This window comes from Pezoporus flaviventris, unplaced genomic scaffold, assembly GCF_033815535.1.
Source record: "Pezoporus flaviventris isolate CSIRO_AGI_PZ_B2104156 unplaced genomic scaffold, CSIRO_AGI_Pfla_v1 ptg000034l, whole genome shotgun sequence".
NCBI lineage: Eukaryota > Metazoa > Chordata > Aves > Psittaciformes > Psittacidae > Pezoporus > Pezoporus flaviventris.
This window is the reverse complement of record NW_026892582.1, coordinates 2,647,301-2,765,321: the sequence shown is the minus strand read 5'-3', so window position 1 is coordinate 2,765,321 and position 118,021 is coordinate 2,647,301. Positions and strand designations below refer to the sequence as shown.

Genomic DNA, 118,021 nt, shown 5'->3' with positions numbered 1-118,021 from the left:
GTACCCCTGGGGGCACCAGAACCACGGTCCAGATTCCAGCAGGATGCATCCTTTAGGACATAGCAGGCCATAGTGGGAAGCAGTGCATCCCTCTGGGGAAGTGGATCTCCAGAAGGCAACAGATGCCGGGGAGAGGGTCCTCCCAGGGGGGTGGGTGATTGGGGACCAGGTCCCGGGGATGGGGGGGTCATGATCCCCGGGAGGCAGCCGACACCCGGCAACTGCGGAGAGCGGAGTGGCGGCAGCGGCGGTTACGGGCGCGGGTAGGCGGAGCGGGCTGGCGGGCGGGGCGCGGCGGCCACCCGCCTCCCGCCGGGACCGGGGGCTGGGGCGGGCGGCGGGGCTGGCTGGTGTTGGGTACTCAGAGATGGAGACTGCTCCCGGGGGCGCCCCGCCGTTCTCCGCTGTGGCGCTGCGGCTGACGCTGGGGGCTCCGGGTCTGCCCGACGGCCCGTTCGGCTGCCCCATCTGCCTCGATCTTCTGAAGGACCCGGTGACTGTGCCGTGCGGGCACAACTTCTGCCAGCGCTGTCTGGGGGCGCTCCGCCAGCGGGCGGGCCCCCCCGACGGCAGCGGCGGGGCGGGCGGGGCTGTCCGCTGCCCGCTCTGCCAGGAGCCCGTCCCCGCAGCCTTGCGGCTCCGCAAGAACCGCGCCCTCTGTGAGGTACTGCCGCTGCTGGCGGCCGCTGCAGGCGGCTCGTCCCCGCCGTCGCCAGCCGCCGGGTCCTCGATGGCACCGGGAGCCGAGGAGGAGGATGCGGCGGCGGAGGAAGGAGCGGCGGTGCTGTGCGACGTGTGCCCGGCGGGGTCGCGGGCTGCGGCGGCGCGGTCCTGCCTGGTCTGCCTGGCCTCCTTCTGCGAGGCCCACCTCGAGCCCCATCGGCGCGCCGGCGCCTTCCGCGCACATCGCCTGGTGGCCCCGCTGCGGCGGCTGGAGGAGGGGCTCTGTCCTCGCCACCTCCAGCCCCTCGACGGCTTCTGCCGCGCCGAGCAGGCCTGCGTGTGTGCTCGCTGCCGCGCCCACGATCACCGCGGCCACGAAGTGGTGCCCCTCGAGCGGGAGCGCGAGCACAAGGAGGTGCGTGCGGGGCGGGTGCGGGACGTCCCCCTGCTGGTGGGACCCTGCTGTGGGGTGTGCGTGCGGGGCAGCTCTGGGATGGGCTCATGCAGCACCCACGGGAAAGCTGACCCCCACTAGTGGAGTGTGCGGGAGCAGTGCCAGAGGATGCCATACAAACGGTGTGTGCTGTCGCCCTCTCCCTCTCCGCCCCCAGAGGACCTCTCCTCAGCACGGGGGACAGAGTGCTGTGGGATGCGGACAGGGCAGGAGATGGGGACAAGCATTGGGGCAGAGCAGCTGCCAGTCAGCCCAGGGGGAGGTTGTCCCACTGCGGGGCTAAGTTTGCAGTCATGGGTGTGGGGCTGGGGGTGAGGGTGCCTGGGACACCCCACTGCAGCCACCCCCATAGTCACAGGGTGCTTGCCTTCTCTGTCTTGTTCCCACAGCCCTGTCAAGGCAGTTTTTGTTGGTGTGCTGGCCACCTGCCCAGCTGCTGCTCCCCCAGCCCTTTGTGTCCTGGCGTTTTGGCAGCAGGGTTTTTCCGTCATTCCCATTCCCAGATGTGGCTGAGTCACCTAGAAAATTCACACCCACAAACTGGGGCTCCAAATCCAACTCAGTATTGCCTTCATGGGCGGTGCTGCCTTGAGCATACAGGGCCTTTGTGCGTCCCAGCCTATGAAGCTCGCAGCATGGTGGCACCTCTGCATTGCTGTGGGGCATATGGAGAGGGTTCGCTTTTTCCAGGGGGCTGTGGACATGCTGGCAGGGAGCACAGTGGCAGCCCCAAGCCACCTCCCACTCCCTCACCAGCTCATGGGACTGCAGGAAAACCCTTTTACTGACATTATTAGTCATCAGGTGCCTTAAAATAGAAAGCCTCTGTGATTCCCAGATCTGAGGAGCTGTCGGGCCTCGGCAAGCGCCGCTTAGCATCACCTGCATGGGCTGGGAAGGATGGACAGGGGAAGCACCTCTCTGGCCTCACTGGGCACAAGTGCTGCAGGGAGCTGGGGTGAGGGGTTTTGCATGGCGGCAAGCTGCTTGTTGCCCTGCAGGGTCTTGAGGGGCCTGTCCTCATGCTAGTGCTAACAATAGCATGTCAGGAAGCACTGCATTCAGACCGTGTTTCCTTTGCAGCCACACAGCACCCTGTGCTCCCTAACTGGTTTGCTTTGCTCCCAATGAAAAACCTCCAGGGGAGGTTGGAGAAATGTTGAAGAAGACTCCAGTGCTGCATTTGTGCGTGCTCTGGGCCTGCCTTTCAGCTTCCACGCCAGTCCCTGGTGGATTTTTCCCAGCCTTGGAATACACACTAGGAACATGTTGCTTCAATTGCTGCCTGATGGTTTTGCTTTCATATTCCCATTTTCTTTGGTTTCAGCTGGGACCAGGGTGGGGAGCGTGGAGCTGGGCATCAACCTTAGCAGCCCAGATGAGACAGAGTATTTGCAGGTGGGATGTTACAGGGTAGGAAACCAGGAAAACAACTTGCACTCTTCACCTGAAGCCTAGTAGCAATGTCAGTCAGAGAGGGGGCTGAGGGTTGAGTCTAGGGAGAGCTTGGGTCCCATGTACCTCCCTGCCACCGGGTTGGGGGACAGAGCTCAATGTTTGTGCTTTGTGCCTGCAGGCCCAACAAGCCAAATTCCTCAGTGATGCTGAGAACGAGCTGGAGGAGCTGGCAGTCACCATTGCACAGGCCAAGAAGATGGTGGAGCTCATTAAGGTGACTGTAATGGGTTTGCTCAGCTCTGCTGGGCTGGAGAGCAGCCATGACCTTTTGGGGGGCATGGCATGTAGAGGTGGTGTTCACAAGGGAGCAAACGGATGGTAACCCTGACAAGGATCCCTGAGGATTCTTGCTCCTCATCTCTGCTACCCCTCACAACATCTCTGGTTGCTTTCATTTGTAACCTGATGCAAGGACTGTGCCAGGGCATCCATTGGCTCTTGCAGCTTCTTTCCCCAGACCCATGGGGGTTTTGTTCCCCTCTGCCCCTTGTGCAAACACATCATGGCCTGGGGACACAAGACATGGTGGAGCAGTCTGTGCCTAGCCAGGTCCCTTGACACCTGCATTGTAAAGTGCTCTGAGCTCTTGGGTGAAGGGTGTTACACGGTGTCAGAAGGACCCCACAGAGCTGAGAACTGGGTGCTGGGCAGGGAACAAGGGGGCTCTGCACCCTTGCCTGTGGCAGGTGACTCCGAACCCTCTCTCCCTGTGCTCAGGGTGCTGCCATGAAGGAGAGGGAAAAGGTTGAGAAGCTCTTTGCAGAAGCCTCTGAGGTCCTGGCAACCTTCCAGAAGGAGGTGGCCAGTTTCATCGAGGAAGGGGAGCGCTCCATGCTGGGGGAGGCTGAGGCTGATCTTCGCTGGAAGGAGGAGAGACGAGCCAAGCTGGTCCAGTGCAAGCAAAACCTGGAGAATGTCCCCAGAACTGACACCATCTACTTCCTCCAGGTGCCTGGGTAGATATAGCAGAGAGAAGGAGCTGATAACCTGGTCTTTTGGGGGATTTGTCCCATCTCATGTGGACCCAGATGCCAGGAGCCCTGGGATGTGAGGGCTACAGAGTCTCTCTCCTGTTGACACAGTCCTATTTCCCCCCTGCTTCTGGGGGGGGGGCGAGCAGACAAGACCCTCTTCCATTGCCCCCATCTCCGTCCTGGCTGTGACTCAGGAGCAGCTGATGTGCTGCTGAGGCTGGGGCACAAGGTGGGGCAGAGAGCAAGAGGTTGGGGTGTCCCACTGCTGCCATCCCGCATCCTCCCCTCCTTGGCAGCCCAGCAAGAGGAGTCTGGTTTGCGGGGGAATGCTGCTCTGTGCAAGCTGGGCATGGGTCTGGGTTTGAGAGGGAGTGAAGAGAAGGCGCCAGGAATGTGTGGCCGGGAAAGCACTCTCTTCCCTTTCATAAGGCTGTCCTTGTGCCAGGTCCTGAGAGCTGCCAGTTCCCAAATCCTCTGGGGCAGGGTGGGGTTGTGGAACAAGAGACAACTTTGGTTTGTTTGAAAGCTCCTGAAACTTGTCTTTTTTTGCTCAGGAATTTCAGGCCTTAAAAGTTGCGATGGAAGAAAACCTCTCACCAGCTCTGAGCTTCCCAAACGAGCTGAACTTCACCAAATGCACCCAAGCTGTGAGTGTGGTGAAGGATGTGCTGTCCGCTGCCTGCAAAAAACAGTGGGACCACTTGCAGGGGAAAGGGATTGATGAGCAGAGTTACCAAGAGATAGAGGAAGGTTTGTGTTCATCCAGCCCTCTGCCTGGAGGTCACCCCAGCACGTTTTGTCCTCCCAGCATAGGTGGGAGGTGCTTGCAGACACCATGGCCCCTGTGAGCAATGGCCCCTCTCCCTCCAGCCCTGGAAGCTGCAGGGCACAGTTGCGCTGTGTTGTGCACTTCCTGTCTGGGCTTATTCCTTGTCTTTGAGGTTTTACGATTTTTTTCCACAGAGACTGGAGAGGCAGCAAACAGCCTGGGAGTTAGGGAGGGCCCTGTGGGGGGCAGCAAGTGGCCAAAGAGGCCTCCCATGAAAGGGGACTCTCTTCACAGGACAGACGATCCTCTTCATGGGGGAGGCTGTGGTCTCCCAAACCTACCAGGGTTAAAAAGATGATAAGGTAGCTTTCTCCTGCACTTTCTCATTTAGGTTGAGCTCTCTCCTCTCTCTCGTTTCTCAGATGGCCATAATAACTGTAGCCAATTTGTTGCTTCCCCTGCTCATCTCCTTGAGGTGGCAAAGATGGCATCTGTCCTTCCCTGTACATGAGCCAGCAGGGATGTGCAGGGGGAGCTATGGATGCTGGCCTGGGCTCGAGGCCCACAGCAGCTGGGTACCATCAGGGTGTCAGGCAGGCGGTGATGCTCCGGTAACACCCTTGCTTGTGGCATCGGTTTCTTTGCTAATGACAAACCCTTCTGTCCCTGTCTCTGCAGTGTTGGCTGTCTCCAGATTACCAGAGAAGTTAAACAGTCCCGCCTGCCAGGAGAGCCGTGATTACTTCCTGAAATGTAAGCAAGGGACTTTTGCTTTGACAGTTGTTACTAAGGTCCATCTTCCCTTTCCTTTCTCCCAGCCAGCAAGCTCCTTCCCACATGCCCGTCTGTGCTCATCCCAAGTCAACAGCTGGCAGGAGCACTGCCGCCACTGGGGGAAATACTGCTCAGCTAACAAGGAAGCTTCCTTGCTTTCCTGACAACAGTCATAATCTGTTTAGGTGTTTTTTTTCCCCCCTTGTCCATAGTTCTGATGGACCAGCTGACAAGGGCTATAGGTGCACTGCGTAATTTCTGCTGCCTTCCAATCCTTGACAAATTGGATCCTCCATTAAATTAAATCAGAGTTTGTGCATCTGCCTTGTGGACTCTGATGAGGGTAAGCTTCAGCGGCAGCAAGCAGAGGGATAATTCTGTGGCCACACAAAGACAGTGGAGCAGAAAGGACTGAGGCTGGAGAGCACAGGGCTGGGCTTGGGCTTCAACACCCTGTGCACCCCCCACAGCCTTTACACGGAAAATGGGGTCATCTACTGAGACAGGGAGCTGGGCAGCAAAGCCTGGGCTCAGGCAGAGTCTGCTGTGCCGCTTCTATAGGCTTTGGATGTGCCATGGTTCAGGCTTGCAATACAGTTGGCAGCAATATGTGTCCAGGGCTGTTCCTGCTGGATGTCCCCTCTGTCTGGGATCCAGTGGCAGTTCTCATATGGCTCTACATGTTGGGGGCTGTCTGTGCTCCAACAGGAGCCATAGGGCAGCGAGAGCCACCTGCAAGGAGCAGCTGGTTTGTGGTTGTTATGTGATTGGCTTTCCCCTGTCTTCTTGGGGTCCCTCCTTGTTGTGTTTGTGGTTGCCAGAAATCTGCTTTTGTATGGGATATTACTGCAACCACTCTGTCAGGTAGATTCTCCAGTGTCTGGTATCATGGTTGAACTAATTGAGTAGCTTCCCTGCTCTCTCCTCTGCCTGGTTACCTGTATTCATCCTGCTTATAGGGGTATCAACTGTTCCAGAGCCTTATCCTCAAAGGCTGAAATTGGCCATGGTATTTAAAAACAAGTGATGGTAGAAGTCAGAAAGGATCGTGCTAATCCCTGAAGGCTGAAGCAGGGGATCAGAGTGGGATGGGAGGGGGGAGATTTCCTCCTGTTTCCCTCCTCATCCTCATGTCTTTTTTTTTTTTTTTTTTTGACCCACACAGTTGCCTTCATCATTGACCTCGACAGTGACACAGCTGACAAGTTTATCCATCTGTTTGGCACCAAAGGGGCTAAGCGGGTGCTGTGCCCCATCCCTTACCCAGAAAGCCCCACCCGGTTCATCAATTGTGAGCAGGTGCTGGGTTTGAATCTCATGAATCGGGGCAACTACTACTGGGAGGTGGAGCTCATCGATGGCTGGGTCAGCATTGGTGTCATTGCTGAGGACTTCGACCCCCGCGAGTCCTACACCCGTGGCCGCCTGGGGCGAAATGAGAAGTCTTGCTGCCTACAGTGGAATGGACAGAACTATGTGGTCTGGTTTGGGGGCTTTGAGTCTGTCATTCAGCAGCCATTTTTCCAGACAATTGGGGTCTTCCTGGAGTATTCAGAGAAGGCCCTGACCTTCTATGGAGTCAAGGACTCCAAGATGACCTGCCTGCAGCAGCTCAAGGTCTCCCCTTTTGCCAAGGGTATATTTGACCCATTCCAGAACAAGATCAACCACCAATTTGCCTCTCTTTTCTTGTGCAAGCTGAAGCCAGCCTTCTTCCTGGAGAGCGTCGATGCCCACCTGCAGATCGGGCCACTGAAGAAAGACTGTGTTTCAGTGCTAAAGCGTAGGTAACTGCTCATGGGAGGACTCAGAAAAGTCTCTCTTGCATTGTATTGCCACCATCACAGCTTCTCTTTGGTAGTGTTGTATATCTCTGTCACAGCCATCCTTGTTCTGTGCTGCCTGCATACCAGGGTGCATGAAGCTATCTGATGGGCAGAGCCATGGGCTGGGAGCCAGGAGGGAACTGGATCCAAGTGCCAGCTCTGCTCCTGGGCTGCTGAGCAAACTTGGAATAGTCTCTGCTACTCCCTGCCCCTCAGTTTCCCTTTCAGGGACTGCGATACAGCCTTTCTTGGTAAAGTGCATTGCTTAGGGGAAGTGCCACATCGATTTGAAGCTGTTTGTTGTCCAGCTGCCAGGCTGTCCAGTCCCTCTCCTTGATTTCTACTAACACTGCTCTGATGACTTGTATAGATGCTCCGTACTGTGCCTTACTTTGGTCACTATGTTGCTGCTGGTTTTTTGAAGGACTGGCTCATCAACACCTTCCACATGTTCCTTATAAAGTGCCTTTGAAATAGCAAGCCCTGCATGGACTGGGTGAGCCCCCAAAGCAGATGCAGTCACTCCCCTGGTGCCTGCATCACTGTTGTGCCTTGGTGTGGGTGAGCAGGGTGCTCCAGGGTGGGTGGGATGCAGAAGAGGATGGCTGGGAGTATGCTGCAGTAATGCAGTACCTCTCCTTGCAGGGCTGTCCACCTGTTAGTGCTGCAGACATGAAACGAGGATCTTTGCCTTCCCTCACACCACAGCCAGGAGATACTTTGGTCTGTGGCTAGCCTCATTTGGGAAAAGCTGTGGGCCTGCGTGTATTGGAGCCCCATGGCTGTGGGGCTGTTCCCCACAGCAGCCAAAAATCCCAGCTGGGAATTGGGAGAAACATTTTGCCAAGAAGCAGCAACGCTGTTCCTTGCCTTGAGATGGTGAAATGAGCAGCTTGGAACAATTTTGAGGATGCGCTTTTAGTAAACACGTTCCTCGGGAACTGCTTACCAAAGCTTTACAGCCTTATTTTCCCCCAACATTTTTGATGGCACTACTATTTTAAGGGATTTTAATACTGTTTAACCCCCAACTCTTAAAGTACCCTGGGCATTTTTTTACAGCTGCATTTACTTGAGCTGTAAATGCACCCCTTAGCTTAGGGAGTTTTTTAAGTTGCAAAAGAGGTGCTGTATGGCCTGTTCTAGGAACAGCTGTGAGCACATGGATTAAAAGCACAGTATCAATCAGTTATTAAATGATACTTAAGACTCTGGTAATAAGTAACAATTAACAAAAACTACTCTCAAGCAAGTTTCCTCTCTGGGAAGGGTGGAAACTGGAGGCTGAGAGCCAAAAACCCCAGTTCACATGTCCTGAGGTAGCTTTTCCAGAAGGAAAATACAGAAATACTGCCTGTGAGGGCAGCACACTGCAGCCCCTGTCTCAGCACAGTGTGCCCTTCCACAAGCTTATCTTTTCTAGGATTAGTTTGCTACTTGCCTCCTTGCTTTACAGAATCATACTGCTGTTTAATAGGCACCTAGAGAGAAAATATATTGGGTCAGGCTCTTTGCTGGTATGAGTGGGTTGGTGATGACACATCAACGGTCAAAAGGGATAAAAAATGGCCCATTTAGCTTAATATATGAAATATATATATTCTGTAAAAGATAAGCTGGAAATCGTAGTATTCAAGACGAGCCAAGGGAAAAAAGTGAACATGAATAAAAAGGCAACCACAAAGCTGAGAGGTTTAAAATTAAAGCCATGTTTAGATAAACACTAAGGCTTAAAGAGCTGGTTAATTGTAACTTGTTTGCCAGTGCTGCCAGTTCCTGTTGGCACGGGAAGAGGTGCTGGTTCCCTGCATATGGCCGCTGCTGTGGGCTCTTATTCTGGGGACTGAAGGGTCTAAGTGCAGCTGCCCCTGACTTGGGGCAGGGCAGGTGAGTTGGTCTGGGAGGTGCACCGCTGGGATATGTCCGCAAATCCCTTCTCTTTGTCCTCTGCATGTGGTGTCTCCTAAAATGCTGCAGATGGTGAGAAAAGGAGAGGAAGGGCTTCCAGAGTGTAATCTTGGCCTTTCTTGGTCAGTGGGAATGCTGCCCAGGCTTCTGTCCTGATGGGAATTCACTCTGTGTCCTGAGCTCCTACCTCAAAACCGCTTTGTTTGGCTCATGCCAGGCACTCTCCTGCAAATCTCAGCCTTTGCATGAGATGTCAGCAGTGACACTGTGCAGGTGGCACTGCTGTTATTGGTAATACTGGAGAGGACTTGATATCAGAAATGCCTTACCAGATAAGAAGGGTGAAGACATGCAACTCCCAAGAGGAAGAGGAAGGTAATCTTGATCTCTGCTGCATGTCTGCAGGAAGAGATTTCGCATGGTGGCTCACATCTAGGCCCTAAATCTCCTTTATTCAGGCAAAACTCCCACCGTTTGCAGCGAGGAGTTTTGCCAGAGTAAATACAGCAGGTCTGGGCCTTTGCCCTGTTTCATTTTGCTGTAGGCAGATTGATAGCTCTGTGGGGAAATCCATGCATAAGTCACACATACCTCCCTTTTCTGTGTTGCCCAATGCATAGACACAAGTCTCTGAACTCCTTCAGGGTTTGGAATGGTTTGGAGGGATCCCTTTCCATCCTGTAACCACATGGGAGCAGGTCAGGAGGACACGTTTGGTGTTTGGGCTTTGTTTCTGATTGTGCTGCTGCTTTTACTTAATTCACCTCTGCCCCAAGAGCTGGGATGCTGATATGCAGCTTTGTGGGGGGTTTCTGAGTGCTCCTGTAGATAGAGTGCAGTTGGGAAGTGCTACCCAACTGTCTCCTTCCTGCTGCTTGCTTTTACCCTCGTTGGAAGCACTGTAAATCCTCGTGGTTTAACACATAAAGCAAATCCTGACTGATGTAAGACGGGAGCAAACCCCCAGGGTGTTGGACCAGAGTTTGCTGTGTTGCCTATAATATGGGGTGTAAACTGGAATGATTAGGAAATGTACGCTACCCAGCTCTGGGTCCATGATTTTGCTGCAAACAAAGGGCTAAATGTGGTGTATGATGACTTTAGATGATTAGATAACACTTGGCAATTGAAACAGTCTTTCCATGTTCCCTTGAGTTATTTCTGCTGTTACAGAGTGTTCCTCTTTTAATTAGGAATTTTCAAATACTGTATTTTACAGTGTGTGAAAGAACTGTAAGAGAATAATGTAATGATGTTAGAGACTATGATTTGCCATTAAATATTGTACAGACATCACTCTGGGTTGTCTTTCCTGTAAATACCAAACCATTAGAGTTGTCCCATTATCTTGTGTTTATTTTTCCGTGTCCTGTACATCTGGCATAAAATAATACAGATTTTATTTTCCAAGTGTGTCTAAGGGAATTGTGCCAAATACATATTTTTATTGCTTGACTGTAAAAGGAGCAGAATAATCTTAAAATCCAATAACAATATTGTCAGTCCTGGGCAATTCAAAACAATGAATTTTCTCAGTGCTCTCTTCTGTCTTGGTCCTCAGACTAGAAATAATAAAGATGAATAGATTAGGCACTTTTCTCTCAGTGTTTTCAGTTTTTAGAGTATAAATTTCCAAGGTTTTCTATGTGATGAGGAGGTCTGTATCTTCCCATGTATACTGGCATTTAAACCAGTACCTTTTCTAAATGAAGGCTGTGTTTCTTAATACCAATGTTGGTTGGAGTGAGGAGAGAAACATTATTCAGGGAGTCTTGGCTCATACGAGGTGGCAGTGCTTCACAGCTGAGTGCCTCAGTGGAAGCTGAGCAGATGTCTGTTACTGACTTTAATAGGAGAGGAATCAGAACGTTTGTTATAACCATTTCTTAAAAGGGAAACTTACAGCTTATTGAAAAAGTGGATATGAAAAGCAGAAGTGCGCTCTTTTCTGCCAAGAACCATACAGATTATGTCACTGCATTTATTTAAAGCTGGTTTCCATTATGTAGTTTTTCTGCTTTTGCTCGCACACCCCATCTGGTTCTCAGGCACTCAAACAGGGCTGAGCTGCAAAGCCTGCAGGGAAAAGCTCAAATCTATATAAGAAGGTAAAATTTAAGGTAATATACGCTCTTAATAAATATTTGTGTATTATTGATATACAGTTGACAGTTATTGCTATGAGAAGCCCTTCAAAACTGTTGATTGGTTTTGCAGGGCTCCTATTTTTAATGAAATCATGCAAACATTAATTTTTTAAGAGCTCCTCCTGCTTGTGCACCTGAAGGCAGGAGATTAGACCCTCACTGTAACTCTGCAAAGAAATTTTCACAGAGATTTTCCTGCTCCCAGATTCCCTCCAGACAGACACAGTCCTGACTTGTTCACAGGGCAACTGATTAGCCCTTCCAGTTCAATACTTTCCAATATAAAGGGGCAATTTTAGGATGTGATTGATTCCAGCATGGAAAGCAGCCAACATTGGTCCAAAAATACGTTTGCAAGTGTGTGAAACATTAATTGTGGGTCAAAAGTGAATTAAAAAATGGTTGAAAACAGAGCAAACATCTTTGCTGTTTAAGGGGCTAAGCTTCATTTTATGTGCAGTACCACCAAGTATGTGGGATGATTTTTATTCTACTCTACCAAACGTTTGGATTCTGCCCAGCCAAGTTCTGGAAGTCCATTTTTGTCTCCGCTTCACTTAATTTGGGGCTTTTCCCTGGGAGATCCTGCCAAAGAGTGTTAAAATCACTTGTGGTTGCATGAGATGTGTGAACAGCTCCTTCCTACAAACAAAAACGGACAGCCTCCTAGGGAAAAGGTTTTATTCTCTGGTGAGCTGGCCAGGAAATGTGTTCAGGATAAAAAATGAGGTGCAAACAGCAGCAAAAGACAGCGTTTTAAAACAAAATGTCAGTGTGATCACTGTCGGGATGCTCTGCGAACTCCCATCCGCAAAGCGCTGCTGTGCCAGAGCACCTGGAGGGCAGAAATCCCAGGAAAAGTGCGAGCTTCCAAGTTCAGGGAGTTCCAAGTGACTGAAACCACTTTGTTATATACGGTCAGCAGGACACATACTCAATGATTAATGGAGTTTGTAAACATGTTAGAGAGCTCTTCCAAAAGGGAGACTGGCTCTTTGGATCACCCCTCCTCTTCTGTATTAGAAAACTGAGCTAGTTTAAAACCTAAACTGGGTTGCGCTCGGTAAATTAATATTGATCATAAATCGTGGCGGGAGAAGGGTCCGAAGGCTGCGGGTGCCCTCAGGGGCGGCCAGGCTGGGGAGGGAGGTGCTTCCCTTGCTGCGCCGGGCTCTGGGCCGAGAGCGGGCAGTGCTGGGGCACCAGCAGAGCGGCAACGTACACCGCCGTGGCGGCCGCCACCGGACTACAGCTCCCAGCATGCATCGCGCGGCCCGGCCCGGCCGGCCCACCCGCCACGTTCGGCGCGGGTGCAGAGCGAGCTGCTCGCCGGGGGAGGAGGAAGAGGAGGACATGGCGCTGAACAGGAACCACTCGGAGGGCGGTGGCGTCATCGTTAACAACAGCGAGAAGTGAGGTGCCATCCCCTGCTCCCCGCCTCCGGCCGGGGGATAGCAGGGTGCTGCTTACTCTCTTCAGGAGGCGCGGTTGTGTGGGGAGAGGAGGGGGATGGGGGGGATATAAGGAAGGGGTTGGTTTAACCCTCTCGGTGCCGGCGTGGGTCGTCCTTCCTTCTTCTCCTTGCGAGCGTAGGGGCTGTACATATCTCCTTGCCCCTGGGACTCCCTGGCGGAGACTCTGCTGGGCTTCTGTCGTGGGCTTTTCCCACTTAGACTGCTCCCCTCTGCGGCCTGCCTGCTGCTGATGCCTCCTCCTGCCTCCTCCTATTGTCCCAGCCTCTCTCTGAGTGCTCGGAAAGGGCTGGCAGAGCTCATCCCCCCAGCCAGGTGATTCCGGCTAGGGCCCAGTCTTCTCCTGTCTCGACGCAGTGTGCCGCTGTTCAAGAGCTGCCCGCTTGGGTTTCTTTGCACACACGCCCCCTCCGTGTGTGCAGGAAGGAGCAGCACTGTTGGGGAAAGGCACTAGGATATAACCATGGAAACAGAAAGCCTCCACAGAGCTGCCTTTGTCTGCCTGGCTGCCCTCACCGTTTGTGTCTGCCGGCGTGCTCTGTTTCTGACGTGGCAGTCACCTGCTTCTTAGGCAAGGGAGTACTTCAGTTTTCAGGGTGGCTTTCCATAGGGCCACTTAAACATTGGTACAGGAATTCTGTGCCTGACTTCAGTTCGGGATGTGACCGTTCCTTGAAGAATTTAGCAAGATCAACTCTGGGGCTTAAATTTGCATTCACTAAAACAAACAACTGTGTATTACTGTTCCGAGTTGTCAGCCTGCCTTGGATCAGGGTTACCTCTCATGTGGCAGCCTATGCTGCTTGTGGTGGTTGATTCAGCTGATGTGCTGTAGCCCAAGCAATGCTGCTGGCCCCTGTGCCTTTCCAGAGCTTTTGCTGGAAGGACAGCTACTGGCTGGCAGAAGGAAAGGGCAAGTGACTGAGGATGGTAGCACGTAAGCTGCCAAAGGAAAAGGTGGTGGAGGTTTCTCTGCCTTTAGGGATTAGAGTCCCTAATGTGGATGCTGTTACGTAATACAAATTACCAGCTGTATCTGTGCAAGGGTATTGCACTGGTTTTAATTAGGTCAGTTTTGAACTGAGAATGAAGGAGTCAGTGCAGACAGCATGGGTTAATAAAGGCTAGTGGCGTAAAGGGGGAGTTCCTTTCCATCCTGTTTCTGTGACAGAGATGCTTAAGCTGTGGTTAGACCTTTGATAGCTGTGTTTCGCAAGGCATCCCAAGCAGTTCCTGCTTCAACAGTCCTTCCTCTGTTGTGTTACTTGTGGTGAACCAAATTAGAGAACTGATCCAGCAGAAATGCAGTGCAACTTAAAATTATATATATGCCTTGAGATTTTGATCAGTTCAGTTATTTGGGTTCACTGCCTGGTTATGCAGACAATGGTAGCTGTGCCAGCACACTGAGGAGGGAGCACAAGGCTGAGAACAAGCAGCAGGTACTGCATAAGTTGCTACTGCCAAAAAACAAACACCAAGAAAATGCAAGCCAGAGTGATTTCTGATTTTTGTCTGCTGAGCACTAGGCTGAGGTTAAAGGCAGTTTTGGTAGGTCAGTAAACACCTACACGCGTGTTGTACTTCTGACTTGAGCTATAACACTGTTAACACTGTGTTGCTTCTCTCATCTTGTTTGTAGTGTTTTGATGACCTATGATCATGTAGAAATTACCTTCAGTGATATTGAACCTATGCCAGATGTGTTCAAAGGGACCAAGAAAGGGAGTGTTTTCTTGACTCCCTACCGAGTAAGTAGTAAAAGACTTTGTCTTGTGTAAGGAGATAGGGGCTCTTTGCAATTCTGTATTTAAATGTCCTCGGTGCGTGAAAGTCAGGATAGTCTACTACCCCTTGAATTATGGCTCATCCTCTCCCCCTGGGGAGCATTATGAATTCATTGTACAGCCTATCTATTTGTCAAAAGGTAATAAATCTGGTTAATTCTTATAAAGGCAGGTGTTTAGTCCATCAGGCGTCTTTGAGATTGGAAATTAGCAGTGGTCTGGAAATGCTGAATACAAGAGTGCAGCTACTAGATCATAGCTGTGTGCAGCAGAAAGTTCTCTGGAAGCTGGGAAGAGTATTATCTAAGCAAGTGTAGCCTTCCTGGAATGCTTTATTTCTGGAGGCTGCAGTTTACCCTTGTGACTGTTCTGTGTAGCTTTTGGTTTGCACAACTATAGATGTAGGAGGGAGTTTCAGTCCAGCAAAAAGTCACTTCGCATAATGAATCAGGCCTGTGTTTCCTGTTTGTTTTACATACCCTTTGTAATGTTTTCTTTTTAGATTATCTTTGTGTCGAAGGGAAAGGATGCTATGCAGTCTTTTGTGATGCCCTTTTATTTGCTGAAAGATTGTGAAATTAAGCAGCCTGTCTTTGGAGCAAATTATATCAAGGGCACAGTGAAAGCAGAAGCAGGAGGTATGTACAGCGCAGATGTAAGTTGTGTCTTAGTTCAGCTGCACAGTTCATGAGAAAGTATCAGTGTAACTGAAGCTGGATACTGGCCAAATGGGTTTTTACAGTGCTGCTAGAATGTGTCTCGTCTTTGAAATTAGCAGCCAGAAATATTCCCCTTGTCTGCTCCCTGTACAATTACAGTGACCAGATGCGTTCTGCAACTAATCTCACTCCTGCCCTCTGTGCTTTTGCATGACTTTAATCAGCCAGGTGATCTCACTGAGTAAACATCAGAGCAGAGTCAGCAGGAGTGAGGATGTCATTCTGCATTGCTCAGTGGAGTTACCTGATAATTCTGAATCCGGGTCCTCTTGTGCCGAAGGCTCATGACCCTTTCTGGGTTTATTTGGGTTTTCAGGAGCACTGTTCCCCATCATCAGTTTTTTTGTGCAATTTAGGGAAAGGCACACAATCGCTGTAGTGTATCTTAGCAGTAAAAACGATACTTGGAAGAGAATGGACTGTCTTGACACCACGGAATCTTCCAGGGGTGGTTTCATAGTATGTTCAATGAGAAGTTTGTGGTAGATATCTTCAACACGATTTTTTTTAATTACTGCTTTATGCTCCCCTTTTTACCAAAGACACATAGTGCACTAAACTCTTTTTATCTCCAGCTTGATTTAGTCTATTAGTTGAGCACTGAAATCAGAGTTCTTAAGAGCCTTCAGTCTGTAATCCTGAAATCAGCATTGTAGCTTCTGTAAAGGAGCAAAGTGGGACCATCCAGCATGAGAGGAAGCCTGAGCAGTAATGACAAACTCTGTAAGCTGTGTGAAAGGCAAACGACTTTAGCTAAATCTTTGTGAATTTTCCCAAAAGGCTGTCTTTTTTAATGAGGATGTTGCTTTAACAGCTGTAAGAGTCTGGTTTACCTCAAAGGGCTCTTGAGTCTACATGTCCCTGCTTCAGCACTGACACAGCTTCTGCTTTGATGCTTTGTTGGGACCTGGGCTGTGCTTGATTTTCTTTTTTAGTCTGTAATATGAGATGTTATTATTTATTTTTTATTGTTATTATTATCCTGACTTGAAATTGAGGACTCTAATGGATTTATGTGGAGCATGTTTTTCATTAAGCTCTTTTCTGCACTGGGCACTCAAAGACCCAAACTAATTTATAGCCAACAGTTAGGTGTAGTTGCAAAGGCTTTTTAGCAAACAGGATTAAGAAGATCCCTGTCTTCAGCACTAATCTTCTACAAAGCTAGAGCAAATCCAGCACTCCTGATAGCTTGGTCTGTTGACAGCTAGTGTGGTAACAGGCACAACTTTAGAAAGCTTCTGAAGATCTCCCTCCTTGATGTGTCTTCTTCAGGTGTCTCTTGACCTGAAAATACCCCAATGTGAATTTTTCCAATAGGGTAATTCTACCATTTTATCTGCATCTTTCCCTTCAGTTTTTGGATAAACTCTTTAAAGAATTGCGTACAGGGTGTCTGTAGGTAAAGCTTAGAAGCTAAATAGCATCAAAATGGCTTCTTGCTTCTGAATTCTGTCTTTCTTCCCTGCAGGTGGCTGGGAAGGATCTGCTATGTTCAAGATGACTTTCTCAGCTGGAGGCGCAATCGAGTTTGGCCAGCGGATGCTGCAGGTGGCATCACAAGGTACAGGAGCCTGGCAGTAGTGCCAGAGAGTTCAGTGGTTTCAGAAGGCCTTGCCTTCATTCTATAGCAAGGGTGATTTCAGGTTGGATTCAAATTGATGCAAGTTTCAAGCTGTATCTGGAACCTGCTTGCTTTAAAAAATAATTACATAATAGATTAAAATACTTTTTTTTTTGCATCCAATGAACAGCAGAGTTACTGGGATGGAGCTATTTTTTCAGATAAGGACTCTAATTTTCTTGGAGTTCTTGGCCTGTGTTTGTTGCAGGCTTGATGTTTTGATGAGGTCAGCTTATCTTTACTTTTCCAGTTTCCAGAGGTGAAATACCCAATGGAGCTTATGGCTATTCCTGTATGCCGAATGGATCCTATGCTTTTGCACCAGCTGCAGCTAATGGGGGCTATCCATACCCCCCACCTCCTCCTGGTAAGTCTGGGAATTGAAGATAGGGATTATTCTAGTTAGCAACAGTTAAAATAGGTAAAAAAGAGAAGAAACACTGATTTTACATAATCAAATTGGATTTGCTTTTATTTGATCTGATGCTTTGTGCCACTTTTGTTTCTGAGCTTGAAGGTATTTTCCTCTGGCTTGTTTTGGCTGTGTGCTGTGACCCTCCCAAAGGAGTGAAGTGTTTGCTGTGTTACTTTTTTCCTGACAGAGTTTTATCCTGGCCCTCCTGTGGTGGATGGAGACATGGGTTACATGCAGTTTCCACCTCCGCCATACCCGGGGCCCATGGAACCTCCTGTGAGTGGGCCAGACCTGCCCACCACTCCTGCAGGTAAGAAGCATGTTCAGATGAATTAGCTCACAACATTTTGTTACCCATGAAATAGACATTGTTCGTTGTCTGTTATCTCTTGGGGAACATAGAATGTAGAAACTGCACTTAGAAGTTAAAAATATTTAGAAGAGGGATTAAGGAGCTCCCTTAATCTCCACCTCAGTCTGGAGGCCAGCCTGATTCTCTCCAGGGTAGATATTATTAGCAGATATTTTGCAGCTGTTTTTTTCTTGTTGAAACAGAAAAAATACAGTTTATGATTATCCTGCTGTGGTAATCTTGCTGGTGAAACGTGTTTGTAGTCCATTTTAGTTAGCAAAGCAGGCTTTGGTGATACTCCACCTTCTCCCATTTCACTCTAACTTTATTACTTCTGTTTAAACAATATGGAACAGAGGAATAGATGATGGAGAGAAGCTGGGGAAATAACAGTCTCATTTTCACTCTTTGTGGTTTATCAGAATGACTTCAAGTGTGGTCTTAAAAGGTTTGTGGAGGAGGGGGGAAGAGAGCTTTTTGTGGTTGGACACAGTCATAGATCTCTTACAGGTAATGGTATTTGTCTCTCTTTGGGTTGAATAAACAGCCAATCACCTATGAACTATTATTTGGGAAGTGGCACTGATCAAGATGGTTGTACAGGTTTTCTGTATTCTGCAGAAATAGACAACCTGGATTACCTTCATAAATCACCTTTAAAGAATGAGTCCCTGAGCTGCTATAAACTTCTGCTGATTTTTGTTTTCTCTTGTGTTTTTACATCCAAGAAGGAGGTTTGTTAACTGCCTTTTTAAGAGGTGTTGTCTATTCAGGCAAAACTGCTGTTAGCATTTATTTATTAACTACAAGGCTACTCCCAGGTGACATTTCCAAATGAAATCTTGGTCTGCTTCATTTTGCCCTTGAAAATCCTGTGGCAACTGGAAGAGATAGTGCTCAGTCATCTTGTTTGTTGTAACTATTTTGCAACTCAAGTGTTGGTCAAATAGTGCTTTGTTAGTAACACTTTCTGGCCAGGAATATGTGGAGGTTTTTTTTTCAGTGTAGAAGTTCTGTGTGTGTCACTAAATCTGTAACTTCTCTTTCTGTGACAGCTGAAGCGAAGGCTGCCGAAGCCACTGCCAGTGCTTACTACAGCCCAGTCAACCCACATAATGTCTACATGCCTCCGGTGAGTTCCTGTGTCATCCTGGGTTTGCAGTGTGAGGTAAATGTGCACTTAGCTGTTCTTTTTCTCAGTGACACAGTAAAGTTTGTCTGAATTCATTTCAGTGTTTTTAGTTGTTTTTTTTGCAGGGTGGTTGGGGTTGCCTTTGTTTTTCTTAGTCATGAATTGATGTTCTTTTATTGTCTTTATTTCAGGACCAGCCACCCCCTCCTCCATACTTTCCACCAGAGGACAAGAAAAACCAATAAGCTAGCACAGAACTTCTCCAAAACTCATTGCTTTCTTACTTCCCATTTTGGCAGAATCTTGGGGCATAGTCCATAGCACTGAGGAGCCTCCACCAAGGCACACAGTTTTCATGGACTTTAGTGGTAGATACCTGCAGAGGAAGGGGAGAGATTTCGGCAGCCTGGGTTCTCTTGTAGAGCTCTGAGGGTTTGCTGTTCTACTGCAGTATTCCCTTCTCCCTCTGCACCACATCACTAGAACTGGAGGTTCTTTTCATCTTTTTCCCTTATGTCTGTTTCTTTTTATTCTTAAATTATACCTCTTTAGAGTGAGCAGCTGCTCCAAACTGATGATTAAAGTGCCCATAACATGGAAAAAAAGTTTGGGGGTGGGGATGTCTTGAATATACCTTAGTATGCAGCCAAGAGCATATGTGGACATTCCTCTAAAGAGTATCATATCGAACTTTCCCCTCTACTACTGAGAAAGGGTTTCAAACGGAATCTTTGTCATCTCAAAGGAAATGGACACCTATTGCTTTTTTCAGATAACTGTTAAACTTCCTTGGGTTCTTTGCAATTGTAGCAGATAATCTGGTAGCCCTCCACATTCTCCTGCTGTGCACTGTGTGTGATGATGCTGACAAGCTTCCATTCTTAAGAAAGCATAATACTCCTTACAGGGTTGATGAGTAGCTAACTAGTTATAGATCATATGAGAACACTAATTTTCTCACGTCTTTATTTATCCATTTAGATTTGTGGACTTGAGATCAAGTTCTGAATATTCTCTTTAATTTTTCTTTGATGTAATACACGTTACACGTTTTGGCCAGTGAAGTATCTTACGGCTGTGATTTAACTGGTGAATTAATACCTAATGGGGAGAAAATAATTTCTTCTGCCTTGGAAGGTCTTGAGAGAATACGCAGAACATTGGGACAAGCTGTTGGGTGCAGCTGAGCTGCTTTTTTGAATGCTCTTTAGTGTTGTTAGTGTTCCTGCATCAGCTTTGAAAATACTGCCTGGAAACTTGAACATGGGCTCATTAGACTGAGGGAGGGTTCATGTCTTTCCTTTCTGTAGCATTGATTCATCAATCTCATTAGCAATGACTCCAGTGTGCAGAACCTCTGCAAGACTGATCAGAATCCAGGTTGTGAAACTTTGCATTATGCAAAGCTTTGCACAAACCAGACTTGACTGTCTTCTGACAGCTAAGAGAGAAAATCCTTCCCAGCAAGTGTGAAGAAAGATTGTGCGCTAGGGGAGCTGCTGAGACCTGCTGCATGCAACCTGCTTGGAGAGAAAAAAAAAGGTCCACCCCTCATTTTGTTTGAGTCTAGCTGATTAATCAAATTGCTACTGTCTGTACACTGACTTTTCTAGAATTGCTATTGCAGTGATGTAAAGAAATGGTTATGTAAAAAAGAAATAATTATTTTGAAAATGTTTGATTAATATATTGTGAAATGACTCTTGAATGCAGATTTGTTTTGCTGAGACTGTGAACTAAAGAGAAATCTGCTCAAAATTTAATGTGTTTGTGCACTTCTGTGTGAATGGGCAAACTTAATGGTGATTTAGTAGCTTTGGATGGAGAGAGGGAGAATTAAACAGCAAAGTCACTTGGATTTTGTTTTTGGCTACTCATTGCTGACATTAGTCACTTGGTTTCTCTTGACTGACTTTGTGAAATGAAAAATAAGATTTTAAAATCTTTTGTCAAACACCAATTTGCTACTCCTGTTGTAAACTGGTAAGGCAGCTGCTTAACACTTTATCCAGATGGTTGCAACCTGATAGAAGTAGTTAAGGGATGCAGTGTAGTTACTTCATCTAAAGTGTTTCTCTAATTAGAAGCAATCAATAATTTAATCTTTTTTATTGTTTGTTTTAAGTGTGCTGAGGTGCCTGGATCGTTCTGCTCTGTTAGGTCTGAACACTCTAAGGTGCTGTGCTCCACCTGGTAGCTCTCCTCCCTGGCAAAGTGGAGCAGTTGTTCCTCAGGCACCATGAAGCTCCTCCCAGGTGTCCTCCGGCAGTGCTGCAAGAGCTGTTGCTCCTCAGAGTGAGCAGAATTAGGCCTGTCTGTATATTCTGGAGCAGGAAGTGTCCCACGTGAGGTCTAGTCTTGTGGTTCCTCCAAGATGAGGCGAGTCCCTCCAGTTTGCACTGACATTTGTCGAACAGAAGTTCAGAAGCTGCTTTACGGGTGACAGTCAAACCTTGCCTGGCTTCATTCCTCTTCGCAGCTGCCACTAGCAGCCTTAATTCTCTTGAACTCCCTGACCAACATTTTCCAGATACTGCTCTCCTATATATGATTTTCAGCTTTCATGTCCTCCCAGCATTTTAAGGCTGGTTGAGCTGTTTGGGTTTGGTTTTTGTAGCAAGAGGTGGTTGGAGAAGGAAAGCATGAAGAGAGAAAATATTACAGCCCAGTAGGAGCCTAATAAATCTTGGTTTGTGAATTAGATGAGTTCAAATCAGGTTTCCTGAATCACATCAGTCCAACTGTAAGATGCTGAAGAAAGCTCTCTGTACTCTATTTTAGTTTAAAATGTCTCCCAGACGGATTTAAAATTTCCCCAGACAGATGATCCTAGAAAACAGATTGCACAAAGTTTCCAGGTCTCTCACCCAGCACCACTCACTGTGGAGCTCATGCCAACAACCACCACAAACTCAGGAAGTTTTTAAAAATCTTCCCTCAACTGGGTGTTGGAAGAAGAAACATTAGGTATCTGCTCTGATGAAAACTTGGCTCTGGTTCAAGCCGAGTGTCTGTTCTGCTAGTGAAGACAAGTGGGAAGATCTGCAGAGAGACCATGAAGTTTGGTGCCAGGAAAATAGAAAATATGTTGAAAGGCTGAGTCAGGCTGGAATAAATGAAATACTCCTTTCCTCCGCGTGGGTATTAGTGAGCTAAATTAATGACTTTTGAGCTGTGACCTTTTTACATTGGTTTGTCGGTGAATGTCCCTGTTCTTCCAGGCTAGAGCTTGACATAGTCTGTGGGGAGGTGAGAAGAAGCAAGCCTAATTAAAGAGATTGTTTATGGTGGTCTTGGTGCATTTGGAAAGGTGCTGATGAGAAGTGAAGCATATTTTGGGAACACTGAATCTGTGGGCCTGGAAGGCTGGGCAAGTCACTGAGTCAGCAAGGCTCATGCATGTATTAGGTTGAGTGGAGCAGCACAGTTCAGGAGGATGCAAATTTTGGCCAGACAGATGCTGGTGAGAATCCCTGCCTTGGTTGTTAAAACCCCAAAACCCAAATTTAGCCTAGATTTTTAGCACTTGCTCCCATATCACTGATGGGAGCTGTACTCTTAGAGCGTGTCAAAGGGTCAGCTGGTTGTGCTGCCAGCATAGAAGATTTTAAATATTAAAGTGGGGAAGTGCAATTCAAAGTCTACTTCTGCTCTGGAAGAGGGTGAGAGTAGGGCAGGAGGGAATGTTTTGCATTAATACACCTCCGCATCTGGTCCCTTCTTGCATAATTAATCAACTATGCAGCAGAAAGGCTGTCATGTGAGAGCTAGATGAGTGCCATTAAATTCCAATATTTGGATGCTATTACACTATTGAAGAAAAAAAGGAATAGTTAATGTTAGATCCAGTTAATCTTTTGGCACAGACTGATACTCTACTGCTGTGTAGTTTTGTTTCCCTGATGTAACTTCACCTCTTTATTTGAGAAGTCCCTTGCTGCATCTTCTGCCTCCTACCCTGCTCTGCATGTGCAGCTTTTTCCCCCTTCCACATGAGTGTGGTGCAACCAGGCTATTTCTAAAGTGCTCTGAGAACTTACACAAAAACCTGTTACCACAGGAACTGCAGGTACTATGTCATGGTTTAAACCCAGTCAGGCAACTTGTTCACTCACTCCCCCCTCTTCTTTCCCTCCGGGACGGAGAGGAGAATTAAAAAGAATGCAACTCCCACGGGTTGAGATAAGAACAGCTTAGTAACTAAGGTATAACGCAAATCACTACTGCTACCACCAATAATAACAATGATAAAGGAAACAACAAGAGAAGAGAATACAACAGCTCAGCACCAGCTGACTGATAACTCACCCCCCCAGCCAGACCAAGCTCTGACTGATACCTCCTCCAACCCCGCAGTCTACCAGCCCTTCTGGGGAACTCTCAGTTACATCCTGGGCATGATGTGCTGTGGTATGGAATACCTCTTTGGTCAGTTTGGGTCAGGTGTCCTGTCTCTGCTTCCTCCTGGCTTTCCCTCCTCCCTGGCAGAGCATGAGGCTCACAAAATCCTTGGCCAAACCAAAACATCGCTATCAGCTCTGTTCCCAGGCTGAAAGTCAAAACACTGCACTGCACCAGCTACCAAGAAGGAGAAAAATGACTGCTACTGCTGAACCCAGGACATACTACTTACAGATTTCCTATGATCAGCCCTGCAATCTTGATATCCCTGGAAGCTGGAGAAGGCTTTTTCCCTGGAAAGATGGGATATGTGCAGGCTTGCCCAGGATTGCCTCCAGCTGAAGGAAAGCTGAGCCTTCTTCCACACCATTCTGCCCAGGTTTTACCTTGAGCACTCATGCTTCATGCAACCTATTTCCAAGAAAAAAAATAAATCATTATTATGCATCTTTGCTCTGGAGCCAGGCTGAGAGAGCTGGGCTGGATCAGCCTGGAGAAGAGAAGGCTCCTGAAGGGGAGACCTGAGAGCAGCTCCAGTGCCTGAAGGGGCTGCAGGAAACCCGGAGAGGGGCTTGGGACAAGGGATGTAGGGACAGGCCAAGGGGAATGGCTTTAACCTGCCAGAGGGGAGACTGAGCTGAGCTCTTAGGCAGAAGCTCTTCCCTGTGAGGGTGCTGAGGCGCTGGCACAGGGTGCCCAGAGAAGCTGTGGCTGCCCCATCCCTGGCAGTGTTCAAGGGCAGGTTGGACACAGGGGCTTGGAGCAAGCTGCTCTAGTGGAAGGGGTCCCTGCCTGTGGCAGGGGTTGGAGCTGGATGACCTTTATGGTCCCTTCCAACCTAAACCAGCCTGGGATTCTGATTGCTGGAAGGAATGTGCTTGAGTGCACATGGGGACCATGGTTAAGCCTGCCTGGCCAGCACCCTCCTGTCCTGTGTCTTCCTTGAGAGACCACATGGTCTTTCCACCACTCTGAGCCATAGACAGTAAAATTGCATCTCTGCCACATGCTGGACATAGGAATTGATGAGCTGTGGCTTGCAGTGCTGTCTGTCTTTGCAAGTGCTGCTGGAGGTAGCAGGAGGTGTGAGGACAAGTTTGGATCTAGCTGTTCCCAGAAGCAGCCATGAGCGGGGCCAGCCCTCACCATGCGGATGGCTAATGTGATCATATCACAGGTATTTCCAGCCTTAAACAGCTTCCAGGTTGGTATCAGAAGATAGGTTTTGCTGAGGCAGACTGTGATCGAAAGGTGGTTTCAGGTTTAAAGCTATAGAAGTAAGTTCAAGTGACAAATGTGGGGGTTTTGTGGGTTGTTATGAAATGCCAGTACATGCAGGGCATAGATCTTCATTTTAGGCAAGGGTTTCCTTTACAGCTGTGCAGGGTATTAGTCACTCGTCTGCTCTCCCACGTGAGTCAGCTCAAAGAGCTGCCATCATGAGGCTTAGCTGGAAACTGGTATTTCAGCACTCTCCTTGCTCAAGGGCCATCACTGTGCTGCTGGGAGAGGCCACAGCAGGGTGTGAGGAGACCTACACAACTGCAAGGAACCACAAGCAGGAGTGGGGACTTGTACCTGCCCAGTGGAGGCTGCTGGATCTCACATCTCAGGTGCAAAAGGGCCAGGATCCATCTCTGCTGCATCCTCCCAGCCATTTCCTACATATTTCCTACAGTGTCCGGATACTGGAGCCAAAGGTATCAGCTTGGACTCCATTTGCAAGCTTGATTCAGCAAATCCCATCTTTCTAAACCTTTCTTTTCCCTTGCTCAAGTCCAGTCTCTCCTTCTCCTCCATGCACTTTGCTTCATAATGGCTGGGACTCAGTCACTCTCCCCATGGCACAGACTGGCTGCAGTGGTATTCCATGCTTTGATATGTGTGAATGGGATCTTGGGGTGGTGCAGGGGGTTACCCTGCTTGATGCACTCCTCATGGGGCTTTGACATGAGTGTGGGAGAGGTGGTGGTGCAAAAGCCATGAGGAGACCATTTTGGTGCTTAAACTGGTCAGTAATTTGGTGTATGCGTTCTAGGATAGTCACAAAACTGCTTAACAGGCACCACGGTTCACGTGCGATACCTGGGTGTCTGCTGCAAGTTCTTCCACCTTCCCGAACATCTACCCTGGCCCTTCCTCAGCTCACGCACATTCTGTAGGTCCTGCTGCTCTGAACTCAGTGCCCCAAACCAGCAGATGAAATAGTCTTGAAATGTCTGTCTCCCCCTTTCTTGTCCCTGCAGTGAGATTAGCTGTGGTAAAGGATGATAAACCCAGTGGCATTCATCTCACTGGAAAACGGAGGTGAAAGAAATGTTTGCTGTGTACACATAGCATGTGGCAGTGATGGAGAAAACATTTTAAAGCTGTGACGTGATGTTGCAAGCCAAATGAATGCCATCCAGGCCTGTACCTGAAGTCTGTGACCTTCTAAAGGGCACAGCTTGGCATCACAGCAGCATGTCTTCTGGAGGGGATGGGGCTGTCCAGGGAAGCCTCCAGGGTGATGACTGCTGTGGAGGCAGTGTGGCCAGAGTCATCCTCACATGCTCATGCCATGGAGCTGGCAGACCTCCTGCCAAACCTGTGCTCCTGCCTGGGGCTCCCAGGGAAAATTCAGCTTTCACAAGGGCCCTGCCCCTGTGGGTGGCTGGAAGTCCTCTTCACTCTTTGTAGAAGAATGGGGTTTGCCTTGATGTCCTTCAAAGATGATGTGAGTGGGATGGGGGGTGCTATTTGTTCCCCTACTTCTTTTCAGACACCGTCGTGTTTTGTGAGGTGCCCTCAAAGCACTCAGGAGAGCTTCTGGAAGGAAAGATGAGGGATTAGGGTAGAAAAAAATGGAAGATCCCACAGTAGACAAGGAGGGGAAATGACTGGCCATTTTTACCTCCCTGGATGTGAAATTGCTGCTCCCAGAGCACACAGCACTGGGCAGCCCTGAGGAGGGGGAGCAGGATCCTCCCTGTTCTCATTTTGAAACCACTTTCCTCTCCTCTGCCTTGTGCTTCTGCCATGCACCTTGCCAAACCTTGGAAGGTGCAGCCTGGTTGCAGAGTCATTGGATCCCATGTGTAAAAGAAGAAGTGAGGGAGGGACATGTTGAAATCAATTTTTTGACTATTTGCCTATTCCCATCCAAGAGATTGAGATAAGAGTGAGGGCAGACTGAGGCTCCAGGATTATCAAGCCAAGAGATAGGGAGACAAATGGCTAATAATACTTGCAGAGGGTCTTTTCATACCCAGTTTTCCTTTAAAGGGAAGATTATACCCTATAAGGAGGGCAATAATGCTTGTTCTTTTGGATATCTAGGTTTTTTTATTCAGCAGCACCTATAACCCTGTGCACGAGTGAACAGCCAACTATTTGTAGCAGGGGCAGACTGTAACCCCTACAGCCTGTAAGGAAAAGGGGTTTTCCTTTAGGATGAGCTGTTTTTAAAAGGAATGGAAGGGCTCAGTGCATATATATGGTACATGCTCCCAGCTAGTTACTTTGGGAGGCAGACTGACGTTGTGGGGACGACACCATCCACTCCTTTTGAAAAACAAAGTCCCTTTGCAGCTCCTGTCTTGGGGCGTCTGGGGATGTTTTGCTAGTTGTCTGCAGGTTTGGGGCATGATGTTCATAGGGATTGTTGCTACTAATCAGAAATCTGTGCTAGTTCTGGGGCTACTTTTAGGTTTTTCCTATTGTTTCTTGGACAAGGAGTAATTCAAGGTTTAAATATGATGAGATATGGGAGCTCAGTGACTATTGTTGCAGGTATTTTGCAGAGCAGTTGGTCGCTGGTAAAACCCAGGGAAGAAAAAGGATATTTGCTCCTTTTGAAGCCTGATCACCAAATAACTCCCTTGACACACGCAGAGGCTCAAGACCATACAAGCCCTGCACAGAGACCTTCTGTAGGGATCGTGCTGGCCTCTGATGGGTGGCGGGTGCTGCCCACCCTGCCAGGCTGTGCCTAAGCATTTCCCAATGGCATTACAAACCAGCCCCAACACAGTGATGGGCTGGGGAACTTCTGCACAGAAGCTGAACTTTTCCTCCCTAAAACCTGCAAAATCCCAGCACAGCAGCGTCTCCAAGCTGGAGAACAATTGCCTGATGCTTAGCAATATTTATGATTGCAGTGAATTTTATTTCTATGGCACTACAAGGAGAAGGGAGGTGAATTTGAAGATTAACTAAACTCTTACCAGTTGTTCTCTCTGTACTGGGTGAAATAAGAGATATTCCTTTGACCCCTGGTATTTTTTGTGGGCAAGAACCGGCTTGGGGATGCTGCGTCCATGTCCTGCCTTTAACTCTCTGGCTGCTCTTTGCTAGGCCAGATTTTGCTTTTGCAATCAAAGCTAAAAGCAAAGATGACAACAATCATTTTCAAATGCCATTGTGCACTTTACTCCTCTACTTCCCAGTGACAGCATTTCGCAGTGGAGCACGAGTGTGCTCCAAGGTGTGTGTCAAGGCAGAGAGATCCAGAACCGAAACCAGCTCCTCCACTGTGTCTCACTCCATCAACAAGAGAGGAGATGTTTTTAATCTCTTTGCCCAAGGTGAAGCAAATGCTAGGCGGGCTAAAATCAAGGCTGAGGCTGACAGGGCTGAGCAAGGAAGTCTGAGTGTGTCTGCTAGCATAGGGACAGGAACCTTCTTTGGGCCTCTACCACCAAACTGTGGAGTGCAGAGGAAGTGATGCTGAAGCCCAATTCATAGAATGATGGAATGGTTTGGGTTGGAAAGGACATTAGAATTCATCCAGTCCCAACCCCCTGTCACAGGCAGGGACCCCTTCCACTAGAGCAGCTTGCTCCAAGCCCCTGTGTCCAACCTGGCCTTGAACACTGCCAGGGATGGGGCAGCCACAGCTTCTCTGGGCACCCTGTGCCAGCGCCTCAGCACCCTCACAGGGAAGAGCTTCTGCCTAAGAGCTCATTTAAATCCTATCCAATAATATCTAACGTAATATCTAATAGAAATTTAATCTGAATTCCTCAGGAATACTGCTGGTTGGATAGGGCTTGGAGAAACCTAGCCTAAGGGAAGGAATCCCTGCCCATGGCAGGGGGTTGGAACTAGTTTCCAACCCAGACCAGTCTGTGATTCTACGATCCTATGAAACAGGAATCTATGAGAGTGCAGCATCACCCATGCTCATAGCCCTGCTTCACAGAGCCTGTGGCTTCTCAGCAGCCATATGCTTCTGAGGACAGTGGCAGCAGTCCAGCAGCAGTGACATGCAAGTCTCAAGTACAAGCTGATGTCCTTCCCTGAGCTGTGGGTCCGTCTACTGAGCAGTAAATGCTTGTGCAGCTCAACAGCCCTTCTGAGTTCTGGCCTGCTCTTAGTTCTGTGTGTGTAAGTACTTTGGACATCCAGGAGCAAAACAGCTTTTCCCTTGGCCTGCTGCTCTTCCTGATGCCCACTCACGCCTTCCCCCCATGTACCACCAGCACAGGCGTTTTGATAGGAATTAGCAAGGGGAGGGTGCTGCTGCAAGTCTGTGATAGGCAACTGCTCTGATTTGCAATCAGATAATGTATTTACAGAAATGAAAGCTGACAGTGAAGCACAAGTTTTTAACTCCATTTCCTGCTGCTTTTTTTTTCCTCAATAACCAACTCTGCCTGGACAGCCCGTTCAGGAAAAAGACCCTGTGCCCTTCCCCAGTGCTGTCACTGGCATCTGTCCTCAGCCCAGCCCTGCCCAGTGCACCCAGGTGCCGCAGGGGTTTTCCACCCTGCAGATTTTGCACTGGATTTCAAATCCCCTCCATCTCTTGGAGCTGAAGATGACTTCTGCTTTCTGCAGGGTGCCCATCTGTGCTCACAAGGCATGACGGATCCCAAATACACATTGGAGCACAGATGCTTCATGCTGACCCCACCCATGGTCCCCCTACACTCTTTCACTGCTGGGCTTTGTCTTCTCAGAACTGTGGCTGGCAACGTGCTCCTGATTCCTTGCTCATAAATAACAGCAAGGGCTAGCACCTTTCTTTGTTCTCATACTGCCTGTGCCATGGTGTCCCCATTGCTGAGGGCCACTGGTGCAAGATGGAGTGGTGGGAAACAGGGTCGGGTTTTCTGCGTCTTCTTGAAGGAGGCCTTTGCATGTTTCCGCTTGCTAAAATGGCCATGTGAGATAAAGTCTGTGGTTTCCTCTGAGCATGTGAGAGAGGGGGGAGAAGCAGCAGGGGCTGCAGAGCTGCAGCCGCTCTCAGCAGCGAGCCTTCCACGAGATGGATGCGGCTGGTGAGACCCCCGTGGGGACCCTCCCTGGGGAAGAGAACCCCGAGGTAGGTGCTTTTGACCCGGGGTGCTGGGGAGTGTGTTCGGGGTGTGACTGCTCCAAGGAGGGGATTGTGGCTGCTATGGCTGGGGGACACCAGGGTGCAGAGCTGGGTGCTGAGGCTGTAAAAGGAGAACAAGAGAAGAGGGGCCTAGCCCGTGTCCCAGCAGGGATGTTTTTCAAGGGCGAGCAAGGAGTGGGGGTGGGGAGGTGGGGGCACCATAGTCATGCAAATGTACAACCAAGGGCTGTGCTGGGGGTTGGCTGCGGTTCTGTGTCAGCACTTAGCATCCCATCCCCGCTTAGCTGGGCTACAGCTTCCCAGCCCCTCCCAGCCCCTCTGGCTCCCTGCTGCCAGCAGATGCCCTGAAGTCCCGCTCTCACCCAACCCGACCGACTGCCTCTGCAGCGGCCAGACAGACAGCATCCCCGTGTCTGCCCCTACGGAGATGGGACCCACAGCCCTGCACAACACTGCTGGGACCATGCCCACGTGGTGATCTGTCTTGGCTGTGTATTCCCCCCACCAGGGACTTGCTCCTTCTAAGGGATAAGATGAGAGAGCTGGGCTTGTTCAGTGTGGAGAAGAGAAGGCTCCTTAAGGGGAGAACTTAAAGCAGCTCCAGTGCCTAAAGGGGCTTCAGGAAACCTGGAGAGGGGCTTGGGACAAGGGCCTGTAGGGACAGGCCAAGGGGAATGGCTTTAACCTGCCAGAGGGGAGACTGAGATGAGCTCTTAGGCAGAAGCTCTTCCCTGTGAGGGTGCTGAGGCGCTGGCACAGGGTGCCCAGAGAAGCTGTGGCTGCCCCATCCCTGGCAGTGCTCAAGGCCAGGTTGGACACAGGGGCTTGGAGCAAGGTGCTCCAGTGGAAGGTGTCCCTGCCCGTGTCAGGGGTTGGAGCTGGAGGAGCTTTAAGGTCCCTTCCAACCCAAACCATTCTATGATTCTAAGTGTCACTGTCTCTGCAGCTGAGCTGGCCTCCTGCACTGGTGGCACTGACACAGCAGCGGGCAGGGGGGATGTTGGTGGCTGTATCCAGACCTAGATTTAAGCAACACTCCTGGATTTGAGCTGGGCCTTTGTCACGGGGATTAGCAGCAGTAAATACATCCTGGTGGCCCAGCTCAGCTTTATCTTAACCAGACCCATGCACATATGGGCAAGCACAAAGCAGAATCCACAGCGGCTGTCCCCACTGGCAGAAAGGAGCAACATGGAGCTATCCCCAAAATCAACAGTGATTCCTCCCCCTGACTTCTTGGGCTACTCCTCTGCTGGGCAAGGACCAGCAGCAGAGAAATAATAAATTCCTTTTTTCCTCTTGCCCCAGCAACCCTGCTTGTGGGGCAGCATTGCCCACAGGGATGCAGAAGGATTTGGGATGGAGCCAAGTCCACTGTGCCCCAGTGTAGGCAGGATGGTGCTGGGTGCAGGAAGGGCCCTCAGGGGTACAATAGGTTCCCCCTTTCACAGGAACTGTTGCAGCCCTTGGCACCAACCAGAGGTAGAAGGGGTCCTGGAGCAGGTGGGAGAGAAGTAACTCAAGGGTTAAACTCGCTGGGGGTAGGAGAGTTGAATTTAGTCCAGATGGCTGGGGGATTATGCCAGCTTTAGATTTGCCATAAGCAAATGTAACCGCTCCAGCTCAGGATTGTGGGGGATTCTAAGGTCATTTTGGGGCCTGGGCTGACCCACAGGTAGGGCTTATCCACCCATCACCCAAGCACAGCTGGGGATGTGCTTGGCATGTGTTCCTCGGCACAGAAAGGGCCAAACTCATTTCAGAAATTTCCATTACATTCTTTGGCATTGCACCCTTGCGCTCCCAGTGGCCCCAGCACTGGGAGCCATAAAGGGTAGCACAGAGGCACCAATTCCCTTCTCTTTGGCTGTGTCACCTGGCTCATGGCAGTGGCAAAGTTACCATCACCCAGCCAGGTGCTCTGCCAGCTGGTGGCTGAATCCAGATTGTGGTTAGAGAAGCAGGATGGGCTCAGCCTCTGCATTGGGGAGGCAGCAGGGGGTGAGGATGGGCTGAGAGTTGGGGTTTGCCAGAGAATAGGGTATTTTTGGAAGAAGTGGTTTGATCTCCTGGATGGATCCATGTGGAGCCAAGATGAGTAGGAGGTGACATTTGAGGTGGGGGACAACAGGGGCTGTGTGGGCAGCAGGACCTCTGCTCAGCCCCGGGGTTGCATGCCGCTGGAGCCGCAATGTTGTGCAATTTAACTGCCTTTTGGAAAGCAAATGCTATTGCTGGTCATGCTTCAAGTAGGGAATGGACCTTCAGCTCAACAATAAGTACCAGTGCACTGTTGCAGCAGCACCCATTTTTTAGGCAAGCGAACTCGTCATAAATCCCAATGGCTTTTTGAAGTTGCTTTGCCTATAGCTGTCTTGCCCAGCCTGTAGCTCCTCACCATGCTTTGTCCACTTGCCTTCTCCCTTGGCTCGTTTTCTCTCCAGCCTGGTCCTGATGGGCCTGGCCAGGCCAGTGAGCAGCTCTGTGGGGCAAGAGGTGGGAAGCTGGCTTTTAAAGCCTCCTATTGGTCCCCTCAAGTTGCCATCTTTGCTGCCCCCTCCTTAATTAACAGGGCTTGGGAGTAAAGTCCCCATGCTGCCCTGACAGGTGGTGATGAAGGAAGTGATTCCTCAACCACAGGGTTCCTGCAGGGTGTCACAGCATCCTTTGGGGCATCCCAACCCAATGGGCTGCAGGTGATGCCCCATTCTGGCTGCCGTGCCCAGCTGCTATTTCCTTCTAAAACCACCCTCTACTGTGAGACCTGACAAGAAACCTCTCTGTTTCTCTTCTTTCTCTAGATGGATCTGTCCCACCGGCTCTCAAAGAGAGAGGTACAAATATGAATATGGGCCCACCGTGGTCTCCCTGGGTGGCACTGGAGGGGGTGGTAGTGCTGCAGAAGCTTGGGGACATGGCTCAGCTCCTGAAGATGCTCCCCATGGACTCCACTTGGTGGTCAGGCAGGGCTGAATGCCAGGAGGGAGGTGGCAGGGCCCAGTGGGAGCTGGCAGGGGGGACACCCCGTTAATCTTGAGGGGTGAATGGAGAAAGTCCCTGCTGGCCTGGCCCCAGGCAAGGTGTTGGCACCCCCCTTGCAGCTGACCCTGCTCTATGAGGAGGTCCTCTACACCATCCGGCACCGCTTGGGCAAGCCTGAGCACCACCATGTCATGGATTCCCAGGAGCTCTATGCCTACGTTCAAAAGGTAATTCCCCACCTCCCTGACGGGGTCCCCAAAACCTGTCCCTGACATAGAATCATAGAATAGTTAGGGTTGGAAAGGACCTTAAGATCATCAAGTTCCAATGGGCAGGGACACTTCACACTAAACCATGCCACCCAACGCTCTGTCTAACCTGGCCTTGAACACTGCCAGGGATGGAGCATTCACAACCTCCCTGGGCAACCCATTCCAGTGCCTCACCACCCTTACAGTAAAGAGCTGCCTCATATCCAAACTAAACTTCCCCTGTTCAAGTTTTAACTTACTACCCCTTGTCCAATCACTACAGTCCCTAATGAAGAGTCCCGCCCCAGCATCTTTGTAAGGCCCCTTCAGACACTGGAAGCTGCTCTGAGGTCTCCACGCAGCTTCTCTTCTCCAGGCTGAACAGCCCCAGCTTTCTCAGCCTGTCTTCATACAGGAGGTGCTCCAGTGGCCTCCTCTGGACTTGTTCCAACAGTTCCATGTCCTTTTCATGTTGAGGACACCAAAACTGCACACAATGCTCCAAGTGAGGTCTCACAAGAACAGAGCAGAGGGGCAGGATCACCTCCTTCCACCTGCTGGTCATGCTTCTTTTGATGCAGCCCAGGATACGGTTGGCTTTCTGGGCTGCGAGCGCACACTGCAGCCAGCTCACGTTCATTTTCTCATCGAGCAGCACCCTCAAGTCCTTCTCCACAGGACATGTCCATCCTCCCAGTGGAAGAGGATGGTGGGGGACACTCAGAGGAATTTTTTAAGAAGCATCTTGAAAGACATAGCAGCAGCATCTAGCTGGAGGGCTGGGAAAGCTTGTGGCTGAGCAATATTAGGCTTAGGGAGAAATATTTGTCTTGGACTCAGAATGGTGGGAAGAAGACTTTCCCTGAAGAGCTTTCAATTGGCAAAGAGCAGCCCTTCTGCTGGGCTCTTTGCTGCTCTCTTCTCACCTGGAGCTGCCGCTGCCTCCCAGGGAGCAAACGGAAGCCCTTGGCTGCTCTACAGCTACCGTAAACAGGGCAGCATCCATTACCTGGTATCTACATAGGCTTTTGGCATGGATGAAGAGGAGCACAGTGTCATCATGCAGCAGGTCAAGGAACTGGAGGTATGCAGCAAGACAGTGCCTCCCCAGTGTGCTGTGACCTGGGGGGGGGAAGTTCCTGCAGTGGGATGGTGCTGGGGGGCTGCAGCGTCTTTTGGCCCCTGTGCTTGGGCATTGGGGTATGGGTTGCCCTGGGCTGTGCTGGGGGAGTCACTTGGGAGCTGTTTGCTGGTCTGAACAGCAGCTGCTGGCGTGCGCGTGCATGAGCCTCTGCTTCCTCACAGCGCTGTTGACTCCCACATTATTTTATTTTTTTTTCTTACTCTTCCAGAGCCCAATTTTCTGCCTGAAAGCAACCGTGAAGGAAGCCAAGGGGATTTTGGGTAAAGATGTCAGTGGTAAGTGGAAATGAATGGGTGTCCCATTGGAAAAGGGGCAGGCACTGCTCCAGACGGGGACTTGCATGCCTCCATCCTCGCAGGGTTCAGTGACCCTTACTGCCTGCTGGGCATCAAGACCAAGAGCCAGGAACTTGCCAACCCTGACCACAAGAAGCGGATGAAGGCTGTGGTCAAAGACCTCATCCCTGAAGACCAGATCCATCGCACACAAGTTATAAGCCAGACCCTCAGCCCGGTGTGGGATGAGACATTTATCCTGTAATCTGCCACCCCTTGGCTTTGCTCACTGGGGAGATGAAGGGGGGGAGGTTTCACTACTCACCCCAACCAGGAACTCCTAGGGCAATGTCCACTGGGGCTTGCCAGGCTTCTGATCTGACCTATGCAGCAGATCCAGGGAGGTGAAAAGCAAAAGCAGTCTCTCAGGGCTCTCCCATGACTTTCCCAGGCTGTGCAGGGTGGTTTCAGGGTCTCCCCCAGCCTGCCTGTAATTCCCAGTTGTCCTGTCTGCTTGCTGCCAGTTCCTTGGATGCTGCTTGAGTAACAGCATCCCACTGGTGCCTTGCAGGGAGTTTGAAGACATGGAGACAGCCAGCTTCCACCTGGACATGTGGTGAGCAGCAACCACCCTCAGGCCAGCAACCCTGACCCCCAACCCTGAGCAGGGTTCTGCCTCCTGGGAGGGTCCCTGGGATGGTTCTTCAACCTGCTCCTTTTAAAACCCCCAGAAACCAGCTGGGAAACCCTTTCCCTGTCACTGGCTGCTGGAGTAGTGCACAGCTCAGGATGCGACCAGCATGAGCAAAGTGTATCCAGGCTGGCTTTGCCCAGGCAGGGCTGATCCTGACCCCTGATTTTATTTATGGGAAGAAGTCACATGTTTGCACATTTTGGCTAGACACCTGGTTTTGGGAGATGGTCTTAATTCCAACACATTTCCCCCTCCAAGCACCTTCTTTCTTCCACCATCTTTGGAGGGCCCTGAAGGGTTTTGCAATTGCTTGAATTTCCTCCTTTCCCATGTTGGGTTTCCCTGCTCACAGGGACTCGGACATGGTGGAGTCAGTGCGGCACAAGCTGGGGGAGCTGACAGACCTCCATGGCCTCAAACGGTTGGTGCTAATGGTCCTAATGGCTGATGAAGGAAAAGGGTTTGGAAAATGCTTAAAAATTGTTTTTGGAAAGAGGGCTGGAGGGTGGCAGGGCTGTCACCCTTCCTCACCTTAACCAGTGACTTTTCACAGTCACACACATCCTTGTTCATGGCTTTCAGGATCTTTAAAGATGCTCGCAAAGACAAAGGGCAGGATGATTTCCTGGGGAATGTGGTCCTTCACCTGAAGGTGAGCGCTGCCATGCATCCTCTGCTCCAAGTGACTCCCCATGTGCCTCTTTAAACCTCCCAGATCTGGGCAGGATCCAAGCCCTGTGGCTACACTGAGCATACTCGGGATCCTAGCTTAGAGCCACAAACTGATGCCAGGTCCCTCAGTTTGGAGGCAGGTGCCCTGGCCATCAATTACTCAAGCTCAGTGATGACATATCATTTAGTTTTAATCCAATATTAGTGTTATCTTATACACCATCTTTCTATTCTATTAATGCAGTGGGACCTCATCCTGGATTGGAATCCTTCCCCTGGGAAGGCTGCCTGGGGCTTCACCTTTGTCTCTGTTCAAGCAGGATCTGCACTGCTGGAATGACCGATGGTACCAGCTGGAGCCACGAACGGAGACGTACCCAAACCGGGGACAGTGTCACCTGCAGTTCCTGCTTACACACAAGAAGGTAGGAGGGGATGGGGAGGGGGGTCCCTATCCATGCCTTGGCAGGATGGGGTAGCTGCCTGTCCCTTGGACTCTATCTTGGGGTCGCAGATCCCTGCTCCACAACCAGAGGTGCCAACACCAGTGTTTCCATGTGCTGTAAAACATCTTGAGCTTCCCCTGAGCTGCATGCCAGCAAGGGTGCCTTGGTCCTCGTGCAACTGCACCACTTGGCTCAGCTTCAGGTGGGGCAATCTGGCCCCATGCTTTTTGGGTTCCTGTGTCCCACTCTCTGACTGCATCTCTGCATCTTCAGGCCGTTACGGTTATTGCTTCTATGCCTTGTGTCTTTTCAGAGGGCCACCACGAGCAGTCGAACACAGCCAAGCTACACTGTCCATCGCCGCCTCCTGCAGCAGCTGGTGTCCTATGAGATCCTTCAGCACCAGGTATTGAGTGGGAGAATCCCTCTGGCAGCTGGGCTGCGGTGAGAGTTTCTTTTGGAGCCCATCACACTTAACACCTTGCTGCAGTGTGATGGGAAGGAGGGTCATGATGATGCCTGCCTGTGCTTAGCATTCTTACAGGGCACCCATTCCACCTGTGGGCCTGCAAACACACCCTGCCTTGGTGCCTGCTCCCCTCCTTGCTCAGTCCAGCTTGCTCCAGGACTCACCACCCTCCCTTTGCATCCTTGCAGGCCGGCAGCATTGACTGGGGTGGAGAGCTGAGCAGGCATGCCAGCACCGTGCTGTACCTGCATGCCACGCAGAAGGATCTCTCTGACTTCCACCAGGTCATAGTGTGAGTACCCCATGCCCAGGGAGCCACGATGCAGCATGAGGGTCAAGGACTCTGACAGCTCCCCTGGGCATTGTGTGACTGCAGCTGGAACCTCCAATGAGCTCTGGTGGTGCCCCCTGCCCTGAACAGGACCAGGGGAACTGGGTACCACGCATGCAATCCAGCTGTAGCCAGGGTGGGGGGAGCCTCACGCTAGCCCCTGAGTGTCCACCAGCCCTGGGGGCTCAGCCCAGCCTCTCCTTTCCCCCTAGGAGGTGGCTGGCATACAGCAAGCTCTACCAGAGCCTGGAGTTCAACAGCAACTGCCTGCTCCATCAGATCACCAGCATTGAGTACCAGTGGGTACAGGAGCGCCTGAGGCCAGAGCAGGTGAAGGGGGCTCTGGCACCATGCAGGGGGCAGAGATCAGGGGAATGTGCCCCATGCACCCAACCCCATGCCTCTCCTCCCAGCTCCCATGGCCATTTCCATCCCTGTGCTCCAGAAAGGGCAGGACCTTGTGGGCTACAGGAGTTCTGGGGTGTCTGCAGGGCATTTCTGAGGAGAACCAGCCTCAGGAACCAGGACAACCCAGGCTCAGGGAGCCCCTTTGCCCCAGAAGTTTGTCTCCCCTGTCCATGCATAAGCCTTTACTCTTTGCACTGACATCCCCCCTCCTCCATCACTGCTATCAAGTCAATCACAACCCTCTACAAGACCTAAATATGACCCAATTCTTACTTTACCCAGCCCATGAGTTTTCCCAGAGCATGCCAGCAGCTGCTGAGACTCTGAATTTTTCAGGCATAGCAACGAGGTTTAAGTACAAAGCTCAATTCAGAGAAGTTACTGGAGGCATTGGGGTTTCCCACCCCTAGAGCATGCTAGAAAGGAACAGGAGACACCAGCTCCCTCCATCACAGTGTCATGGTCCTGCCAGCATCTCTTGTCTGCCACTAAGGTGGACAGCACATGTTTCCTTCCTTCTCCCCAGAAAGCAGAGGTGGCCGAGTCCTTCCAGTCCTTGCTGACTTATGGGGTCTCCCTCATTCGGAGGTACCGCATCATTTTCCCGCTTTCTGTCCCAAGGTCCACAGAGAGACTCCAGTCCCTGCTCCGGTGAGTTGAGCACCAGTGCCAGCTGTGCATGGGGTCCTATGGCTTAGCCCCCATGATGGACAAGCCTGTAAGCTTCAGCAAAAACCTACATGAACCCTTTCTGCCCCCTTCTAGGCTGCTGTGGCACTTGTTCTGTCTTGTCCCTCATTCTGGGCTCTCTGTGGTGGTTGGTGCTGGGAGGGGAAGATCCACTTGGGTAGGGTTCTTGGGGAGAGAGTTCGTGGTTTCTGAGGGACTGGTGCTGGGTTTCACTTCAGGTTCTTGCTTTGCAGAGTCCTGGTCCAGATGTGCAAAATGAAAGCTTTCCATGAGCTGTGCACGCCCAGCCCCAAACTCCCCCACATGGTCTTCACAGCGCTGAAGGTAGTGGGACCAGGGTCTCACCCTCCCAGTCCTGGGCAAGTGGGACCCTGCACACTGCCCATGCAAAGCCACATGGACCACCATGAAGGAGGGAAATACCTGCCCCTCTTCAACTTGATGGTCCCAGCCTGGGGTTACAACCACATGGGGCTGGGTCCTGCCACACCAGGGGACAGAGGGAGTGAAGGGGGTGGCAGAGCTGGCTTTGCTCCTCCTGCTTCCCTGCCATCACACCATGATTCCTTTCTTGCCAGTCAGGCACAACAGAGTGGTTCCATATGAAGAAGCAGCATCTCAAGCCCATGGTGAAGGTCAGTTCTCATCTCTGCCTCCCTGACATAAGGAACAGTTTGCTGGGTAGGGGGTGGGAGTCCCAAGGCAGTGGGAAGAGAAAACTGAGACGAGGCTTCTCCAGTTTTCTGATTCATCAAGGCATTTGGGTTTCCAGCTTAAAAATACCATGAGCCATGCTATCTGCAGCTGCCAGGGTGCCTTGGGGGTTAAGGCCTTGTTGCAATGCTCAGAAGAGGTGGTCCCCAGAGCAGCCATGCAAACACATGATGACATTGAATGTTATCAACAACTGGTGCTTAGTGGATCTAAGGATAGATTGCTACCTCACGAAAAAAAAACATACAAATAAAACAGATTAGAACAGAGCTCAGGTCATCTCAAAATAACTGAGCATTGAAAAGAAGCTGTTCTTTCCTTTGCAGAGCATGGAGGAGAACGGCAAAGCCTTGTCCAGACTCCTCCTGGAGGTGTTAGGAGATCTCCAACAGTGCCAGAAAATCTGGAATAGATTTTTCATCAGGTAGGTTTTGGAGCTTGATCCCCCCCATCCCTGGGGTGAAGAGCAACAGGACACTTTGATGCCTCATTCCTTGGTTCTTGGGCTCCACAGATAGTATCTGTGGTCCCAACTTTGCTTCTTAGACCTGTACTGTCCTTGCCATTATGGAATGGGCATGGCCTAGGAGGGTTTGCTCGGCTGGAGCCAGGAGGCTCCTGATTCCCTGTTTCTCTCTTGCAGCACCTTGAAGTTGAATCTCTTCTCCATCGCCTACCTGGAGCTGGAGAGGCTGGTGAGCAAGGCTGGGCTGCTCTGCACTTGTAGGACTAATGTTGAAAGCAAGGCAGAGGTTTATGGCCACCCTTCACATAGCAAATGGTTGTTGCAAGCCTGGAAAGGGAGCAAGCCGGGGAAACTCTCCATCTTTCCCTGTGAGCCCTGTGAGCCCAAGACTACCATCTGCTTACTTGACCTAATGAATCTCCGGAAATGCCACCCAAAAGGAAGAGGAGTTCCCTGAGCTGATCCTCACCCATGGCTCTGCAGAGCCTCAGCCAGACCAAGCCTTCCTGGCTGGACCCTCACTAACAACTGTCTCCATTCCATTGCTCACTACCAGGTTGCGGAGCATGTCCAGGAGCAGCTACGCGAGGTCAACAGCAGTATGTCCAAACCCACAGCCGAGAGCCTTTTCCAGCTCTATATGAACCTCCAGGAGCTTTATCGGATGAAGGACTTCCTCCCAGAGAGGTATCCAACCCAGGGAGAGGGAATGAGCAGTTTACTGAGAGGAACTCTAAATCCTTCCAATTCACCTACATCAGTAATTACACACAAGGCAGACAGGGCTGTTGGTGTCTGGTGTTGATATGAGCATCACCAGAAGGATTTCAGGCCCTTCTGTGAGTGGGCCTGATGGAGACCTCAACTTCCAGACAAGTGGAGGTTTCTCCTTAGCATGTTGCTACGTGCTGCCTCCACCGCAGGTCAGTTTCTTGTATGCAAGAGCAAGGAGGGCTGATGGTCTGTGCTACTGCTGTGCAGTTGGAGAAGCTGCTGCCTTCATCCACAGGGATGGACCTCTGGCTCTGAACAATTTCCACCAGTGGTTCAAGGAAGGTGTTCCCCAGTGGCTGCAGAAGGCCTACACCATTGCTCTGGAGAGGGCACAGAGAGCTGTCCAAATGGACCAGGTAACCCAGGGAGGAGGAGAGCATCTCCCTGCATCCTCTGGGGACACTTCAGCTCTCTCCATACCTTTCTGTGGCACCTGGCTTATGGCATTGAGACCACCACATAGGTGCCTCTTGAAGCCCAGGAGCAGGCTGGTTCCTCTCACAAACAAATAACAAAGGATGGGGTGTCATGGAGCAGTTGATCCCACCCATGCCCCTTCCCCTGTCACTCTCTGGCAGCCTGAGCAAGCTGATGATCATGCATTTGGGCCATGCTGTGAGCACCCATGCTTCTCTTCTGACCTTTCGGAAGAGGGGAGGGAAGGCAGCCATGGGGCAGTGGGCTCCTTGCCCCACTCTTCAGTGTGTTCCAACAATGCTGGGTGGAGTACAGTGGAGGACTCAGTACAGGGAGCTCAGGCTACTTCTTCTGTCCTCATCTCCTCCACTCTCCAAAGTGATGGCATTGGGATATATGGGAAGGGATGATGGGCCCCAAAGTAAAGGAGCAGCTCTCCTTATGTCGGATGGCTTCTTTCAATACAAGCCAAGTTGCATTTATTTTCTCTGCTCCCTCAGCTGACACCCTTTGGGGAGCACAACAAGCACAGCACTTCCACTGTTGACCTGTCCACCTGCTATGCCCAGATTGTGAAGACCTGGCAGCAGATCAACTGGCCAGACCCTGAGGAAGCCTTCATGATCATGGTGAAGCTTGTGGAGGTTTGTACACCAGGCCCTGCCAGCAAATACCATGCTCACGGACATCAGCAGAGTATCTTCTGCTCTTGGAGAACTGTCTCTAAGAATGGGGCCGGTGTCCCATGTTAACGTGGTGGGGTCCCCTGACCCCATGCTGCCCAGCTCAGTCTTGTTGGCTTCTTCTCTATCCCACAGGACATGTGTAGAATTGCCCTGATGTACTGCCGGCTCATCAAGGGGAGGGCTGAGGCTCTGTCGCAGCACAAGCAGAATGAGGGTGAAGAGGCCAACAGGGTTGGTATTGGGTCAGGGTCCTGTGTAGGGAGAGACAGGATTTGGCCATGGTTTCTGGGCAAAAAAAAAAAAAAGAGATGAGCTGCTGAGCATCCAGCCAGCATCCCACGTTTGGGTTTCACAGAGATTGGTTGGCCCCTGATATAGCCACAATCCTGGAAAATCAGGAGGGAAATGATGCGAGCAGGGGTAGCAGGATGAGAATGGGGAATGGGAATAGTGATGGAGATAGGACTGGGCATGGGGGGATGCACCAAGGGGTGTGGGACACCCTGAAGCAGATCCGTTTTCCGCAGCTCTGCATCGTGGTGAACAACATCAAGCAGCTGCGGCTGCTGATCCTGAAGCTGCCATCGCAGCTGGACTGGGTGCAGCTGGAGCAGCGCACGGGAGCCGTCATCGACCGGCAGCAGATCCAGCATACGCTGCACAACCAGCTCGACAGCACCATCTCCTGCCTGGATCACGAGGTCCAGGAGGTGGTGCAAACCCTGGCCACCAAGGTAACCACCTGCCACTGGCTCCCCTTGGCCCTTGCCTGGCCCAAAAGTGGGGAGATTTTACCCAAGGGGGCCTGGAGCCCATAATGCTCCTGGGATGGAGATAAGAATGGGCCTGTGCATGGAGAGGCTCTTGCAGAGAGTAAAGCCCAAGAGCCTCTGTGCATTTCTCCCTGGCAGCTGGAAAAGGGCATTGCCAGACACATCCAGGAGCTCTCATCTTCTAATGACACCAGGGAGCCTGAGGATGTAAGTACCTGGCCCAGTTCCTCCCAGACCATCTCTTTTGGGCAGCCATGAATAACTTTTGCCTACTTGGTAGAGACCCCTGTTACCCTTCCCCAGCTCTCCCTGCCCCACACCTGGGGCACAAGTCACACCACCAATGTGGCCCAAACATCCAAATGCTGACATTTGATGTCCAGCAGGACCAGACAGGGCACAGCCTGCCCATGTCTTCACTGCGGGAGGGAGCCCTGGACCCTCCCCTTCCCTTCTGGCTCCAGCCAGCAGTGCTCTGCCCCTCTCCCCACTGTGATCTGCTGGATATGCCCCTCCATGCCCTCCCCAATGCTTCTCTCATCTCGCTGCAGGCCATCATCCCCCTCATGAAGTTTCTGGAGTCAGAGCTGCAGTATCTCAATGAGCATCTGGTCCAGGAGAACTTTAAAAGGTGATCAGGGCACTGGGGATGCAGGTCTTGGGAACCTCCCGCTCTGGGCTGGCTGCTCAGCCCTGGGGGATAAGCCCGTTCTCTCCCGGGCTTTGCAAAGCCCCTCAGCTGAGGACTAACCTCCCCAACTCATCCCCTGGGATCCCTCACAGTCTTCCTTCCTTGCCCCTGCAGCCTCCTCACTCTCCTCTGGCATCACACCTTGGCCGTGCTGTCAGCAGCCGTGGGGCAGCAGGTCCCCTCAGCCCAGTGCTACAAGAAGCTGCACTGTGCCCTGAAGGTACCAACGGGGGAGCTGCGGAGTCCCTGGCCGGGCTGGCTGTTTGGCTGCTGACTAACACCATCCTTCTCACCAGAGCCTGGAGCTGTGCTTCCATGCCGAGGGCTGTGGACTGCCGCTGGAGATGCTCCACACAGCAGTCTTCCAGGTACAAGGTGCTGGCGATAGCTGGGGAGGGGGTCCCCAGGCGTTTCCTTTGGGTGGTCTCCAGTGATGACATCCCTGCACTGTGGACCTGTTGTGTGTTTGACTGTCACCTCTCATCCTCCCTGCAGTCGCTGGACACCCGCCTGGACCTCTGCTCTGCCACCAGCCGCAAACTCATCCAGAAATACTTCAGCAACAGGATCCAGCAGCAAGTAGGAGGCAGGATGGTGCCCCCAGCTCCTTCCTACATCCCACCCTTGCACATGCAAGGCTGCCTGGCACAGCCTGCCTGTGAAAAGGTGGGATTTACCCACCATCCTCTCAGTCCTGGGGCTTTTTAGGCTAGTTTTGCCCCAGTGGCAGAATGGAGAGAGCTCAACTGCATCCCAGAGAATGCCCATCACCCCCTCTACCCCAAAGTGCCTGCTCACCCTCCACCAGACACTGGGTATCCCCTCCATTAAGCACCTTATTCTTGTACCCCCCACTCAGCTGGATGCCAGCTCGGAGAAGTATGGGGCTGTGACCATCAAAGCACTGTACTGCCCTTCGGAGCAGAAACTCCATGTGGAAGTCCTCAATGCTGTCAACCTCATCCCTTTGGACTCCAATGGTGAGTAGGGTGGGCTGGGGAGACCCACCATCTTGGGAGCTCCTGCCCCTGGGTAGGAGAGTTGCTGGCAATGTTTGGATTAATGGGACTCTCTCTTGAGTTGCTTTTGCATTCGAGGAGGTGGGTTTGAGAAAGAAAGGAGGTTATTGCACTGGTCTGGGGTGGTCCAGTGGGATGAGGCAGGCAGGACACACATCCCACTGCCTTCAGTTTGCAGGACAAGCTAGCAGCCAGGGCAGGTGGATTTTTTCCATCATGCAAACCATGTCTCGGCCCCAAAAAACTATGCCAGGGTGACAAGAGCTAGTGTCCCAGGGTGGCTGTCATTTGGGGAGGTCTCCAGGAGAGGTCACTCCTCTTGCAGCCACCTGTGGGGTAATCAGGGTTGGGGAAGTTCTTGCATCCTCCCAGGGGCTGGGCTGGGTGGCAGCAGGAGGGACCTAACATCTTCTCCACACTAGGCTCCAGTGACCCCTTCGTCCAACTCACCTTGGAGCCCCGGCATGAGTTCCCCGAGGTGGTGGCCAGGGCCACCCAGTGCAAGAGGAATGAGCGGCACCCCCTCTTTGATGAAGCCTTTGACTTGTATGTAGGGGCTGACATCCCCGGCCCCCCTCCTCCCCCAATCCCCTCTGCTCCCCAAGCTTCAGCTGAGCTTCGGCTATGGGACTGCTGCTCTGGGAACTGGGTCCTGTCCTGGGATTTCACCCCCTGCTCAGCTGTGGGATCCCACGGTGAGAGCTGGGCTAGGGGCACCCTCAACACCTGGGTCCCACAGGATAGTGTGGGGCTGAAGGGGTTGAGGTCAGTGCAGGGAAGCAGAGGGGAGCATCACAGTGGAGAAGCCTGTGGAGACCTATTTGGTCCCTGGAGGGAAGGCTGAATTCTGTGATGTGATGGTCCCTGCATCCCATCTCCCTGCAGCTTGATCCCTGCTGAGAAGTGCCGGCAGGAGGGTGCCTGCCTTCTCCTGACCGTGTTTGACTACGACATGCTGGGGGCCAACGACCTGGAGGGTGAAGCCTTTTACCCCCTCTGCCACCTGCCTGGCCTCAACACCAATGAGGACCCTGCTGATGCAGGAAGGGTGCCCCAGACCCGCCTCCCTCTCACACACCCCAAACCCAGTGGTACGTGGAGCCACTGCCGAGCTGAGACCTCACCAGCCCCACAGCATGAGGAGGGGCTGCAGTGAGCATCTCCCACCACCGCTCCCCTCCTCTTTGGCAGGAGATGAGATTCTCCAGCTGCTGGAGTCCAGGAAGGGGGACAAAGAGGCTCAGGCCTTTGTTAAGCTCCGCAAGCAACGAGCCAAGCAGTCCAAGGAGACAGAATGAGGCAGAGGAAGAGGGGCCTGAAATGAGGGGCTCCAGCCAATGGGACCCCTCTAGAATTTTCCTGGTTCTGGGGCTAGAGCCATCTGCAGGGACCAGGAGTGAGAGGGGGTCCCTGTGCCCTGCAAACCTTCCCAGCATTCACCTCTCCCCCACCCTTGGGTAGCTCCTGTGAGGCTGGGGAGGGTGTACCTGGTATTTCAGGGCATTTCTTTGCCTGTCTGGACTAGCGACAGTACTCCAGGGATGGGAAATTGTCTGGCTGTCCCTGCCCACCCCCTCTTTAGCTAGTCACTGCTGGTACCACATCTTGTGGCCATGTCCCAGAAACTCCTGTCTGCAGCATGGGGTCAGGGCAAAGTAAAGGCATCATCATTTATTTGGGGTGTGGACAACCAGTGGCCAAACCTGCTTTTTCTCTTTTTTTTTTTTTTTTTTCCCTTTTCATCTATTCTTTTCCCTCTTTTTTCCCATGGCATGGATCAGCCTCTAATTTTAAATTAAAAACTTCAAAGCTCATGTGTGATCTGAGTCTGTGCAGGGAGTGCTTTAGGTGATGGCCCTGTGCTGGACAGAAGCTGTGGCAGTAGCGTGGCAGGGTGGGTCAAGGCATTGGGGTAAGGTGAGGGCTCCCATCCTTGATGGGGTTAAGCCAGGAAGAGGCAGCTGGATGCAGGGTTTCAGAGGGAGGACATGGCACATGAATGAACTTGTCCAAGTTTCCCACTGAAAAGAGGATGGGGAGCTGCAATGGTGCTGAGGCAGGCACCACCGGGAAGGAGCTGGACTAGCACCAGGAGGCAGCAGGGTGCTGCACCCCGGAGCCAGCAATGCCTGGCCTGGTGGGCACTTGTTCCTCCCCTCCCAGCCTTGGCTGGTCCCTGCAGGTATCAAGTCTTTTGTGGATTGGAAGGGACCTTAAAGCTCCTCCAGCTCCAACCCCTGCCACGGGCAGGGACACCTTCCACTAGAGCAGCTTGCTCCAAGCCCCTGTGTCCAAGCTGGCCTTGAACACTGCCAGGGATGGGGCAGCCACAGCTTCTCTGGGCACCCTGTGCCAGCGCCTCAGCACCCTCACAGGGAAGAGCTTCTGCCTAAGAGCTCATCTCAGTCTCCCCTCGGGCAGGTTAAAGCCATTCCCCTTGGCCTGTCCCTCCAGGCCTTTGTCCCAAGCCCCTCTCCAGGTTTCCTGCAGCCCCTTTAGGCACTGGAGCTGCTCTCAGGTCTCCCCTTCAGGAGCCTTCTCTTCTCCAGGCTGATCCAGCCCAGCTCTCTCAGCCTGGCTCCAGAGCAGAGCTGCTCCAGCCCTCGGAGTTATCAGTTTGGGCAAGGGCTTGGCCGTGCTAAACCAGCCGGGCTGTTTTCCTCTGCAGGGACTCAGGTGGTGTTGTTCTGAGTTATGGACCATTGCAAAATATCACCTACACCGAGGTATAAATCTAACAGCCAGGAAAGCTGCCACTGCCTGGCTCAGGACGGAGGTGGGTTTTGGTCTGTGACTCACACATAAGCACAAGGTCTGGCCAAAAGGCTTTCAGGATAGGCAGTGTGTGGTAACTGATGACGAAAGAAGGACCCCGTGCAGATTTGTGAGTCCCCAGCTGTGCAGTGCTGGGAGAAAGCAGGAGCCATTACTGCCCAGCCTAGCACTGGACCTGGCACCTCACTGCAGAAAGCGAGTCTGGCTTTCTCATCCCATGATTGTTTTTCTTTTAAAAATGTTAATAGCTCTTGGGGTTTGTATTTTACCACCACCTGCACTGGGCATCATCTGCAGCAAGAAGGAGCATGGGCAGCCCCATCAGCCAAACCTCAGGGTGCTTTGGGCCGCCCAGAACCCAGGCACAGCAGCAGGTCCCTGGTGTTGCCCCCAGTTTGTGCTGGGAACCTGGGTCCCTCTGGCAGGGGTGGGAGCACTGCAGGGTGCATGTGGGGTGAGGTGGTTGGTGATGCTTTCGGAGCAGCAGTCTTACGAGGGGTGGCTGAGGGAACAAAGGTTGCTCACCCTGGAGGACAGGAGGCTCAGGGGCTACCTTATTGCTCTGTAAAACCACCTGACAGGAGGATGGAGCTGGGGGCTGGGGTGGGTGTGTGTGGATCTGTTCTTCCAAGTAATAAGCAACAGGATGAGAAGAAACAGTCTCAAGTTGCACCAGGGGAGGTTTAGGCTGGACATCAGAAAAACTGTTACTGAAAAGGTTGTCAAGCGCTGGAACAGGCTGCCCAGTGTGGAGTCACCATCCCTGGAGGTATTTAACAGATGTGTAGATGCAGTGCTTAGGGACCATGGTTTAGTTGTGGACTTGGCAGTGCTGGGTTAACGGTTGGACTTGATGATCTTAAAGGTCTTTTCCAACCTAAATGATTCTTACTCTGTGATTCTATTTGCTGGTGCTTCTTGGAGCTCATTTAAGCTGCATATATTACTAGTCATTACTAATAATAAATGGGGAGCTCCCTCTGCCCTCATCCTCCAAGGGGGTGCTGTGCTTGAGCTGCAGCAGGTACCTGGGAGCTGCCATGTTCTGGAAAATTAGAAGCATCACCCTCCCAGGCGCCTGAGAACCTGCTGGGCAGAGAAATCACAGGGTCAGCTCAGGACAAGCTCTCAATGCAGGGGTGGGAAAAACCCCAATGAGCTCCTTTCGTGTTGTGCGATGTGGTGAGGCTCAATCAAACCCGAAGCAAGAGGATTAAGGTGCTGCTGGCTCACAAGGAAACATTTGCTGGTTTAAGTCACTCGTTTCAGCCCCTCCCCACCCCCCTGTAGCTCTGCAGAGAAATAAGGTTCTGGGGAAGGGTCCCTGCTTGTAGAAGAGGAGATGCCATCCCAGGTTGCTGCTGCTGCTCCCAGTGAGGACAAGCCCCGTGCCTGCCCCCCTGCAGCGTATCTGGGGTTGGCATCCGCCAGCACCTGGCCTCATGCTCCATTGCAAGGCTGTTTCGCAGCGCTGAGCCTTGGGTGTTGTTTGGGTTTAGCTCCAAGTTTAAAATGGTTGTGCTCTAACTTTCCCTGGGCTGCCCATCATCCAAGCTGGCATCACCGCAGCAACCAGTGTGGCCCCAAGAACGGCTGACACTGGCAAACCTCCGGTTTGGGGGTGTTCGTACTTTATTATCCAAGGTAGTGTAGCTAAATGCTTTGCTCAGCTCCAGGCAGTTGTGTGAGACCCACCCAAAAAGAAATCATACCCTTTACAGAGAAAGAAATAAATGTTATGCTTGGATTGTTTAACTAACCCCATGGACCAGGAGGAGAATAGCCTAAGCATTGAAAAGATATGGCTTGAAGCACACAAAACCAGCTCCTAGCAAATGTAAGATTGAGGAAGAAGAAACCCCCATCACCTGGTAAAGAACCCCAACAGAGGCAAAATATTACAATGCAAGAGGGAAGGGGGTAGGCAGCCTATGAAATTTTATTCTACTACTAATACCCTGTAATAAAAATTGGGTGATTTAAATGGCTGTCCTGGGTTCAGCAGTAGCTGCCATTTTTCTCCTCCTTAGTAGCTGGTGCAGTGCTGTGGTTTTGACTTTCAGCCTGGGAACAGCACTGATAACACCAATGGTTTTAGTTGCTGCTTAGCAATGTTTACTCTGACCAAGGACTTTCTGAGTCTCATGCTCTGCCAGGGAGGAGGGGAAGCCAGGAGGAAGCAGAGACAGGACACCTGACCCAAACTGGCCAAAGAGGTATTCCATACCACAGCACGTCATGCCCAGTATAGAAACTGGGGGCAGTTGCGTGGAAGGGCTAGATCACTGCTCAGGTCAGGCTGGGTAACAGTCGGTGGGTGGTGAGCAGTTGTATTCTCTTCCCTTGTTATTTCCCTTATCATCATTATTATTGGTGGTAGCAGCAGTGGTTTTGTGTTATACCTTAAGTTACTGGACTGTTCTTATCTCAGCCTGTGGGCGTTACATTCTTTCGATTCTCCTTCCCATGCCTCTGGGAGCCAGGGCAGGAAGTGGGGGAGTGAGCAAGCGGCTGTGTGGTTTTTCTGAATTACTGACTGGACTCAAACCATGACAATGGCCTTTGCCCACAGCAAGGGGGTTGAAACTCTATGATCTTCAAAGTTTCTTCCAACCCAAAACCAGTCTGGTTCTATGATTCTCTTCCCCACCCAATCACACTGCACCACCACTTCCCCCCCGCTTCCATTGCATCTTGACCATAAAGGTGAAGGGCAATCCCACCCACCCATAACCTACACTGAGAAATGGGGCTTGATCCAGAGGGGATTCTTAGGCACCTGAAAGGGAGAAGGCAAACCTGGCTCTAGATTGTTGTTCAGAGGGTTCCACTGTTCACATCTCCCTGAGGCCCTCAGGAGGGCACAGGGCTGCACAACCGCCCTGGGCTCCATGCACACACACACACACACACTTCAGCAGATTTCTTTTTTCTTAGCAAAAAAATAAAAATTTATTGTCATCTAAAAAAAAAAACCAACAGAAAAACCAAACAAACCAAAACCCATTCTGCCCTTGGAAACTGTGACACAGATCGAGTTCTTTCCAGCCCCACATGCAAATTCACTCTGCCAAGAAAAAGAGTCTAAACCGGGTATCCGACAGCCAAAACACGTATTTACAGAGTACGAGAGAACAACAGCTGAAATCACAGTTCTATACATGGAATCAACAACACGTTTTACACAGCACCGATCACCATTCTGCCAACTTCTACACAGACTAGGGGCGCTTCTGCCCAGTGCCCCTCCTCCTGGGGATGAGCCTGGTCAAGAATTGCCACCAGAAATACTGCAGTGTGTATTATTATTATTTTTTTTTAAACGTATACTGTATTTATTTTGTTTTAACATTGGAAGCTATGGAGTGGGGAAGCCCCAGAAATCTCTCTGATGCAGTCACTAGTTTGCAGGAATACCTCACCTTTAAAATATCAGGTTTTACATCAGTAACATCTATTCTGTTGGCCATCACTCCAAGGATTATTCTAATTCTGGAGGAAAACACTGGTAATATTCTTCCTTCTCAGATGAGGAAAAAGAGAGGAGGCTGGTGGAAGAGCAATGAATTACTAAGCCTGTCCAGCATTACACACCTCCTCACAGGGTAAAGGCTTCTCTTCACTGTCTCAGCTGCATAAGCCTTGCAGATGGCTCAAGTTCAGCTTCAGAGATGTACAGAAAGTGTAAAACCCTGCAGCAGGGGACTGGCTACAGCACCCCCCTTCAGGGGAAAAACATGCTCCAGCTCCAAGACCTTCGCCTGGTCCCTCCTGTGCCACTGTGCCCTGGCCACAGGTGGCAGATGGCTACAGCATCTAAGGCCAGAGGTGACCTAAAAGTGGTCCTGTTAGTCGAAAGCACTGACAAAATTCTTCAGCTCCTGGCTATCGCCCTTGCTTTTTGATGTCCATCTACCCAGGGTGGTGTTGGCTTAAGCCACCTGCTTCTATATTCTTTTTTTATAATAATGTGTAAGTTTGCTCTTTAAGATACTGTGGTTTCACAACACAATTAAGAATCTGTTCCCCCAGTTCTTAAGTCAGACTAATTGTGCATCCAACCTGCACAATTAGTTACTGAGGTCAACACTTCTGAAGCTCCCAAAAATGTGGGGAGGAAAATCCCATTATCCATAAGGAGTCTGGGTGAAGAAGCAGGGCCCAGACAGAGTCATGGCTGGTCACCAATAGCCATCTGGGCTGCTCAGCAAAAGCTTTGCGGACCAAAACTTTGTTATTAAGCATGGCCAGAAAAGCCCTCTTAATTCTGTGTCCTGTAAAAGGGAGCTCCAGCTTCAAAAGGAACCTTGACAGTACATAACATGGGCACATCACCACAGAAAAGCTGACCACAGACTCTTAAAGACTTAAAAGCAGTGCTGTGATTTTGGCCCATCCCTCCTGCCCAGGGCAGGCAGGAACCACTGCTGGAGTGGGTCAGGAATGCTGCCCCTGCCCCTTGCTTTCCCCTCCCTTGGTTATAAAATTGTCATGGAAATGGCCCTCTAAGATATCCACAAAATATGCAAAGATGAAAGTTCTCTTTTCCAACTGATACTTCAGAAAATAATTCACATTTCAGATTTATATTTTTTTTAAAAGCAGCAGAGAAATTGATAGAAACCTCAATTTAGGATGTGTTTCTTGAAGAACCAAAGGAAAGTGAGAAACAGCGTATGTGCTTGTGCAAAGAGAGTGCTGAGATACAATGGGGTGGGAGCAAGGGAAGAGGCTGGTGCTAATTCCTTCAGGCTTTTCAGCCATGAGTGCAGTGCGCCAATGGAAAGTTTAGGTTTGAATCCTTTGGTCCTTCAGTATAAGTTTAAACCAGAGAAACGCTTTTACTCAAATGGGAAAAACATGATTTCTCTGGCCTGGATTTTATCTTGTACTCCCCTGCCTAAGCAATATGCCCTATGGAAACGGGGGGAAAATACCTCCTTTCCCCCTAGACACAGTAGCCTGCATCACACCAGGACTTGGAGTCCCACCGAGACATCTGAAAGTTTTATCTGAAAGGAAGGGACAAAGGGAAAAGGCCCAGTGCAAGTCAGATGCAGTCATGCAGGTGGGTGCTGGACAGTTCTACCCAGGGTAGTGTTGTCTTAAGTCAGAAGAAGAGGGGTAGCCAAAGGCAGCACCACCCTGAAGAGTCCCACAGGGAGGCAGGAGAGCAGAAAACCCACCGTGCTAATACGAAGTGTTACAAACCAATAGCCAAGAGGCTGAGCTGTTCTGGTTCTTATAAATATTAAAGACCTGATACAAGACTTTATTTCCTATGATTTAAGTTAGTTACAAAAATTATAGTAAGTTTTTATCTTAACTGGGCTTTTTCCTCCTCTCCCCACTTCTTCCAGGCCCCCCCTTTTATATTTTTCCTAAGAAATGCTCACATATTTTCATTAAAGGTCTCTCAAGATCAGATCAAGGCAGATGCACTGCCCCATAGCACAAACATTCAAAGGCTATAACCAAACAACATAGCCACAATAGTCACTCAACACTGTCTCTCCATAAAAAAAAAATTAAAAAAAAACCAAACCCTGATGCTAGTTACAATAAAATACACATGGAAAGTTAAAAAAAAAAAAAAAGCATTTTTGCCAAAAAAAAAACCAGAAACAAGTTAATGGGAAAAACATAAAAAGAACTACACAGAGCTGCACTTAGAGATCATCTGGGAATGCATATGAACCCTTTTCCATGTAAAGGAAAGGTGGAATTATGGAAGCAAACCTAATTATGTCTTTGCATTAAATATGAAGTCTTCTGAGAGGCTCCAGTAAAAATTCTGTTTTCCTACAACAGTGGGCTGCTGGAGGTTCCAGTGCTTTTCCAGGCCAGAGAGGCGTAGCACAGGCAGCATCCCTGTGCAAAATAAAAATGTTTCATCAACTGAGCGGCCTTTTGGTTGAGATCCCAGCAGGTTACTGCAATCCACCCTATGTAAAAACCCAACAGACACACGGGTGAAGGAAGTCACAGCTCAGCTACTGGACAGGTCTAAGTTGATGGCATTTCTTTGTCACGCTGGACTTTCTCTGTCACCACAGGTACACATGATTTCTAGCATGAGGGCTTCTGGACCCAGTGGTCCAACAAACCATTCTGGAGGGGCTGACACAGGCAATATTGACTCTTCAACATCATCAACGTCAGAGTGCCTGGAATTGTTTCACGCATTTCAGCAGTGACTGCGAACCAGGTCCCTGTGGCTAAAACAAAATTCATCTGGTCTGAAACAGTAAAAAGTCTCCAGAGAACCACCAGGCAAAGGAGGGCCTAGAGAGAACCAACCTCTGCATCAGTATTTCCTTCATAAAGGCCTTTAGCTGACACAAATACAATAATTCTAAGGCTGCTCAGACTTGAAACATGTCAGCTGCACCGGCAATGAACACTAGCCACTGAATCTGGGGGCTTGGCTTGTGCTCGATCCAAATCATTTTTTTTTTCCCTCTTTTCTTCTTTTCATACAAATATACAAAGAGTGTAAAAAAATTTAAAAAGCGAACTTTGCTGATTAAATGACAAAGTTCCTGCACATTCAGAGCTCAGCGCTGCAAGGCCCACCAGGCAGGCACCCAGCAGAGCTTCCATCAGGGAGGACAGCTTTAACCAAGCTGGGTCAGTGAAAAAGCAGGGCGACCAAGGACATGAACTAGTAACCTCAATACACCTTGATCCCCCCTGTGATTGTAACTCTTCCTCTGGAAAGCACATGGAAGCCCCTCTTGCCCACTCTAAATACTTCTGGGAATAGTCAAAAATTTGTTATCACCTAAATAGAAAAGAGGAGAAACACAGACTCTTTGCAAATGGCCCTTTGATCTGTATTAAAAACAGCTCTCAAAGTTCCTCAAGAGTTAGAATTAATGGGGCGCAGGTGAGGGGCAGTTTAGATACAGGATGTAAAATATTAAAAAGTGCTCTGCAACTAATTTTTGTTTTGTGTGTGTATGTGCGTGTGCGTGCATATACATACACATTCACAAACACGCACTTACACACACATATATACATATATATATACACATACATATATATATGTACGTATGTATAAAGTTAAAAAGTTCTACATGATATGATTAGAACAAGTGTCCTTGGAAGGTCACGACTGGAGAGGGTGGGGCCTGTTGGGATGGCAGATGGGGCACTCGCCCTCCTCGGCGCAGGTTTCACACAGCACTGCATGTTGGCACGGTAACACCACCCGGTTCTCCTCCTGACATTTAAGGCATTTCACTGACTGCATCTGAAATACCGCCTGCAAGAGAGGGGGACAGGACAAAACACAAGCATCAAAGTCACAAGGGGGGACTGCTGTCCTGCACTATGCAGTTGGGGAACACCAAGGAGGCAGCAGGGGAGGGACCTGCAGGTGTCCACCTATTCACCTGAAGCAAAAGCGAACCAGCACAGCACAATGTCTTTTAGGACCTTTAGAATCAACAGAACAGCTTTGACTGACCTAAACTCTTGTGCTTTAGGCACAAAGATGATGTAGGTATTTTCCCATAAGCTGGCTAAACCTCACTTTGGCTACATCCACATAGAATTGGTTTGACAGACTACCCTGAGAAAAGGGAAAAGCACCATGATATGCAGGAGTAGAGAGAGCAAATCCCTTCCAAACAAAGCCTGGCACTCACCTTATCAACTTTCTCCAGGTTTGCCCGAAGCTGTTTCTGAAGGTTGTAAAGTGAAGACAGTGAGAGCGTTTCCAGGTCAGCGAAGGAGCACAGAAACTGTGGGTCCTGGCCTGTGTGGATCCTCTCCAGCTCCTCCTGAAGTTTCTTCACTTGAAGCTCCAAGGCTTCCCTCTGCTCCCGGGCCAGTTCACATTCCATGTTAGCTGTGTTGGCGCGATCGTTTGCTTCCTCTGCCTCCTTTTTCCAAGCATCACAAGCCTACAGGTTCCAACAAAGAAGGCAAAAGAAGCAGTCTGAAAACTTGGTCGTCCTCCAAAAGAGGATCCAAGGCAAAATAATCCATTTCCATACACTCTACACCAGGAGTGAATTCTGTCCAACTTGCCCTGTTCCCAGATTTTGAAACATCCTTGGAGCTTTGTGCTTCAATATTCCACTCATCCCAAATACGACATCTGGTTGGGCTGTGGTTCTACATATTTGGCTCCCACCATGAAGGGGATGAACTCTGCACATTGGCAAAATTGCTATGGAACTAAGTCAACTGGAACGTCCAAGACTGTCAAGCACTCCAGTCCATCTGTATGACACCTGGCCTTGCACTTCCAGCATCTGAATACATCAGGCGCAGTGATTCAGTCCCTCTTGCCATGGGAGAGGGAAGAATAAGATTGCTTAAGAGAATGTTTTTACAAACCTACAGTCCCTCCCATCACCTCACAGCCTGGAAAGCTCCTGGTGAAATGCTGACACCCTTCTACTCCTTTACATTCCCTAATTTCTCTTCTCAGGAGGTGCTTAAGTACCTGTTTGGCTTGTTTCCAAGACTCTTCCCACTGCTTTATTGTGCCATTGGCTTCATCCAGCTCTTGCCGTAGCCGTGCCAGCTCAGCAGCACCTGGACCTGACAGAAATGCAGGTGAGGTACTGGGCGAAAAACTCCCTGAAGCAATGTGTTCCCATATGCTGCTGTTCATCCCATTTAAACCTGTTTCACAGGGAAATAGAGAGGGTTATATCACTGGCAATTTCCCCATTTCCTCCCTACCCCTGTGAAATCCAGGATTCAAAAATGTGTACACAGGAAAGGTAAGATCATCTTAAGAATTACTTTCATCCCCAGTACCCAGGAGTCTGCAATAAAGGGACTTACTAGGGGAAGTTTCACACCATTAGGCCTCATCTTTGATGATAAAGGTAGCATCCAAGAAACTGAGTGGAGGCAACTTTTGAACCAGGCTGGTTTTAAAAATATTGATTTTACAGCAGAGCTGACTACCAGCTTGAATTCCCCTTCTCATATGAGAACCTGTGAACTGCTTACTGCCTTCCCACTTGTGTGCAGTACAGCCATCAGCACTGGTGACCAGGCTGCTTCATGCAACTAGTCCAGGTGATGATTCTTCTCATATATACCCTAAGAAAACATATGCTTTTGTATCCTCAGCTTGGTACTTAGGAAATGAGTCTCACTTCCCAAACAGTGAGACTAATATGTGCCAATGTCATCACTGTTTGCATATGCAAGAAACAGAACCAACTGGAAAACACTGTTTATAAACAAGTGGAGGCGAGCTTCATCCCCAGCAGAGCTCTAGCATAAATCTAGTGATTGGCACTGGAGAAGACTGACTAGCCACTTCCCTAGTTTAGGTTGTCCAAACAATTTCTCTTTTCAGAAAGAAATTCAAGGCTTAGGAGACAAAGCAGTAGAAAAACAGTTGTAAGCAAAACACTATTTTTCACAGCCTCTTTTAACAATAACAGCAACAACAAAAAAAATCTACTTAAAATAAGCATCTACATTTTGTATTCAGGGGAAAACTAGTAGGAAAAGCTACTATCAAGACAGAGCTGCCGAGTGGACTCTTACGCACAGACATGCACCAGTTTGATGGAGAAGTCATTTTCATTCAGTGGTGCTTACCACTGGCTGCAGACATTCCTAGATCTGGTTGTATTTGTTAATTCTGATCTTGCAGCCACCAAACTGACAGTTTCTGACAAGCCCCGAGGCCTAAGCCCTCTGGCTGAGGGCTAACCCTCACAACTTCCCTTTTGGTATCCACCCAAGACACAGTTGTGGAAAAATGCAGCTGAAAAATAGTGACTTGTCTTCACTAAGGGCTTAGGTGCCTTGACAAGTCATTCAGCAGAGCAAGAAGGGATCTTTGCCGGCTCAAGCCACTTACCACAGATCCATTTCAGCTGCTCTGAAGTGTGCTCACGGAATCCCAATTCACATTTTGTTTTAAAATAATTCAGTTTTCTCAAATGGGAACCTAGCACTAAGCAGGATGCTGGCAAGCCACAAATTCTGCCATAATGCTGACCAAGCTTATCTTGGCATTCCTTTGTACTCTCTCTTTCAGTCTGTTCTCATTTTACACTTACATTGGTCAGGAATGCCTTCTCTGCACATTTCGCATCTAGCACAGTGGGAACTAGCCCAGGACTAGGTATTTTTAACTCAACTGCAATACAAATAAGTAATAACTACACACACTACACACTAATCTGTGTGCACTCAGCAAGTCACGTGGAATAGAGAGATTCCAGATTCCCAACTGCTAGGTTACTATTTAAATATCTTACCAAAACCTTTGCAAAATGCTTTTATTGTATTACAAGAAAGTATCTAACTTTTATCTTAAAAATAAACTTTAATACATTTGTGAATATCCTGCATTTCTTTTTGGGGTTTTGTTTGCATAAATACATGGTCAAGACAAATATAACTGCTTAACTTGTTTCTTCTGAAATTGAAAGCAGGCCTTTTCAGCAAGTTTTCATTTTCTTACTGAAACAGAGAAAAACAGCCAGCCTCAACACTAATTACTAGCAGAGATGCCCTCTGATGTCTCTTTTCTTATTATAGTAAGTTTTAAAGCTGTTAAAGCCAAACAAATAGCAATCCCAAGGCATGGCAGCATGGCTCTGGCCTATGCAAACAAGGGATGCAGTTACACAGTGTATATAGAAACAGATTGCAAAAGCATGTAATCACTATCTGAAGTTAAGCTGAATATAAGGATTAGTGTATCTCAAATCTGAAGAAACATTTACATCTAGTATCAAGAGAGAGAACTAACAGAAATGAGCAGAGCTATTGTCACTGCAGCCTTGAGCCTAGTTTTATTTCCCGAGGTAAGCCTGTGTCTAGATAATAAAATCTATTTGGCCCCTCACTTCCCAGTTGTGCTTGATACAGCTGTGGAGCTTTAAAGCAGTTTCTCATCCCTTCACAGTCCTTCATAAAACATATCCTCAAAGGTGGAAGGCGGCACAAAGGGGAAAAGGCTGAAGCTGAAACACTAACTTTTTTCAAAGTCCATATTGCAGAGCTGCAGAGTACCAAATAGGAGAGAAAAAAAATAAATCACCCAAGCCTGCTCTAGAGCTCCTAGAAGTCAATCTGATCTACAAGCAGTCCTAAGGGCAAACTGCAATTCCCACCTTATATAAGCAAAGCTGACGATTCAACTCTGAGTTTTATGTGAAGCAAAGTCTCAGCACAGCATTGTTGGCAGGAAAAGGCAAAGCTCTTTTCCTTGACCATCATCACCACAGTAAGTCACTTAACCTGTCTGCCCCTTCTTCTCAGCCTAGAAATATGGGAAGCAGAGGGAATTCCTCCCTTGTTCACAAGCCATTAGCTGATTTTCTGTAAAGCAGCTCCTAGTACTGTAGCTGTTCTCATGAGAAGAGATACAAATGGCAGCAGTGAAACAATACATTAAAATTAAAGCTAACTTAAAAGAAAATACTTACATGGCACACACAGGCATGTACATGGGGGACACACACACTGTGCATTTACCTAATGATCCATGAGAAGCTGATGTCCCCAGGAACGTGCTTTCTGATTGGCTTAAGTGTCCCTGGGGCTGATGAAGGAAATGCGATGAGAGGCTGACTGGTGGAGAAGGAGAGGCAGAGTGGAAGGAGGCAGAGCTTCCAAGTGACCCGGGGATATTTACAGGAGCAGAACTTTGCAGCAAACTCCCACCTGGACAAAGAACACACAGAGAGGATGGCTATGTATGAACATGAAGTATGGGCACAGTGCAGGAGTTCAGAGCAGAAGGCGTTGGATTCCCTTTCTCCTCCCTAAGCCCCTCAGAATTCCCTCTGCTTCCCATCACACTCCATTCCCCTTTCAGCCTTTAAGAGAAGGCTGCCACCCTATGACCCACATAGTCAGAAACCATCCAGAGTTCAATGGACTACTCTTTCATCAGCCAAAGCAACAAAAGGTTTTCTGAGGAGAGTTCAGTCCCTATCAGTCTAGAGAAGATGAATTTTGCTATCATCTGGTGAAATACTTTCCAATGAACATTTCAGTCCTAAAACGTGTTCCTCTGCCTTTAACACTTCCAAACAATCTGCAGTAAGACAACTATCATGCTTGGTCAGGTCATGATCTTAACCACTAAAAATCAGTAACAAGCTTCAGTCATTTTAGACACACTTGAGTGCCCAGATCCATCAGCCTCAAACAAACAAAAGCCAAACCTCCAAAGACATCACACTTCCCTTACCCAGAGGTCATTCTGTCTGCCACACACAGCTTGAGGGAGATCTCAGCCCTGCTCCCCACTCTCTCCTTGTCTCCCTTAGATATTCGCCAGGTAACACCCTGACCTGACGTGAACAGAGGAAAAAGCAGTATGGAGCATCTCTAAGCCACTGCAGATGGGTAGCAGCAGAAGACATGTACAGTAAACTCTCCAATCACACTCTTATCTTTGACAGGGAAGCAGAAGTGATACTCTTCAGGGTTCCTTCTGTAAGTCCCTTCCTACTTCAATACAGCTCCAGGAGTGTAGTTCCTTTGTAAACCTTCAGGCAACCAAAAGTAGTTCCCATTCAAAAACCTGTCTTACACAGCAAGGGTAGCCAGAAACTACACAGGTAGAAGTGGCCTTAAAATACTTCCATATATTAAAATGAGACAGACATTACAGGGATCAAACCAGCAGACCATGATGACACTCTGTGACAAATGGATAGCATTACAGGTCAGTGAGTTTCCTGTTACTGCTAGGGAGAGTTTTCTACTTAAGATGCAAATCACTATACTTTGGCCTGTTTTTAAAGGTATCAGATACCTTCTAGAGTCTACTTACACACTTCCAAAAACCAAAGAAAAAAAAAAAACAAAAAAAACCACAACCCCCAAAAAGCCCCAACCAACACCCACCCACCCCCCCCAAAAAAAAACATATCAAGACCCATTCAGTTTCAAGAAACATCCCCAAGACACCTGGGCCCAATGGCAAGAACTCAGCTCTGCTAGTTAATGAGGGAAAGCTTTCACTTCAAAGACTCTCAGTGGTTGCCAGAGTTTGTTATAGTTGCTGTTTTAACTGATGTTATTTTGGGACTGGTTTTAGAGCTTTGTTGGGCTGGCTCCACTGAGGTGACTGGGCAACACTGCTTGGCAGAAGATAAAGAAAGCTCTGTTGCTTTCATGTACCTATCATGATGCCACTCGTGTGGGGCACTGTGCTGCTGTCAAATGTCTTCTCCAGGGCAGCCACTCCGAATTCATTCAGGTCCAGGTCATCCAAGGCAGACTCTGCCAGACACAGAGGTACCAATTATGTTATAAAGGACCAACAACTTCAAGAGATAGGATGGCCCAAAGAGCCTACATGCAGAGGAGCTTTTGCTCTCTATTTGTCAGTCTGCACGGCCCTACTCTCTGCCCTGTGTGATGCTGTTCTTAAATGGTTTGGCAGAAGTGTCATGGGCAGCTTTTGAGTTTAGGTTCTTTTGTCTGATCCGGTTCTTTTCATCTCAAAGTATTCCTAAATATATGAAAACAGCAGTTCCCATAAGTCTTCCCCAGACTGTTCTTCTGAGTCTGTCCATAATATGCAGTAACACTGGCTTATCACATGTCTGGATCTGGCTTGTGTCCATAATTTGCTGAAGACCCACTCAGAAAAGAAATTCCAGTAGAAGGGAACACTTGAAAAACATCAGAGATTCAAAGATAGTGTAAAATAAAGATTATGAATGCCTGCAAACGGTACATCTATTTGAACATGCCTCATCACTAATCATGATCAATAGAATTTCATCCCACACATGCCCCCTCACCTGCTCTATTATTATTTTTAACAAATTAGTAATTTCACCTCAGAAACGTTAGACTAAAAGCAGGAGGGGAGGGAGAAGGAGGAGAGAAAAAACAAAAAGAAACAAAAACAGGTGACAAAAAAACCCTGTACCTAAGAGGAATAATTCTGCTCTTTGGACTCTCTCTTCTCCTTTTTCTTATAGCCTCTGTCCTACACTCTATGAAGGGCAAATCGTTATAATCTACCTGTTGGTCATCTTTGCTATGAAATCATCATTTAGAATGTAAGGGGTTGTTACTGTGGAAAATGCCCCTGTGATTTCCTGCCTACTCAAAGACCTCTTTGTCACTCTGACAACCAAAAATAAAGCCCTTTACACCATCTGACATTCTGAATAAGTGGTTCAGAGACCTTCTGTTGGTCCCTTGGGTGAATTTCATCCATAATGACCTGCAGAAAACATCACATGTGTCAGAGTCAGAGAAAAAGCTTACAGCCTGGGGAATCTGCCATCAATGACAGAGATGAAAAACTGCACCTCACTGGAACACCCATGCTACTGCAATTCTTATACCTGTGGTCCATGTCTGAGGAAGCCCTACTAGCATAAATAAAAAAAGGCAAAGTTACCTATGACAGACTCAACGGTGTCACTGGTTGGGTAGAAGGGAAGGGCATTGGCATTCATGCCTGGTATGCTGCTGGTGCCAGCAGGGCTTGGGGGCGTTGCAGCCAGACTGGAGGTGATACTAGAGGAGATGCTGGATGTCAGTGGGCTTCCCACTGGAAGAATACCCAGTATGTCCTGAAACAAGAGTTTTAAAAGGGAAAGAGGTAGGAAATAAAACATCCTTATAGAAGAATCCCTTCAGAAACATGCAGCAACAAGCCACAGATCAGCAGCAAACCTGTTCCTGCCTGCTTCCAACCTGACAGATGGCTGGTGCTACTACTGGGCTGGGGGTGGGGGAAGAGATTAACAGCTTTTCTTTAATTTCTGCCAACTGTTCTCCATTCCATCCCAGTCTGTCCCTGTCCCTAGTATTACAAACATCTTTCAGGCTGCCCCAGAATAAACTCCTGTGACCCACAGGTTGCACGCAATCATAGACATGGGGCACAAAATCACTCATTCAGACTTAGTTCAGCAAACATCTTAGCACCTGGTATTAAATTATCTGCTGAATCCTTGAACTTGGATGACTCTGAAGATCCAATCCACCTCAATTTTCTGTAATTTGGAGACTCTCTCCATCACGTTATAGGCCTATGAATCTATCCTGAATTCACACAGGTCCTGCATTGCCAGCAAATCATCCCATCTTCATAAAGTAATTCCTCAAGCTGAGCATCCCTAATGGTGTCTGGACACTTATTTACTCCCTGCAGAGTCATTGTGTTCTTTACTGTGGTGGCCTGAGCACTGAGCTAGGCTCAGGGCCCTGCCAGCATTACCATACCTGCTTGGGCTGTAACAAAGGTTGCTCCTGGTTCCTGTGCTCCAGTGAGTGGGACTTCATTTTTGCTTGCTGCAGTAAAGAAACAGAAAAAAAGATAAGCAGAGGGATTAGCAGCAAAATTTAAAATAGCTGACTGCTGGCATTGGAAAAGCCATGGGGAGCACAGCGCCCTCTTCTCTTACAGCCTGCTCTGGGCACTAGGTAATTCAGAAGGTAGGAAAGCACAGAAAACACTCCAAGTAATTTGCTTGCTATATACCAAGTCATCACCCTAGAGTTATGCAAAGACTTCTCACAATTACGTTCACCTTCAATGCTTCTTTAAGTCCTTTGCTAGCATAAAGCATATCTTAATAACCAAAACGCAAAATTAATTATTTTGCCTTGCTGTAATTCCTCAGTCCTAAGAGTATCTAAAAAAGGGCCCAAAACAGTGGGAGGCAAACCATATTTTTAAATTATGTAAACATTTTTCAGCTTTGGGAAAATAAAGTGGGTAGACCCTGTTTTCCCTCAAACTCTTCCAGATCCCAGCTAGGGCTCCACAGTAAAACAGCGATAATGAACCAGTTTTAAAAGCAACATCATCAAAACTGATTTCAAAAAAGTCTTCCCCCATCCGCTAGCAGATTCATAAAACATGAAGTTAAGGCTGTCTTGAATTGCAAGACTGCATGAACACCAACAGATATTTAGAATTACACTATCCTGTCTAAAAATTCAGCTTAAGGATCTTCCAGCACTATATCCTAAATGGGTATCAACCCTCTTGCCTCACAACATCCAACAATAACCAGAGTTGTGAATAAAGCTGCCTCATGAGCTTGTCAGTTTGTGAAGGTCTGTTCTGCTGGCCCTGCTCTGTTGGTCCCATGTTGCAACACGTGCAAGGCACAGGGAGATCAACCACACCCTCTGGGCACAGAGAGGGAGCAAAAGCGCTGAGTCAGGGCTGCTTGTTGACTTGCTCTGCAAACCCCACGTCTGAAATCAGACATATTCGAGGCATAACATCCACTAGATCGTTTTCATCACAAATAGATGATGTACAACAGCAATAAGAGACCCCATGCTAACCTGAAATAATGCACCTTGACTATCTGGCTTAAACTCCCTTATGAATAGAATAAACGATCGCTGGACAGGGATGACATAACCAGGCAAGCAAAAGAGCAACCGAAGAATTCGTCTCCTGGTTGTACTTCAGGAAATTATTTTCTCTGCTCAGCTGTATGCCAATGGGCAGATGGGGAGGTCAAAGCCTGGCAAACAGGCAGCTGAGATACAGACACAGAGATCCTCTGCAGTAGGTGCCACTCTCTCACACTTCCTTGAACAACATACAGTGTGTTTACATGCAGGAAACTACTACTGAACCAACCACAGGCTCCTCTTCCTTTGCATGCAATAAATGTGTTATGTTGGTGCATCTGTCTGTGTCTGATAACACACCTGCTAGATTATCCAACACATCCCTACCTTGTTTGTCACTCATTTGAACACAAGATGCACTATCAAGAGACTTCTGCACCTAATGCAAAGGCATATATGCAGCCATGCCCCTCTCCTCACCCTGAAAGACTTCCTACCAGCTGACTCTAATTGTCTCTGGCGCAGTGAAGTCTTACTGGAAGGGATTTTTTTTCCTTTAAGGAGGAGAAAAAGCAAACTCATTTCTGAGCTAGTCCCATTTCCTGCTGCTTTGAATTCATGTAACACAAGTGAAAAATGAAGCAAACTGATTGTCACCCCCAAGCCAGTCTCCTTTAGCTCAGAGTAACATTAAAAAGGGCATACATCAAGACAGACATTCAAAGGACAGGCTGAAATTCTCCAGCTCACTCTGTGGCAACCAGGAAAGAAAACAAGGGACATAAATTGCGAGTGAAGCTGGAGGTTTTCTGAGCAGTATGGAACAAACCTACTGCTCTGTGTGTCAGGTCTTCAGAACACCTCCTGGTCATGGCACACAAGTCCTCCCAGTGCAGCCAGCTTTTTTCCAGCTTGCTAAATCTTCTGGGACTCAGGGAAAGTATTTTCGGCTTTAACTACTGGCTCAGCCTTACCATAAACTATGCAGAATCTATTAAATACAGAAGGTGCATTTTTCATTCTAGTAAGATAGAAACTATCGGTACTAATTCTACAGAGGTAAAATGACAAGCCAATTGCAGAGCTGTCCCAGAGTGCCTCTTAAGTTTTCAAATGAGTGAGCAAAATGCTTAATTATTGGTCTAATTCACAAGCTATATAAGACTCTCTGGTACCCACTGCAGCCAAACGGAATTAGAGAGGATTTTAAAAGTAAGTAATTATAGATTAAAAGAAAATTAAATTGGGATACTTATGAGACACCTAATTTTGTCTGTAGAAGCCTAGCATAAAGGCAACTGTGATTCCGTCTGTATCTTAATAACTATTTCAGTCATTTAGCACAGGGTTTTGTTTAATTAAAGCCACATAACTAAGAAGCTACCTGAATACAGTAGCTCTGTATCACAGCCTTAAATATGACATAAATGCTTGTCATCTGGCCCTCCTTTTAAAAGTCCTATTCATGCTCCATCCTCTTTCTTCTTGGCTAGGCTTGCTGCCTATTTTCTCCAAAGCAAGACATTCTTAGCACCCTGCCTCTGCTGGCAGGGAACAGGGGTTCTCTCAGTCCTTAGGCTTGGAGTTCATTCCTCTTTTGCAGCAGAAGCAGAGTGAGCACGTGTTTTTTCTTTTGTTTCTAACAACCGCTACAAGCTGCTGTGCCCACATGAAGTGCCAGGATCACAGCATGGTCTGCTCTTTACCCCCAAAGAAACATTGCACCATTTTGCAATTTCCTAAGCCACATCCACATTAAGCAAGACAATGGAAACATTTATAAGAAAACATACATGCATATAGCTTAATCTCTATTTGTCAATAAATCATTTTAATTAGATTTAATAGTGCTCAAGATTGGTACTGCTGCAAAGTTTGGTCATATTTTCCCAAGATTATAATAATAAATAAAACAAAACCCTTAGAGTATGCTTCTAAATCCAACCATTTTATGCAACATCTTGTCTGGACAGATATTTCTACTTTTTTCTCACAGCAGTGCAGTACTAATGCAGCAGTATAAGCTTATTAAGGCTAGTTTCTTTAACGTTACAGGCAAGAGCTTAAATGTAGCCAGGTTGAAAGCAGCACTTTTGTCATTTTAGGTTTTAAGCAACACAGACCAGGTATTTTTATTCTTTTTTTTTAATATATATATGAATGTATAAAAAATATATATAATAATAAAATGTATAAAAGGAAAACATAAATATATAAAAATAAATTATATATAAAACATAGAAATAAAGGAATAATATATATTATACACATATAATATATATAAAATACATATAATATATACATATAATATATATATTATTGTGGTTTTTTTTCCAAGAACATGTAGGAAACACTTTTACAGGCACTTCTTCATAATAGTAGCTATTCCCTTCCCCTAAATCGAGATGCTGTTCCGTTACAATTATAAACCCAGTGAGGAACAAAAACTGAGACTTGAGCTCGGCTGACTTGGAAGGGAGGGTGCAGAGAAACTGTTAATTGTAACATCAAGAAGGGAAATTCACAACAAAAAGTTGACTCTGGAAAAGCTCATGAGTGGCAGAAGAGATGGAAGAAACTGTTCTAGACTTAGGGAGCAGTCTGAGTAAGGTGTGACACCAAGAAAGAGAAAACTGAGGAAGGAGCAAGGCAAGACTGGGATATCTGAAAGGGGTAATGGGGAATGTCATTAAGAAATGTGGGTTGGGTAAGAATGCAGAGGGTTCTTCAGATGAGAAAAAGGAATTCAAATTTAATACAGAAGCCACAGGAGAGTCAAGGATCATCACGATACAGCCAGAGAAGCAAGAGACAACTAACATGACATTTTTAATACAATGGAGAAATAAATGGTGAAAACAGAAGACAAACCAAGTCACAGAGATCAAGGTAAGAGTTTGGAATGAGGACATAAAAGGAAGGATGAGTTTCCATGAGACAATACAGCAAAAGAAACAGCAACTCCTGGCAAGGACCTAAATAAGGAAAAAGAAAGCAAGACATGATATGTGGGAAGCTACCCAGGGTCAACACACGACAGAAGTGCTGGGGAATTAGGAAAACAAGCAGCAGCTCGACTTCTACAAACTGCACGTGTGATGGCAGCAAGGCAGACAACAGGTGGAAGATGGAAGAGACTGGAATGGAGGCTCAAAGCAACAGCAAAGACCTTAAAACTGCTAATGAGAACAGTGCTTTCTCATTTTTGTTTCTTGAAAAATAAAAAATACATTAAAGCTAGACTGGGCAATTTCTCATTATTCCTCATTCCCCCCAACTCTTCCAGCCAATATTCCCTACTAACCTGGCATTTGAAATTCTTCAAATACTCGGCCCCCACCTGATCTTCTCGCTCAAACCCCGGTGCTTTCTTGTAGCTCCCAGCTGCTGTTACTGAATCTGGAGGAAAACCAATGGTCTCCAAGCTGTGTGGCTTTCCAATGGCACCAGGAGGAGACCCACATATATTAGATGGGCTTCCAAGACTGCTGTTCCTACAAAGAATCTAATAGAAGGAACAAATGTCAAGAAAGTTCAGCCAGCAGCAGCAATGACTTGAAGAGAGTCATTGGGAGAGGCATCCCATAGAAGAGCTCATTCACTTCACTGTTTGTGCATCGATTATACTGACAGTCAACACAAGCATACAAGCTTCCAGTAAACGGTAATTATAAACCAGGAAAAGACTCCTTTGATACCGGATTTATACAGTCCCACAATTATGGTTTTATTGTCATTATTTTGTACTGGAGTGCAGTCTTAGAAAATCCAACCTATGTTCTAGTTTATTCTTTTTGAGGCCCCAGATGTGACTGATCAAGTTTCCAAACCTGACCGAAACACTCTTTGCTTTCCTTAGGGTACAGTGGATTCTGTCTGCACTCTGAATAGTAGTAGTGTGAAACCTGGAAAGGTGCTGTGGCAGTCAGAACAACCAAGCACATCTGAGCTGTGTAATACTGTATCTTTTGCTTTCTAGTTGGAAATCTGACAGTTTTCATGCAAGTACAAGCAAGTATCAACAGCTGCATTAAAAACCTCAAGAATTTCCAACAGTTCATTCTTAGGACTAAAACCAGGGATCACAGTCTCATGCAACAAGGCTAGTTTTGCACTGTAGATGAAGCCGCAGACAGCAGCAAAGGAGATTAAGATGAATTTTAGAGAAAGTGCCTACCTGGATCAATGCAGATATCCCATTTCTCTGGGACAAGAAATTATTTGCCTGCACTGGCAAGCATGACTGTGCCTCAGACATCATTTAGACAGCTACTACTACCACAGATTCAAATGTGGCACAGTCTGGGCTGGCATTAAAAAGGAGCATCCTACAAATGTTTTGATTTTATTTTGATACAGACATTCTGCTGTCCACACTTCCCTACAGTCACAAAGATACTACTCACTGTGGTGGAGGTGGGGCTAGTTGGCAGAGTTCCTGATTTATTCCACACCTACAGTACAAATACAAAACAGAACAGGCCATGTGAGGCTGGCTGCTAGAGGGACCTCTTTCTCTTAACAATTCATCATGGAAAATGATCACCAGCAAAGCCATATTTGTTTGCAAGCTACATGCAGATGCCCCGTGGAGCGATGAAGTCACAGAAAGACATGTGTTGCCATTTGGCATATATCCAAGGATTAGGAAAGACTGTTTGAAAGACCAAGAAGTTATGATAGAAAAGATCTAAACTGTCTATTAAGTGGAAGGTATCTTCAATTTCCCTGCAGTTCTCAGAGAATTTAGATGATACACTCCCAAGATAAAAGCATTTTTGTTTTTACTGTTTTCCAGTGTTATTCAGTGAGAGAATATAATATGCCCAGACTTCAAGACCTGTTTGGGATTCTAGCAGGAATCAAATTCAGGTGTATGATGAACTGTTAGGATGGCTTTGCACTAATGAAGTCAAACTATCCTTTCAAAGAGGGGGAATAAGACAAAGTAGATATCCTAAACGAATTCACTTCATTCTGACTGGTTTCAAATGAGTTAAACTCATGTCATTTTACCTTCTCAAAGCCTTAACCAACCATTTGAAAAGGTTACACACCTTATCAACAGTAATGCAAACAGGAAAGACTTAACAGAAAAAAAACCAAACCTTCTGCAAAAATGGTGTGCTCTAGCATTCTGTATGAATGCTGCCACACCTTCAGCATTTAAAGATCTCCGTTCTTAGAATCACAGAATCGTTAGGGTTGGAAAGGACCTTAAGATCATCTAGTTCCAACCCCCCTGCCGTGGGCAGGGACACCTTACGCTAAATCATATCACCCAAGGCCTCGTCCAACCTGGTCTTGAACACTGCCAGGGATGGAGCATTCACAACCTCCCTGGGCAACCTATTCCAGTGCCTCACCACCCTAACAGGAAAGAATTTCCTCCTTATATCCAACCTAAACTTCCCCTGTTTAAGTTTTAACCCGTTACCCCTTGTCCTGTCACTACAGTCCCTAATGAACAGTCCCTCCCAGCATCCCTATAGGCCCCCTTCAGATACTGGAAGGCTGCTCTGAGGTCTCCACGCAGCTTCTCTTCTCCAGGCTGAACAGCCCCAACTTCCTCAGCCTGTCTTCATACAGGAGGTGCTCCAGTCCCCTGATCATCCTCGTGGCCTCCTCTGGACTTGTTCCAACAGTTCCATGTCCTTTTTATGTTGAGGACACCAGAACTGCACACAATGCTCCAGGTGAGGTCTCACAAGAGCAGAGTAGAGGGGCAGGATCACCTCCTTCGACCTGCTGGTCACACTCCTTTTAATGCAGCCCAGGATACGGTTGGCTTTCTGGGCTGCAAGTGCACACTGAAGCCGCCTCATGTTCATTTTCTCATCGACCAACACCCCCAAGTCCTTCTCCACAGGGCTGCTCTGAATCTCTTCTCTGACCAACCTGTAGCTGTGCCTGGGATTGCTCCCACCCAGGTGTAGGACCTTGCACTTGGCATGGTTAAACTTCATGAGGTTGGCATCAGCCCACCTCACAAGCGTGTCAAGGTCCCTCTGGATGGCATTCCTTCCCTCCAGGGTATCAACCGAACCACACAGCTTGGTGTCATGGGCAAACTTGCTGAGGGCGCACTCAATCCCACTGTCCACGTCAGCGACAAAGATGTTGAACAAGACCGGTACCGACACCGGTCCCTGAGGGACACCACTTGTTACTGGTCTCCAGCCGGACATTGAGCCATTGACCACAACTCTTTGTGTGCAGCCATCCAGCCAGTTCTTTATCCACCGAGTGGTCCATCCATCAAATTGATGTGTCTCCAATTTAGAGACAAGGATGTCATGTGGGACAGTGTCGAACGCTTTGCACAAGTCCAGGTAGATGACATCAACTGCTCTACCCCTGTCTATCAGTTTTGTAGCCCCATCATAGAAGGCCACCAAATTGGTCAGGCAGGATTTCCCCTTAGTGAAGCCATGCTGGCTGTCACCAAGCATCTTGTTGATTTTCATGTGGCTTAGCATGCCTTCCAGGAGGATCTGCTCCAAGATTTTGCCAGGCACAGAGGTGAGACTGACTGCTCTGTAATTCCCTGGGTCATCCATTTTCCCCTTCTTGAAAATGGGGGTTATATTTCCCTTTTCCCAGTCATCGGGAACTTCCCCTGACTGCCATGATTTCTCAAATATGATGGCCAGCGGCTTTGCAACTTCATTTGCCAGCTCCTTCAGGACCCCCGGATGGATCTCATCAGGACCCATGGACTTGTGCATGTTCATATTTTTAAGATGGTCTCAAACCAGCTCCTCTCCTACAGTGGGCGCAAGGTCTTCATTCTCACAGTCCCTGCATCTGCCTTCCAAGACTTGGGTGGTGCAGTCAGAGCCTTTGGCAGTGAAGACCGAAGCAAAGAAGTCATTCAGAACCTCAGCCTTCTCCAAATCCTGTGTAGCCAGTTCTCCCGAGAGCTTCCTGAGGGGGCCTACGTTCTCCCTTGTCTGTTTTTTATTTGCTATGTACCTGTAGAATCCCTTCCTGTTATCTTTAATACCTCTAGCTAAGTTTAATTCTAACTGAGCCTTAGCTTTCGTAACCTGGTCCCTAGCTTCTCAGACAACATCCCTGTACTCTTCCCATGCCACCTGTCCTTGCTTCCACTTATTATAAGCCTCTTTTTTCAACTGAATTTTCCTCAGGAGCTCCTTATCCATCCAGGGAGGTCTCCTGGCCCTCCTGCACTTCCTTCTGGTTGGGATGCAACACTCCTGAGCTTGCAGCAGGTGATCCTTGAATATCAACCAACAGTCTTGGGCCCCTCTGCCTTCTAGGGCTGTATCCCATGGAACCTTCCGAAGCAGGTTCCTGAAGAGGCCAAAGTCTGCTCTTTCGAAGTCCAGGGCAGTGAGCTTGCTGCACGCTCTTCTCACTGTCCTGAGGATCTCAAATTCGAGCATCTCATGATTGCTGCCTCCAAGGCTGCCCTGGAGCATCACATTTCCAACGAGCCCTTCCCTGTTGGTGAGCATGAGGTCAAGCATGGCACCTCTCCTTGTTGGCTCCTCTATTACTTGCAGAAAGAAGCTGTCTTCTACACAATCGAGGAACCTCCTGGATTGCTTGTGCTGGGCCGTACCGTCCTTCCAACAGATGTCAGGGTGGTTGAAGTCACCCGTGAGAACAAGGGCCTGTGAGCGTGAGGCTTTTCCTATCTGTCTATAGAGTGCTTCATCCGCAGGTTCTCCTTGATCAGGCGGTCTGTAACAGATCCCCACAGTAATGTCTCCCATAGCTATATTCCCTTTAACCCTGACCCACAAACTCTCTGTGGACTGCTCACCTGTCCCCAGACAGAGTTCCATACTCTCCAGCCTACCCCTAACATAAAGGGCAACTCCCCCTCCCCGCCTGCCAGGTCTGTCCTTCCTAAAGAGCCTGTAACCTTCCATTCCAACACTCCAGTCATAGGAGCCATCCCACTATGTTTCTGCGATGCCTATTATATCATACCCCCGTAGATGTGCACACATCTCTAATTCCTCTTGTTTGTTCCCCATGCTATGGGCATTTGTATAGAGGCATCTGGGCCGAGCTCCAACTGAAGCCAGCTCATTGGCTGGAGCAGCTGGGATATCTCTACAGTGCTCCAGGCATTTATTGTAGGTTCTGGCAACTGACTGGGTGTGTTGGAATGGAATGATGCTCCCCTCCCCCAACACACCTAGTTTAAAGCCTCCTTGACCAGTCTGGCAAGCCTCCTACCAAAATTGCTTTCCCTTCTTTAGGTCCCTGCTGTCTTTTGGTCCCTGCAGTTTTTGGTCCCTACCAAAACTGCTTTCCCTTCTACAGGTCCACCAGCCCCCAGTAGACCTGGCCTACAAGCTTGGGTCCCATGTTCAAGACACCCACACCCCTGACTATGACACCACCCTTTTAACCAGTTATTAACCTGGGTAATCCTCCTAGCTTTTTTTAGGTCCTCCCCTGTACCCTGGAGAATTGATGAAAAGACCACCTGAGCTCCAGAGACCCTAACCACCTCCCCCACCTCTTGTATGTACAAATAAAGTATTACCAGCTATCTGGGGCATTACTGAAACATATTCCAGAGTTTAGCTACTTCTAGGAGAGGGAGGGAATTGAGGATATCCTATAATGCAACACACAATATGCACAAGCTAAACCTCTGAGATTACATATGTAAACAAACTCAAATGTAAACAAATGTGGCTATGTACTTTAGAAGTAATAATGTCTCACAGCCTTTAATTAGGCTGCTTGGATACTAAGCCCAATATGTACCCCCAGCCAGGAAGGGGTTGGACTTCATGTGCAGATTTCACTTTCAGAAAAGTGCATCAACAAACTCAGCAGAGAAAGGAAGGCTTACAAATTTTACAGGTGAGAGGACAATACTAAAGCCACTGAAATGCATGTTCCAAGCAAACAGATCCCTCTAAGAAGTGTGCAACTGAGATCTAAAAGAAAAATACCATATCCTTTTGGCATTTGAATACTTAAGATTTCTCTTTTTGGGAGAAATGACTCAGAGAAGCTGAGATCTATAAAATACAGAAGAAGCTTCCCCACAGTGCTACATACATTGCTAAGGTCTGGGGCATGTGGACTGGAAGGGCTGACTGGAACAGAATCCCCAGCTGCCGACGGCATGTACATCACAGGGCCTGTCTGTGTCGGGCTTGACACAGCTGAGGATTGCTGTAAATCTTCACTGAGTGCAGGCTCTGGAAGAAATAAAAGCACATGGGGCGTTACTCAAAGCTGTACAATTGCAGTAGAGCACAAGACATTTAGAAACAAGAATACCTAGATATTTTCGAGAGAAGAAATTCCACAAGCACCCACTTATAAAGTATGAAAGCAAAGATAAACCTCATCTGGAAAATGGCTGCTACCTGTCTAATATTCCTTACATTATTACTGTCACTTGTACATTGTGCTGCTCTTTAGTCCATTAATGCTGCTCCAAAATTATCTTCCTTGCATAAAGTGTGTGTTGTTCATTCAGCTGTCTTGAATTAAGCAGAGCTTCCTTCATTGCTAGGCACAAAAGTTGATGCGTGCATTACAATTAGCTGAGGGAGGTAAAGTTTCCTATCACTGCTGAGTACAAACCATTACCTCAAAAAAGTAACATACATACGAAGGCATACACAAAATGAAAATGTCATTGGCTTGGAAGGTAGAGATGCTATAAAACTTGTGGTGTTTATCTAACACAACTCAGCATCTTTACAAAAACTATGTCACTGACACCATGTCCGTATGCCAATATCTTTAAAATATTGTTTTGAACAGATTTCATGCTAATAATCAGTAAAGCTCATGCTAAGAGCATGTAGTAAATGGATGACTGTTATTTTAGTTAAGTCCCTCAGTGTTCAGGTTGCTAAAAAGGACTAAAAGATACAATTCCATAAAATAGCATGGGAAATAACCATGTTGGAATGACCTAAGGGCTACAGAATGTTCCTCCGGCTTTAAAGTAGTATAGTATCAAGTGCAGTAATCTTGTTACCAAAAAGCATCTCCTAAACAAAGATATTATGTTACACACAAGGGTTTGCTAGACGTTATTTCTTTATCAAGATTTCATTCTCTCTTAAGCCTTCTGGATCCTGCTGTGTAGCTGCGCTACTGTGTTCTGGGCCATTACAGCCCACAGCTCTATCTATAATTACTGCTTGTTGACAAGGCTTCTTATAAAAGGAACTGCATAACCTCTAGAGAATTTATTCTCACCATTCCTTGACAAAGGGAGCAATCACTAATTCCACCTTTTACAAAGGATAATCAAACAACAAAGAGATTTGCTCAAGGCCACACAGTGAGTACCAGAGCCAGTCTATTGGCTTTTGAGTAACCTGCCCTAATGGCTGCAAATTCAGCAGTGAGATCTGGAGTGCAGAAAACGAGTAGGAGCCATAGGATCAGAAGCTAACTATTTATCTTTGAATGTTAGTACCCATGTGAACATAGAACACCTACAACCAAAACAGCATCGCTAGTTTACAGATAATGCAAGTGAGGATTGAAATAATGCCCTACAAATCAGGGAGCTATTGAGAAAAGAGGATTTAAGGAAAAGCAGAGGGAAAAAGTTGCGTATTTTATTTCTCCAACCTGACTTAAAGATTTAAGCTCTAAGTGAAACTTCATAAGTAGTAGAATAGTATTTTCTTTTTTAAATGGATCAATACCTGTAATTAGCAGTTTAATCCTCAGCTTTTTAAAATACACCACTTCGCAACTTAGCTAAATACAGTTCATCCATACAGAAGAGGAGAAGCTTTCATTGTTTCCTTCCTTCTGAGCTGACATTCAAGTAAGATGGAACTTCAAGAGACAGTGCAGTGAGAGCTGAGGGCTAAGTCCTACAGACTACCTACTGCCTTCAGCTTTGCCAGCACCTAGCACGGTTTTGTAGGAATTAGCAAAGTTAATACTTTGTTTCTGGAAATCCTTCACAGCAGCTCTAGTTTAGCAGCCCTGTATTTTAAACTATTTTGGCCATAAGCTCTTCATAGCTCAAATACCCATGAATGGTGAGAGAAGTAGCCCACGTACGTTCTACATGTGCAAAGGCACAGAAGGGTCCTCGGGGACAGCTGCCAGACTGCTGCATATCATTGCATTTGGTGGATTTGTAGATCTACGGATGGGGAAAAAAACAAAACCAAGACATGAACAGAAATAAAACAATGACCAGCATCTCAAAAGTACTGCGAAGAGACTCAACGCCAAGACAGGAACATAGATAAGAGGTGCAAAAGCCAGCAGAGTTCAGGTGATAATTTCAGTGCTTTGTTTCAAAGAAAGGAAAACCCAGCTAGTTACAGAAACACCAAAATATGCCCATCACAGCTGGAGCTCACCTGAAGATCAACCCATCACATGTCAGCTCACCCAAAGGTCACCCTTTGCCATAATGTCCCTCAGTCTCACTCAAAGCTCCATGGATATTACAAATGGGAAAAAATAGGAAAGAGCTGACAGATGACAGCACAGGATGTTACAGCCACTTCTTTGCAAGGAAAATAACGAACCATTGACAATGATTGTAGGAAATGGATTATTTCCCTTCCCCCCAGGTTGACAGATGGGAACAATGGTTACTTTGTCGATCCACAGCCAACAAAGCTTTTCAACACTGTAACATGAAGCAGACTAGGACAAGGTATTAATTACAGTTTCTGTAATGATACTAGAATGCTCTGGGCATGCTAACAATTAAAAGCTTGGTGAGCTATAGGACTAGTCTGTGGGTATCTATGGTTTAGTACAACCATCATCAACCGAGAACTTTTCCTCAAGGAAAAAGATGCTGTATGCTCATCTGCAAACCCACATCATGCTTTTAAAATGACCCCTCTCATACATGAGATTGCTCCTTTTTACCTCCTCACATATGGTCTACATAACAAAAAGACACCCCTTCCAAGCAGCTGAATTTCAGCTTACTTCCAACATGCACTTTCTCTATATCTCAGGACCATACTGCAGGCAGCCTACACACTCTCCCAGCTAGCACATTAACTTACTTCAGAAGACTGGAATGCTTTTGCTTTTCTAGTCAGCTACCAAACAGAGCAAGGAGGTTACCGTACCTCTGGATGGAACTGCTGTTCTGTGCGGGTGTGGCAGTATTGGCATGAGTCTCCATTTTCACACTTACTGGGATCTCCCCACTCATCTCCATGTTTCACACTGGGACATGGTGAAGACCTGTGTAAATAAAAGTAGCAGGAGAATGCATCAGATTCAGAGAACCTGACAGTGTTTCAGCTTGCCTAAGGTCTGAGAGCCCATGACAACGTACAGGCTGTAGATGAAGCTTTTCACCTCTGAACGCTTGCAGGATTGCCTAGACAAAACCGAGAAAAAATACAGTGCTGAAGTAATTTAGGTGAGAAATTAATTAAGTCAAATGTGCTTTGAAATTTGCTTCCTTTGAGCAGGCCAAAGAAGGAAATTCTTCCTCTCTACTCTGGTGAGACCCCACAAGGAACACCGTGCCCAGCTCTGGGACCCCAACATAAAAGGTATATGGGACCTGCTTGAGCGAGTCCAGAGGAAGTCACAAGGATACTCTGAGGGCTGGAGCACCTCTGCTCTGCAGACAGGCTGAGAGAACTGGGCTGGTTCAGCCTAGAGAAGAGAAGGCTCTGGAGAGAACTCAGAGCGGCTCTCAGTGCCTAAATGGGCTACAAGAAACCTGGAGAGGAACTTTGGACAAAGGCCCGTAGGGGAACGACTTTAAACTGACAGAGAGGAGACTGAGATGAGACATTAGGAAGTTCTTCCCTGTGAGGGTGCTGAGGCGCTGGCACAGGGTGCCCGGAGAAGCTCTGGCCACACCATCCCTGGCAGTGTTCAAGGGCAGGTTGGACACAGGGGCTTGGAGCAAGCTGCTCTAGTGGAAGGTGTACCTGCCCATGGCAGGGGATGGAACTGGATGCGCTTTAAGGTCCATTCCAACCCAAACCATTCTAGGATTTCTCAAATAGGAGGCAGGTTTGGCTGCCCACTCTCAGCTGTACAGTTTGGCTGGCTGCTGCTTCCCCAGTCCTCATCCTGCTGCATTTTATTTCCCTTCTTGCAACTCTCCAATGAAAGAAACATGGCTTAACTCTCCATATGAAAACAAATACAACCTGAACCAACATAATAATACTAGCAGCTGATGCGATTAGTGTCAGAGATGCTGGGTCTGGTTTCTGTATTGGAACTGTACATTCATAGAAAGCAAACAAAATAATTGGCTAATCCTAAAACACTAAATACCTTTACAGTGATATGTTTCCAGGGTTATACTACAGCCACGTGGCAAAGAGGTTGAGTCAGGTCACTGAGGAAAAGGCAAGTCCATTTTCTTTCCTCCAGCCAGGAACCGTCCTTTTTCCCCAAGTTCTTGGTTTTTGACATGACCTACTTCCCCTGCTCTTTAACCATTCCCTCAAACAACAGCAGAGGGAAGCAGATAGCAACAGACGCCTGGCTTTCTGGTTTGCTCTTATGCTTTTCAAAACGGAGTTATGGAAAAGCCTCACTGAGACCACAATGTTATGCTGGAGGAAATGAGGGCCTGTAACTCCCTATGCGCTCAGGCAGACACAGCATGCCAAAAAATCCAGCGACAGCTGAGTTGACAGAAAACCCTGCTGCCTCCAAAGCAGAGTCTTCAGCAGCTGGTCAGGAATACATGTCCAGCTACGCTGCTGGTCATGCCATGTCTCATGATCCCCATCACCAGGCACACACAACAAGCAGCTTCCGCATCCTTTACCATGAAAACATGACTGTGTTTGTTTCTAGACGGAGATCAAAAGTTTCTGTTGCTTCCTTTCCTCCACACTGCTTTCTAAAGCAGGAGTTTATATGGTATGGGGAAGCCACACACAGGTTCTGTTTGCTATAAAAATCAGACTTATAACATGATTTAGCAAGTCATTTACTAGAGACTGGTTCCTATATACAGGAAAACTTCTTGTTTAGTTTGCTATCCTTCTCCCAGGCAGAAGCAGTCCATCCCATCTCTCTGTACAGGCCTTGGAGACACACTACAAAACTACCTAGTAAACAAAATCCTAGATTTTTCATTACATATTTCTACTACCCCTCACCACTCAGCTAGAAAACAGAATATCCAGGAATACATTACCTGTATTTGTGTTTTCTTGGGCTTCTTCTTCTGTCTTTGCTATTGTGGTAGTAGGGACAGGCATAACCCTGGCGACAGAGTCGGGGGGGTTTCTTACATTGCTCCGTCTTGTAATTTCCCAAGACATATGTTGTATCTACAAAAGAAGCAACCAGTTAATTGGAGACGACCAGAATCTATATTTACTATACAAAGCTTTTTACAGGAGTGGGCACTCCACAAACACCAGACTTTCCCAGCCCCACAGACCCCAAGCAACACGCACCTTGCCACCTTGGTTCCTCACTGAGGATCTTCTCTATCATAGCATGGCTAGCAGCAACTGCAGACTGACCCTCTATGCTGCCTTCAGATGTGGTCTGACCATTCTGCAAAGCCTCCATCGCCTGAAGCTCCCTTTGTGGAGAGAGTTAAATGAACACACAGAGCAGATGACAAGACAGGTAAATGTGTATAAAAACTGATTACTGGAGCATCGTAATTCCTAAGTGGATGCATTTCATTCATGCATTTCTGCCAGAATATCTTCAAAAAACAACTGCAACAGACATTCTTCATTCCAGATGTATTATTTTGACCCCTCCCATCAGACTCCAAGCCACAACACAAGTAGTTTACAGTATGCTCCCTTCCCCCATTTTGAGTATCCTCCCTGGAGATTTTGTAGATTTGCCTTAGTAGGAAGGGATATATCATCATCACTCCAACACTAAGCATTTCATGCTGAAGCAGTACTGTCCTTTGATCATCTGACTTTTCATTGGGGTACAGAAGTTACTTTTTTCATGCAGATCCCCAACCTCTACTAACCTGATGTCATACACCGGAGAGCGCAAGTCATGGGGCCCATGAGCAAACGCACAGTGGACTCCGTTCTTCGTGCAGTTTCCCTTGGAGTCTGTCTCATGAATGCAGATTCCAGTTTTGTAGTAGCGCAAGTGATACCTCCTCTCCGTGTCGCCAGTAGTTCTATGCAAGAAGGGACATCTGAAGTACAGAAGGAGGGAAAGAACAGATGAAGTCTGGTCACATGGGTAATGGACTGAACACTCCCACAAGACTTATTGCTGCTACAAGATGCTACAGTTAACACCACCTTTGCTATCTCTGTCCTTTCTCTTATGCTGCGTCTTCCAGCACTACACAGAACCACTAAACCTGTCACTACATGGTGTATAATGGTTTCCCCTCCTAAAAAGACAACTGGATTACTAAGACAGCAGCAGTTTCTTATTCTAGTCTAATGCCTGTCAGGGGTATGGAAAAGAGCATGGACATTGTCAAGGTGTTCCAATATACTAGCTGTGACTGAAGGGACTTCACATAGAATCATAGAATAGTTAGGGCTGGAAAGGACCTTAAGATCATCTAGTTCCAACCCCCCCTCCCATGGGCAGGGACACTTCACACTAAACCATGTCACCCAAGACTCCGTCCAACCTGGCCTTGAACACCACCAGGGATGGAGCATTCACAACCTTCCTTGGGCAACCCATTCCAGTGCCTCACCACCCTTACAGTAAAGAGCTTCCTCCTTATATCCAATCTAAACTTCCCCTGTTTAAGTTTTAACTCATTACCCCTTGTCCTATCACTACAGCCCTAATGAACAGTCCCTCCCCAGCATCCATATAGCCCCCCTTCAGATACTGGAAGGCTGCTCTGAGGTCTCCATGCAGCCTTCTCTTCTCCAGGCTGAACAGCCCCAACTTTCTCAGCCTGTCTTCATATGAGAGGTGCTCCAGCCCCCTGATCAATCTCGTGGCCTCCTCTGGACTTGTTCCAACAGTTCCATGTCCTTTTTATGTTGAGGACACCAGAACTGTACACAATGCTCCAAGTGAGGTCTCATGAGAGCAAATGTGCACATGGCACATACCATTTCCTCAGCAGCCCACCTAGACTTTGTGCTGTTACTGTTTCCTGCTAATGCAGTCCTACAGGGCTGCAACAGGCTATATATAGCCAAATGTATCCTTTATGCAGAGCATGGTACAAGGAAGAATTACAACACTACTGTTTTAGCTTCTGTTTTGCTTCCCCTCTTAGGCAGAACAAGCTACACTGAGAAATTAAATGAAGGACAGCAAAAAGTTCTGAGATGGCAACAGTTTTCATTCACTGATTTTCAGCCAGATATGAACCAGTAATCTAGAAGCCAAAGTCCTCAAATATCCTATTTCCAGTCCCTTCCAGTTCTCTTATAATGAAGAAGAAAGTATTGAGAAGAAAGTATTGAAACCGAAGCATCAGGCTGGGTGATTATTCCATTCTGTTGGAGTCACGAGACCTTTACTTAATGAGGTAAAAAAACCATTGTTTTCCTGACAAATAGCATTTTTCTGTATGTTTATATTGGCACCATGAAAGGGAACTGAAATTCCGTCTTTCTATAGCATCTCTATATAAAACATTCTCTATATTTGGCCAGTTTGGCTACACTATTTATTCTTCCATATCTGTTACATGTCTAAAGTTATATTACTGAGTCAACCCTTTAATTGCTGGACTGTACCACATGCATAGCAGAAATCCTTGCATATCTGCTCCAGCTAAACTTCCTGCAGTCATGGGGAGAAAAGACACAATAAAACAAACTCTTTCTCATATTGCCTTATTCTGGGTACCTGTAATTTCCCTAACTAGCTTCTTAAAAGTTCAGTTTACTACTGACATATATGATTTTATTTAAAAAGTAAGGGGATAGATAATTCAGGAGGCAGGCTAGAAAACAAAGCTCTTTCTCTTTCTTCAACCTGTGAAAAACTAAACTACCCTGCTAGTGACCAAGAGTGATCATTTGACAGCCAGGGACTTACAGGAACAGAGTCCTTCTGAGCCCACTCATCACCAATCTCTTTTTCCCACCTCAACTTCGATGAGAATGTCAGGGACAGTGAATGATGAATAAGCTGAATTCCCATCTAAGTCACCCTTAGTACCACCTCTGCGCAGGCCTGGAGCGCACGGGTTGCTATTACAGAATTCACATCTGTTTTCATGTTATGTTGGTTACAAAGCTGCTTTACTGCTGACTTACCTCATCTCTACGAGAACTGGCTGGAATTATCACCTGGACCGATACCAAAAGCCTAGTGCCTAAAAAGCAGGGTGCAGTCTTTACTTACTCATCTCCTTCTGGGCAGATTCCTGTGGTCTCATCATACTTGGTACAGTAAATGTCAGGGCTGTAGTTAAATGTACCATCCCGGCGGCGGATAGATCTGCGACGACGCTGGTTGACAAAGTGCCAGTGGAAGCAAGTGTAGGGCCGGTGCTGAGTGCACTTGTGCTGCACAAAAAGAGGGCACTGCTCTGTGCGGAATTCCTTCAGGTAACTGCAGACAGAAATCCAACAGCAAGAAATTAGGAACAGGACAGGATGCTGGTCAGAAGCAATATCCAACTGACCCCTGCAGGGTTCAGGCCAAGCAGAGCTGCATCCGTCACAGGGATGCCTGCTGTCCTTCTTACACCCTCCTTTGTTTTTGTGCTCAACAGGGGAAGCTGCTGATTGTCTGGGGTGGGAACATACCAGTTACCAGGCTAGTTAACACAAATATGAATGCTAGCAACAGCTGAAATCAGGATATCTGATCTATCAGCATTATTTTGAAGAAGCTTTTCATGAGCTTAGAAAATAGTTTGTGAGAAAACAGAACTCTTAAGTACCACTCTAACCATTTCTAAATCCGAGACCTATCTGGGTAAAAAGGGGTTTCCTTCCTATATGTTCAGTTTTAAAAACCCTAACAAGATACACTTCCTTGCAGCCATGTTTAAAGCTTTACATTCTTGAGAAAGAATTTTAAAGACATGCCTTGTGCTCCTGGTTTAACTTATATTCTTCACTACATGGTTGACTATGAAATTAATTTTAATCAAAGTTCGTCTCTTGCATTCTTGTGAGTTCAGGACTCAGTCTTGAAAAGTGGGATAACTATCCTCAAACTACTGCATGTTTACGTTGTTTTAGTTTTAATATGCAATTCTCTGAAAGTATGTGTCTTCTTTTACCCCAACAACTAAAAAAGTCATAGGCTTTTATTTGTGACACTAGTAACAGTCTCTAAACCCAGATCATAGAGGATTACAAAAAGGTTTAGATCAACATAATGATCTGACTGTCATCTGTGTTACAAAACACAGGTGCTTACAAAACCCTTGCTGCCCCAAAACCACTAGCTGTCCTGTATTTATAAAGAACACAACAGTTCTGATTTCTTACATTTAGAGGTCAGCTTAAACAGCAAGTAACAAAACCTGCTGGTCAAAATCAAAGTGCCAGTATTGTGCTGGAAGCAGCAGGATGATAGAACAGCAGATGTGTACTAATTTTGAACTGCATATGTAGTCCAAGGCAAGAAAACAGAGCACAGGAATTTGTCAAGTATTCCTTCTCATATCAGACAATTTTTCTATTGTATCTAAATGAATGGAAAGATGTCCGATGCTCAAAGATGTGCTTACAGATAATACTATCATGCTGGATGCATTCTGAAAGCAACATCTGTAAATAAAGCTTCTTTTCCTCCTTACCCTAGCTGAAGAAAAAGCCACAGGAAAACACACAAACTTGACCCAAGTGTTCTGTTTTTTTTTTGCTTGCCATGAAGGGGAATATCACTGGCAAGAGACCTCCTACACTGAATTTTGCAAGCATGAAAGGATAAAAGCTCTTCCTCCTCTTCAACCTCCAAACAGGCGAGACACGCAGATTCCACTGCTGCTGCTCTGCAATCACTGGGGACCGGAGAGCCTCTGCAGCTGCTGTAAGCCCTGTTCAACCCCAGCCCATCTGTCCTCTGCTACCAGTGTGGCTGGAAAACAGGATCTGCACTGAGGTCCAAGGCTTAATATCTGAAAAAATGGAGATGGTATACAGGAATAGGTCTGTTTGGGATGGGTGAGGGCTAATAACATCACTTTATTACTTTCCACCTTTAAAAGGCTGTCTCCATTCAACTGGAGATCCCTACTCCAACCACAGAAGCAGTTCATCTGAAAACTGAATGCCACAATAAAATTAAACCATTCAAACTGCAAAACAGCTGACTACATGCCCCAGCCAGTATCAGTAGCAATCAGAGAAACCAAGAGCATTTAAACTCTGCCATCTTGTATGAAGTGAGTCTTCATAAAATCCTGGACTGGTTTGTGTTGGAAGGGACCAACAACTGCTCATGCAGTTCCAAACCCTGGCCATAGGCAGGGACACCTTGCCCTAGACCAGGTTGCTCCAAGGCCCCTCCAGCCTGTCTTAATCTCCCCTCTGGCAGGTTAAAACCATTCCCCTATGTTATGTCCCTACAGGCCCTTGTCCAAAGCCCTTCTCCAAGTTTCTTATAGTCCATTTAGGCACTGGGAGCTGCTCTAAGTTCTCCCTGGAGCCTTCTCTTCTCCAGGCTGAACAAGCCCAGCTCTCCATAGCAGAGGTGCTCCAGGCCCTTGGAGCATCTTTGTGGCTTCCTCTGGACTCACTCAAGCAGGTCCATGCACCTCTTGTGTTGAGGCTGCATAGCTGCAGTCCTGGCCTTCATTTGAAAAACAGCATTATGAACCCCTTCAGTGCTCTGGAAACTAAGCGGAGATAGCAGGCCTACACAACCTGGGTATCAAGCCCAGCATTCCAAACTTGTAGTGACAGACATGCAAGAAACACTTAAGAAAATCCCTGAAATTTAACAACTGCAAAATTAACTAAGCAGAAACGGCTTTCCTTTAGCAGGAGAGTTTAAAAATGCACACTCTGACTAGGGATTTCAGTCCCTGGAGTGTCAACTGTTGCTGAAGAGCATTTGAAAATTAACTGCATTTCATGATTGGCTAAACTCCCTGGAGAAACATTTATTATAATGTAAATGATAATTACATAAGTAAATGGTTCACCTGTGAAGTGTTTAACACCTAATTTGCTTCATCAGAAACTCATTCTTTAAATGCTGTCTCTTAAATAAACCATCTCTCACTCTTAATTTCAAAGTGAGTCCCACAAACAGGTACCACTGAGCTCAGCAAAACACATTAACTGTGCATGACAGCCTCTGCGATAGACCCAACAAACGACAAGGACAGTTGTCACATTAAGTCAGTCATTTCAAGCCTTTCAACCACTTCTTTGGGTGTTGTTATTTTTTGTTGGGGTTTTTTTTGTGTTTTTTTTTTCAAGCCACGAAAACATTTTAAATCACCCTCCTTTGCAATACCCTGAATAGTAAACTGCCTTATAGCCCTGTATTTTCTTGATCCATTAAGTGACTTTTGGTTCCTCTGGGAGAACACAGACCACTCAACCAGCCACTTTGTATTAAAATGTATGAAAGACATGTATCACATGTGTTTTGGGAACCTAGAAAGAATACCTAGACTACAATGTTATGTCTCACAAAGCTATTAATATTTCAGTAGCCTCTTTGCACAGGCTTGAAACAAAAACATAGAAAGCACTGTCATGACAATGACAGATCCTTCCGGTGTCAGTGGTTTCTGAACATTTTTGAACGACCCTTGAAAAACTGAAAACATGTTGAGAGCTGGTACACACTTCATGGCGTATCAGCAAAACACTGTGTCTGCATGGTAAGAGGAAATTCAGCAATGATAACCGGCATTTCTCATTCCTCTCTTACAGATCTCAGGAAACTACAAACCCCATGTGGGGCAGAATAATTTTTACCCCCATTTTATACAGGAGTTACTTCAGTATTTATTAAAAAACATAGAGGTGAAACTAATCAGTTCTATGTTGGTCTACTTTACAAGCACTCTCAATGTGTGTGTATATGCCACATTTTTAAAACCCCCCTTTTTTTTTTTAACATGGAAAGCATGTAGCACAATTGTCTTCTGAGACTACATTAACATCAACACTCAAATTCCTGGAGGAAATGTGATCATTTATGAGTCCTACTAAACAAAGATAAATGCAATTCTAAACAGATAGGACAAGGCTCACCAGAACAATGCATATCAAAGTCCCCAGGCTGCCTAGCAGGATGGACACTACTGGAAATGAAAGCCTCTTTCCTTAGAGGAACAAGAGGCAAGGTTCTTAGACTAGATTTCTGAACTCCTGGAGACTGACAAGAGCAGCAAAGTATTAGGGGAAAAAAAAAAAAAAAAACCACTTTGTGAAACTGTGAATACTTTGCTGAAATTCCACTTCCTCTGGACAGAATATTGGAAGGGTCAGTCATTCTCTCTGCAATAATTTACACTAGTGGGGGAACTATTAACTGTTTTTAATTACCAGTAAGGACCAAACTCCCCAGGGCAGGGCAGCAGTTGGTAATGGATAATGGCAGCTAGCTCCCTCTCTGCCCTGGAGGGACTGGGCTGCTCCAGGAGCTGCAGGAAAGGAGATGGGAAAGTGAGGGAGAAAAAAAAAGCACTTCCAAACACCACTCAAAAAAAAAAAAAATTCAAACCAAACTAGAACGAACTCAAAAAGGTGGGGGTAGGGGAAGAGGAACCAAGGAGAAACTCTAACCCAGAAGCTTCATTTTTAAACTCAACAATTGCAGCCTTGCCCTGGTCACATTCATTGCCTGCTGTGGCTTTGTGGCAGCTTTACTTCTGTGGCTCTGGTCAACCCATGGGCTCAAGCAGCTCGTACTAGAGAACACTGGGATCCTGCCACATCCCAGGGCTGTACATGTCCTGCCAAACCTGACAGGAGCCACACACACAGTGGCATGAGCTCAATTCAGGAAAACGCCCTGGTAATGCACAAAGACAGCTGAGCTCCAAATTCCTCATTAAAAGCCTTACCCAAAACTCCCTGGAAGTGCTGGAAGACGCATGCTGATGCCAAGAGAGAAATCTCTGCTCTGTAACAGAAGGATCAGGAATATCGGGGAGAGGAGCAATACCAAGGAGAATGGAAACAAAAGAATTAAAACCAACTTCTCCAAACCCTCATTGCTTCTGTAATGCAAAGCCAGGTCCCCCTTCACTTTTGACACCTCCTGCACTATTTGCAGCCTTCAGGTAGGCCCCGAGGCAAGCTTCTCTCCTTTGCAGCCCTCCTCACTCCTCCCAGGTAATCCCCTTCCTGCCAAAACCACTCTTGGGCCCAAAGAGAGCACGGAAGCTCACTGACAGGATCTGAACCTCCTGCAGCAGACAGAAAACCACTAGATAATTGTTTGGCTAATCCAGAGTAAGGCACTGCTTGCAAATGTAGGACAACAGTGAGATCTGTCACCTGGATTTCCCATACACATGGGGGTGTGTTTAAACCATGAAACTGCTACAGCACCCTTAGTGAAGGCCTGCATTAGGCAAGTGGTACCACTGCTGTGTCTGGTGTTACCTCGGTGCAAACCACAGACACCTACAGCAGCAGGCACATCCCGCTCAAAGTGCTGGCCATGGGGCTCCATCTCTGCAGCTTCTTGGTCACAAGAAACTGACCCAGAGAAGTGGCCCAGGCCAGACTGTGACAGCACAGGCTCTGATTGTTTCTGCAAAGCCCAGCCTAACGTGGACACTTCATTTCGCTACGAGTACTAATACTAGAAATTACTAGTTCAAGGCTGTGTAACAATTCTTAGTAGTAGGCACTGTCCATAACAGCCCACAGAGACAAATCTAACACAGAAATCTACAAATACAGCGTTTGGTTCTGTGTTTTTTATTTTAAACCAAGGTTTAAGGTCCTGATAAGATTTCAAGGATCAAGAAGAAAATGCTCTTCTGCTATTACCATTCATATCTTAGTCCCACCTGCCTCCTCACAGTGCAAGATCACACTGACAAAGACACAATTTCACCAGCACAGTACTACATGGGAATGCTGGGGACATCTGTTGGCATTTTTTTATCAGTTCTGTCCTGCTGTTTCAGACTACCCAAGGCCATAGACCTCTCTGTATGGTTTCAGGTGATCCCAGTTCACCTCACACTCTTCCTGAAAAGCATAGCCTGAATGACAGAGGTCACTGCTCGACAGCTGTGCATTAGCTTTCCTGTGCTGGAAGCTCCTGCTGGCACCGATCTCTACCAACAGCAGCACAGAGAAAGTTATCCTAATTCGGTTTAGAAACCAACAAACAAAAAAAATTAAGGAATTTAGAAAATCACCATCCTAGCTCTCAAGTTTATACTAATGGTTTGAGTGAACACAGATAAGATTATCTGAATCAGGTAGGGCTTACCCAACAGACTGCCCAAAAAGGAGGCAGCAGTGCAAAACCCAGGAGAAAATACCTAACTCTAAGCACAAACGTTTCTATTTCAATAAGCTTCACCTATAGAAATTATTTCCAAAACTCCTATTTGATTCGTAAGCTTGAAGAGCCACTTCAATTCAAGAGGAAAAGAGCTGTCCATTTTAAATCAGCTCTCTAATTCATTTCACCCTCATAAAATTTTATTGCAGAAGATGGTATCAGACACACTTTACATAAGAAACTCATGACTCAATTCTTTTCTTTTACTGAACTGTGGTATTCCAATTGAAATGAGTCAGTAGTGCATGACAGAAGCTACTTATTCCAACAGGATACTCAATAAAAATCCTACTAATGCTCTTTTCATTTAACATAGCATTATTGATAATGAAACCCCATGATATGCAGCTCTGACATTGCTCAGGAGGAGTTTTTGCTCTTAGGGCAAAGATGACATGGAATCAAAAGAGGAATATTTAGAAAAAAAAAAGGGGGGGGGGTAAAGAACAGGGTCATTCAAAAATAATTTGGAGTAAGCATACCAGCATTCTCAGGATGTGTCACAAAACGCTGGCATTTCAAAGCTCTCTGACAGGGAACATAGTCTTCAACTCCCAAGATTTCTTAGGTTTGGAGAGCACAAGAATGAAACAACCAATCTAACTTCACAGGAGTTGTAGTTTCTTGTTCCCAGGGGTAGGCACAAAGCAACCAAATCCCTCAACTTACAGCCACAAGCTACTGACAGCCTGGTTTACAGCCTGCCGAAACCTCTACAAGGAAATGTTCAGCATCCTTCTGGTAAAAGCTGTAGTTAAGACAAGTCTCTTTTAATAAACAATATTTTTCATTTGCTGGCAGATGTAATTGAATACTGAAACAGAGTCTCACATGAATGAATGCTGAATATCAAACAATAACAAACACCCTTAGCAGCAGTCTTAAAGGATTTCATCATGATTTCAGGAGAAGTTCTGAACAGGTTTCAGGTACTGTGCCTCACCACTACTGGATACGTCCCCTTTTGCCATATTTCATGGTATTTTCCTAAATAACCTCACAGACCTGACCAAACCCTCAGACTTCACACCAAGGCTTTTTCATATGCCATGCATCACTTGACACAAAACACAAACATCTCTCTCTGTATATCTCAACAACTATCAGACTATCTGCCTTTCCATACCCTCAACAGCCAGGTACAGTTCTGCAAACCTTGAAAAGATCAGAAAGCATTTAAATCTCAAAGAAAAATACATAGATCACTTCATAAAAACCAAAGGCTGACTGTGAACATGGGAAAGAAGAAAAGGATGAGGAAAAAGTTTCAGTTAGCTCACATCTGTCAAGAAGACAGACTTCACATGCCCCAATGTTTTCTCTATCATCTAAATAAATTGAACCATCAACTGCAAAAAGGTCACACAGCAGACAGCACCATGTGATTTTAAAGCTGTTCCATTTCCCCTTCTCCATTAGAGCTTGACAATAATGTCAGTCTAAGGGCAAACAAAGAAAGTGAGTTACAGAGACTCATTAGGGATGCATGGAGTTGGGCTTGTTTGGCTGCAGAGGGGGTTTCTGGGTTTGTGTTTAGTGGGTTTTTTTGTTGATTTTTTTTTAAGAGTTCACATAACTCATTGACCAAAATGTCAACTGTTCACATCCATAGCCCATGACTCCCCCACTTTTCACTACAGAAATAGGCAGGCATCATTCACAAGTTCTCTTTTTCACAGAATTATAGAATGGTTTGGGTTGGAAGGGATGCTAAAGCTCATTCAGTTCCAACCCCTGCCACGGGCAGGGACACCTTCCACTAGAGCAGCTTGCTCCAAGCCCTGTCCAACCTGGCCTTGAACACTGCCAGGGATGGGGCAGCCACAGCTTCTCTGGGCAACCTGTGCCAGCGCCTCACCCTCTTCTTCTTAAGACCTCTACCCCCTCTGTCAGTTTAAAAACATTCCCCTTGGCTATCCCTACAGCCCCTTGTCCCAAGCCCCTCTCCAGGTTTCCTGCAGCCCCTTCAGGCACTGGAGCTGCTCTAAGGTCTCCCCTTAAGGAGCCTTCCCTTCTCTAGGCTGAACCAGCCCAGCTCCCTCAGCCTGGCTCCAGAGCAGAGCTGCTCCAGCCCTCGCAGTATCCTTGTGGCCTCCTCTGGACTCACTGAAGCAGGTCCTAGGCATCTGATCAATTTAGCAAGTAAAGCTGAGCTGAATGCTTCCAAATAAATGCTACTGCAGAAGCTAAAATACAAACTGCTAGATTACAAAAAATGAATGATAACACACAAGAGTCATATCCAACAGGAACCTGATCACTACGGTAACTCTGGTTTTGTATTGCAAAGGAGATCATGGCGTGGATAATGCATCCAATTCAATTCAGCAAAAAGGAAAGAACTACACATAGCCACTACTTCATAGATAACTTTCAGTGACTGTAAAAGTTCATGCTAAAAATAACACATGTTGGCAACTATCAGAAATGATCAGGACATTTTTCAATTAGAAGAAAAATGTCAGACATAAACAGCTGTGTCTTGTCTACACCACAGTAAGAAAAAACACAGCAAGACACTACAGCATAGTGCCAGCCCATCACAGGAAGACAGCCTTGCACCAGCTTCAGGCAAAACATGGTTTCCACAAATACAGCAAAAATGGCTTTGAGATAAATACGATATTGTAGCTAAGTAGCTCAGCGATGCTGTCTTGATAAGGAAAGAAAAATCAAGGCTTTCAGCTTGGAGTTAATAAAATGAATATTTATCACATTTGTAAACAGCCAGTTCCACTGAGCTCCAGCCTGCAGGGGTCAGGCGAAAGGTGGCTGGTCAGAATTCCCTTGAGCTGTGCATCCCTGGGGTTAGGCATGCCACGATTTGTATCATTCAAACCTGAGGAATAAACCGATTTCAGTCACTTTCCTGGCGGTGTGCTCTTTGGAAAGCACAACCTTATTGTGTCAGTGGACCATGAAATGCACATGGCCAAGCCATACCAACAAAACCCATTTTAAACACAAGTGTTTATTTACACAGAGCTTTCACCTTTTTAATTAAAACACTCCAAGCACAGGCATATGCAAACATTTCACTGCACTACATTTCAGAGATGTTTCTTAAAAGCCATTCAGCAAGATCCAGAACTCCGCATAAAGCCCCAAGTTTACATTTAGATTTCCTTGAGTTTGATCTTTTTTGTCCCCCTCCCAAATTAACTGGCCATGAATATGTATTACGTGACATGACCTCAAAATTAACCAAGTATTTAGACAGTTCATGCAATGTTTTAAATAGAAAGCCATTTTCCCCCAAGTTTAAAGGTCATATTTTCAATTTGACACTACTCGTTTATGCAAACACCTAAAGCACACCTTCCTGGTTTCAAACGTGGGTCACTCCCAGCTGGGCCAACCCTCATCACTCCCTGGGCTGATTTTGGCTCTACAAACTATTCAGCCACTATTAATCCTCCCATACAGCACCTGTGTAAGTGCTAAGTGTAAGAAAACAGAATTATAAGGAAATAATTATTTTTCAGTAAAATTCAGGTGGAGCTTACTGCATCCAGACAGCTGCACACAGGTTTATACCTGGTTTAATTGCCAGTACAATATATCAGCATGTGTTTAAATATGAGCACTTAAATATTTTACTGCTAATGACTTTGCAGAAACATCTATCCACGGACCTGTCTATTATGGTCAGCTTATGTCCAGTTAATTTTTTCTGATTTATATTAACTGGATTGGATAGATGGTGCTTTTCTATCCTTGTATTAGTGCCTGTGGCCTCAGACACATGGAGAAAGTCTGCAGGAAGGTGGAATTTGAGTAGAGTTAAACATGCATTGGGTTTGCTGCACTAGACTACAATGAATCAAGGTCTGATTAACATGCTGATGTCCTGGCCTGTAAAAATTAATGTTCCAGCTTCCAGTTAAGTTCTCCATGCTGTACTTCTCTCCCCACCAATTCAATCACTAACAAAGCCCTCACAGGACCAGCAACTGTAGAAGCAGTAGTAAAGGCTGTGAAAAGAGCTGGGCTGTTTTAAAACTTGTGTCACTCACTCTGCTAGTCCCTACAACAAAACAAAATATCCCACATGCAAGAATTTGTAAAGGCTAATTCAGAAAAAATATTATTTCCATACAAGACACTACATAGCTGAGGCTTTCAGTTACAGATTTTTATGAGCATTTTTAGGCAGCTGACCCTTAACATCTTGTCTTACAAGAGGTGCTTCAGAAATAGAGCACAGTAGCCCTCCTTCTCCTGGCCACACCAAGAACCTTCATGATTTAACAAACAGCTCATTGCTAAATTGCAGCCTCATTCTCACAACAGTTTCAAGACAGTGCATGAACTGTATGAAGGTCTTATACTTACACTGGACCAATACCAGAAAACCAAAAGTTCATAAGAAGGGGCAGGTCTATAGTGCTCTTATCCAGACCAAGCTATATTTGAAAACAAAATGGCATCTGCTTCTTCTCAGGTGAAATGCCAACTAGACTTACAGCAGCCTCTTTGGAAAGTCTTACATTTGTGAACAGATGTTTTCTGTTGTGAATTTGAAATAAAACACAGTGATTATCTAATGAGCATGAACCTGCCTCCCATAACACACGTGCCAGCACAAAGATAAAAGCCAGCTCTTACTAGTTGATTTTGAAAAATTAACGTTAGCTATTCATTTGATTTTCTTTTCTAGTCAGCACTCACATCCGACTTTATCTGTGGCTGCTACAGCCCTGCAGGCTTTCTTGACACTCCATAAGGCAGGCACCCCTCAGAATAAAAAGTCTATGCACACAGACTGGTCCAAAGAAGCACCACTACATGTCCAACATCAGACCATGTGTGAGACAGGGACCCTGACAACTGGGTGTATGCCAGCTCTCCACCACAGGGAATGCAGTCAGATCCCAGGCTATACCATAGCTTCTCATCTTTCATTTTGACTAATCAATCCCTGAATAAATCTGGTGGCACTCTGAAGATATAATATATGTGCAAGCCATTTTATTTGTTGTTGCTGTGAAGCTGCATGACTGCCCTGGGGCATCAGCTGGTTTTATCTCTGCTATGATGGTGAATATTTAAGTGTTATTAAGGAAAGCTCACAGTCTATTGAAAATTAGAGGAGAAAAATCACCTCTGAGCATATTGGGTGTGGACTGACAACTTCTTTTTGAACTGTGGTGACATGCTGAAGACAAAGGATAGCAAGTAAAACAATACTCACTTTAATTATGATTTTTGCAGATATTAATCAGATATAGTTTGAAGAATCTACTTCCCATAGGTGCATGACTGCTTATTAATCTGAAGAAATTCTAGACATGCAATGATAAAAAGCAATCCAACCTTAATTTCTTAACTGTATTTAGCAGTGCCACCATTCTTACTAAGCCAGTATGCTCTACTGAAATGTATTTGCAATTTCTGACCAACAGATAGCTAGGGATGGCCCTGGATTTTTCCTGCCCAACCAGAAACTCGGTATAACCCTCCCTTCTGCCACTGTTCTGACAACTATATCCAATTAAATGTCTCTGAGTTTTAACAAGAGGTATGAACCAGACCAGTATCAAGCATTTCAGTGAACTAGCACTATTATTGCCATCACTGCATTTTAGTACTTAAAATATTTCTTTCAAAGAAAACCCAGGACTTTTCTTGTCGTAACAATTTAGGTTTACCTAAAAGAACACTATTGCAGGGTGAGGGTGTATGAAGACAGCCTGCAACGAAGCCAAGAAGAGAAGAAATTGTATGTATTCATTTTAAGGGAACATTCATTCCAACTGATATTTCAAATGTCAAACTGGTATTAACTGCATCAAGCACTGATCAAAATACACAAGACATAGCTGAGAAAATTATCACAAGCATCTAAATTGGCTGTCATCACCAGGTGGAGTTTGAGAAAGTACAAGCCTTTAGCATCTCCTTACACACCCTTCTGGTGAGGAGGATTCGTAGTTTTGATTGCCCTGATACAAATGACAAACTCTCAATAAAGTAGAGGGGAAAAAAGATAGCTAAGAAATTCATTCATTTAGGACACAAGGGGAATTGCTGCCTGGTTGGCTGTGCATGTGCATAAGGCATAGCTTTCAGCTTTGTACCTGATCTGCAAGTGATGTGTTGAACATTACAAGAAGTTTACAGAGTATATAAAGACTTCATAAGATGGAAACTTCTGTGACTGTCTTACTCTCACAGTCCATGATTTTAACAAAATCTAATTTAAGGAGATTTTAAGGAGGAAACTGACATAATATTAAAAAAGCAACAACAATTAAAAAAATAAAAAAAAAATCTTAGACTCAGTTTAGACATCAGTGATTCCATGAGGGAAAGGGATGGACCACATAACTGGTAACTTCTCACCATCTCTTTTAGCCCTGTCTCTCATTTTCAAAAATATTTATAAAGTTTTTAAAAAGCAAGAAGTTAACAGAAGAACAAAACATGACCTCAGCATCCTCTGAAAAGGAACTTAGCTCCTGGGGTCCTGACAAGCAGGTTCTCACAAGCTTCAACGCTGCAATTTAAGACATTATTGCTTCAGTTCTTTATTTCGCTCCTGTCTTAGAAATCACAGCTCCAAACACAGGGCTAACAGAAGGGAAAGTTGACCTGCTCTCCAGCTGCCCCAGTTCACAGCCTGGTGTATTAATACAGTCTACCGGTGACAGCTGATGCCAATATGTCACACAATCAGCATGATTAATTTTGATGTCCTGACACATTCCTACCACGTTGGTGTAGGGCAGAAACATCCTGCAAACAGCTAGGCAGAAATGCAATGGAAGATCTTCCAGAGGACATTGGTCAGACCCTTTGTAAAAGAAGACTGCACATTGGAGCTGCTCATAGAAGTTAGAAAAACCTATTCTGGTGTAAAGAAGAAATCTGAATGCAACAAAATGCTGAATTCCAACAGAATTTGCTCTAAAATAAAGCCAAACAATATTTAAATAATAATAATAATAATAAGGCAATACATAAATCTACAAAATGAGAAAATGTGTATACTGGGAAACTCAAAATTCCAAGGTTTTCTAAAAGTATTATTAATTTAATTTTGTATGCCATGCCACAAAAATTATCCTATATGATAATGTAAGCAATGTATAAGACTTAACATAGTCTTTTTTTTAATAGAAAAAAAAATCAAAACAACCGTTTTCAAAGTTGGAAAAATTCTGCATAAGTGAGTCCTTCTCCTCTTTCACAGAATTTGTGATTTTTGAAATATCAACCATGGCTGGACCAAAGCTAATTCTGAAAATCTCAAAGCAGAACATAAAGCTTTTCATTCAGCAAAATATTTCTACGCCACTGATAGAGCAAATTCCTCGTCACTTCTGATGTCTAGAAGCATTCACTTATAAAGTGTAAACGTAGCAAGCAGCTCCAGCTCCACTGCAACACAAGGGAGGAAACCCTCGCTGCCTCCACATGCACAGTAACCAGCAAGACAGGGCAGTCCTGAGCTGATGGGGGCTCAACGACCCTCACAGCGGAGGCTTTTAACACTCCTCCTTTGATGACCATAGATAGCATCTAGAGCATTATTTTCCAGTGTACATACTGTGAAGGCAGCCCCTCCTGTTCACGCTCCAGTGCTTTATATTTCCAACTTCCTATAACAGTTTGTGGTGGGCATGTATTTAGTGAAGTTCACACTGCCTTAAAAATCAGCAATAAAAAACAGCTTATACTTCCCTCATAAGCTGACATTTACAGGTTGTGATGTAGACCACTGGCAAGTCTCTTGTTGAGAAGTATTGACTTTCTCTGCGCTTTACTAACAATCTCCAAACAGATCTGAAACCTAACAATGCATGGAGGTTTTTTTGTTGTTTGCTTTTTTGTTTGGTTTTGGTTTGATTTGTTGTTTAAACAACAGGGCTAGTTTCTATTTTTGTACCAGTCCTATCAGCTTATCGATCTAAGGGTTGTCATCAGTAAAACCAAAGCAGAATTAGGACAATGGTTTGTTAATCTAAGAGTCCTGGTGGTTTAAAAAGAAAAACAAAAGGTTTGTAAGAAGTGTTTTGAAACCCTAAATGTACTTGCTAAGTTGTGAAGACCACCCATATCAAGAATGTCAAAAGTATAACCTAACAGACTACTCAGACACTAAGGGCTCTAGAAGAGCAAATCCACTTACAGGAAAAAAAAACAAAACAAAACAAACTCTGAAAACATGTTAGCTACCCATCTGGCTTTTGGTTTTCTTTTCACAGTCACTCTGCACATTTGAGATCGGATATGCTGTGTCTGCCCCGCTAGCAATAAGACACCGTCCACATATAAGGAGATAAGGATTACTCTCTACAAATGCCTCAAGGTGCATTTTTGTGTGCCATTGGTTTTGAGTAAGAATTTTAACATAAAGATTTTGAGATAAGTAAGACTTCATTGTAATCCAAGCCCAACTATTTTCTTCCTGTTCTTATTTCTTCTTCCCCTATATTTCCATCACTGTCCTAATCAGTTTCTATTTAAGGCTGAGAAACCACCACACAAGGCACTACTCAAAAACATGCGGATACAAAACTGTCTTTGATTTAGCATAACTAAAGCATTGCACCAACCTGATTTTCATCCCCACTTAAGATGCCCTTCACTCAAGTGCACTAGCTCTTCTAACTCTGAATGGCTGGCATCTAAATGGTTGCAAGATAAAGCCTGGGTGTCAATGACCAGCTGTGGGGATGCAGTTCTAGCACTACACAGGTACTAACCCTTCAGGAATTTCCCACAATTCCTCCAATCATGTAAAAGGAAAGACAAGGGGTTTTTTTTGCATTTTATGCTGCAAAGGCATAACCACAAAGCTTATTTTGCTGTAGTACAAAGGATTTCCTCCTAGGCACCCTGGTCCAGCACTGGAGTGAGGGTATGTACAGCCTGCAGGGACACGGAAAACTGGAGTTTATTTACAGGATGGCTGCTCACATTCAAGATGGGCACACACAAGAGAATCACGTTTAGTAACAATGATCTGGGTTATGCCCAGCAAATCTTTGTCCCAGAGAGTTTATTACCTAAATCAGAGTATCTTCAATGCTGCTTTTGAGCACGTGTATTTTGCATGGACTAGAATGAAGGCACCCTTTGCTTTTTTATTAAATAGGTTGATTTCTCTTCACCTGAACATTTGCTTTTCTGCATAGTATTGAGCTGTTTGACTTCCTGGTGAATGCAGTGAACAAAGAACTGCCCAATTTCACCTACCTACATTCTCTTCACCTGAACATTTGCTTTTCTGCATAGTATTGAGCTGTTTCACTTCCTGGTGAATGCAGTGAACAAAGAACTGTAGCTTTCACCTACCTACATTCTGCCAGATCAATAAATACCCAAGCAGTGGATACACAATTAAAGACTCCAGCCTGACTGAAAACCAGTGAAGATGGCAACAGCCAAAAGGACAGACTACCAAAACAAAAGCATGCCACAGTACTCCGTATCTACAACTGCCAAGAGACTGAGGGCTTGCTTTCAGTTTCTCTGAACTCAGCCTCTACCCACATTTGCAGATAACACATCAGGGGTAGACTCATATAGAAAGAACCGTGTCAGCTAGAGCTAAGACACGGTGCAAAGTCAGTACTTAGTTGACGTTTGACAGAGTGTCCCCAAACCAAATCTATTTCCCACGACAAGCTACCAGCTCACCCCTGCAGAGCCCATCCCCGAAGCAGATCAAAGCTGCACTGGCCTCAGGTACGCAAGCAACAGCCTCAGCCCCTTGCTCTGAGGAGCACAGCGATCTCATCCCACTTACGGGACCACAGCGAACAAACTTCTGATGCAGCAACCCAGACAGAACATAACCGCAGCTGCTGAGCACTCCATTGCTTACTTGAGTTCTACTAACAGGATACGAGATCCCCAGATGAGGAACACACCATTCATAATTAAATAGCAAAGCCTGGCATATACCTGAGCGACTCAGCCTCCAGGAGAACCGAGCTGCCCACTACAACTGCTATCAAGCACAATCAAAGGGTCTTTTTCTGAGCTCCTCTTCTGCTAACAAACACTGCAAAGGTCTGAGACAGCATCACTAATTCTATTCTCCCCCCCCCCCCCCCCCGATTTTCTTTTGCTGCACATCTAGAACAGACACAAAGGCTTCCTGACAAGATCTAGAACTGCAGTTCAAAGTACCTAAAAATCTCATGAAAATAATACCAAGAGTTTAGAAATCAACACTCATTTGGAAAATTGAATGCTTCCTAACAAATACAACCAAAACTTCCTAACACAAGAGATCCCCAGCACCAGATTGCCCGTCCCCAGGGAACAGCAAAGTATGCAGATAATTAAGCTTACTTCAGTTTACAAGTTGTAACCTTCATGTCATTTTATGGAAACAAACTATATTTAAGGAATAAAAAGGAAGGAAATATTTACATTTTGACAACATACAACTTGTTCATATGAACAACCACCAAGTAAGTTCCCATATGTTATCAGAAGGAGGTTTACAATATGATGTGACCTAGTTTACAAATCCAAGGCTTTCAAAGTATGGCTTGCATCCCACTGTTAGCACTCTGCAGCCCCCAAAACGTCCCTCACTTATGGTTCTCCAGCTTCTCCACAACTGTTTTCACTGACATGCTATTAGCATCCATCTGAAACTACATAGGTTGCCCACTGGAAAGAAGCTAATAGCACCATCACCTTTGTTACACACTTTCGCTTTTTCCTCTTCTGTCCTTTTCAGCTACCTTGTCATGATCTTCCTTCTCCTCCTATTTCGCAAACTCCTTCTTTCACTGTTTCTTTCCTAACCTTTGATATCCTTGTTTCCATGGTCATGCTTAGCCATATTATCACCTTCACCTTCCTCTACCTAGTGTACTTACAATCCTGCTACAATCCCATCCCTTGCCACCTGGGTTTTTTCCTTCCTCGCTTTTGACTAATTGCTTTTCTGTTGTCCATGTCACTTCAGCTCCCAGGCAGGTCATGTTCCCTCTCTTACCACTGCAGCAACTGCCCTAGTGGACTCCTTCATGCCATTTCCTCCTATAACACTGTCAAACTTTGATTGCAGACACCACCAGAAAAAATGTAACCTGAGTCTGTGACAGAGGAGAGACTGAGATGAGCTCTTAGGCAGAAGTTCTTCCCTGTGAGGGTGCTGAGGCACTGGCACAGGGTGCCCAGAGAAGCTGTGGCTGCCCCATCCCTGGCAGTGTTCAAGACACGTTGAACACTGGGGCAAGCAAGCTGCTCTAGTGGAGGGTGTCCCTGCCCGTGGCAGGGGTTGGAGCTAGAGGAGCTTTAAGATTCCTTCCAACCCAAACCAGTCTGGGATTCTATCACTCGCCAGCTCCCTGAAGATCACAACAAGAACTTTATGATGGACGTAGAACCTAGAAGCCCTCATTCTGTCACAGACTCACTATTCTGGACAGCCTGAAGGAAGAGGATGTCATATAGCCTGTGATCCCTGCACTGGTTATACAGATAGATGCCTCTGAAGCTCTCCTTATTCCATGAGCTATAATGTGGAAACAGGGAAGAAATCCATCAGCAACTTTATGAAAACACAAACTAAAGCAACCCAAACTGCACTCAGAACCTGCCCTTCTCATTTTGGGTGGGGGCATCAACACCAGCAGGAGATACGGGTAATTTGTACATTTTTTCTGTATGTGGACAACACCCTAAAGCGATAAGGGAAGATAGCTTGGCACATGCATTTTGTTCATAAGGAACAGTCCCAAACTTTTTTCTTTTAAGGACAGGGAACACCTGACCTATTTCCACCCATGTCCATCACTAGCCCATCCTCACAAAGATGACACTCACTCCCAAACCACCCTCTATCCCTAGTGCAAAAGAAGAACCAAGCATCACCACCACTACTTCCAACCCAAAGAAGTATTTGCAAGCCAAGCACATTCAGCACAAGTTCCAGGAGGTCGTGCACCTCTAGTACAACGCAGTGAAATTCTGTTTTTTGTTTAGGGAAGACACATCCCAGGAACAAGCCTTCACGAAGGCACTATCTCCAGCAACAGAGGCAACACACACCAACTTGTGTTTCCTTCACCATAGAGTCACACAGAAGCAGTGTGAGGAAACGCGAGAACAGGACATGCACTTCCCAGGATTTTCATGTAATGTTCCCCACGGAGGACATTTCTCACAGGCATGTGAGGCGTGGAAGTATGCCCACCCTGGGGACGGATAAACTGGAGCCGTCCCTCACAGGGAGCGGGGCTCGGCCCCTGGGAGCCAAAGGGCAGCACCGGCCTTCTCACACTGCCCCCTCCCTCTGCAGACACCTGAGGACAACCCGGACTCCTCCGGGAACCGAGGGCCGGGGCAACGGCACGAGGATACGCAAACCCCAACACCCCTTAATGCCCGGCACCTCCACACCCGAGAAAACACCCGCGTGGGCCGGGAGAAAGTGCCACTACCACGGCGTGCGGGTAGCGGTCAAGGGGGCGGCGGCGGCGGGGCCGGCCTGCGATGGCGGCCACAGGGGCCGGGCCCCCACGAGCCCCAGGTCGGGCCGAGCTGCCGGAGCCCCGGAGAGTCACCCGCGGGGGGAGGGGGAACCGCTCAACCCGCGCCCCGCCCCGCCCCTCCCCCCCCCCTCGCCGGCCGGTTGGGGCCGGTTCCAGCCGGTGCCGCGCGGGCTGTCGGCGGGTCTCCGTGCGCGCGTGCCGCACGCCGCCCGCTGACGTCAGGCGCGTGTTGGCGCGCGGGCGGGCGGCGGGGAGCTCCGCTACGTACGTGTAGTGCTGCGGCTTCTCGGGCTGCGCCTGCAGCGCGCTAGCGGCGCTCGCCGGGCCGGCCGCGGCGGGGCCGCTCGCCACCGGGCCCTTGGACATGCCTCCGGCCTTCCGCCGCCGCCGAGCAGACCTTTATTATTCACTCTGCGCGGTCCGCACGGAGGGCGCCGCGCGCAGGCGCAAAAACCGCCACCGCCATTGCCGCCCCGGTGCGCGGGGCGGGATGGGACTTGTAGTCCCGGCGCGCGCCCGCGCTCCGCCAACCCGGGACGTGGCAGGCGGCGGCTTCCGGGCGGCGGGACCACAACTCCCAGAGGCGCCCCTCGGCGGCGCGGGCCGTGCTTCCGGCCGCGCGGGGCACGACGGGACTTGTGGTCTGAGGGGGCGCGGGCAGCGCGCCAGGACGCCCCCCAGCGGTGGGACAGGATCGCGCTCTTTGTGAGGCTCCATCAGCAGGACTGTCCCCAAGGAGCGGCCACCGAGCCCCGGGACAGCACCGAGCGCCAGCACGGCCCTCCCAGCCCAGCGCCTCCAGGCAGGCATGAAAGGCTGTGGAGGAGGCTGGGGAATTATTTGTGGCAAGTGGCCTCACTTCCTTCCTTCCCCTACCACAGGGACTGAGTGTGGACCGGGAGTGCGGTGTCCCAGCCAAAGGGTTATTTTAGTGTTGACTTCTCTCGTTGCTCCACGGCCTTCCCCACCCACTGGACAACACCGGCCAGGAAGTGCCCAGTCCCGAGGAGAAGGAAGAGAAGGAGGAGGGGGACCCAACGAGCTGTGTGGAGAACCTACCTCTGAGTAGGTGACACCAAAGACCCCTGGCTGCTGTGTCATCAGAAGATCGCACAGGGTCTCTGCCCTCCCCCAGGAGAAAATCCCCCCACCCTGAAGGAGGAAGGTCTGCGGAAGCGGCTGAATTCCCATGCAAAGAGCTTCCTCCATAAATTAACTTCTCTCCTGAGGGAGGAAATGATACGAGTTTCTTTTAATAGGACTTTGATCTCTTGGGCTTCACACAGAACCAGTTCCCTCGCTGGAATCCTCTAGCTGTGTGGTAAAGGGCAACAAGGGTTTCTAAGGCAAACACCTCTTTTTAACTCCACTAGCATGCACGGGGTGAACAATGTTAATAATAAACTTCCATCTGCGTGCTGCCTGGGCAGCTGGTTTGGGGGGGGGGGGGGAAATAACTTTTTTAATTCCCATTTACACAGATTCCACTGCTACTGTGGGCAGGCTTTTCCTGGGGTAATTAGTGATTTATTCCCTTGTGTTTGCTCAGGTAACTCACAGGATCTCAATATGTTTTTACTCATCTAACAACCCCCCACAGGAGGCTGGAGCACTATAATTATGCAGCTCTTGGTCAAGTAGGACAACTTCTGGTAAGTTAATAACGTGTAGAGGTATTTCAGGTAATATCTACGCATGCACACCTGAATACCCAAAATCCAATTCGGCAATGAACTGGATGAAAAAAACTTTAATTAGGGACAAATCGCACTGACAACACCGCCAATGCTCTCGGGTTCAGAAACTGAAGGCTCAAATTCTCAGCAATGTTGATTCCACAATCCTCTTCCACTTCTCTTTTGTTTCACAGCTGGGACAACCCAACACGTGCTCTGCTGAGCAACAGGAAAATGTTCTGGGAACATGTGCCCTGGGTGCATTGGCTTCCATCTTCACACAGGTCTTTGCTGACATTTCCTTGCTTTGGCATTTCCATGTACACCTTTCCTTTAGCCTGTTTCGTCTGAGAGGCTGCAGCACGGCTTTCCTCCAGTCTCCAAGAGAGACTAATCTAAACTATCTCTAAAATAAGAATAGGAAGCAGCCATTGCTGTGAAAACACAGGAAATATCTAAGGAGCAACTGGTAACAAACACTATGCACCATTCTTCTAGTGTCAGTGACAGCAGAGAACGCTCTTAAAAATAATGAATTTAATTTAATTTTTGGTATACTGGTAGCATCAGAACCAGTTCCTAAATTTCTTTTTCCTAAGCACCAATGGCTCAGATGAAGGGAATTCTTTGCTTCTTATTTTCTAAAACACATACAATGCAAATGATTACTCACATCCAGCTCCCAAGCCATTCCACCAACAGGCAGCTTTTTATCTCTGAGAAATAATTCACATTTTCCTTTACAACACTGAGAATTAACTGGACAAACAAGGACCAGAAGCAGAGGGGATGTGCCAGAGCATCCTCCAGCAGCCCTGGCCTGGCACACATGACAGCCCTGTCGTACCATGATGGTGCACAGTTGCTTGACTTACCTGAGAGGCTGAGAAGCAAGAGATGTGCTCCCTATGTGCTGAGCTCCTGCACTGTGGCAATCCTTGCTTGCCTGGGAACTGGCTCCAGGGAACTCACACATCCGGGGAGGATGCAAAACCTCATGGAAAGGCTGTGTGACAATGGCCACACTCCAGTTCACGGAGCTCACTGACGCCTTTGGGAGTGATGGTTGAGCAAGTGACTTGTTTGTGTTCACTCCATGTTCCGCGTGCTACAACTGCAGGACAGCTGGGACCTGTTCTTCCTGATTGTGGCTACCATCCTGCGGGGGGCAGGACCTGCCTCCACAGTTGCTTCAAGTGTGAGGTCAAACTTAAGCAACAACTTCCCCCCCCCCCCCGCCCCCCCCGAGACAATTGCCTTTTATCTTCCTAGATGGTACCAACAGAGAACATGGACTCGCTTTCTACTTCCAATGAGACTTTGCAGTTGCCTTAAGCAGTGAAGGCAACCCTGAAGCTGGTGGGAGCTGGTGAGCAGAGGTGCAGAATGAGAGAGCTCTGACCCCAGCCACTGCCCAGGCCAGGCTCCCGGCCGTGGCAGACTTCCCCAGGCCAACAGCTGGGCTCTCCCCAGCTTTTGGCAGGGGTCACAGACTCGCGGGGCGGCCCAGCACTAACCTAAGTCCCGAACACGCATCCCCAGGCTGCCACAACCGGGCGGGAGACACAGAGCCGCTGACAGAGCCCACTCCCTCCGAGGGAGCTTTGCTCACCCCCCACCGACGCTCAAGAAGCGCGGGAGGGGGGGGGGGGGGGGGGGGAGGTCGCAGGCCCCATGCGAGTCGCTACAAAGCGGAGCCTCCCGCAGTTTTCCCAAAGGCCGCTGCTCTCCGCGGCCTGCGCGCTGCGGATCCCAGAGTGGGTCACAGCACCCACCGTCCCTCCGGGCGGCCCCGCGACGCCCCGCCAGGCGCCTATACGCCGAGAAAGGCGCTTGGTGGCGAGGCGAGGGTCCGGACACCGGCGGGGAGGATTCCGGGGCCGCAAAGCGGGTCCCGAAGCAGGCGCCACCCGCCCCTCGCCCGCTCCTATTGACTTCTCATTGTGGAGCTTTGCAACAAAGGGTAGGATCCAAATCCTGCCCCGTTTTGTCCAATCAACGCGCAGGGCGCACACCCGCCGACGATTGGCCTCTTCTCTCCTCACAGTACCCAATCAAACGGCTACTTTAACAACCAATCAGCGGCGGAGCATGCACCCAATCAGCGCCGAGGAACCGGAGCACGGCCTTTGTGTGTCGTTACGCCACCGCGCCGGCGGAGGTCCCGGCCAATGGCAAGGCGCGCTGCTTCCAGGCATTGTGAGGTCACCGCGCCGTGTGCCGCCCCCGGTATAAGACGTGAGTCTCGGCGGTGGAGCGGGCTCAGTGTGGGGGTGTTCAGCTGCGGAGCAGTTTGTGGTATTACCGGTACAGGCTTCGGTGCGCAGCGCGACCGGCACCGGCGCTTTCTTCTCGGAGCGGTAAGCGGCGGGTGCATTCCGTGGTGGGCGGCAGTGCTGTGAGGCCGCTGGCGGTCATGGTGCTTCTCGGAGCTGAGCAGCTGGCTGGGCCTTGCCTACGTGCCTCGAGTCACGGCCAGTGCCCATCTTCCCCCCCCCCCCCCCCGCCGCCCAGGAGGAAGCGGGGGGTGGCGTGACTCATTCCTCTTACTCTGGGGCGGGGAGCAGCCGGCCCTCGGAGGCGGAGGAACCGTAACTTCTCTCATCCCTGGGGACGCTGCTGGCTGCCTGCCCGCCTTGGTGGCGGGGGAGGGGGCAGCTCGCCAACATCTGCCGCTGCCGGGACTTTAGGGGATTGGACGGGCGGGCTAGGAGGGGCTGGGAGCGGGCCGCTGTGTGCTGGGCCTGACCGCGGTGAGACGGGCTCTGTGTCAAGCGGGGTTGTGTCTGTAGGTGAGTGAAGAGAAATGGCTCGTACGAAGCAGACCGCCCGTAAGTCCACCGGGGGGAAGGCTCCGCGAAAGCAGCTCGCCACCAAGGCGGCCCGGAAAAGCGCCCCCTCTACCGGCGGCGTCAAGAAGCCTCATCGCTACAGGTAAGGCCGCCGGCGCGGCACGGCTCAGCGGTACCGCGGCCCCTGCCCCGGCTCACCCGCTCCCTCTGTTCTTTAGGCCGGGCACCGTAGCTCTCCGTGAGATCCGACGCTATCAGAAGTCCACGGAGCTGCTGATCCGCAAGCTGCCCTTCCAGCGGCTGGTCAGGGAAATCGCCCAAGATTTCAAAACGGACTTGAGGTTCCAGAGTGCAGCCATCGGTGCACTGCAGGTACTGCTGGTGGCCTGTGGGGCCGCGGTGCTGAGTGTGCCTCCCTGGGCGGTTCTAACGACGTTTCTTCTTGTCCTCTTGAAACAGGAGGCCAGCGAAGCGTATCTGGTGGGTCTCTTTGAAGATACAAACCTGTGTGCCATCCACGCCAAGAGAGTCACCATCATGCCCAAAGATATCCAGTTGGCTCGCAGGATACGGGGGGAGAGGGCTTAAGTGAAGGCTGTTTTTATGGTGTTTTGTAGTAAATTCTGTAAAATACTTTGGTTTTAATTTGTGACTTTTTTTTTGTAAGAAATTGTTTATAATATGTTGCATTTGTACTTAAGTCATTCCATCTTTCACTCAGGATGAATGCTAAAAGTGACTGTTCACATAAACCTCAGTGATGTGAGCCATGTGGCTCCGGAGTGACAAGTTGCTAATATGCAGAAGGGATGGGTGATCTTATCTTGCTTCTCATGCATGTTTCTGTATGTTAATGACTTGTTGGGTAGCTAAACTTGTAAGGTACTAGAATTGATACAAATGTGTACAGGGTCCTTTTGCAATAAAACTGGTTATGACTTGATCCAAGTGTTTAACAATTGGGGCTGTTAGTCTGACCATACATCACTGTGATCAAATGTGGACTTCTTCAGAGGGTGAAACTACAAGTCTTAACCACAGTGTAACTTACAGTTTCCTAAAAAAAAAAAAAGTAAACCTGGCAGCTATAGAATACACTATGTGCATTTATAATAGCTATTTTATATATTGTAGTGTCAACATTTTTAAATTAAATGTTTTACATTCACATGTGAGGAGTCTTTGTCATTTGGTTTGTCTGGGCTTGAAAAAGCTGCCTTCTGCTCCTCCTGGCTCTGGCATGTTGCAGTAGGCGCTTGTAATCCTGCACTGCTGCTCCCATAACTTAATTTTGTCTGCCTGCTGCCCTCAGAGGGGTTTGGAGGTTTTACTGTGGCTTGAGCTGTGGCACTTGGCTAGGGAGGGGGTAGAAGGGGGAATGGCTGCACTGGCAGGATCATGCCAGGCAGCCTTTAGGGGATTGCTGGGGGTTTTACAAAGCTTGAGTGTGGGTCAGCAGTTCAGGCCCAACTCCAGGATTGAGTTTTTGTTTTTTTTTTTTTTCCCTCCTTTTCTGTAGATGCCAGGGAGGGTTTTTTTGGTGCTGTGAACTGGGCTGCCTAGGGTGAACCTTGCAGCTTCCTGGTGCTGGGTGCGTGGCTGCAGCCTGACAGTTCTGTGGGATCCAGCTGTGTGACTAAACCCTAGATAATGACAGCAGCTAGCATGGATGGCCTGCAAGGGGAAAAGCTTAATTACACAACCTGGGAGCCTATGGGCTGCTGGGCAGACTGGGATGGGCATGTAAGATTCTCATTTCCTGTTTAAGCTTTTTTGATGAAAGAGGATTAAACTCAACCCTTTGCTCTAGCTCTTTGGGCTCTGCCAAGGCAGGTCTGGTTTTCCCAGCATGGTGCTTCTGGGAACAGCTATACTGTGTTAGGTGGTGGTGGAAAGCTGCTCAGACTACATCTGGGAAGACAGGTAATTAACATTTAAATTAAACTTCAAGTCTGGCTCTCCTCAGTTCTTTAGGAACAGGCGGCACTAGTAAGGCTGGAGTTGGCACAGGGGAAGGAAGCAGTTGGGCTAGCTCATCTGGATTTATTGTCACGAAACAAAAAGTGCAATAGCCGAAGTGGCAGCAGTGATAAGTTACACAAGAGTGGGTGGTCAGTTAGCACCATCCCTGTGTGATTGTGTGCAGGCCAGCCTGGTCACAGTGCTGCTTTCCGTCCAAAGAGTGGTTGTAAAACAGCCCTGACTCTGGCACTTGGGGTGCTGCTGGCAGAGGCTGGGCCACAGGAGCCAGGGGAGCTTAGGGCTGTAACCGGGGCTCTCCCTGATAAGACAAACCACTCTGTGTGCTCAAAACCTGCAGGTAGAGGAACAGGCACTTCCCATCCTGTGGCCCCTACACAACCTCACCTATGCCCTTTCCTGCACTATGCCACTCCAAATGTGGGAGGAACATGCAGTTAACACACTGTTAACACCATCCTTATCTACCACAGCGCTGCTGAAAACATCTTTTGTAAACAAATGTTTTCCTCACTGCTAAACATGCAAGGAAAAAAGATTTCCTTGCATTTACCTTGAATGCCAGAGAGGGATTCTTAATCAGGGACTGTGGTGATAGGACAAGGGGTAATAGGTTCAAATTTAAACAGGGGAGATTGAGATTAGTCATATGGAAGAAGTTCTTCCCTGTGAGAGTGCTGAGGCGCTGGCACAGGGTGTCCAGAGAAGCTGTGGCTGCCCCATCCCTGGCAGTGTTCAAGGGCAGGTTGGACACAGGGGCTTGGAGCAAGCTGCTCTAGTGGAAGGTGTCCCTGCCCATAGTGGGGGGGTTGGAACTGGATGCTCTTAAGGTCCTTTCCAACCCAAACCATTCTATGATTCTATGACATTGTAAACTGAATTGCTTTAAAGGCCTGGATCAAAGTTAAGCACCAGCCCACACCATAGCTGACGCTGAGCAAGCTACATCGGGCAGGGATGTCCGCGAAAGAACCCTTGCAAGTCATTGCAGATGGCATTTAGGCAGGTTAAAAAAATCAGAATTCCAAGCAACAGGATTTACAAAGGTTTGATTTGGTGTTGATCTGTAGTAGCAGGCTGGGCTCCTGCAGGAAAAGTATGTTTTAAAGTCACATCCCTCGAAAACAATGTTTCCTCCAAATTCTCAGTGGAAACAATGAACCATCCGGGTATGCCCAGAAGCTGTTTCTTAAAATAAAATCATTTTCTGCCAGTTCTTAAAAAAAAAAACCAAAAAATCCCAAAACAACAACAAAAACTAAAACCCACCAGAAAACTACATCAAAACACTATTCATCTTGGTACCCTCAACAAAAAAGAATTAAGTTACATTTTGCCTGTGGTGGACCAGAGCAGCAATTCGTGGTATTGCGTGACCTCACTGTGGTGATATCTTAACTGATTCTCTTGACAATTTCCTTGTATTCTTGTCAGAAGTTGATGCAAACAGCAGGCAGTCGATGTGCTCCCATCAGGGCTCTCCAGGGAAGCACTAAGAATGGAAACACGTCCATAAGCTGGCAGAAAGCATGGCTCTGAAAGCCCAGCCTCAGCTTGGAACCACACCAGAGACCCCGCAGCTGGCCTGGACATCACTGGTTTGTTTTCCAAGACCCACATCACTCTATATCCACCTTCCCATGGCCCACAGGCAAAACCTACACCATGCAGAAGGCAAATAACTTACTGCTGTCCCATACAGGAGATGGTGGGGTAGGGGCAACAGTGCAGGAGCTGCATCAGGGACAGGAGGGAGCCAAGGCTGCCCTCAGTCCCTGTTGTTCCCAACCCTGGTTTAAACTGGCCCCACGACCACTCTGGCCAGGATCCCCACACTGCCTCAGGAGTCACCCAGACCTTGGGTGTTACTCGCTTACCTTGGAAGCAGTCTGTTCCTGTATGAGGACTTCTGCTTCCTCACATCAAATAAAACTTTCTGAATGGGGGACAGAGGTGAAGAAGCCGTGATCATCACAGTGTCTGAGGTGTGATTTTAATAAGACACTTACAAGAGAGACATTATGCAAAAGCAGAGGAGATGAAGCAGTCAAGCACAAGAGTTTTTTACACGATGCCCCTTTTTTCCATCACCCAGTGCTCCCACACTTGAATCATTTTGCAAACAACCTCCCCTGCCCAGAGCCTCAAGCAACAGTGACCTGAGCCCTAAAGCGCCCCTGGAAGCAGGTTCAGCCTCCCCACAGTTTTCCAAGTGCTCCTGGCCAGTGATTTTATTTTTCTTCCTTAGTGAAATTCCTGCCCTGGCTGCAGAGATGCTTCTAAGGAGGAAAAAAACCCCACAGGTGGAGGTGTCAAATACCCACCCAGGCCAAGTGAAGCTGGAGCTGGGAGGCCAAAAAATCCCAGGCAGAGACCATATTTTCCTGCAGTTCTCTCACCAGGCCCTTCCTGGGATGACCCAGCCCTGACACTCACCCTTGCTGCCTGCTGTTTCTCCAGGCCCAGGCCAACACCTCTTTGCCACCATACTGAAATAGAGTGGCAGGGAGGGAATAATCCACAGGCACGTGAAAAGAAACCCTGAAGAGGCAGTTTCAGGCATGTCTCTGACCCATTGCCTCATCTTCCCAATGCTGGTCTGGCCCAGGTCTGCAGAGACTGGGGAGAGTGCAGGCACAAGGCTGCCCTGATGCCTGGACCACAGCCCAGCCCAGTGGCTCCCCAGGGAGCAGGATCTCCTGCCCCACTGCAGCCTCCGCAGCTGCCCCTCATCCCTGTGCTGGGGCTGTGCTGGAGCTAAAAGTGAGGCACCTTCTCCTTCAGGACCTTCAGGTGCGCAGCAGCAGCAGCTTGGAGACCTCTGTGTTGTGCCCCCACCACCACAGCAAGTGGAAGCTGAGTGTTTGTCTCTTCAGCTTCTGCAAACATGGCCCCAGCCTGGAGGGAGGGTGGGTGAAGCAGCAGGGTGGATGAGGGGCAGGAGAGGGGGGATGCAGCAGCTCCCCATGCCCACCCACCTGCCTGCTGTAGGCGTTTCTCAGTGAGCAGCCATTGATCTTGTCAAGGATGTCACCAGCCAGCACCACCTTGTCCACCTCCACCTGGCTCTCAGGAGCACCTTGGTGACAAAGACTCGGCCATCCACATATCTGAGGGTGCAGCAGAGCCCCAGCTCAGCCCCAGGGCCCCAGCATGTCCGCCCCCCCCAGCATTTTCAGACTGTCAGTGATGTTTCACCAATGTACAGAGGCAGGGAAAAGCCACTCCACACACAGCAGATACCAGTGAGGATGAGCCAATGGGGAGAAAAACACCAAGACAGCCCCAGTGCTTTCAATGGGGTATTTATATCCCTCTTTGAGAGGTTTTGAGTGCTGTGGTGGCCAGATCATGCTGGAAAGCTGAGAGAAGGATCAAGTGCTCCTACCTGAGCTCCATCCCCAGCACTCAGCATGGCACCATCTCGTTAGTGATGCACATCAGGAAGAGAGTGGCCAGTGACAGTGGCCTTGACAATGTCCTCAGGACACCCAAGGAGCATGACCAGGGTGAGCTGGAGCATGGCAGTTCCTTGCTCTGGATCATTTCTGGCACTGATGCCAAACCAGGAATTTGGGAGCCAGGGAGAGGCTCTAGTGTCAGGTGCCCCAGCTGGGACCAGATCAGTGGTTGCTTGTCCTGTCCTCTACTGGGATTCAGCTGTACCCTGACCCTGGCGGGACAAACCTGCTGGATGGATGGGATGGCAAAGCAGTAGGTGAACCCTTAACTCAGTGATAAGCCCTCCTCCCTCACCCCATGCGTCCCCATGCAGCTGAGGGATGCTGCCACCCCTCCCCAAAGCTGCTGCCATTTGCATCAGCACTCATTGTCACATCCCATTAGCCAGGGACCTGATCTGTGGCCAGTTCAGCTGGAAACACTTGCTGTTAGAAATTCCCAAAAGCAATCATGGTCCCAGCCTTCAGCACATTCTGGAACCAAAGCCACCTTGAGTTTTTTTTGAGAATTCTTTTGTGTTAAAAAGGCATCAGAGGAATGTTCTTCATTTTTGAAAGACATGAAGGCATCCCCACTGTTCTCAATAAATGCACCAGTATTTCACAAGGGCAAAATCAACTGATGCGTAATCTGTGTTAACCCAGGGAAATTGGGATATTTTTTGTCAAGAAATCAGGGAAGGGAGCATAGGAAATCTTCATTTATGTTATCAATTTAGGCCCGGGTACTCTGCTTGCTTGGATTTACTCCCAGGAATGCTGGGATCTGCTCCTGGTAACAGTGCAGGCACTTGGCAGGATCTGACCTCGGAGCAGAAGCGGCTTTGCTCATGCTGGTGAACCTGAGCCAATTCCAACCCCACCCCCCCCCAACGCCCCAGCTGTGCCCAGGCAGAAGGTTGTATGGCAGTCCCTCCGCATTATTCCTTATCTTCCTCACTCGGCTTTCCAGCAAGGGCCAGGCAGCGGAAAGATGGCTCTGGGGACAGACAAGCTCTTACCGGCAGCAGCCAGCTTTCATCCAGGAAGCTGCAATTCTGCAGACAAAGGAGCATCAGCACCATCAGTCCTGGCAAGGAAGGGGCCAGTGCCCTGCCTGGTCACTGTGTGCTGGCCACCACTGTGGCGACTGGTCACCGCACCTGCAGGTCCAGGGAGAAATCCATCTCTGTCACCACCACCAGCAGCGAGAGGAAAGGCTCTGCAGAGGGGTGGTGATGGAGAGGCAGCGTCACTGCTGGATGCCCGGCAGACACAGTGTCGCACAGATATGGCAGAGGTCTGAATAAAGTCATTTTTGGAGTAACCGGTGAGCCCTGGGGAGCAAGGCCCTAAGAGCACCCAACAGCACAGCACCCAGGCTACTGCTGCAGGCTTGTCCTGGGCTCCTGCTGCTGGTGCAGGGAGAGAAGCACAGCATCTACACACCACATACCCCCAAAGTCAGACCAATGCTCACAGCAAACGCTGCTGGCAAGCAACTTTCTCTCCATTCCACCCTCTAAATGCAAAGCAAAGCTGCCCAGGCTCCCCCGCGCGAGCCTTGCAGCTACACTGATGGAGATCTGCAATCTGCCCATGCATCAGCAGTATGGGTGATTTATAGGCCATCTAGATACAGATTTAACACAGAGTTATTTGTCATAATCAAAAGATTAAAGGCTTTCACCCTGGCCAGGCCCCTTGAGGAGCGTGGCTGTGGATGGAGTGGTGCAGCCTGTCAAGACAACACAGCCATTTACTGCACCAACCTGCCCGTGTGACCCCAGGCTGCCCAGCCGCCAAGGGCTCCCCTGGAAGCCAGACCTCTGCATCTGCTTTGATTCTTGGTACAAGACACTTCAGAAGCAATTTTCCTATCCTATGGCACTAAAACCAACCTTAGATATATTAAATACATGTTTAAAAATTTACACCTCTTTTTCCATCACTGCAGCAGCATATTTAAGTTTTACCACTGTTTGGCTTAGAAAAATCACAGTAGACTGTTTTCCTCCCCCTTGCAGCAGCGTGGGGTTGTAACGCCCGTGACAGCCACCAAGGGGCAGGTTACATAAAATCCCAGACTGGTTTGTACTGGAAGGGAGCTCAAAGCTCATCCAGTTCCAACCCTCTGCCACAGGCAGGGACACCTTCCACTAGAGCACCTTGCTCCAAGCCCCTGTGTCCAACCTGCCCTTGAGCACTGCCAGGGATGGGGCAGCCACAGCTTCTCTGGGCACCCTGTGCCAGCACCTCAGCACCCTCACAGGGAAGAGCTTCTGCCCAAGAGCTCATCTCAATCTCCCCCTCTGGCAGGTTAAAGCCATTCCCCTTCTCCTGTCTTTGTCCAAAGCCCCTCTCTAGGTTTCTTGTAGCCCCTTTAGGCGCTGGAGCTGCTCTAAGATATTCCCAGAGCTTTCTCTTCTCTTCTTCAGGCTGAACCAGCCCAGCTCTCTCAGCCTTTCTCCATAGCAGAGCTGCCCCAGCCCTCAGAGCAATTCCGTGGCGTCCTCTGGACTCACTCAAGCAGGTCCATGCACCTCCTGAGCTGGGGGCTCCAGAGCTACGTATGTGCCTGTATGTATATCTGTTCTGGGTTTGGCTGTAACAGTTATTTTTCTCCTTAGTATCTGGTGCAGTGCTGTGTTTTGGCTCTAGTCTGAGAGTAACACTGGTAACACACCAGTTTTAGCTGTTTTAACTGTTGCTAAGTAATGCCTGCCGTGACCAAGGACTTTTCAGTCTCAAGCTCTGCCAGCGCAGAGGGACACAAGGAGTTGGGAGGAAGCAGAGCCAGGACACCTGACCCGAACTGGCCAAAGGGGTATTCCATACCACAGCACATCATGCCTAGTATAGAAACTGGGGGAAGTTACCTGAAAGGGCTAGATCACTGCTCAGGTAGGGCTGGCTATCAGTTGGCAGGTGGTGAGCGGTTGTATTCTCCCCCCTTGTTATTTCCCTTATCATCATTATTATTGGTGGTAGCAGCAGTGGTTTTGTGTTATACCTTAGTTACTGGACTGCTCTTATCTCAACCCGTGGGAGTTACATTTTTTCGATTCTCCTTCCCATCCCTTTGGCAGCAGGGGGAGGAGTGAGAGAGCGGCTGCGTGGTTCTGGGTTGCTGGCTGGGCATAAACCACGACAGTATCAAAAGCACAGACAGTGGATGGATGCAGGTACAACGCAGGCAGCGATGTATGTATACGTGTATATCTGTCCATACATGTAAAACATACGCCGGCATGTGTCAGTGCCTGTACCACCGGTGCATACACACACGTGTATCTGCACCTCTCGTTGGGCACCGCGGGTGCTGCTCTACGTGCAACGACACACGGGGCTGGGCGCAGCCCCCTCCCTGCCCGCGGGCACGCACAAGCGGGAGCAGCCCCCCCGTGCGCAGGGAGCGACCCCCGGCCCGCGGCTCCTGGGAGCGCCACGAGCGCGAGCGCCGTCGGGGGGCGGGGCAGGGCTGGAGGGGGCAGGGCTCGGGGGCGGGGCTCGGGGGAGGGCTCAGGGGCGGGGCGGGGGGAGGGCTCGGGGGCGGGGCTGGGGTGGGGGGAGGGCTTGGGGACGGGGCTCGGGGGGAGAGGGCTCGGGGGCGGGGCTCGGGGGAGGGCTCGGGGGCGGGGCGGGGCGGGGGCAGGGCTCGGGGGCGGGGCTCGGGGGGGGGAGGGCTCGGGGGCGGGGCTCGGGGGCGGGGAGGGGGCAGGGCTCGGGGGCGGGGCTCGGGGGGGGGGAGGGCTCGGGGGCGGGGCTCGGGGGGGGAAGGGTTCGGGGGCGGGGCGGTGTTCGGGGTGCGGGCGCTGGGGGCGGGGCGGCGGAGGGGCCATGGCGGAGGCGGTGGCTGTGAGGGGGTCGGTTCCGTTGGTGGCGGCCGCCTGCCGGGCGCACGAAGCGGCTTTCGGGGGGCCGGCGTCGCTGGCGGCGTGGGCCCCCGGTCGGGTCAACCTCATCGGTGAGCACACCGACTACAACGGCGGCTTCGTGCTGCCCATGGTAAGGGCTGTACTCCCCGGCGCTGTGAGCCCGCGGTGTCACCCTTCCGGGTCCTTCCTGCGGCCTCGCGGTGTGCGCGGCTTCCGTCTTGCCCCTTCCCCAGGATATTCTCCCCGGCATCCCCCCAACCACTCCTGGGAGCAGTGGAGCTCAGAGAGCACCGGGGGCAGATCCTTGCAGACTGGCTCCTGACTCATCGCAGGGGGAATGTGATTCCGACCGCCTCCTTGAGGCGCTGAAGCCTCTTTTCTATAACCCTGTCAAACATTTTCCCATTCCCACAGAGCGATATTTTGGTCGCCAAAGATGGTTTGAAGTAGCTGGGGCTTCCTGCCCTCCTTTGGCTCGATGAGGATGCCCTCGCTCAGCCTTAAATCAAACCTACAGCTAATTATTTGGAGGCCAAGGAGAGTGGGAGCAGGTCAGCTGATTTCCTCTGCAGTCAAGAAAAGTTCCTCCAAGCCTCTTGCGGCCTTGTCCTGGGTTTCCACTTTCCTGGAGTGCAGCAACCAGCACCCTGGCACTGAGCTGGCGGGGTTGGTCACAACATTCCAATGCTAACACTGACCCGGTCTGGCATTACATAGTTTAATGCTGTGACAAGCTGGAGTGTGTGGTGGGGACTGCAGCTCCACATAGGCACAATTAAAGGTAACAAGTGTCGGGTGCTGCCTGCAGTGGGTTTGAACCAGCTCAGCTGTCCACTGGCACCAGGGGGATGCTCCAAGGGATGTTGTGGGGTCTGAGCCCACCTTTACGCTCCTTCAGGCCCTGCAGCTGGGGACGGTGCTGGTGGGATCCCCCATGAAGGACAGGACCATCTCCATCCTCACCACCTCGGCAGAGGCAGACAAGCCACACTTGGTGCAGTTCCCAGCTCCCTGCCAAGGCAGCCCCCTGAGCCCAAGGCAGCCTCGCTGGGCCAACTACATCCGGGGTGTCATCCAGTACTATCGGGGTAAGGCCCAGGATGCCCTTGGGTTAGAGCCCTCTCACATGGGGCCAGTGCTCAGCAGCCAGTTTTTGGCATTCTCCTGGGGCTCTTACAGTGCTGCTGCCAGGACTGGGCTCCAGCAGAGATGCTTATACCCCTGTTGGTTGGGGGGTCTGTGCCCGGATTACACTCTGCCATGGGTCACCCTGTGTTTTAAAGTGGGATATTGGATAGGGCTCCTTTCCCGTCACTTCACCTCACAGCCCCCCTCCTTCCTGCTCTTCCTTCAGGTGGTCCTGTGCCAGGCTTCAGTGCTGTGGTAGCCAGTGACATACCCCTGGGCGGGGGCCTTTCCAGCTCAGCTGCGCTCGAGGTGGCTACTTACACCTTCCTCCAGCAGCTCTGCCCTGGTAAGGCAGCACCCAGCCCTGGCCCCAGGCGCTTCCATGTCCGGGTGGGAGGTGGGATGAGGGGGATGCTATAACCCCAAACACCACTGTGGCATAGGTCAAACCCTCCCGTCACCAGAGCTGGCACCACTGTGGCTCTGGGGCACCTCTGGCTCACCCAGCCTGGCTTGCCGATGCCTCTAAAGCCCATGGACCACCTCTGGGATTGGCTGGGGATGAGAGGATGTTCCATTGGGAGCATGTCCCCATCTGTATGTCCCCAAAAATTGAGAGATTTGAGACACCAGCGTCAAATTATCACATCCACTTGGATCTGGTGACCCAGTCTGGCACAGATGCTGTGCACTGGTGCAGGAGCAAAACCTGCAGCTGATGCTTTAGCAACAACCCTTTCATGGGAAAGCAGCCCTTTATCCTTCATGTTTGTTTGCTCTCCCTGCTCCAGGACAAGGGGGCAAAGGTCCCAGTGCTGCTAACCTGCCTCTCTCTGCTCTGACACAGATGATGGTGATTTGGTGGCCAAGGCGCTGGTGTGCCAGAAAGCAGAGCACACGTTTGCAGGCATGCCCTGTGGGATCATGGACCAGTTCATATCTGTAATGGGCAAGGAAGGCCACGCGCTGCTCATTGACTGCAGGTCAGGGCCGAGCACTGAGCTCAATGTGCTATGCCCACCTCCTCGGGCACATGGACACAGGCTGATCCCATGGACATGAAATAAATGCAGGCATTCAGGGAGGGGATAACCCCTGCACACAGCCCATAATCTTGTTGGAGGGCTGGGACCCCTGAGTCTTAATTCCTGTGTTTTGAATTTTTCTCCTGCATACTTTCTGCTACTTGCCTGGGTTGTCTTTCCCACAGAGTTATTTGGGTCTATTATGGGACTAAGAATTGTGAAGGAGTGAAATGCTTGAGCAAATCTTAAACCAGTTGGACTTGATATCTGTGGAGGCAGGAGCTGGCCTCACCTGGATCCCCTGAGGGCTGGAGTGGGCCTGAGGGGATAGGCACACAGCCTGCACTGAGCTCTCACTGCAGGTCCCTGGAGACTGTCCCCGTCCCGCTGACTGATGCCAGCCTGGCTGTGCTCATCACCAACTCCAACGTGCGGCACACACTGACAGGCAGCGAGTATCCCATGCGCCGGCAGCAGTGCGAGGAGGCAGCAGCAGCGCTTGGCAAGACCAGCCTGCGAGATGCCACCATGGCTGACCTGGAAGGTAGGGACAGTCCCGCCCTTGGCTCGAGCTGCTCCTCAGGGCAGCCGGAGCTCTGTGCCCCATGGCAAAGACCAAGACTGTGGGGCAACACCTGGGTCGGGTGGGTGGGTGCACGCATGAGGAGGGGAGTGTGCTGCAGGTAAAGCTTTAGCACAGAATGGTTGCAGGATGCAGCCATGCAAACCCCCAGCAGCATCCCACAGACCCAGGTGGCTTTGCTGCAGCAACATGTGTATCTCTGCAGCGGCCAGGAGCTGTCTGGGTGAGGAGGTGTACCGGCGGGCCAGGCATGTCATCAGTGAGATAGCACGGACAGCACAAGCAGCACAAGCACTGCAGGACAGGGACTATGGGATGTTCGGGAGACTGATGGTGGAGAGTCACAACTCCCTCAGGTGAGGATGCACCAACCGTGAGGAAGGGCAGACTGTGTCAGGGGCACTGGTGTTAAGTTCCCTTGCCTGTTGGTGCAGCACTGGGGGCAGCCAGAGCTGTGTCCTGCCCAGCATCTCTCATGGCTTGGCATGTGGGAGATTTTAAGAAAAGCCCCATAAGCTTCTGCACTGAGGAGTGCTAGGACAAGGTAGATGCATGTTACAGATGTGTGTTACAGATGTATGCTGCTTACAGCAGCACACAGCAGGTCACAAATGCTTGCAGCCTTGCTCACCTATACATGCACTTCTAAGGCAGACAGCTGGACTGGGATCGGCAGCAGCCTGCATTGCTGCAGTTTGCTACAGCAGTGGATGCACCAAGAACAGCTTGAGGCAACCAAGCTGCATGCTGAAACTGCATGTTTCAGCTGTTTGTGGTTCAGGGGCTATGGCTGGGGTGCAGGACAGGGCTGATCAGTGTCTCCTCTCCCCAGGGATGACTACGAAGTGAGCTGCCTGGAACTGGATGAGCTGGTAGCAGCAGCCCTCGAGGTTGATGGGGTTTATGGCAGCAGGATGACTGGGGGAGGCTTTGGAGGCTGCACGGTGACGCTGCTGGAGGCTGGGGCTGCAGAGAGAGCCCAGCGCCATATCCAGGTAAGCAGCAGAAAAGTGCCAGGAGATTGACTTAAAGATCCCAAAGGAACACTCAGAGCCATGGCCCTGGGGTTGCCATTGAAGCTGTGCTCTTGAGGCCCTGGGGATTAGTGTAGCCCATCCAAAGCTCTGTGGGGATAGCCCCAAGGCTGTTGATGCTACTAAGCTCTTGGAGGCAGCTAAGCACGGTGCTCGTCCACTGCCCAAGGACCTTACTGCATTGGGAAAGTGAGCAAATATGTGCCAGGTGAGCTTCAGGAAGGCTAACTCTATCTAGGGAAAAAATAATCCCAGCCAAGTTTATGCAACGTTGAGATGAACACTGGCAGTTATAGTCTGGGAAAAATCTCAGTGTGATCATTAATGTTCTCTAAATCAGCAGCTTGGCATGCACCAGTAGCTGAAACACCAGCAAAATGGGGCTGTTAGAAAAAGGGGTCTGTGAATGTGGCAGAATGTGTCATCTGATGAGAAGCATGGAGAGAGGGAATATGAACAGGAGTTACAGTGAAGGAGGTCCATGGGGTGAGTGTGGAACTGATCTTCCAAAACAAGAACCAGTGGCCACAGGATAAGTTGGGAGAAAAACAGACAAGGAAGCACTGTGCAGAGCTAGTGGTGAGTTTTGTGCTGTTGCCAGAGGCTATGAAGGTTAATAGCATCAGCATGGTCAAAAAGGGACTAGAAAAAGTGATGGAGAACAGCCCATAAGGGGCTGCTGAGGGGTCAGCTTAGGGATGTGCCAGCAGCCTCCCTGCCCCATGCTGAGAATGGACCCAGAGAGTCCAGGCAGTGGCCAGGACATTGTACTGTCCCCAAAAAAGCATCTCATGTGTCTGCTGTTGGAGTGTGACTGCACCAGGGTTGGGGCTGGGCTGATCGGATAGGCCTTCCCACACTGCCATCCCCGAGCCCAGCCTCTTGCTGCAGCATGGTATTGCCCCAGAGCACCAGCACTCACTCTCCTCTTGTCTCCTAGGAGAGCTACAGTGGCACAGCCACCTTCTACCTCACCAAACCCTCTGGAGGGGCAAAGATGCTGCCTCTGTAGAGGAGCGACCACCTCGCCTGGGCTGGCATCGCTGCAGCTGCTTTCCTGGCTTGCAAGGGAATTCATTTGTCTGTCTGCGTCATTTGCCTAATAAATGCAGAACATTTGCACAGTTGTTCTGCACCCACTGAGTCGAGCCAAAGTCACTGGGCAACTTTTCTTCAGAGGGGCAGAGGAGACCAGTTGAACTCCAGTTTATACTGGTGTAATGAGCAAGTACCAGGGCGTCAGGGTCCAGTGTTGCCTCTGGAGCAGCAGCAGGCACTGCCTCTGCTTGGGTATCTACTTCTGGCACATGTCCTTAATATTTGTGACACATCGAGGGTGGGTGGGGGGAAATATTTTTTAAATATTTTATTTTTTAAGAAAGGGAAGAGGCAGACTGTAGAGAACACATTTATTGTGTGCAATAGGAAGCTATCTGATACAGACCCTCTGTCCGATTGGGCTGCTGGATCTGCCTTGGAAAGGCTGAAAACCCATCAGCCCTAACAACCAGATGAAAATTAAAAGGTGACACTGGCATAGTGTGATGCAGTAGGTTCATGTGCAGCCACCTTGCAGTGGGGATAGAGCCCCCTGGAGAGCAGCACCTGACAGGCTGTGCTCTTAGATAACAGGAAGGTCTTCAATGAAAGTGCTTGAAAATGGAGCCCCCTTTTGAGGCTGTTTTCAGTGTTTTACCCCAGACCCCAAAGCACAGGGAAGGCATCATGGAGTCCTTGTGCCGGAGGAGGCACATCAGCTGGAGAGGAAATTCCAATCAACAGTGAGACAAGAACCAGGGAGGCTGGAACCTGCTCAGGATGAGTGAGTGTTTCTTGAAGGCACAGTGGAAAAAAACCCAAACCACAGGACTGGTGAAGTATTTCTTGATGTAAGTCTAAAACTGACCCAGCCCCACCTGCAGCCCTGGAGACTCCAGTGGACTTTATTTACCCACATGCAGCTTTGGCTCAAACATGTTCTAGCCCTTGCACTCAGATGAACACTCCCGAGAGGAGAGGGAGCTCTTGGTTGTGTCAGCGCTGCAAAAGTCTGAGTCCAAAACACACACACCAAAAAAAAAAGGAAAAAACACACAAAAAACCCCAAACAACCCCACCTCCCCTCAAAAAAAAAAAAAAAAAAAATCCCTAAAACCCAAAACCAGCAACGAAAAAAAACACCAAAAGCAAAAAGGGGCAGGTCCAGCATCAGATGGAGTTAGGCAGATATAGGAAGATGTAGGCTGATGCTGCTGCCAGGGAGACCAGCAGCTGCTGTTCCAGTTGTGAGCTCTAATGCAGAACAGTGGCAGCTGCTGCTCCAGGCAGGATCCCTGCCTTCAGCAGGCTCCTCACCCACTCCTGGGCAGCTGCAGCTGGCAGAGGGCAGCAAGAGGCCACACAGTGCACTCAGAGCCAGGGAATGAGGCCCAGCAAGGGCCCTGCACCCGGCACTGTGTGAGAACAGGTAAAGCCAAGGCC

At 48.5% G+C, this 118,021-nt stretch overlaps 6 protein-coding genes across 16 annotated transcripts; 5 read left to right on the top strand and 1 right to left on the bottom strand.

Annotated features, from left to right (window-relative positions):
• Positions 1-360: 360 nt before the first annotated feature.
• TRIM47 (tripartite motif containing 47) lies at positions 361-10,119 on the top strand. Of its 2 annotated transcripts, XM_061462013.1 has the most exons (6): positions 361-1,078; positions 2,694-2,789; positions 3,293-3,523; positions 4,104-4,299; positions 4,997-5,071; positions 6,258-10,119. In XM_061462013.1, the coding sequence occupies exons 1-6, from the start codon at positions 368-370 to the stop codon at positions 6,881-6,883; spliced, it is 1,935 nt and encodes a 644-aa protein (XP_061317997.1). In that variant the 5' UTR covers positions 361-367; the 3' UTR covers positions 6,884-10,119. The 2 variants fall into 2 exon arrangements, with proteins under 2 accessions (XP_061317997.1, XP_061317998.1); XM_061462014.1 differs by lacking the exon at positions 4,997-5,071.
• A 2,109-nt stretch (positions 10,120-12,228) lies between these two features.
• WBP2 (WW domain binding protein 2) lies at positions 12,229-20,237 on the top strand. Of its 2 annotated transcripts, none has more exons than XM_061462011.1 (8): positions 12,229-12,385; positions 14,088-14,196; positions 14,735-14,870; positions 16,423-16,515; positions 16,826-16,942; positions 17,178-17,300; positions 18,398-18,474; positions 18,666-20,237. In XM_061462011.1, exons 1-8 carry the CDS (start codon positions 12,234-12,236, stop codon positions 18,717-18,719), a joined length of 861 nt encoding a protein of 286 aa, XP_061317995.1. In that variant the 5' UTR covers positions 12,229-12,233; the 3' UTR covers positions 18,720-20,237. The 2 variants fall into 2 exon arrangements, with proteins under 2 accessions (XP_061317995.1, XP_061317996.1); XM_061462012.1 differs by having other exon boundaries at positions 12,252-12,390.
• A 4,035-nt stretch (positions 20,238-24,272) lies between these two features.
• UNC13D (unc-13 homolog D) lies at positions 24,273-44,834 on the top strand. 3 transcript variants are annotated; one of them, XM_061462008.1, is made up of 32 exons: positions 24,273-24,575; positions 31,999-32,031; positions 32,299-32,406; positions 33,455-33,514; positions 33,783-33,849; positions 33,933-34,110; positions 34,421-34,465; positions 34,896-34,964; positions 35,126-35,195; positions 35,536-35,640; positions 35,975-36,067; positions 36,319-36,422; positions 36,674-36,791; positions 37,396-37,520; positions 37,793-37,883; positions 38,138-38,194; positions 38,600-38,697; positions 38,917-38,968; positions 39,296-39,426; positions 39,749-39,869; positions 40,431-40,574; positions 40,749-40,847; positions 41,144-41,350; positions 41,528-41,596; positions 41,941-42,020; positions 42,195-42,300; positions 42,377-42,448; positions 42,576-42,659; positions 42,940-43,060; positions 43,522-43,645; positions 43,985-44,190; positions 44,291-44,834. In XM_061462008.1, exons 1-32 carry the CDS (start codon positions 24,315-24,317, stop codon positions 44,395-44,397), a joined length of 3,405 nt encoding a protein of 1,134 aa, XP_061317992.1. In that variant the 5' UTR covers positions 24,273-24,314; the 3' UTR covers positions 44,398-44,834. The 3 variants fall into 3 exon arrangements, with proteins under 3 accessions (XP_061317992.1, XP_061317993.1, XP_061317994.1); XM_061462009.1 differs by lacking the exon at positions 24,273-24,575 and adding an exon at positions 28,972-29,182; XM_061462010.1 differs by lacking the exon at positions 24,273-24,575 and adding an exon at positions 28,973-29,182 and having other exon boundaries at positions 44,294-44,834.
• Positions 44,835-48,796: 3,962 nt separating this feature from the next.
• Positions 48,797-98,596, bottom strand: UNK (unk zinc finger). Of its 6 annotated transcripts, none has more exons than XM_061462004.1 (17): positions 98,273-98,596; positions 79,433-79,642; positions 77,115-77,291; positions 76,570-76,700; positions 76,305-76,440; positions 74,251-74,368; positions 73,211-73,295; positions 71,225-71,367; positions 66,577-66,624; positions 65,475-65,675; positions 61,079-61,147; positions 60,249-60,423; positions 59,009-59,110; positions 57,350-57,538; positions 54,336-54,433; positions 53,530-53,787; positions 48,797-53,144 (listed from the first exon to the last, which is right to left on the bottom strand). In XM_061462004.1, exons 1-17 carry the CDS (start codon positions 98,368-98,370, stop codon positions 52,989-52,991), a joined length of 2,394 nt encoding a protein of 797 aa, XP_061317988.1. In that variant the 5' UTR covers positions 98,371-98,596; the 3' UTR covers positions 48,797-52,988. The 6 variants fall into 6 exon arrangements, with proteins under 6 accessions (XP_061317988.1, XP_061317986.1, XP_061317989.1 ...); XM_061462002.1 differs by having other exon boundaries at positions 54,336-54,517; positions 98,273-98,595; XM_061462005.1 differs by lacking the exon at positions 59,009-59,110 and having other exon boundaries at positions 54,336-54,517; positions 98,273-98,595.
• A 3,317-nt stretch (positions 98,597-101,913) lies between these two features.
• On the top strand, positions 101,914-103,642 carry LOC133273619 (histone H3.3A). The gene is made up of 4 exons (XM_061462000.1): positions 101,914-102,040; positions 102,473-102,614; positions 102,691-102,844; positions 102,932-103,642. The coding sequence occupies exons 2-4, from the start codon at positions 102,487-102,489 to the stop codon at positions 103,058-103,060; spliced, it is 411 nt and encodes a 136-aa protein (XP_061317984.1). The 5' UTR covers positions 101,914-102,040; positions 102,473-102,486; the 3' UTR covers positions 103,061-103,642.
• Positions 103,643-111,715: 8,073 nt separating this feature from the next.
• On the top strand, positions 111,716-116,667 carry GALK1 (galactokinase 1). 2 transcript variants are annotated; one of them, XM_061461998.1, is made up of 8 exons: positions 111,716-111,900; positions 112,669-112,858; positions 113,125-113,244; positions 113,746-113,881; positions 114,286-114,467; positions 114,712-114,862; positions 115,339-115,501; positions 116,481-116,667. In XM_061461998.1, exons 1-8 carry the CDS (start codon positions 111,733-111,735, stop codon positions 116,550-116,552), a joined length of 1,182 nt encoding a protein of 393 aa, XP_061317982.1. In that variant the 5' UTR covers positions 111,716-111,732; the 3' UTR covers positions 116,553-116,667. The 2 variants fall into 2 exon arrangements, with proteins under 2 accessions (XP_061317982.1, XP_061317983.1); XM_061461999.1 differs by lacking the exon at positions 112,669-112,858 and having other exon boundaries at positions 111,716-111,859.
• The last annotated feature ends 1,354 nt before the right edge of the window (positions 116,668-118,021 follow it).

Excerpts from the sequence above, each read along its gene's own strand:
- TRIM47 (XM_061462013.1), top strand. The coding sequence starts at position 368 with ATGGAGACTGCTCCCGGGGGCGCCCCGCCGTTCTCCGCTGTGGCGCTG. Across the intron at positions 2,790-3,292 it reads AGATGGTGGAGCTCATTAAG|GGTGCTGCCATGAAGGAGAG; the intron begins GTGACTGTAATG and ends CCCTGTGCTCAG. Across the intron at positions 4,300-4,996 it reads TTACCAAGAGATAGAGGAAG|TGTTGGCTGTCTCCAGATTA; the intron begins GTTTGTGTTCAT and ends CTGTCTCTGCAG.
- UNC13D (XM_061462008.1), top strand. The coding sequence starts at position 24,315 with ATGAGGCTTAGCTGGAAACTGGTATTTCAGCACTCTCCTTGCTCAAGG. Across the intron at positions 32,407-33,454 it reads TCTATGCCTACGTTCAAAAG|GCTTTTGGCATGGATGAAGA; the intron begins GTAATTCCCCAC and ends GTATCTACATAG. Across the intron at positions 34,111-34,420 it reads TGGGATGAGACATTTATCCT|GGAGTTTGAAGACATGGAGA; the intron begins GTAATCTGCCAC and ends GGTGCCTTGCAG.
- LOC133273619 (XM_061462000.1), top strand. The coding sequence starts at position 102,487 with ATGGCTCGTACGAAGCAGACCGCCCGTAAGTCCACCGGGGGGAAGGCT. Across the intron at positions 102,615-102,690 it reads AAGAAGCCTCATCGCTACAG|GCCGGGCACCGTAGCTCTCC; the intron begins GTAAGGCCGCCG and ends TCTGTTCTTTAG. Across the intron at positions 102,845-102,931 it reads CAGCCATCGGTGCACTGCAG|GAGGCCAGCGAAGCGTATCT; the intron begins GTACTGCTGGTG and ends CTCTTGAAACAG.
- WBP2 (XM_061462011.1), top strand. The coding sequence starts at position 12,234 with ATGCATCGCGCGGCCCGGCCCGGCCGGCCCACCCGCCACGTTCGGCGC. Across the intron at positions 16,943-17,177 it reads ATACCCCCCACCTCCTCCTG|AGTTTTATCCTGGCCCTCCT; the intron begins GTAAGTCTGGGA and ends TTTTCCTGACAG. Across the intron at positions 18,475-18,665 it reads ATAATGTCTACATGCCTCCG|GACCAGCCACCCCCTCCTCC; the intron begins GTGAGTTCCTGT and ends TCTTTATTTCAG.
- GALK1 (XM_061461998.1), top strand. The coding sequence starts at position 111,733 with ATGGCGGAGGCGGTGGCTGTGAGGGGGTCGGTTCCGTTGGTGGCGGCC. Across the intron at positions 113,245-113,745 it reads CCTCCAGCAGCTCTGCCCTG|ATGATGGTGATTTGGTGGCC; the intron begins GTAAGGCAGCAC and ends GCTCTGACACAG. Across the intron at positions 115,502-116,480 it reads GAGCCCAGCGCCATATCCAG|GAGAGCTACAGTGGCACAGC; the intron begins GTAAGCAGCAGA and ends CTTGTCTCCTAG.
- UNK (XM_061462002.1), bottom strand. The coding sequence starts at position 98,370 with ATGTCCAAGGGCCCGGTGGCGAGCGGCCCCGCCGCGGCCGGCCCGGCG. Across the intron at positions 60,424-61,078 it reads CTTTGTTACAGCCCAAGCAG|GACATACTGGGTATTCTTCC; the intron begins GTATGGTAATGC and ends CTCTTGTTTCAG. Across the intron at positions 57,539-59,008 it reads CACGAGTGGCATCATGATAG|GTGGGAGTTTGCTGCAAAGT; the intron begins GTACATGAAAGC and ends TTCTTTGTCCAG.